Source organism: Saccopteryx leptura, chromosome 9, assembly GCF_036850995.1.
Source record: "Saccopteryx leptura isolate mSacLep1 chromosome 9, mSacLep1_pri_phased_curated, whole genome shotgun sequence".
Taxonomy (NCBI): Eukaryota; Metazoa; Chordata; class Mammalia; order Chiroptera; family Emballonuridae; genus Saccopteryx; species Saccopteryx leptura.
The window spans coordinates 50,407,448-50,551,626 of NC_089511.1; the positions used below are offsets into that span (position 1 = coordinate 50,407,448).

Here is a 144,179-nt window from a genome sequence, read left to right on the forward strand (position 1 = left end):
ACTTACTTTTTAAAGATAGTGGATAAGAGCAGAATGAGACTGAATGAAAATAAATCAATATGGACATGTCAAATGTTTAAAATGAGAAAAAATCATTTTAACTTGGAATAATTAATGTGTTGTGGGGATCCTTGGGAAAGGCAGAAGTTCTATGGAAAAAGGTGGGCTAATGAGTTTAAAAACCCTAGGCCTGGATTGTTTCAACCACATCTGCAACATATTAGGTCAATTTCCAGGAAGTCCCTGAGGTTGCAGGGGACAGAGAGATCCTGACCTATGACAAATTAACTGGGTGGAATTTCCATCAAACTTTGGACAGTTTCGCAGCCCCAGGTAGTAAGTAATGCGGAATATGTTTTGAAAAGCATCCTTCCACCTTGCCTCTGCCTTTGTGACTTTGGATATCACAGAAGCAGCTGCAAACCAGAGTTAAGGCCTGGGTTTACTTGGCTCTCTTTGTTCTTTCTGACTGCCCACGTCCGGTCAGCCCCTGAACTTGTGCTGGCTAAAAGATGTCTCTCCAATTGTCAGGGTTTGCAAACATACTCCCAAGACACTCAGCAACCTTGAAAGAACAACTTTTGGGGGCAGTGACTCTTTAGCTTTCCATTAGAGAAAATGCTCCTTAACATTTGGTTGAATTAGAAATAATGTTTTCACACCACGATTCTACAGTTAATAAAAGCTTTACAGTCTCATGAAAGGCATCAAGTGAAGAAAAGTATTACGTGTGATCATTAGGGGACTGAGAGGTTTATTTCTTCTATATGAAGTTTTGTGACTTATTTTAAAAATAATAATAATAAAAAGACATCTTCAGAAGGCTCCATATCCATCCCCCCGGGCAGTCACTGCGAAAGTGGGGTAGACCTCATATGCTGTATATGCTGCTAAGTCTTGTCCGAGGGTCACTGCTTGCTTGAGCTGGGCTGCGGACACAGGTGCAGCTGCGTTAGGAACGGCATATCCTGGAGAAGGAGGCAGAGAGAACTTCATGAAAGGAATTCCAATGTGCTTGCTTTTGGCTTGTCATCTTTTTGGAATAGATACATTTTCTCATCTGTACATTTTAAAAGGTGCTCTCAGGGGACTCATCCACTAGAGGGCAGCATTCCTTAAAGTGAAGTCGTGAGAACAAGCACCTGTGGCAGAATCACTTCATGCTTAGAGAATTAGAAACACTGGGGGAAAATTCCAAGAAACAGAAACTTAATAGCATGCTGAGTTGATTAAAGCAGGGATTTTGAACTTTTTCAGAGGTTCTCAGAATGTATAGAGGCAGGGATGGGGGTGGGGCTCTGTGGATCTGCTTCAGCTGCAGCCCCACCCCCACCTAAATGAAATGTTAGAAGACATCGCCTTTACTCAAGAAGTTTGTGTAGGGACTGAGTAGACCAGTCGGAGAAATAGTATAGCACCATGAAAGCAAATACCTAGCTTGACCATATTTAGAATTCACCTTGAAAAGCAAATAATATCTTCTTACTCTACCATCAAGCTGCCTTCAGTGTATTCGTAAGTTCATCCTCATGCTGAGGGAACAAGGGGGGTTGACTGATAAAGAAACGATCCTATGCTCTCACTTTAGTATTGTGTTTAGTTGATTAATATTCACTTTAGAAGAAGAGAGAATAGCAACTCTTATCTCAAAGCAGTATTATTACCCTGTTAATGTTTTAGACCAAAATCTGGGTATTTCTGAGATGATCCAAAAATTGTTCAAGATGACAAGAAAAAGGGTAAACTATACTTAAGCAATGCCTGGGAAGCTTATTTAAAGAAAATGAAAGCCCATTTGGTTTATGTACTCGGGAAGTCTGCCCAACCCCAGACACATTGATTTTGTTTTAGGTGGCTTCTCAGGAGGTGGTGGCAGGAAACTGGCTGGACTATTATTTAAAAAATTGAGTCCACTCTTTAGCTTGTGCACTTTGGGCAATAATGCTGACTAATGCACTAGTGAAGTTTGGTTCATTTCCCGAGGAGATGAGAAATGTGTTAACAATTACTTTCATGATTTTGGAAGCTGTATTTTTAAATTAAGTAAGTAAATGAGTAAGTAAGTAATGTGTATATGTGTGTGTGTGTAGCATAGATTTTACATTTAGGGATTTTGAATTTTCTTTTGCAGTTTGGATAATTTCTAAGGTGCAAGAGTATTTGTGTTTCAGATTCTTCCCTTGAAGTTTATTATTCTCTGCTTGAATCCACACTAAAGTTATGAGAGGTTTTCAAATTCTTAGGCATTCTCAAAGACAACTGTCATGCCCTATTTTTTTTTTTTACTTCCTGTAGTAGGAGCAAATAGAAGTGAGGTTAAGATGCAACATTCTTGAAAAAAAGCAAATCCTTTTTTTTTTTTTTTTTTTTTTTGTGACACAGAGAGTCAGAGAGAGGGACAGATAGGGACAGACAGGAAGGGAGAGAGATGAGAAACATCAATTCTTCGTTGCGGTTCCTTAGTTGTTCATTGATTGATTTCTCATATGCGCCTTGACTGAGGGGCTACAGCAGACTGAGTGACCCCTTGCTCGAGCCAGTGACCTTGGGCTCAAGCTGATGAGCCTTGCTCAAACCAGATGAGCCCACGCTCAAGCTGGCGACCTCGGGGTCTTGAACCTGGGTCCTCCACACCCCAGTCCGACGCTCTATCCACTGCACCACCGCCTGGTCAGACAAATCCTCTTCCAATGTCAAAGCCAACTTTAAAATTCTCCTGACAGTGGCTCATTTGTTTTTATAGTACCTTCATTATGGGTCTTTGGGGTACAGCTTTCTGTAACTTTCTCCGTTGAACTTTGGAAGTTAACTTTCTCTAAGAACTGAGAAGTCCTGGCACATATCCCAGGTAGACACATGGAATACAAATAGGTGGATGGCCCTAGCACAGCCCAGGGGAGACCTTGCCCTCTGCAGTGGCAGCTGTTGTCTTGGTAACCTCTCAGGGGTGTACCACACATCTTTCTACAGAACAGAGTGGGAATTGAGGTCACATTTGCATGTGAAGCATTATTTTCAGCCTCACCTGCCAGAGTGGAGGATATATGAATGACTTTTGAGAAATAAAAGAAAATGAGAATGAGCCCCAGGTGTTGTAGATGTGAAGAATATAGAGTTCTCATATCGTAATATAACCATACATGAATGAATCAATCAATAGGAATGCCATATTTCTAGGTCTGGTCAGAATTATCTGATTTGGGCTTATGGGGGTATACAAATACAGTGACAAGTCAGAATGACTGATTTCTTTAAAAGAAACTTTTATTACTAAGAAAGGAATTCTCAAACTAAATGTTGAGAAATAAATTCCAAAAGAAATTGGTCTGCCCCTCTCTAGAGGTTTCATTTTTTTTTTTCTTAATTATCAGCATTTGTTGTAGGTACATAATAAATGGGGGAAAGTCTTTTAAATGTGACCCTGAAGACTTGCTTCTCTTTCTACAGATAGACTTTATTTTAAGCAATCAGCATATGCTCCATTACGAAACTCTAACAGATAAAATGAGACCTGATTGTGCACATATTAAAAAAAATCTCTCTCTTCTCTCTCTCTCTCAACACACACACACACACACACACACACACACACACACACACACACACACACACACACACACACACAGAGTTTTGTGGGTTTTTTTGTATTTTTCTGAAGCTGGAAACGGGGAGAGACAGTCAGACAGACTCCCGCATGCGCCCGACCGGGATCCACCCGGCACGCCCACCAGGGGCGATGCTCTGCCCACCAGGGGGCGATGCTCTGCCCCTCCGGAGCGTCGCTCTGCCGTAACCAGAGCCACTCTAGTGCCTGGGGCAGAGGCCAAGGAGCCATCCCCAGCGCCCGGGCCATCTTTGCTCCAATGGAACCTTGGCTGCGGGAGGGGAAGAGAGAGACAGAGAGGAAGGGGGAGGTGGGGGATGGAGAAGCAAATGGGCACTTCTCCTATGTGCCCTGGCCGGGAATCGAACCCGGGTGCCCCGCACGCCAGGCCGACACTCTACCGCTGAGCCAACCAGCCAGGGCCCACACACAGTTTTTGACTTAAAATAATTTAAGAAAAAATGTGATCTCTTTAAAAAAATCAAAGTAATAAAAATAAAATCAAAGATTGGTTTTGGGGAGGGAACACAAGGACTGCTTAAAAGCTGATTTAAAGCTGAGTGGCCCAGGCCATATGACTTAGCCTTTCTAGTACTTGGTTTCTTCATTGGTACAGTGGCATTATAATAGATCCTACCTCTTGTGGGATCATGGGCATTACTGAGGTAACATTAAGCATGCTGGGCATTTAGGTGAGTACCTGGCACACAGAGCTCAAATAAACATTAGCCATTAATAGGTAGTCCCCAAAAAACCAAACCAAACCAAAGTAAACCAGATGCAGAGAGACGGACTCATTCAAGATCACACAGCTGTTCCAGCTGCGCCGAGACCAGGCCCACTTCCGCTGTCCAGCTCCATTCTCTTGCCTCATACTTGAATAGTTCATTTATCTGACAAATTCCTTTTGGCTACAAATAGCTTAAATCAAGTTTCTTGTAGGTAGAGTTTACAAACAACTCTGAGACCATGGTACCCAGAAGGGCTTTCCAAACACTTTCTGCAAAGTACCATTTGTGACCCAATAGTTTATTTTATTTTATTTTTTTTTTAATATTTTATTTATTGATTTTTTTAGAGAGAGAGGAGTGAGAGAGAGAGACAGAGAGAGAGAGAAGGGGGAGGAGCAGGAAGCATCAACTCCCATATGTGCCTTGACCAGGCAAGCCCAAGGTTTCGAACCGGCGACCTCAGTGTTCCAGGTCGACGCTTTATCCCACTGCGCCACCACAGGTCAGGCCGACCCAATAGTTTCATACCTGGAAAAGCTGGAGCAGAAGTGGCAGTAGCCACGGCGGTTGGAGCATTGGTTCCATCAGTGGGAACGCCCAGGGTCTGCAGGGTGTACTCAGCTGCGTATGTCTTTGCTTCATCCACATATGCACTTAGCTTCGGAGGTGTAAAAGGGTGGCTGGAAGGCATAGTCAGGGTAGGCATTTTACACTTGTGCTACTGAGGTGAACATCTAAGGTGCTGTTAGCCTATGAAGATGATAGGATAATAGAATTTTGTGTGGGTATTTTTCATTCTTTTTGCTATTAAAGTTTCTAAATATATACGGTATGCATGGAGAAGTATCTGTGAATTGACCTAAAATATTGATAGTTGATGTCATTACTGGAGCATACTTATACTTAACTCATTATATGGCTTTTCTAAGGTACATGGGGGGCACTACCATTCCTAAAATAATGTAGAAATGTGGGCTCAAGGTAGAATTCAGAGGCAATATCCATTAACAGCGAGGTTGTATCTTTGGTCCAGAATTTAAATGACAGAACATGATGTTGATTTGTATACAATGGCTATTTCATATGGTTCTACTTAAATATTATACAGATAAAAGAATAGGTTATAATTTTCATTTCTGTTCATTTTTACATCTGTTTTTTCCCACTGGTTGATTATTCTGCCAGGTCTTCATTGTCTATATAAAATTTGGGGGCTTTGAGATGTCAGTCTCCTAGCTGGTCCATACATTCCAACTCTACATCTCAATGTTTGCATTTAATGAGAAATGAGTGGGTTGTAAACTTGACTAGTTATCTTCTTTAGATAGTGCTAAGATATTACATTTATAAGATTCTCTCATTCTAAAATCTACATGATTAGGAACTTGGAGAGGTTACCCACATTGCAGGAGTCTGGCTGGCCAGAGCAGGGATGGTTATTTTGTATAAGAACAGTTGTCTTTGATCTTGTCCAATGGCAGAGTGCAGTTGATATATTGGCTGTCCCCAGTTATTTTTCTGACAAATTTCTTCTAATATCTACAGGAGTAAAAAAAAAAAAATTCCCTTTCATATGTCACATTTGCATTATTTCTCTAGTTTTCAGGGTTTTAAACTCTTCTTCAGAGTTTAAGCTAATATAAAAAGATATAAAATGCCACATGGTTTAATGAGTCATGAAATTTAAGATTAACTCAATTTGAACTCTATTTAAATGTAAGGGCTATTAATTCATAAAAAAATCTTCACACCACTTATTCTAATAGGTTTTTAGTTTAGTGTATTAGCCGTAACTTTTTACCAAAGGTTTAATTTTATGGTTTGTTTGATATATTTAATCCCTATTTAAACAAACTGATATTCCAGCACTGTGTGGCTGGATTTACTCATCACTATCCTCAATCCTTCTGATTATCATGGTTTAGAGAAAATAACCTAAGAATACAATATATTCTTATTCATGTTATTTATCATGGGGTTTAACTTCACATTTTCATAACAATAGAGTTTCAACTTTTAGTGGGTTAATATTTATTGATGAGCATTATTAATACATGGGTATTGACAGTTGCAATGTTTCTGGCAAAACACCACTTCTGATTGTTTTTACAAAGATCTGATTTATAGCATCTGCCTGCATTTTTTCCTCCTATCTTTTCTCCAAACTAAAACATGGCTAAAGGCACTTAATTTTTTCATCCTAAAGCTGTTTTTGGTGGCCCACTAGCCCCGGTGCTCCTATTAGTCAGCAAATTCAGTAAATTGTGCAAAATAGGCCATAAGTCTGAAAAAAAACCTCACAACTTTTGGGGACAGAACACGGTTTTCAGATGACTCTATGAAGCTTATCTCATTTGTTCTAGCACCGGTCCGGCTGCAATAACATAACATCTTCCAGCTCATTAAATTTATAGATGGCTCCTATCTTCTTTATTAACTTCTTCTCTGAATATTCTCACTTTTGTCAGGTATCTTATCATCTACAAAGCATTCCCTAAAGTTCCTGGGCAACAGGAAATTGCTTTAACTGGCAGATATTCTGTTTATGCCCATTGGGTAGATGTGCTAAAGGAGCAGCAGCTCCGGCTCCTGATGGCAGGGCAGTACTAGCCCCTCTGCTCTTCTCAGCTGAAGTTCATAACTCCACTATGGAGTTATTAAGGCTCCATCCATGTCGGTTGGGGGTGACATGGGTTTTGGTTTCTAAGCTCTTGTGCAGAAATTCAGGGACAAATTCATTGAAGAATTTTTGTTAGTTAATAGAGATGGTTACTCACATCTTAATAAAAAGCTTGGCCAATTTTTAACCTGGGTTTGATATAAAAAGCAGAGATCATTACTCATGCTATATAGCAGCTCTTAGAACTGTTATACAAAATTAATGATCATTATTTTTTAATTTCTTAGGTGATTTCTAGTTTTCCCAGTACTTTTATTAGGTTTCTTATTTTGGGTTATAACCCAAGGGAAGTTGGATGACTAGCTTTGTGTTTCCTGAGCACACAGCTCAGAAAACTGAGGACCAAACTTATGGTACTTACTAGCTTTTATTACAATTCTCTATGTATATGTCAGTATCCTCTCACTGAATTGCCATATATTTTTCCCCAGTTTTATTGAGATATAATTGACATACATCACTGTATGTGTTTCAGGTATACAGCATAATAGTTGGACTCACATATATTGAAAAATGATACCATAATAAGTATAACTAGCATCCATCATCTCATATAGATATAATAAAAAGAAAAATTATTATTTTTCTTATGATAAGAACTCTTAGTATTTATTCTATTAACAACTTATATATATATATTATACAGTGGTATTAATTATACTCATCATATTGTACATTGCATCCCTAGTACTTGTTTACCTTATAATTAAAATTTTGTACCTTTTGACTACCTTTGTCCAATTACCCTACCCCTACCACCCACCTCTGGTAACCACAAACCTGATATCTTTTGAATTTAAATTTTTTTAAAAAATTCAGATTCCACATATAAATGAGATCATACAGTATTTGTCTTTCTCTAACTTATTTTACTTAGCATACTCAAGGTCCATTAATTTTGTAACAAATGGTAGGATTTCATCATGTTTTTATGTGTTAAACATTTGGATATCTTCTTTGGAAAAATGCCTATTCAGGGAAAAATGTCTTTTGCCCATTTTCTAATTGGCTTGCTTTTTCTGTGCCATATAATATAGTAAAAGTCAGGGAGGCAGAGAGACAGACTCCCTCCCGCACAGGTGACCAGGTTCTACCTGGGAACCCCCACATCTGGGGCTGATGCTCTGCCCATCTGGGGCTGCTGCTCCATTGTTTGGCAACCGAGCTATTTTAGCGCCTAAGGCAAGGCCATGGAGCCATCCTCAGTGCCCAGGGCCAACTTGCTCATTTGAGCCATGGCTGCTGGAAGGGACAAGAGGGAGAGAGAGAGTGGGAAAGAGAAGGGGAGTGGGAGGAGTGGAGAAGCAGATGGTTGCTTTTCCTGTGTGCCCTGACCATTAATCGAACCCGGGACTTTCACATGCTGGGTCAAAGCTCTGTCACTGGGCCAACCGGCCAGAACCAGTGCCATATATGTAATTTAATGGGAGGGATTGTGTTATGTTCAATTTTCTACCCCCAGAACCTAGAAAAAATACTTAGTGTATAAAGAATACCCAATAAGTGATTTTAAACAAACAAATGATTGCTGTTTACCACCCTGACAGGCATCTTTTTAAATTGTCCAGGTGGAATTAACAAAAACCTTAGATGTACTAACCTGTGTGGATAAGAAAGCCAGTAATCCTACAAAAAAAATACTCAAGATGAGCTTTTAAAAAAGAAAGTTTTCTACTTGATTGCAGTTATAAGGCTACTTCCTTAAATTTGAGGCTTATGCCTTTGGGGAGAGAAAAGGAAACTTTCCGTTTAGAATATACAAACTATAATTGAACAACTGGATATTATTCAGCCAAAGGGTCTCTGTAGAGAGGTGTGCGTACTGTACAGGGAACAGTCGAAGGGTTAACACGGAACCAGTTCTGTGTTATATTTAACCATATTTGTTTTTCAGTTTCCATACAAAAACAGCTTTTATCATTTTTAATATTTCAATAATAAAAACCACAGCCTCATGCAGAACCTGGAAACTTAGCGCTGTAAAATAAAAGCAATTAAAATTCAACATAATGCTACTGCACAGATATAATCACTGTAGAAAACTTAATTTCTTAATTTGATATGACTGATGGCAACTTATAATTAATATGTGTAATAATATCACCATAGACAGTGTGGTGTTTTCTCTTAAATATGATGTTTGCCAGGCCCTGGCCGGTTGGCTCAGCGGTAGAGCGTCGGCCTGGCGTGCGGGGGACCCGGGTTCGGTTCCCGGCCAGGGCACATAGGAGAAGCGCCCATTTGCTTCTCCACCCCCACCCCCCCTTCCTCTCTGTCTCTCTCTTCCCCTCCCGCAGCCAAGGCTCCATTGGAGCAAAGATGGCCCGGGCGCTGGGGATGGTTCCTTGGCCTCTGCCCCAGGCACTAGAGTGGCTCTGGTCGCAAAAGAGCGACCCCCCGGAGGGGCAGAGCATCGCCCCCTGGTGGGCAGAGCATCGCCCCTGGTGGGCGTGCCGGGTGGATCCCGGTCGGGCACTTGCAGGAGTCTGTCTGACTGTCTCTCCCCGTTTCCAGCTTCAGAAAAATACAAAAAAAAAAAAAAAAAAAAAAAAAAAAAAGATGTTTGCTAGAAAAGGTGTCCTAAATGGTCTATTCATTCGCTGTCACGAATACTTCTCATTTGCTAACCAACTTTGCTCACAAAAGTTGGCATTGATTTTGAACTAAGGTCTTTGCTTCAAGTTACTTTGTTTAATGTATTAGTTAATAATTCTCAATAGCTCTCAGGATCTTTGCATTTCAGTGGAAGATTATTTAAAGTATGAAACTTTGTAATTAAACAAACAAATAAAAATAGAACATGTATAATGGATCAATGGCCGGCAACATTCATCACTCTCTGATGGTACATTACATTGATTGGCCATTTTATTTATGTAAAAACAAAACAAAACAGGAACCCAAGTAGGGTTCAAGTCAAATCGTTTGGTGAAAGGTGAATAATGAACTTTGGCTCAGTTTAAAGAAACTATCTCTGGAATAACATCACCTACCTGGGGAGCAAGTTTAATTCCTTGGGGTTTTAAGGTAACAGGATTCATTGGTGTAAGTTCCATCCCAGGTAAAAGATCATAGAGTTTGTCCTCTTTCTTGTCTCCTTTGACCTGATATCCACGACCCAGGCCTGTGTATGCCAAATAGCCACGGCCGCCCAGTCCTCTCACTCCAGCAGCCCCTACAGGGACATTCATGTAAATTTCTAGGAATGTAAGAAGGCATTAAACTGAATCAAACCACCAGAAAATCACCCTGAATCTTACTGTAATAGAAAAGTTAGCCCAAGTCACACTGATTATTGCCTTGAAGATGTGTGGAAAACCCTAGGATTCTAATGTAATGAAACTCAGCATAAGGTAAAGTTCACCAGAGGTGTCTTTTTTTTTATTATTATAAATCTTTGTGGAAGAAAGCATTACTATCAAAAAGCTATTGATAAGTACATGAACAACTTTAAAGTTGGTACAGTAAAGAATTTTGCAGTTCAGTCTTCAGTCAATCTTTTGTTGACATTTTCCTATAGAATAATAATAAATGTTGGAAAGATTTTTTTTTGTATTTAAATCCCAGCATGATATGATCACATGCATTTTGTCATTGATCAGTAAATTTAAAATGAATTCTAGCTTTTCCAATAATTCCATCTCCAATGACCTGTTGGAAAACCAACATTTAGAAAATGTTTTAAATTCACCATTATCTATCTTACGTCAATGTAAGGTTAAATTTTCACTGAGTTTCATTAATAGATTCCGTTTGATTTTTTGTTTTCCACATTGCTACTTTGATTTCCTATTGGTGACATAAAGATAAAGATGTTAAACTGATTACCCTTCATCCATGAGCATCATTCATTGATTTTTTTTTGTTATAAAACAGGTATTTTTCCCCCTTGGAGTAGAGTTTGTTTTTTCTTACATTACAACTGGTTGGCAACTTATAATTAATGTATAAATTGTTTAATGATGTGATTTTTAGATTATAAATGGAAAATGTTTTAGTGACATCATTTGTCATCAAATAGGCCTATTATCCTGAAGGAAATCTTGATGATTTCTTTTGCATTATAATTTTTGGAGAAGTGATTGTATTCTGAGTATGGAAATTTTAAGGTTGTTGAAGACTATAGCTCCTAGAGTGGTCATTTGTGGTCTCCTGAAAAATAGTAAAACACAGCAAAATTATTGTTTCCATAGTAATCTGAACATGCCTATTTGCTTTTTTTTTAATTTCAAAAATTAAATTTAACAGGATGACATTGATCAACAAGAGTACATAGGTGTCAGGTAAACATTTGTATAGCATTTGAACAGTTAATTATGTTGTATACCCATCACCCAAAGTCAAATCATTTTCTGTCACCTTATATTTGTGCCTCTTTACACCCTTTCCTGCACCCCTGCTTCTTCCCCTCCCCCACATCCTCCTTCCTCTAGTAACTACTGCACTCTTATCTATGTCCATGAGTCTTAGTTTTGTATCTCACCTATGTGTGAAATCATTAAGTTTTTAGCTTTTTCTGACTTATTTATTTCACTCAGTATAATGTTATCAAGGTCCATCTATGTTGTTGTAAATGACACTATGTCATCATTTCTTATGGCTCAGTAGTATTCTATTGTATATATGTACCACATCAGCTTTATCCAATTCTCTATCGAGGGACACTTTTGTTGTTTTCATGTCTTGGTCACTGTGAATAATGCTGTGATGAACATGGAGAGTGCATGTGTACCAATGTTTTTGAGTTTTTTGGGGGTAGATACCCAGTAAAGGAACTGTGGGGTCATATGATAATACTATTCTTAATTTTTTGAGAAACCACCATACTCTCTTCCATAATGCTTGAACTAATTTGCATTCCCACCAGCCGGGAATGAGAGTTCCTTTTTCTTCACAGCCTCTCCAATATTTGTTATTACCTGCCTTATTGATAATAAGCAATCTAACAGATGTTAGGTGATAACTCATTGTAGTTTTGATTTGCATTTCTCAAATAGCTAGTGAAGATGAGCATCTTTTCATATATCTGTTGGCCATTTGTATGTCTTCTTGGGAGAAGTGTCTGTTTAGATCCCCTCCCCATTTTTTAATTGGATTGCTTACTTGTTTGTTGCTAAGTTTTGTGAGTTCTTCATCTATTTTGGATATTAACTCCTTTTCAGAGCTTTTGTTTTCAAATATCATCTCCCATTTAGTTGGCTATTTGTTTTGTTGTCAGTTTCTTTTGCTGTGCAGAAGATTTTTAGTTTGATATAGCCCCATTCATTTAGTTTTGCCTTTATTTCCCTTGCTTTTGGGGTCAAATTAATAAATTGTTCTTTATGGCCAAGGTCCATGAGTTTAGTACCTATGTTTTCTTCTATTCAATTTATTGTTTCAGCTCCTATATTCAAGACTTTGATCCATTTTGAATTAATTTTTGTGCAGGAGGACAGACTGTAGTCAAGTTTTCATTTCTTTGCATGTGGTTTTCCAGTTTTCCCAGCACCATTTATTGAAGAGGCTTTTTTTTCTCCGTTGTGTGTTTTTGGCTCCTTTGTCAAAGATGATTGGTCCATATATATGTGATTTTATTTCTGGGCTCTTGATTCTGTTCAATTGGTCCGTGTGTCTATTTTTCTGCCAATACCATGCTGTTTTGATTATCGTGGCTCTGTGGCATAATTTGAAGTCAGGTATTGTAATACCTATTGCTTTGGCTATTCAGGGTTTTTTATGGTTCCATACAAATTGGTGATTTTTTTGTTCCATTTCTTTAAAAATGACATAGGGATTTTTTTTTATGGGAATTGCATTAAATTTGTACATTATTTTGGGTAACATGGTAATTTTAACTATGTCGATCCTTCCAATCTGTGAACATGGAATATTTTTCCATTTCATTATGTCTTTTTCAATTTCTTGTAATAATGCTCTGTAGTTTTCATTATATAGGTCCTTTACATACTTTGTTAAGTGTATTGCTAGGGTTTTTTTGTTGTTGTTGCAACTATTAAAAGGAATTTTTAAAATTCATTTTCCGAGGTCTCATTGTTGGCATATATGAAAGCAATAGCCTGTTGTATATTGATTTTGTATTTTGTGACCTTCCTGTATTGGTTTATTGTTTCTAATAGTTTTTCAGTGTAGTCTTTGAGGTTTTTTATATACAGGATCATGTCATCTGCCACTTCTTCTTTATTGATATGAATGTCTTTTATTTCTTTCTTTTGCCTGATTTCTCTGGCTAAAACTTCCAGCACTGTATTGAATAGAAATAGAAAGAGTGGGCAGCCTTGTCTTGTTTCTAATTTTAGAGGAAAAGACTTCATTTTTTTCTATTTCGTATGATATTAGCTGATGGTTTGTTATATATGACCTTTATTATGTTGAGGTACTTTCCTTCTATACCTATTTTATTGAGTGTTTTAAATATAAAGGGATGCTGTATCTTATCAAATGCTTTCTCTGCATCTATCGATAGGATCATATGATTTTTATTCTTTGTTTTGTTGATCTGGTCTATTACATTAATCATTTTACCTATGTTGAACCATTCTTGTGTCCCTGGAGTGAATCCCGCTTGATTGTGATGTACTATTTTTTAATGTTTTGTTGTATTTGATTTGGTTGTATTTTGTTTAAGATTTTCGCATTTGCATTCATTAGAGATAGTGGTCTATAGTTTTCTTTTTTGATATTGTCCTTGCCAGGTTTTTGTATGAGGGTTATGTTGGCTTCATAAAATGTGTTAGGGAGTATTGCTTCTTCTATTTTTTGGAAGACTTTAAGAAGGATAGGAAACAAATCTATGAATGTTTGGTAGAATTCACTAGTGTAGACATCTGGTTCTGGACTTTATTTTGGGGGAATTTTTTGATAGTTGTATCTATTTCCTCCCTGCTTATAGGTATATTTAGGTTTCTATGCTTATGGGTCTATTTAGATTTTCTACTTCTTTGTGACTCAGTCGAGAAAGATTGTATAGTTCTGGGAATGTATCCATTTTCTCTAGATTGTTAAATTTGGTGGCATATAATTTATTTTATTTTTTTCCCAAAGTGAGAAGCGGGGAGTCAGAGAGACAGATTCCTGCATGTGCCTGACTGAGATCCACCTGGCATGCCCACTAGGGGGTGATGCTCTGCTCATCTGGCCCATTGCTCCATTGTGACCATGGAGCATCAGAGCCATTCTAGTGCCTGAGGCGGAGGCCATGGAGCCATCCTCAGTGCCAGGGCAACTTTGCTCCAATGGAGCCTTGGCTGCAAGAGGGAAAGAGAGAGATAGAGAGAAAGAAGAGGGGGAAGGGGGAAGAAGCAGATGGGTGCTTCTCCTGTGTGCCCTGGCCAGGAATTGAACCTGGTACTTCCATACACAGGGCCAACACTCTACCACTGAGCCAACTAGACATGGCAGTAGCATATAATTTTTCATCATTTTTTACTATGATCCTTTGTATATCTATGAAAGCTGTTGTAATTTACCCTCTTTCATTTTGGATTTTGTTTATGAGTTCTTTCTTTTCTTTTCTTAGTGAGTCTAGCCAGTGGTTTGTCAATTTTATTAATATTTTTAAAAGAACCAGCTCTTTGTTGTATTATTTTTTTCCATAGATTTTCTTCTCTATTTCATTTAGTTCTGCTCTAATTTTTACTATTCTTTTTTTTCTGCTGACTTTGGGTTGCCTCTGTTTTTTTGTTTTTGTTGGGTTTTTTTCTAGTTCCTTAAGATGTGATGTTAGGTTGTTTGCTTGGGATCTCTCATTTTTTTTTTTTTATTATTTTTTTTCTGAAGCTGGAAATGGGGAGGCAGACAGACTCCCGCATGCGCCCGACCGGGATCCACCCGGCACACCCACCAGGGGGCGATCCTCTGCCCATCTGGGGCATCGCTCTGTTGCGACCAGAGCCACTCTAGCGCCTGGGGCAGAGGCCAAGGAGCCATCCCCAGCGCCCAGGCCATCTTTTGTTCCAATGGAGCCTCGGCTGCGGGAGGGGAAGAGAGAGACAGAGAGGAGGGAGAGGGGGAGGGGTGGAGAAGCAGATGGGCGCCTCTCCTGTGTGCCCTGGCCGGGAATCGAACCCGGGACTTCCGCACGCCAGGCCGACACTCTACCACTGAGCCAACCGGGCAGGGCCGGGATCTCTCATTTCTTGATATAAGCCTGTAATGATATAAACTTTCTGCATCCTAGAAATTTTGATATGTTGTCTTGTCATTTTTGTTTGTATATAACTTTTGATCTCTGCTTTTATTTCTTCTTTGACCCATTTTTTAGAAGTATGTTGTTTAATATCCACATTTTTGTGGGTTTCTTTACTTCCTTTCTGCAGTTAAATTCTAATTTCAAAGCCTTATGGTTAGAGAATATGCGTGGTATAAGTTCAGTCTCCAAGTATGACTGTATTTTTGTCTGCTTCTAGTTTTAGATTAGTTAGTAGATGTCTCATATATTTTCGTGCTCCCTGGTTTGGTGCATATATATTAAGAAGTGTTAAATCTTCTTGATACAATGTCCCCTTTATCATTATGAAATGACCATCTTAGTCTCTGGTTAACTCTGTGGTCTTGAAGTCAGCATTGTCAGATTTGAGTATGGCCACATGTGCTTTTCTTTGGGTATTATTTGCTTGAAGAATCATTTTCCAGTCTTTCACTTTGAGTCTACTTTTGTCCTTGCAGCGTAGATGTGTCTCTTGGAAGCAGCATATGGTTGGGTTTTGCTTTTTAATCCAATCTACTACTCTGTGCTACTTTATTGGTAAGGTCAATCCATTTACATTAAGGGTAATTATTAACATTTGAGGATTTCCTTTAGCCATTTCATGTTTTGCTTTCTGGTAGCTCTGCATCTTGTTTGGTTCTTTTCTATTTTTTTCTGTCAGTTGTTTTTGCTTGGTGGTATTCCATACTTTTTTTTTCTCTCTCTTTTTTTTAAGCTATGTGTTTCAGTAGTGGCTTTTTTGTGGGTGATTACCATTAGGTTATTAAGAGAAAAATTGTCACTTACAAAAGTCTATTGTCTTATGCGTTCTTCTGTACTCCATCTTCCTTTATTACTGCTGATCTTTATCTTCTCCCTTTTTATGTTATTGTTGTCACAGATTATCCTTGTTTTATTGTGACCTTGGAATTTTTGGGGTTTTTTTTTTTTTTGTATTTTTCCAAAGTTAGAAGCAGGAGGCAGACAGACTCCTGCATGCGCTCGACTGGGATCCGCCTGGCATGCCCACTAGGGGGCGATGCTCTGCCCATCTGCGGCGTTGTTCTGCTGTAATTGGAGCCATTCTAGTGCCTGAGGTGGAAGCCATGGAGCCATCCTAAGCACCCGGGTCAACTCTGCTCTAATGGAGCCTTGGTTGTAGGAGGGGAAGAGAGAGAGAGAGAGGAAGGAGAAGGGGAAAGGTGGAGAAGCTGATGGGTGCTTCTCCTGTGTGCCCTGGCCGGGAATCAAACCTGGGACTTCTACACACCAGGCTGATGCTCTACCATTGAGATAACCAGCCAGGGCAAGGCCTTGGAGTTTTTTACTTGTAGTTTCTATTTGTTTTGTTCTTTGTATCTGGTTAAATAACCCCCTAGAGTATTTCCTACAGTGGGGGTTTTCTGGTGATAAATTACCTCGACTTCTCTATGTCTATTTTTATTTCTCCTTTATGTTTAACAGATAGCTTTGATGGATATAGTATTCTTTGCTGGTAATTTCTCTCTTTTAGTACTTTAAAAGTTTGGGTCCACTGTCTTCTGGCTTATAGAGTTTCTGCTGAGAAGTCCAATGATAACCCAATGGGCCTTCCTTTATATGTTATGTTCTTCTTTCCCCTTGCTGCCTTGAGAATTCTTTCTTTGCCATTGATATTGATTTTTAACAATTTCATTATGATGTGCCTTGGAGTAGGTCTGTTTGGGTTGATATAACTCAGCGTTCTGTTTATTTCTTTGATTTGAGGCTCTAACTCTTCTCATGGGCTTGGAAAGTTTTTATCAATTATTTGTTTGAATAGGCTCTCCATTCCCTTCTCCCTCTCATTTTCTGATATACTCATTATTCTTATATTGCCCTTTCTGATGGAGTCAGACAATTCTTGTAGAGCTCTCTCTTTTTTTTTAGTTTATGCATCTCTCTCTTCTTCTCTCTGTTGCATCTCTAATTGCCTGTTTTTGATGTCACTGATTCTCTCCTCTATCTAGAGTGTTCTGTTAGCTAAACTAGCTACCTCATTTTTCAATTCATGTATTGAGTTCTTCATCTTTATTTGGTTCTCCTTTTAAAGTTTCAATCTCCTTGGTGAAGTACTTTTTTGTTCATTAATTGAATTTTTGAGATCATTAAATTACGCATTAGTGTTTTCTTGCATCTCATTGAGTATATTAGAAATTCTATTTTTAATTCTCTGTCATTTAACTCCATGGTTTCCATGTAATTGAGATTTTTTATTCTGGATATTTTTCACTTTCTTTCTGAACTATGTCTCTGTCTTGTATATCCATGGTATTTGATTTCTTCTTCTTTGATGGCCGTTGAGAGTGGTATTGTTAAGCACTCTAACAAGAAACTTCAGTCCATTCAGTGTGTGGATCTTTCAGGCACACCTGTAGGCCAGCTGGAGTTCCTTTGGTGCATTATAGGTGTTCAATTTGTTGAAATTTCAAGGGGAGAGATCAGGAATATCTCTCATGCTGCCATTACTCTGATGTCATCTCTGTTATTTGCTTCTAAATCAAACCAAAGAATATACTTAAATACAGTTTGTTGTTGAATTGCCTTAACTGGTGTCATATTTGGAAAGTAGAACTAGGATTTTGTTGGCATCAGCCTCTTTCTAACAGAACCACCTGAAGGATCCTATTAGGCAGAGACAAACTAGTTTCTTAGAAATGAAAAAATATGCTTTCCTTATTTTCAATATTGCTTGAACTGACTGTGCTTAGAAAACTGCTTGAACATTTGGAATATTTATAAGATTCATTAGGAAAGATTTAAGGTTTAGCAGTCAGAATGAGTTTTTTCTCTTCTGTTTGTGCTTTACTATATAGTTAGCCATATTCTGAAGAGATAGGTTGATTTCCTTAATAATATGCCTTTTTAGAAAGCATAGCACATATATCTTGGGGGGAGGTAGAGAAGAGCATCTTACATATGTTGGAATATATTTATGATAATTTGTAATTTATGTATAAAGATGATGCTACTGAGTTACTATCAAATATACAAGTACCTTGACATGTTTTTGTTATTTGAGGTAATTGATTTTCATTGGACCATACTGTTCACACTTAGAAGTTTTGTAACAAGTCACATGTGACTGCAATATGGTGATGCAATGATAAGAGAGAAGTGAGTAATTGAAGACTTGAGATTTAGCTTGTGCAAATTTTATAGGTCTATGCAAAGACCAATTGTATGCATAGACTCATTTGCACTATACTGTGACCAAGTTTTCTTTCAATAACCAGTTGTAATGCGAAAAAAGATTCTATGGAATGAAAATAATTGATGTACTATTTGATTTTTAACAAACAATTTTTAGGTCCTTTTCTCCCAGTGGACTCATCCATTTTATCTAGGGCTATTGCAATACAAATCCTTTGAAATCATGAAGTTATTCTTAAGCAAGAGTTGATTAGTATTACCTCTAACAGAAGGGGCTCGGATAATGGTCCTGTGGCCAAAATGTCCTTTGGTGCTTGGGATATGAAGGCTAGGAATTGTGTAGGCCTGGGGGGCATAGAAGACAGGAGCTCCAAGATAGGTTGTAGTAGGATCATAAACATGGCCCAAAGAGTAGGTGTACTCCCCTTGCAGCATGGTGCCCCTTCCACCTGTGCCTCTGGTATACCTAACATAACTGTCCTTGTCCACTGGTTTGGCTAGGGTTACTTCAATGGGAGAACCATCCAGCACCTGTAATAAAGCAAGCAGTAAAAAGCAACATGAGAAGATGTGAATAAAACCAAATGTGGCTGAGCTCTTGTAATGCATTTCCTTCTGAGTTATACTATGTGCTGCTATGTGTATCGACTGTTTCAATTATATGTATTTGTCTCTTTATAAGTTAGCGTTTGTGTGTCAAATTTTCCCTTAATAGTTTTGTTGCTAAGTTGCATATAAGCTGCCAGCAGGTTTTCACAGTGATAAATTGGCCACCGTCCATTAAGATTTTGGTTATAAGTTTATTATCTGAAGATATTGAATTCTCTATCACCAAGGCAGAATTTTTTGTAATATTTTTCATGTGTTAAATTACATATTTACATAATTATAAAATTCTAAGACACTTTAGGTTACTTATGGGTGGAATATAATCTCCACTACCTACCAGAGTACAATGAAGTTGAAAGGAATCCAATAAAGAAATATTATCAATTATTAACATTTTGGACTGGGCAGCCCAGTTAGGCCTTTCTGGCTGCAAGCCAGCAAAACATCTTGCTCCTTAACTACACAATAAGAAACTTTACACTGGGAAGGAGGATAGGCTTAAAACTGGGGCCTTACTCAAGGAAGAGGAATCTATGAGGCTATTACATTGTCCTCCATATGTGCTTCTCTGTGAAGTAGACTTTCAGTCTGTTGAACAGGTAGGAACTAACAAACAGAGATGGTGGGACAGTATTGATGTTTCTCAAGTCAAGCACTTCTTAAAACTTGTCCTCAAGAATTAGTGAAGTGGTTCTATTCTGACACAAATTTTTGACATCGCAAACAGCTCCAGATAGTAGCTGAAAACAATAGTTGAAAATAAAAGCTGTGTATAGATTTATATGTGTGACTCACTTATATGTATCATTGGAATACACAAAAGACAAATATGGCTCTCGACAAATACTTGATAGATTAATGTATTTCTTATCAAGGAGGCAAAGTGTTGTGATAAACTTTTGTGGCTTCTTTCTAATAAGAATGTGATGGGCTGCTATTTTATATAAAGAAAAGAAATGATATAAAGTACTCCTGCAGGAATTCCCTTTCATAGTAGCTGAGTGTCACCCTTATTATCTAATGTCATGAGCAGTTCAGTAGTTTCTGGACCACTGAAATCTCCTGGAAAAGATTGTGTTTCATAGTCATCCAGGCCATTTTGTTCAGCCTCTGGGGCAACTTATCCCGGGTTCTCTGTTTCTACCCTACGTTTTAGTAGCAGGATCCAGTGTCAAAGATGTTGGAACACACTGAGAGAGAGAAGCCAGCTGATATTCAACTATGCTATGTTGCTGTTGAAGTAATTAGAAGAAATGGAGTATTGAAGTAATGAGGTAAATTTGGATAAAAGATTCTTTATATCATCGGTTCTTTCCTGAAGAAGATGAGAGACCTAAATAGGTCTTTGCTTATAAGCACTTTCATATCAAGAGAGACATTTGTAATGGAATGATTACATACTGTACAGTCAGATTTCTTATTATAATTGATTTTGTTTTGCAATTCTCTGTCACCCCAACAGTGTTTTACACTCAACATTGTATTTTAATTGTTTGGTTTAGACATTTCAAGAGCTAAAACAATATCTCAGTAATCTATATAGCTCAAGCTCAGCAAAATTTCTTGCATATCATAGACATTCAAAATTATTATAGAATAAATGAATAATTACATCCAAAGGTCAATTTATCACTTTTCTCTTCCAGTGGATTCTCTAACATTATTAGTCTAATTTCCCAAATTGAAAACCTATAATGATGCATTCTTTTTACTCACCCCTATATATAATCAGTTCCTGGTTTCTTTGAATTTCCCCCTTATAGTCCTATGTAGAGCCCTCTTCTACATTCCATTCTCACCTGAGTTCAAGCTCTATTCCTTCCTATTTGTGTGACTGTAGTAACTTTTTAACTAGTTCCAATTATATCTCCTGGTCTACTATATAAAAATTCAACTCTCAGTAGGTTCATTTTCTTTTCTTTTTTTTCTTTTTCTAAATGAGAGGAAGAGAGATAGAGATAGACTCCTGAATGTGGAATGACATGTATTTACCTAGCAATCCCTATCTGGGACCATGCTCACAACTGAGCTATTTTTAGTGCCTGAGGAGGAGACTCCACAGAGCCATCCTCAGTGCCCAGGACTGATATACTTGAACCAGAGCCATGGCTGCAGGAAGAGAAGAGAGAGGGTGAGAAGGGGGAGGGGGAAGAGGAGAGGGTGGAGAAGCAGATGGTTGCTTCTCCTATGTGTCACGTCCAGCAATTGAACCAGAAACATTTACATGCTGGCCCAATGCTCTACCCTGAGCCAACGGGCCAGGCTTGGTTCATTTTATTAAATTTTAAACATGATTATTGTTTCACTGCACAAAAACTTTGTCTCACCTTGTTTAACAAGTTAAATATAAATATCCATATGTATACTCAAAAGCTTTTATAGTTCCCAGGCACACTTATTTTTTATTTTCCCATACCATATTATAGTAAAATATAATTATAATTTTAGTGCATATTTAATAATAATATTAAATATATATTTAGCTCCAAAGTATATGTGTTCGTTGCTTTAAAAATATCTAGCTATAAATATATATAGCTTTAAAATTGGGAAAAATTTGAATACTTTTTCATTGTAATTATTCAAATGTTTTTAATTATTCATGAATTAATCATAAATTAGCAGTTAATTACAAAATCATATAATAAATAATCATAAATTAGCATTCAATTCAGCAATCATTATGTATACTTGGGGATGGTTTTCAATTAAAAAAAATCTAACCTGCTAATTATTTTCATAGTAAGAACATTTTTATGATATTTAATGTAATAATCAACGATGGTAAAAGAATGTTTTGCTGCATAGACACATTAAATATGCATTAATTTTGCTTTGCAGTTTTCTTTTTGTGTTTTGAAGTCAGTCCTTTTCCTTAGGACTCTATCGTTTCTGTAGATCCTGGAGGAAGGAGCTCTTATGCCTGGGCCCCACTGTATCTGAAGGGCATATGCTAGGAGCGCCTCCATTTGCCTTCCAGATCTACTGCCCGCTGGGCTCTAGCCTCTATGCTCTGGGGTGGGAGGTCCTCCTCAGAGCTCCTGGGCATTCTGGATTATGAATAGGTTTGGCCCATGCAGAGTCCTGGCAGGAGATCAGTGAGAGAAATAGCAGTAAGTTCAGACTATTTCTTCTTCTGGCTCCCTCTCTGATAGATCACCTTAACCTGAATGTGTGTCTTGATCAAAGATCACTACTTCTCTCAAAGAGACCCTGCTTTATACAATCCTCTCTTCTTTAGGTTTTAGTAACCTTCTCCAGCTCCTTGTCCCTTGGACTCCTTGTATGCCATGAGCCCTAGGTTCCTGTCCTATCTCTTTTGATTCTCCTACTCCACGCCCATGCCTTTGTAACTGGTCTCTTTGCCCTCTGTGTTTTGTTAGGACAGGCAGATGCAAAACCTGACAGGTAAAACAGTCCTATGTGTATTATGCTTTTACCAAATTGGTCTGCTTTTACTGTTCTCCAATCATATTTTGCTCTTTTTAAATTCTGTGCCTCTGTCTAAGATTGCCGCTCCTTTTCCATGTTTTTTCCTTTAAAATTCTGCCCAATTTTTATGGCTTCTTTTAGCCTCTTCTCATATCCATGAAGAATTTCTGATTATGAACCATACCTCCTTATTTTGAACATTCTCACCACTTTATATACCTATATGTATATAGGTATATATATTCTATGAAACCTATCTGATTCTTTGCAAAGGCATTTGTGACTTGTCTTATTCTTCCAGAAGACTTTTAACTCTTTGTTTGGCTTGATATTTTTGTACCCCAGACATTATTTAGCATGATAAGTGGTCTATGGAAACTTTTAAATGTGTATTGGTTTGATAAGTGAATATATTGGTTTCTATATATAAATCAAAAGTAAGGATATAAAATTTAGTTTTTCTTCAGACATTATTCTCGGCAAGGTGAAGATGTTCTAAGGCTTCCAGATTTGGAAGATCAAACGCTGAGGGAAGAATAACAGCTACCTTGATATTTTTTTCTGATCATCAGCCTCTAAAATACTGCACAACAAAAGTAATAATGTCTGTGAAGTAATGAGTGAAAATTGCAATGGGGGAAAACGCCTTGAAATAATCTATCTCAGTACCCTCTTTTTTTTTTAAACTTTTTTTTCTTTTAGAGAGTACCTTCTTTTTAAAAAACCCCCGAAGGCTAGCAACTTGCCAGAATCAGCCAAAATTAGAAAGAGTTGGACATACAAAAACATGTTCATTGTACTTTCGATCACTTTTCTTTTGTTCATCTGCAATGGACTGAGGTCAGTGATGGAGAAAGCCCAAGTGAGATGGACTCGCAGGATTGTTCTTTTGAATAAAATTTTTACACCAAACATATTTCTTTCTTTGTCCTACATTACCTTCCCATTTAAAGCTTTCATAGCCTCAATTGCGTCTTCTCGGTTATTGAAGTGCACGAAAGCATAGTCTCGGATTTTCTTCACCCTCTCTACAGCACCTGTAAATAGAGTGATAGTATTATTAAAATGTGTTAAAGAATATTGTTGCTTGCTCAATTTTAAAAATAAACCTTTGCCTAGAGTGAGGTTAAGGTGGAAACTTGTTTGACATTAACTTGTCGGCAGTTTAGCATGACTTTTACCCTCTGTTAGTTCTATTCGTTTGGGTGTATCTTGACAGACCTAGTTTTCTTTTCCTATGCTAGGTTTGCAGAGATAATGTAGGATGGGATCTTATTCAGGGGAAATAAAAAGAGAAGATAGATGATCCTTTCTTTCTCCCGCATCAAAGTTCAGTTATTCTCTTAGATCCAAGGTCACAAAGCAATTTGAGCTTCTACTCTACTATATGGTTCAATAGTTATAAACTCTCTTCCTTTGGAATAATGATAGTGCTGTAATATAAGGATAATTTTAAAACATTGCAGTCCTTTTCTTCTCTTTCCCCTTGGCATTCAACCCTTGACTTCTGATGACAATGGTTGTACAGAGCAAGATTGTCTCATCAATTTGAGGAAATAAAGTTATCTGAGATCATGAAGCATAGGATGTGTAACTAACTGAATTCCAACATGGTCTCTTTATCCCTTTAGTGTCAGGTGGGGTAATTTTGTTCCTCTAACCCATGGCTTGTCTTGGTAATTGAGAAGTAAGAGGTGGGTCATGAAGACCTCTACCCTTCCCATCTTTGCTACATTTATTCTTCAGTGCCATCCTCCATCTTGGCTCTCCTGGACTGTTAGCACCCTGAGAACAGCATCTGCTTCAGAGGCATCTTGGTTTAGTCTTCACCCAGTTTCTAATTGGCGCCTTGTGTATAGGGGCCGCTCCGTAAATATACATGGAATAAGCAAATATATCAGTCAATTCACACTCTAACTTCTATCATCTACATTAGTTGGATGGCATTTCAGATAATAATTTAGATGTTCTAAAATCCATTGTGCACATGTTGAAGTTGACTTTCATTTTTGAACAATAATGTCCTCTCATACCTGATTTTAGAAATTTTGATATATGAAAATCTAGCCTCACAAAACAGACAAATGAGAAAGTTTGTCTCATAAAAGCTGTTTTTCTCTAACTAGTATTCACCACCTGACTTATTTTACTGTCTTGCTTCTTTAGTGTGTAGGAATTTCATCATTTGGCAGAAGCAGAGGCAAAACAAAATCAGTGACAATCCATTGGCAATGAAGTAAAAGACTCTGGAATCATAATTGAAAAAAATATTACTTTGCTCATTATCAATTTGTCAGCAGTCATCAATTACTGGAAGAGAAACCCACCTGCAATCTAAAGATAAGATTATCAGAGGCCCAGGGTTCTCCAGGTGTGGTCCTGAGACTAGCAGTATTAGCTTCAGCCCAGCACTTAATAGAAATGGAAATACCTGGGCCCACCCACAGACCTGCTAAATCCAAAAGGCTAGAGGCAGGTCTAGTAATCTGTTTTAATAAGCCTTCCAGGTGTTTCTGACACCAAACTGTTTTAGGAAAATCAAATTCAGTAGAGTGGCTATAAATAGAATGTTAGCAGATACCCTTAGGCTACACTGGGATGAACATATATTTTTAGGCCCCACTTTCTGTTCAGATCGTCAGTTATTTTTCTGAGTGGCATTATACTATTTTAAGGTTAACCAGGGTTAAAATAATATATGATCAAATATTTGCCAGGAATGCTCTGATTCCTCTGAGGGATCTAAGCACATCTTTCCCCCGGAAAGGAACCTGGTTGGCTCTTACTATTTTTATATAATTAATAGGGCCTGGTCATGCATCTCTTTTCAACATGCAGACTGGGAAAGCTGATAAGCAGTAACTAAGAAAAGAAGCAGCTTTTTAGTAGTTTCTCATTTCAGTCCTTTCCAAAGAAAGGTAATGTTTTAAGTAGATAAAAATAAGAAATATTATTCATTCCAGGAAAGTAGAGAGTTAACAAAAAGTTGGGGTGGTGAGGAAGTATTAGTTATACACACACATCAGTTCTTTTATTTTTTTATTTTTATTTTTTGTATTTTTCTGAAGCTGGAAACGGGGAGAGACAGACAGACTCCCACATGCGCCCGACCGGGATCTACCCGGCATGCCCACCAGGGAGCAACGCTCTGCCCACCAGGGGGCGATGCTCTGCCCCTCCGGGGCGTCGCTCTGTTGCACCTGGGGCAGAGGCCAAGGAGCCATCCCCAGCGCCCGGGCCATCTTTGCTCCAATGGAGCCTCGGCTGCGGGAGGGGAAGAGAGAGACAGAGAGGAAGGAGAGGGGGAGGGGTGGAGAAGCAGATGGGCGCTTCTCCTGTGTGCCCTGGCCGGGAATCGAACCCGGGACTTCTGCACGCCAGGCCGACGCTCTACCACTGAGCCAAACGGCCAGGGCTCACACATCAGTTCTTATGCCCACAACTGCATCAACTTTCGGATCTCAGCTTACATGTCACTTCACCTAAACATGAGTCTTCTGTGCCTCCCAAGAGTAGACTGTCATTCCTGTTATTCTTCTGGAGCATCTTAAACTCCTCCCACACACACATCACATTTGTTAGCCCCTCCCACTGTGCCTGGCATATAGGAACTACTAAAGTAATGACAGTTGAATAAATGAGTGAGTGAATGGAGTAAGGGTGGGCATGGGGGTCACAAAGTTATTAAGAAGTAGCTCTTAACCCAGGCATGGCCAACATACGGCCTACGATTAAATTTTTAATATTATCTGCTACTTTAAAATCTCAGCTACTCAGAAGCAGAAGTGTCTTTGATTATTGGAAATCGAGATATTTAAGAAGATAGTGATATGTGGAAAAGTATTCCACATGTGACTAATCTAGGGTTAACTTCCAATAATTGGTCTAAGGGATTCATGATACTTCTTTGTTTTTAAATAAATTTCCATTAATAAGATTTATAACTTTTGTACTCGTCTGTACTCGATATGAACTGTTTGTTAGCGGTGATGTGAAACCCATATTCTTTTAGGTGGAGTTTGCCAGTGTCCATCCAAGGTCAAAGAATTGGTTATTTTTGTGGTCAAGTGTGCTGAATCAAGGGGCATTGTAGCATAGACAATAGCTGCGGTTGATAACTGAAAACGTGTCCAGGCTGTTTGTAAAGCGAAATAATTGTTTTATTTGCAATGTAACCCCTTCAAGCTCATTCTGTTAATTAAATATTATTTCAATTGATTGCAATACAGTTTGGATATTTATAAGGTATGTAATTATATTTTTATTAAAATAATATTGTACAGTAAACTTTTTTCACTCATATTTATTCATAAGCAAATTACATAATAAAATTTTGTTTACTTAAACAAATTGTTTTTTTTGTTTTGTTTTGTTTTGTTTTTTGTATTTTTCTGAAGTTGGAAACGGGGAGAGACAGTCAGACAGACTCCCGCATGCGCCTGACCGGGATCCACCTGGCACACCCACCAGGGGCAACGCTCTGCCCACCAGGGGGCGATGCTCTGCCCCTCCGGGGCGTCACTCTGCCGCGACCAGAGCCACTCTAGTGCCTGGGCAGAGGCCAAGGAGCCATCCCCAGCGCCCGGGCCATCTTTGCTCCAATGGAGCCTTGGCTGCGGGAGGGGAAGAGAGAGACAGAGAGGAAGGAGGGGGGGGGGTGGAGAAGCAAATGGGCGCTTCTCCTATGTGCCCTGGCCGGAAATCGAACCCGGGTCCCCCACACGCCAGGCCGACGCTCTACCACTGAGCCAACTGGCCAGGGCCAACAAATCGTTTTTGTATTTAACATTTTTTAATTTTAGTATTTTGTCCAGCCCATGAAAAAAGTTTTCTTTCTAATCTGACCCGGGGGCAAAAACTGTTGGCCACGCCGGTCTTAACCAGACCTGGATTCAAATTCAGTATTTGCTACTTGCTAGCTTTATGATCCTGGGCAAGTTACTTAATTGCTCTGGGTCCTAGTTTACTAATCTAAGAAATAATTTAAGTAATAAAGTAACGTATATCACAGGGTTGTTGTGAGAAATGCATGCCATGTGCCATGAAAGTGCCCACTGCGGTGCCTGGCCCACCGTGAGGCAGTCAGGCATTTGCAGTCTCTGCAGTAGTTATGGATTTCTAGCCTGGATTGGAGCCACGCTGCATAATAAAGTGGTGGGAAAGGCAGAGTTTCTGAAGGCTAGAAACGGACAGATCTCTGGTGAAGGGATTTTAAATCTTTAAAAAGTGAGAAATGATATCTTGACTAATCAGCTCAAACTGTTACACCTGACACAGCGCCCAGAGTTGGAAATGGGCAACATGACTATGTAAAGTGAATATTCTCGGGCAGTTTTAACATAATGGCACCAAGGTCTGTCTTGATCCACCAACGAGAGATTTACTGCCTAGAGACATGAACATTCTCACTTATGGAAAGGTGTTGCCACAGTGATAAATTTAGGTTAGAATGTCTTCTAAGACACTATAATCCTAATAGATAGTCTGCTAAACAATGTGACCCACAGTCCAAATATTTGGGAAATTCGGCATCTTCCATTTCTTCTTTTGGAGACTTCTAAAGCCTCTTTGTAGGTCAAGGATTATGATCAGTTCCACAATGAAAAGAAATCAGTTTAATTTTGTTGAATCTGGTGTTTACAAACTGATTCCAGTAACATCTGCTAAGAGTTTATAGAACTAATGTTCCTCAGAACTGGCTTTGGGAAATGCTTGTTGGGACACTGTTTCTGGAAATGCTTTACCTGACGCAGTGTTGTAGCTCCTACATGAGAAAAAGGGATGGGAAGGCAATCTCATGACTTCACACTGACACTGAAAAGTATTGAGAAGATGAGCAGCAACTAATTATTCCCTTCTACCATCCTCTATTCTTTTCCCTTCTTCACCCAAATAAGTTTCCTAGAATTCATTGTCACCTATTTTTGTACCCAAAGTCACAGTCATATGCCATGAGACTAGCGGGTCCTAAGTGGGGGTACTTTTGCCCTTTCTGTTACATTTGGCAATGTCTGGAGACAGTGTTGATTATTATATCTTGGAGGTTGCTACTGGCATCTAGTGGGTAAAGGCCTGGAATACTGTGAAATATCCTATAAGGCACAGGACAGACCTCCACTATAAAAAATTATCTGGTTCCAAATGTCAAGCGTACTGAGGTTGAGAAACCCTGCATTAATTTATAGGTACAGCCATGGATTCATTAATACAGTAAGTATTTATGGAGTATCGACTATATCTCATAGACAGGAGCTGAAGAGACAATAAAAATAAAAGGAACTCCTGAATTTATAGTTTAGTGAAAGAAATATGTATTCATTAAATAATCACATGGATAAAAGGTAAAATTATAATGTTGATAAATGTTGTAGGACTATATGTCCCTTTTCTAATCTAAAGGTAGGAATATAGTTTAGTAGTCTGCATGCAATTATAAATAAGATAAATGCAAGCTATCACATTTAAAGTTATGGAAGTCATCATAAGCATAAGTGTTTTTAATGTACATTTTGAAAAAGCACTGTTCTATAATATGTCTTACCTGGTTTAATATTGTTGAATTCTTTTTCAATCATCTCTTCGGAGGTAGATAGCATTAGGTTTCTTACGTATAGGATTTTCACTGAAGACATTGTGTCTTCATCAACTTCTACTTCTGGTTCTGCCCAATCTACTGCAATAGGGTGTCCCCATAATTGAATTCTTCCTGTTGAAAAGAATTACAGGTACGATTAATTATGTATAAATCAGGACAACATTGTCTCAGTTCAGACTGGTCACCTTTGAAATAGACCTGACTGTTAAGGTCTTGACTGAACAAGGAGAGCAATATTAAAAGAGGTGATTATTGATTTTAAGAGACATTTCAAATAAATGTAGGAGCTGGCTAGAAAGGAGTTCTGTATGATAAGTTGCTTATTATAATTATAAAGGGAACTAGGATGTGGTTTGAAACTGAATAGAAATGAGGCAGTGATGGGCATGTTTGGATCTCAAAACAGCTCCACAGGGTGAAGGTAGATGTTAGTGAGACAGCAAAATGGGAGAAAAGAAAATAATGGATTTAGGGCACAGACATCAAGTCTGACTTCACAAAATACATTGGTATCTTGAGATACGAACAGACCAACATACGGATTTTTTAAAGATACGAGCTGTGACTTGGTCCATATTTTTGTTTGAGATCCAAGTGAAATTCCGAGATATGAGTCATGATTTGGGAAGCTGCCGCTAGTTGGCGGGTTGGCACATGGATCCAGTATCGGCAGCACAACACCAGCATCTTGTTCTTTCTCACGTGTTCCCCGCAGAATCAAGTAGAATCTCGTGTGCTGTACTCATTCTTGCATCATTTTTGCATTTTTTACTAATTTTTTTTGTGTGCTATCATGGGGCCGAAGAAAGTGAGTGTAAAGGACAGTGGTGAGAAGAAGAAGAGAATGATGTCGATAGAAGTAAAGCAAAAAATAATAGAAAAACATGAGCGTGATGTACGAGTGATTGAACTGGCAAGGCTGTACGACCGCAAACATCTACAATTTGTACCATCCTTAAACAAAAGGATGCCATCAAAAGCGCAAATCCTAAATAACACTTTTTTCTTTTATTTCTTATATTTTGTTGTGCAAAAGTATACATGTGTGTTTCTTAGTTAAAAACATGTCTTTTTTTATAATTTAGGATGCTTTGGGGATGTTTCACAGGGCTGGAATGGATTAAATCAATTTCAGTTATTTTAAATGGGAGAAATTTGTTTGATATACGAGTTGACTGACTTACGAGCTCGGTTACAGAATGAATTAAATTCGTATCTCAAGGTACCACTGTATTAGAAAGGTCACTAGGAAGTATTTCTGCTGCAGTTGGAATTTGTGTGGCTAGGTGCTACCAACTGTGCCGTTTAAAAAATAGTACACGGACACAGGTAGGCAGGGCTCAGACACCCCTAGTTTGTTCTCTGTCTGTTTCACTTGGTCAGGGCTCAAAACCACTATCTTCTCTCCTAGTTCTTTCTCTTTCAGAACATGTACAACTTGTGAATCTGGAGAAAAACAATTTCTTAAAAATCCAATTAAGAAAAAAAGGACAATGGAAGAGTTTATATTAACAAATTGAACTCTTCTCAAAAGGTTAGTTGTTATCCAGGATATATATATATATATATATATATATATATATATATATATATATATATATATATATATATATATTTGTATTCCTATACATTGCAGCTTATCGAGTGTCTTGCACTATACTGTGTGTTTCCCATGTGCCATCTCAGTCATCTCACAGTAACTCTATGGGGAGGGGAATGACTTAATTTTATAGACAAGGCAATAAACTTTTGAGAGAATAACTTGTCTCAACTTTTTTCACTTCTTCACTGCTCTTATTTTGGTACTCAGCCCCTGTACCCCTACACAGAGCAGATCAATGTTGAAGTGATGAGAGGAGGGTGCAGGTCAGTCAATTTCAAATTTGATAGAACATCTTTGTTTTTTTGTTAATTGTTACAGAACAGGCTATATTTGGGAAGCAATGAAAAGCTCGAGGGAGCAAAATCAGAAATGCTTAGTATTGCTAAGGGCTTAATTGTTTAATTATTACACATGGGAGGCCATTACTTTCAATCAAAATGCATCTTTTTATTCTTTGAAAAGTATTCAGTGAAAACATCTGTGGCACTGACATTCTAAAACCCAAGAATAAACTCATGCTAATGAATTAGCTGATCCTAGAGACCCTGGCTCTTGCTACCCCAGCTGGCTAGGTATCTTGTTCTGCATTTCTTTTCATAAGATAGTTATTTTTCATTACTTCCCCCATCTACTCCTTCCTTTCCATTCCTTTCCATTTCTTCTGCTTTCCTTCCCTTCCTCTTCCATGCTTTACAAAGACTTTGCTGTTTGTCTTATTCCAAGATCCCAAGATTTTTGTAGGCCAGTAGTTCTAAATCTTGGTCCCACATTGGAAGAGTTTTAAAAGATACTGAAACCTGGGTTCAACACATGGTGTGCTGGATCCAGTTCCTAACCACTTGCAATAATAGATTGTTAAAATTTCAGAACTGTGTAAGCCAGTTATCACCTTCCTAGCTTGAAATCAACCACAGTGGAAGTGTTAATACCATGGAAATTGCTATGAATCAGGACTTTTGATTTCTTCCTGGGAGTTGGTGGTTAAGGATTTACCAGCTCATAACTGACCCCTGGATTCTGCTTCCCAAATCTAATATAAGTGGTCTGGGCTTCAGGACTCGTATAAGCACCTCAATTCATTTTAACATGCAGCCAAGGTTGAGAACGACTGTTTTGCACACTGGCTTTTGCCTTCCCAGCCTGGGACCATGGTTAAGTCATTCAGGAGCCTGAAGATTTTCAAAAGGCTATAATGGACAGAAGGGAGAGGAGGTATAGGAAGCAGTGATCTCCACAAACATCCCTGTGGAAGTCAGTGCTGTTGAGTGATTTGGGAGCATACGCTTTGAGGTAAGACAAGTTCAAATATCAGATCAGTGATCTTGGCTAGGAAACATTACCTTTCTAAGCCTCAATTTCCTCATCTGTAAACTGGATAATAGAAGTACCTCCTTATTAGGGTTGTTGTAAAGACAACAAAAGAGCATGACAGATATAAGGGACTTAGTTGATCACTTTTCAATAATAATTCAAAAATGCACTCTCCTCAATTTTTTTTGGTTTATTTTCATGTATGTATACTTTCTACAGAATATGTGCTCTGAGTGCAGTGTTTGGGTATGTTGTTTTTTGTTTTGTTTTTTTTTTAGAATCTTTCATATCATTTAGAAGAGAGTAAGGTATATTGTAGGTGCTTAGCAAATTTTTCCATTATGACTGATCCCAATGTGGTCTTATTTACCTCCCATGCAGGTGAATGTCAAGAATTATTAGTTGATGTATTTAGCAGTGAATCAACAAATTTGGATGTATAATAGAATCATCTGGAAAACTTAAAACACCAGTTCCCCAATCTGCACTCCAGAAAAGCAGATTCAGTTTATTAGAGGTTAAATTGGGTACTGGTATTGTTTAAAAATCTGCTTGTGTGTTTCAAATTTGTGGCTCATGATGGAAAATCATTGCTTTAGACTTACAGTCTCAAGAGCAATGGAATCCAGTGGAACCCTGGGAACTTGTTATAAATGCAAATTATCAGGCCCTACATCAGACCGATTGAGTCAGGAATGCTGGTGGGGGTCAGCAATCTGCTTTAGCAAGCCCTGCAGATGATTCTGATGTAGGCAAGCCACTGTTAGAACCTTTTACTTGAGCATTCTTACTATTCTATAGTAACCTCTGAGTAGGATGCAACAACTTTATTCCACACATAGCTCAGCAAGGATGCATTTTGTCAAATGAGAGCTGCCACTCTTAATAGGAGGTTAGGGAATCAATATATCACTTTAGACACAATTTTCTCTGTTTCCATGTCTTGATCAACTAACAAAGAAAAGCTTCTTGTGGGCCTTGTGTACCGTTACTTAAGGACCTCTTTATTCTTTAAAGCTCTTCAGAAATCCTTTGTTGTTGTTAAAGCTATGGTGGGTTAATAGATAGAGTGTCCACATGGATAATAGATTTTACTTGCAGGGCTCAGTAGAAATGACACGATTTGCTGAAGCGGAAACTGGCTTATTCAACACTGTGCCTCATCTTGTTAATCTGCTGATGAGCCAGTCTGACAAAGATCCAGTGGAACAAAATTTGACTCAGCTGAAGCCAATTTAAAGTGTCACAGGTGAGAGAAATGGCGCTGTGAGGAGCGCAACTGACAAATCTCACCAAAATTTCAACAAGTTCATCAACCAGAGACAGGAAAATCTATCCTTGGAGCGTCTGGGAGTACCACACACTGAAAACGAAGGTATGATTGAGCGAAAAATTTACTATATATATATATATATAATCAACCCTGAAGAAAATAAGATGGAGAAAGGAACACTCCGCCTTTCTCACTAACCTGAGCAAAGGCTGCTTTCACTTGGAACTGAGATAAAAAAAGGGGGGGGGGGCTAAGGGTGTGGAGGAAGCTAGGCTGCAGCACAGACCTGCAAGCCAAGGAAAGAGTGTGCCTGTGGTGTCTCATCCCACGCCGGTCCCTGGCAAAGACAGGCGAGCAGCAGCTGCCAGCGGCGCACGGGGTGTGCGCCAAAGCGAACTTCCCTATGCTGGAGCTTCTCTGGGGGTGGGGCACCTCACCCAGCCATTCAGTTAACAATCAAGCATTGGAGGAGGGGCACACAGGCAGCTTGCAGTCCTTCCTGGAGCAGATCAGCGGATCCAGTCACTGAAATAGCTTAACCCACAGTCTGCTCACCTCCCAACTGACCTACACGGCTCTAACTGACAAGATCTCTCTCAGTTCAGCGATCTAAGACAAGAGGCATGATATTTTTTAGTGCCTCTTGCTAAAGGGGTGAGGGCAACTTCTGATTGGCAGAGCTTTCATACTCAGGGATATACGCTAAACAGAGGGACATGGCAGATGTTGGGACCTCCTGTACTGCAGGCAGTGACTAGGGCATCTTTTTCCCAGCCAAAACAGGCTACAAAGTGCAGAAAGCCTGGGGACAGTGGTCCCACAGAGTGCTAGGCATGCTGAACAGGCCTGGAGGTGCATAGAAAGTCACCTTGAGAGCAATTGGCTCCCAGCCCCGCCTGATTACACTGGCGGCTCTGACTGCCAGAGCCTTACCCAGAGCCCTGTGTCGAGTGGAGATAGAGTGGGGATTTGCCAGCTCTTTGAGCCTCTTACTCCCCAGGCAGAGGCAGCAGCAGCCTCATAGCTGGATCATCAGGCTGCTAATTCAGGAAGGAGAGACTAGGAGAGAGGCTCCGGGAAAATGGACTCTCTCATTGTCGGAGCCTGCAAACGCTAACAAGCCTTGACTATCAACGAGACTGAATCCTAATATATGACATCACCGTAGAATCCTATCAACTGCAAATCTCTACATAAGTGTGCCACAGGGGTAGAGCCTGGGGTACAGAGTCACCAACCAGGAAGAGGGAGAAGAAAGAAAAAGGAAGAAGTTAACATCTCAAAATCAAGAAAAATCCACAGACTTTATAACTTGTTCCACTATTTTTTTTGTTTCTTTCATCTTCTTGCCTTTATTATTATTATTTCTATTTCCTCCACCTTGGTCCTTTTATTCTCTGCCCGTCTTATTCTTTCCTCTTCTTGAACTACACTACCCATAAGTGTTACATTTTCCATTTTTTTTTCTTTTCTTCTTCCTTTCTCTCCATGAGGGTTATACTCCAAAAACCTTAACTCTCTCTCTCTGTTTTTGTTTTTTTTCTTTTTTCTTCCCCTTTTTCTTCTTTCTCCCTCTCTACTAGTTTCTTCTTTTCTTCTTTTACTTTTCCTCTCATTCAATCCTCAATCACAAACAAATTATTTTATTTGGGACTCAAATTTTTTTGTGGCACTTTAGGTGCTTTTTATTTCAACTTTTAACTCATTAGCACTCCTCCCAACCCTGGCTCTTCTTTCTATCTAGTTTTTTCTCCATTTAATACAATAGTATTTTTTTTCTTTTTCCTTTTTCCCTCTTATCCATCTCATTATATCTTTTAGTCGACCATCACTTACAAGCAAATCATTTTATACTTGACCCAAATTTTTTCCTTTTTTGCATTTTGTGGGTCTCTACCTCCTTTTTTGCCACTTGAACATTTCCCCCCAACTCAAGCCCTCCATTATAGGCAGTTTTTGTTCCACTTAGCATAATATAATTCACAGTTCATCACGATATTTTTTGAAGGAGGAGGGGAGAGGAGGGGAAGAGAAGAAAAAGAAGGGGAAATAAAAAATTATTATTATTTAAAAAAATTTTTTTTCCAAATATTTTTTCCTTTCTTTTTTTTTTTATTCTTTATTAATTCTCATTAGTGCTATCAACAAGATACATTCTCTTGTATCTTGTATCACCCGGTACATTCTCTAGAATAGACCACATGTTAGGGCACAAAAGTGGGCTCAACCAATATAAGAAGATTGAAATCATATTGAGCACTTTCTCTGATCACAATGGCATGAAACTAGAAATCAACCACAATAGAAAAATTGAAAAACATTCAAACACTTGGAAACTAAATAGCACATTATTAAACAATGAATGGGTTAACATTGAGATCAAAGAAGAAATTTAAAAATTCCTAGAAACAAACGATAATGAGCATACATCAACTCAAAATTTATGACACAGCAAAAGCAGTCCTGAGAGGGAAGTTTATAGCATTACAGGCATACCTCAAGAAGCTAGAAAAAGCTCAAATAAACAACTTAACCCTGCATCTAAAAGAACTAGAAAAAGAACAGCAAGTAAAGCCCAGAGCTAGTAGAAGGAAGGAAATAATAAAGATCAGAGCAGAAATAAATGACATAGAGGCTAAAGAAACAATACAGAGGATCAATGAAACCAGGAGCTGGTTCTTTGAAAAGGTAAACAAGATCAATGAACCTTTAACAAGACTCACCAAGAAAAAAAGAGAGAGGACTCAAATAAATAAAATTAGAAATGAGAGTGGAGAAATAACAACTGACACAACAGAAATACAAAATATTGTAAGAAAATACTATGAAGAACTGTACGCCAAAAAACTAGACAACCTAGAGGAAATGGACAAATTTCTTGAATCATATAATCTTCCAAAAATCAATCTGGAAGAATCAGAAAACCTAAACAGACCAATTATAACAAATGAGATTGAAACAGCTATCAAAAAACTCCCAAAAAAGAAAAGTCCTGGGCCTGATGGCTTCACAAGTGAATTCTACCAAATATTCAAAGAAGAACTAACTCCTATCCTTCTCAAACTATTTCAAAAAATTCAAGAGGAAGGAAGACTTCCAAACTCCTTTTATGAGGCGAGCATAATTCTGATTCCAAAACCAGGCAAAGACAACACAAATAAAGAAAATTATAGGCCAATATCCCTGATGAACTTAGATGCAAAAATCCTCAATAAAATATTAGCAAACCGGATCCAGCAATATATGGAAAAAATCATACACCATGATCAAGTAGGATTTATTCTTGGGAGGCAAGGCTGGTACAGTATTCGCAAATCAATCAATGTGATTCATCACATAAACAAAAAAAAGGAGAAAAACCACATGATAATTTCAATAGATGCAGAAAAAGCATTTGATAAAGTCCAGCACCCATTCATGATCAAAACTCTCAGCAAAGTGGGAATATAGGGAACATACCTCAACATGATAAAGGCCATCTATGACAAACCCACAGCCAACATCATACTCAATGGGCAAAAATTAAAAGCAATCCCCTTAAGATCAGGAACAAGGCAGGGGTGCCCCCTTTCACCACTCTTATTCAACATAGTTCTGGAAGTCCTAGCCACAGCAATCAGACAAGAAAAAGAAATAAAAGGCATCCAAATTGAAAAGGAAGAAGTAAAACTATCATTATTTGCAGATGATATGATATTGTATATAGAAAACCCTAAAGTCTCAGTCAAAAAACTACTAGACCTGATAAATGAATTTGGCAAGGTGGCAGGCTATAAAATCAATACTCAGAAATCAGAGGCATTTTTATACACTAATAATGAACTGTCAGAAAGAGAAATCAGGAAATCAATCCCCTTTACCATTGCAACCAAAAAAATAAAGTACCTAGGAATAAATCTAACCAAGGAGATTAAAGAATTGTACTCGGAAAATTATAAAACATTGATAAAAGAAATCAGGGAAGATAAGAATAAGTGGAGGCATATACCGTGCTCATGGTTAGGAAGAATAAACACCAATAAAATGTTTATATTACCCAAAGCAATTTATAAATTCAATGCAATACCGATTAAAATACCAATGACTTACTTCAAAGACATAGAACACATATTCCAAAAATTTATAAGGAACCAAAAAAGAACACGAATAGCCTCAGCAATCCTGAAAAGGAAGAAAAAAGTGGGAGGTATCACACTTCCAGATATCAAGTTATATTTAAGGCCATTGTACTCAAAACAGCATGGTACTGGCATAAGAACAGGCACATAGATCAATGGAACGGAACAGAGAACTCAGAAATAAACCCACTCTATGGTCAACTGATATTTGACAAAGGAGGTAAGACAATACAATGGAGTAAAGACAGCCTCTTCAACAAATGGTGTTGGGAAAACTGGACAGCTACCTGCAAAAAAATGAAACTAGACCACCAACTTACACCACTCACAAAAATAAACTCAAAATGGATAAAAGACTTGAATGTAAGCCGTGAAACCCTAAGCATCTTAGAAGAAAACATAGGCAGTAAGCTCTCTGACATCTCTCGCAGCAATATATTTGCTGATTTGTCTCCACAGGCAAGTGAAATAAAAGACAGGATAAACAAATGGGACTTTATCAAACTAAAAAGCTTCTGCACAGCCAAAGACAATAAGAACAGAATAAAAAGACAAACTACACAATGGGAAAATATATTTGACATAGCGTCTGATAAGGGGTTAATAACCAAAATTTATAAAGAACTTGTAAAACTTAATACCAGGAAGACAAACAATCCAATCCAAAAATGGGCAAAAGAAATGAATAGACACTTCTCCAAAGAGGACACACAGATGGCCAACAGGCATATGAAAAAATGTTCAACATCACTAATGATTAGAGAAATGCAAATTAAAACCACAATGAGATATCACCTCACACCAGTCAGAATGGCGCTCATCAATAAAACAACACAGAATAAGTGCTGGCGAGGATGTGGAGAAAATGGAACCCTCCTGCACTGCTGGTGGGAATGCAGACTGGTGCAGCCACTGTGGAAAACAGTATGGAGATTCCTCAAGAAATTAAAAATCGAACTGCCTTTTGACCCAGCTATACCACTGTTAGGAATATACCCCAAGAACACCATAGCACTGTTTGATAAGAAGAAATGCACCCCCATGTTTATGGCAGCATTGTTCACAATAGCAAAGATTTGGAAACAGCTCAAGTGTCCATCAGAGGACGAGTGGATTAAAAAGCTTTGGTATATATATACTATGGAATACTACTCAGCCATAAGAAATGATGACATAGGATCTTTTACAACAACATGGATGGGCCTTGATAACATTATACTGAGTGAAAGAAGTAAATCAGAAAAAACTAAGAACTATATGATTCCATACATAGGTGGGACATAAAGATGAGACTCAGAGACATTAACAACAGTGTTGGGGTTACAGGGTGGGGGGAGGAGAGGGAGGGGGTTGGAGGAGGGGAGGGGCACAAAGATCATGGCTTTTCAGCATTTGCCATATTCCCCCCTTAATCTATAGACAGACAGCAAATATGTACGTATGGTGTTCCCACTATAAAGACTGCTGTCTTAGGGACAAATGCTGATAAACTATTTCAGCAGTTCCTCCTTCTTCAAAGACTTATATGTCAACATAGAGCTCCATGTTTCATAGGACATACTCAAACTCACTCCATGCTACTTGGAGCTTTAGCACAAGGGAATGCCCCCCCCCCTTTTTTTCAGTATTTTTTCTTTTATTTATTTATTTTTTGTATTTTTCTGAGGATGGGGATGGGGAGGCAGTCAGACAGACTCCTGCATGCACCTGACTGGGATCCACCTGGCATGCCTACCAGGGGGGAATGCTCTGCCCATCTGGGGTGTTGCTCTGTTACAACCGGAGCCATTCTAGCGACTGGGGCAGAGGCCATGGGGCCATCCTTAGTGCCCAGGGTGGCTTTGCTCTGGTGGAGCCTTGGCTGCAGGCAGGAGGAGAGAGACGAAGAGGAAGGAGAGGGGGAGGGGTAGAGAGGTGGATGGGCGCTTCTCCTGTGTGCTCTGGCCAGGAATCTAACCCGGGAATCCTGCACACCAGGCCAATGACTCTGACGGGTCTACCATATCATGCTTTTTACTTAAAAAAAAATTTACATTTCTTTTGAATGCTGATGAACAGGAGACACCAAATCTTTTTCGCCTGCAAACTACTACCTTCTTTATTAGATCTAGTTAATAACATTGTTCTGTCTTTTTTCCAAATAGCTCCAGATATATGGTAAAGATTTATATAGGCGGATGGGGATCCTCAAACCCCTCAGCGAGATCTTCTGAGAATGGCTTTTAAGATACCTAGAGGCAGAAAAAGCCCAATAGAGATCAGGGGAACTACCAGCTTTTCGGATACACCCTTAAAGGCTCCAGTGCCCCAAAGGGGTCTCATAGGATGCCATCTGGGTCCTGCTTCAATAGTGAAAAGGACGGTCATTGAGCTAAAACCTGCCAGGCTTACACGCCTCTGTTGTGAGGAAACAGGGACACTGGAAGGTGGGCTTCCCCCTCACTCCTCCAAGGGAGGGTTCAGTCTCTTCCAGCCCTGCTCCAGCCACCTATGACCTAATCTTGCCCAGAAAGCTGGGGTTTGCCACTGAAGGCTGAAGGTGCCCAGGGCCGTCAGCACCATCTACGACACTGTGGACGAGCCTAGGGTATTTCTTCCAAGAAGCAGGTAAACTGATCTCATTTGCACAAGGGCCACTTAACTACGTTTTGCCTGAATAGTCAGGTTTTTTATTCTTCCCTCAAAGATCTCTGTTGTGGGTGTTAATAGTCCTATTTTCTGCTGCTTTGCTTAATATATAGTGTTTCCTTTATCCCTCCTACCTCAATGCCCCACTCATATTTCAGGCTGGGACCTACTCCTAATTTAGAGCTCTCTTTCCTCCTTTTGCCAACTTGTATTATGAATTTACCTTTGCCACCCAGCTTAGTGTATCCCAAGGTTGTCTTTACCAAGCCACAGTCACAGAGCTCCAGGGAAAAGCAACCTGGTCTCAACTCTCCAGGCAGAGGAGAACAGACGCTCCATATCCACGCATGCTGCAAATGGCTTTTTCCAGTCTACCTGAATCATTACCAGCTAGAAGCAGTGGTCATTGGGACATGGACATGAGCTGCAAAGTATAGAATGGTGACAACAATTCCAGTGCCATGTGGACTTTTCCTGTGGGGAACTTTCCTGGACTCCTGCTCCCTGTGACAGCTCCTAACAGACTGAACTGTGGTTGGGTTGCATTTTTCAGGGATTTGGCATGGTGATGGGGCCAACTTGGACTTGGTGAACATGTTAAGGACACTACTCTTTTAGGGATTCTTGCTGTATTGGCCAAGAGTTTGCTTAAAGGCTTTTAATCACTGTAAAAAAAAATAGAGGACTGGATGAAGAAGATGGGGCACATATACACCATGGTATACTATTCAGCTAGGAGAAATGATGACATCGGATCACTTGCAGCGGAATGGTGGAGTCTTGGTAGCATTGTGTGGGGTGAAATGGGCGAATCAGAAAAAAAAAACAGGAACTGCAGGATTCCATACATTGGTGGGACATAGAAGCGAGACTAAGAGGCATGGACGGGAGTGTGGTGGTTACGGGGGGTGGGGGGAGGGAAGGAGGGGGAGGGGGAGGGGGAGGGGTACAGAGAGAACTGGATGGAGGGTGGCAGAGGACGATCTCTCTTCGGGTGATGGGTATGCAACAGAACTAAATGACAAGATAACCTGGAAATGTTTTCTTTGAATGTATGTACCCTGATTTATTGATGTCACCCTATTAAAATAAAAATTTATTTAAAAATTAAAACAAACAAAAAAAAACCAAGACCACCCTCAGATACCATTAAGAAAAAGGAAATCAAATATCATGGATACAAAAGAAAGAGAAGTAGCACAGATAGATGTGGAAAAATCTATGGAGAAAAAATTTAATATATTGGAAAACTTGGAGCTAAATGACAGAGAATTTAAAATAGAAATCCTAAAAATATTCAGAGATATATAAGAAAACACAGAAAGGCAATTTAGGGAGCTCAGAAAACAACTCAACGAACAAAAGAATATATTAGCAAGGAAATTGAAACTATAAAAACAAATCAAACTGAGATGAAAAACTCAATTCATGAACTGAAAAATGAGGTAACAAGCTTAGCTAATAAAATAGGCCAGAGAGAAGGTAGGATTAGTGACATAGAAGACAAGCAACTTGCACAACAGAGAGAAAAAGAGAAAGACTCAAAAATTAAAAAAAATGAGAAAGCCCTACAGGAATTGTCTGACTCCATCAAAAAGAATAACATAAGAATAATAGGTATATCAGAGGGAGAAGAGAGAGAAAAGGGAATGGAGAATATATTCAAACAAATAATAGATGAGAACTTCCCAAGCCTGTGGAAAGAACTAAAGCCTCAAATTCAAGAAGCAAACAGAACACTGAGTTTTCTTAACCCCAAAAAACCTACTCCAAGGCACATCAAAATGAAATTGGCACAAACCAATGACAAAGAAAAAATTCTCTAGGCAACCAGGGAAAAGAAGAATACAACATATAAAGGAAGGCCTATTAGATTATCATCCGATTTCTCAGCAGAAACTCTACAAGCTACAAGAGAGTGAACCCCAATATTTAAAGCCCTGAAAGAGAGGAACTTTCAGCCAAGAATACTATACCCATCAAAGCTATCCTCCAAATACGAAGAAGAAATAAAAACATTCACAAATACAGAAAAGATGAGGGAATTTATCATCAGAAAACCCACACTCCAGGAAGTACTAAAGGGGGTTTTCCAACCAGATACAAAGAACAAAACAAAACAAAACCACAAGTAAAAGCTCCACCAAGAACACAATAAAACCAAATTTAAACTGTGACAACAAAAACAAAAAAAGGGGGAGAGGACAGAGATTAACAGTAGCAAAGGATGATGGAGTGCAGAAACACCCATAAGATAGGGTACTACAATGAATATAGTAGGTACCTTTATCATTACTTAATGGTAATCACCCTTGAAAAAACCACCACAGAAGCACATGAAGTAAAAAACGTAGCAACAGAAGAAAGAAGTGTGGAATACAAACAAACAAAAACAAATGAAAGAAAAAAGAGAAGAATCAAACAAGATACAAAACTAACAGAAAGCAATTTATAAAATGGCAATAGGGAACCCACAAGTGTCAATAATTACACTAAATGTAAATGGATTAAACTCACCAATAAAAAAAAATAGAGTAGCAGAATGGATTAAAAAAAGGAAATCCAACTGTATGCTGCCTACAAGAAACACATCTAAGCAACAAGGATAAAAACAAATTTAAAGTGAAAGGGTGGAAAACAATACTTCAAGCAAATAACATCCAAAAAAAAGCAGGTGTAGCAATACTCATATCTAATAATGCTGACTACAAGACAGCAAAAGTACTCACAGACAAAAATGGTCATTTCAAAATGATTAAGAGGAAACTGAATCAAGAAGACATAACACTTCTTAATATATATGCACCAAACCAAGGAGCATCAAAATATATAAGACAGCTACTTACTGACCTAAAAACAAAAACTGACAAATAAAGGCCCTGGCCAGTTGGCTCAGTGGTAGAGCGTCGGCCTGGCGTGCAGGAGTCCCAGGTTCGATTCCCGGCCAAGGCACACAGGAGAAGCACCCATCTGCTTCTCCACCCCTCCCCCGCTCCTTCCTCTCTGTCTCTCTCTTCCTCTCCTGCAGCCGAGGCTCCATTGTAGCAAAGTTGGCCCGGGCACTGAGGATGACTCTGTGGCCTCTGCCTCAGGCACTAGAATGGCTCTGGTTGCAACAGAGCGACACCCCAGATGGGCAGAGCATCGCACCCTGGTGGGCATGCCGGGTGGATCGCGGTTGGGCGCATGCGGGAGTCTGTCTGACTGCCTCCTTGTTTCCAACTTCAGAACAATAAAAAAAAATAAATTAATTAAAAAAAGTACTGACAAATATACAATCATACTTGGAAACCTCAATACACCACTGATGGCTCTAGATTGTTCATCCAAACAGAAAATCAATAAAGATATATTGGCTTTAAACAAAACACTAGAGCACCTGGATATGATAGACATCTACAGGACACTTCATCCCAAAGTGACAGAGTATACATTTTTATCCAGTGTACATGGAACATTCTCAAGAATTGACTATATGTTGGGCCAGAAAAATAACATCAGCAAATTCAGAAAAATTAAAATTGTACCAAGCATATTTTCTGATCATAAAGCCTTGAAACTAGAATTCAACTGCAAAAAAGAGGGAAGAAAACCCACAAAAATGTGGAAATTAAACAACATACTTTTAAAAAATGAATGGGTCAAAGAAGAAATAAGTGCAGAAATCAAAAGATATATACAGACAAATGAAAATGACAATAGGACATATCAGAATCTCTGGGATGCAACAAAAGCAGTAATAAGAGGGAAGTTCATATCACTTCAGGCGTATAAGAACAAACAAGAGAAAGCCCAAGTGAACCACTTAACTTCACACCTTTAGGAACTAGAAAAAGAAGAACAAAGACAACCCAAAACCAGCCGAAGAAAGGAAATAATAAAAATCAGAGCAGAAATAAATGAAATAGAGAACAGAAAAATTAATAAAACAAGGAGCTGGTTCTTTGAAAGATCAATAAAATTGACAAACCCTTGGCAAGACTCACCAAGGAAAAAAGAGAAAGGACTCATATAAACAAAATCCAAAATGAAAGAGGAGAAATCACCACAGACATCATAGATATACAAAGAATTATTGAAGAATACTATGAAAAACTATATGCCACCAAATTAAACAATCTAGAAGAAATGGATAAATTCCTAGAACAATACAACCTTCCTAGACTGAGTCACGAAGAAGCAGAAAGCCTAAACAGACCAATTAGCAGGGAGGAAACAGAAAAACTATTAAAAACCTCCCCAAAAATAAAAGTCCAGGCCCAGACGGTTACACTAGTGAATTCTATCAAACATTCAAAGAAGACTTGGTTCTTATTCTACTCAAAGTCTTCCAAAAAATTGAAGAAGAAGCAATACTTCCAAACACATTTTATGAGGCCAACATAACCCTCATACCAAAACCAGGCAAGGACGGCTCAAAAAAAGAAAACTACAGACCAATATCTCTAATGAATACAGATGCTAAAATACTAAACAAAATACTAGCAAATTGAATACAACATATTAAAAAAATAATACATCATGATCAAGTGGGATTCATCCCAGAATCTCAAAGATGGTTCAACATACGTAAAACGGTTAATGTAATACACCATATCAACAAAACAAAGAACAAAAACCACATGATCTTATCAATAGATACAGAAAAGTCATTCGATAAAATACAACACAATTTTATGTTTAAGACTCTCAACAAAATGGGTATAGAAGGAAAATATCTCAACATGATAAAGGCCATATATGATAAACCATCAGCCAACATCATATTAAAAGACATAAAAATAAGGACTTTCCCCCTTAAATCAGGAACAAGACAGGGTTGTCCACTCTCTCCACTCTTATTTAACATGGTGTTAGAAGTTCTGGCCAGATCAACCAGACAAGAGAAAGAAATAAAAGGCATCCATATCGGAAAAGAAGACGTAAAGGTATCACTTTTTGCAGATGATATGATCCTATACATCGAAAACCCCAAAGACTCCACAAAAAGATTACTAGAAACAATGAACCAATAAAGTAAGGTTGCAGGATACAAAATTAATATACAAAAGTCCATAGCCTTTCTATATGCCAACAATGAAACATTAGAAAATGAACTCAAATAAATAATCCCTTCATGATTGCAACAACAACAAAATATACCTAGGAATAAACATAACAAAGAATGTAAAGGATCTATATAATGAAAACTACAAAGCATTGTTAAGGGAAATCGAAAAAGATACAATGAGATGGAAAAATATTCCTTGTTCTTGGATAGAAAGAATAAATATAATTAAGATGGCCATATTACCCAAAGCAATTTATAAATTTAATGCAATTCCCATCAAAATTCCGATGACATTTTTTAAAGAAATGGAACAAAAAAAAATCATCAGATTTATATGGAACTATAAAAAACCCTGAATAGCCAAAGCAATCCTAAGGAAAAAGAATGAATCTGGGGGCATTACAATACCTGACTTCAAACTACATTATAGAGCCACAACAATCAGAACAGCATGGTATTGGCAGAAAAATAGACATTCAGACCAATGAAACAGAATAGAAAGTGCAGAAATAAAACCACATATATATGGTCAAATAATTTTCGATAAAGAGGCCAACAACACACAATGGAGAAAAGAAAGCCTCTTCAATAAATGGTGCTGGGAAAACTGGAAAGCCACATGCAAAAGAATAAAACTCAACTACAACTTGTCCCCTTGTACTAAAATTAATTCAAAATGGATCAAAAACCTAAATATAAGATCTGAAACAATAAAGTATATAGAAGAAGACATGGGTACTAAACTCATGGACCTGGGTTTTAAAGAGCATTTTATGAATTTGACTCCAAAGGCAAGAGAAGTGAAGGCAAAGATAAATGAATGGGACTACATCAGACTGAAAAGTTTTTGCTCAGCAAGAAAAACTGACAACAAAATAAACAGACAGCCAACTAAATGGGAAATGATATTTTCAAACAACAGCTCAGATAAGGGTCTAATATCCAAAATATACAAAGAACTCATAAAACTCAACAACAAACAAACAAACAATCCAATAAAAAATTGGAAGAAGACATGAACAGACACTTCTCCCAGGAAGAAATACAAATGGCCAACAGATATATGAAAAGATGCTCATCTTCATTAGTTATTAGAGAAATGCAAATCAAAACTGCAATGAGATACCACCTCACACCTGTTAGATTAGCTATTATTAACAAGACAGGTAATAGCAAATGTTGGAGAGGCTGTGGAGAAAAAGGAACCCTCATTCACTGTTGCTGGGAATGTAAAGTAGTACAACCATTAAGGAAGAAAGTATGGTGGTTTCTCAAAAAACTGAAAATAGACCTACCTTATGACCCAGCAATCCCTCTACTGGGTATAAACCCCCAAAACTCAGAAACATTGATACGTAAAGAAACATGCAGCCCCATGTTCATTGCAGCATTGTTCACAGTGGCCAAGACATGGAAACAACCAAAAAGCCCTTCAATAGAAGACTGGATAAAGAAGATGTGGCACATATACACTATGGAATACTACTCAGCCATAAGAAATTATGACATTGGATCATTTACAACAAAATGGTAGGATCTTGATAACATTATATGGAGTAAAATAAGTAAATCAGAAAAAAACAAGAACTGCATGACTCCATACATTGGACATGGACTGTCCCAGAAGGCGGAGTCACATGGGAAGGCGGAGTCACGTGGGAAATGGCACAGTCTCTACCCAGCTGAGGCCGCCCCCTGCAGAGATAGGAAGGGGTGTTAGGACCCCAGCGTGGGACATAAAAACGAGACTAAGAGACATGGACAAGAGTGTGGTGGTTACTGGGGGGGTGGGGTGGGGGGAGGAAGGAGAGGGGAAGGGGGAGGGGCGGGAGAGGCACAAAGAAAATTAGATAGAAGATGACTGAGGACAATCTGACTTTGGGTGATGGGTATGCAACAGAATTGAATGACAAGATAACCTGGACATGTTTTCATTGAATATATTACCCTGATTTATTGATGTCACCCCATTAAAATTAATAAAAATTTATTTAAAAAAGATAAAGTATCACAGGCAAGGGGGTGTTGCCTGGATCATATGGAGATGGTTATTGGGTGGGGAGAGTGATGCAGCATGCATGTTCCTGGATTCTGGACACAGAATCCAGGGGGAAAAGTCAGGACCTCAAGTGGAAGCATAATAAAGCACGTGAGACTCTCTGAAGCCCAGCTGCTCAACCCTGCCCAGCCTTGTCAGCTCAACTCAGGTAAAGACAGAAACTCTTTTTTTGGGTCAACATGCTGTATTTTTTTTTTTAAGAGAGGGAAAGCTGGCAAGTTCTAGTATTCTAGGAATACTGATTGATCACTGAAAACTTTCTCCCATTCTCAAATCTCTTTCACTATCCTCCTCTTCCACCTCCAGAATCATTGTACACATCTCTTTACAGATAATAAAGGAAGAGAGTGATTAATGTCGGCTGGAATAGCAGTGGCTGGTTTCTCAAGGAAGTGGTGGCTGAGGCTTTGAGCATCATTAGTCAGCAGAGAGGAAGGGGATACAGCATTAGGAGTAAAGGAGACAAAATTAGCATTGTGTAGTTTAGAACATTGAGAAGCTCATCCTGCCAGAAAGGAGAGTTCTAAATGAGAAATAGAAGTGTAGGGGAAAGGCTGCATTTATACCTAGTAGCATAGTGGGCAGGATATGGTTCAGACTGTAATGGAGCTGCCAGCACCCTTGAAGGGTGGGATAGAAGAGTGGCCATTCTTGATGTAGTTTCCTGTGGCTACCTGGTTGGGGACTGTGGCGTGGTTGTTCTTTACAGCTAGCTCTGCGAGCAGAAACTAAAAGCCCTCTGTGAGATACTGCCCAAGTCCGAGAGCTCCAGTGCGAGGGGGAGGCCAAGCACCAACAGGCAGGTGCTGGAGGACAATAAACAATTGTTGGAGGAGGAGCTGTAACTTGTGCTCGCAAAGCAGCTTCAAGTCATCAGTAGTAGTCATTTCCTACTACTCCTCTGAGGAGGAGATTTGGGCTGAAATTGCTTTGGCAGACTCAGAGCCAAGCTGATGGTCACCCAAAAGGTGAAAACCCAGCAGTAGAAAGTGACTCAGGGGCAGGCACAATACCCAGCAGTAGAAAGTGACTCAGGGGCAGGCACAATGCCCTCCACAAGTAGTGGGGCACTCTACACCCAGAGTTGGAGTTAGGGGTAAAGTTCAGGGCAGACACCCACCGAGTCTCTGGCAGCTTGGTTGATGCAGTTGTGAGACATAGGGGTGAATGACATCCTGTTCACTGGAATAGAGATGGAGAAATTAGCCTCCAGCACCACGTACTCCTCCTTAAGGCAGAGTCATCACAACTTCCATGACAACCCAGGAAACCAGACCCTACTAGAATGGATGGCTGCCATTAGTACGGTCTGGCAGAATGCTGGAGACTTAACAGGGGCAGTGAGTTGATGGAAGTCATATCCTGAGTTGCAGCAGGTCCCCTGGGAAATGGGTATGAGGAATGCTGCTTTCAACCTGCAGTCCTGTGTGCCAGATGAGGAAGTATTTATGGCAGGGATCAAGGACCTTATTCTGTGGAGCACCCTGTCCACACTTTTGGGGTCACTGGGGGGTATCTTGGGCCCCTTATATGGGGTATCTCATCAATGCTGTTACACAGATGGTGACATATTTGGGGGAGGTAAAAGCAGTGTGGCGCCATAAGGGCGTGTGGGCTGCTGCCCATGCTGCCCCCTCACCCTGACTAACAAGGGAAACAGGCCTGGAAAGGTTACCAAACAGATGTAGGTAGATTTGATTATGGCTGGGGCAGATTAGGATAAATTAGATGGCAAATCTAATAGAGTCCTTTCAGAGCTTTGGCAGCACCTTAAGCCAGAACAGAAGTGCCAGTTGCTGAAAAAGCAGGAGAAACGAGTGGCCCTGGAAGCTGTCAAGAAGACAGTTGGCACCTGTGCTGTGTGGCTGCAAGAGTCCCTGTTGGAGGCAGCTGGGGGAGAGGAGGGTCCCCTAGCACTGTTGTTCCACTTTGAGTAGAGGGAAGGCTAAGGGGACCGTCTGATGCGGACAGATGGGGACCAGAGGCCCCATGTGGAATTGGAAATTTGCTGGTCCCCTTCTAATGTGCAGCAGGTGTTGGCCTTAGCAGACACAGGTACAGAATGTTCCCTCCTCTATGGGAACCTAGAGTGCTTCCCTGGGACCCCAGTGGCCATTGACAGGTATGGGGGCCAAACTGTTCAAGTGAAGCCAAAAACTATTCCAACGGGGATAGGAAGACTGCCTCCTAAGTCATACAAGGTATATGTATCCCTCATCCCTGAATATATTTGGGGTGTAGATGTCTTATTAGTACTGTGGTTGAAAAATCACAGCGAGGGAGTTCTGCCTGCAGATCTGAGTTGTGAGGGCAGTGCTTCAGGGGCATGCAGCGCACCCCCCTTGCAACTACCTGTTCCCTGGCATGTGACTAACACAAAGCAGCACTGCCTGCCAGGCAGTCATGAGAAAACCACAGGGACGATCTTCAAACTAGAAAAAGTGGGGTTATCTGGCCAGTGCACAGCCCTTACAACTCCCCGGTGTGGCCTGTGTGCAAGCCAGATGGAACCTGGTGAATGACAGATTAGAAAGAACTTAATAGCCTGACCTGTGGTGGCGCAGTGGATAAAGCGTCGACCTGGAAATGCTGAGGTCGCTGGTTCGAAACCCTGGGCTTGCCTGGTCAAGGCACATATGGAAGTTGATGCTTCCAGCTCCTCCCCCCTTCTCTCTCTCTCCTCTCTCTCCCTCTCTCTCCTCTCTAAAAATGAATAAATAAAATAAAAAATAAAAAAAAGAAAGAACTTAATAAAGTTGTCCCCTCTTTAAATGCTGCTGTTCCCTCCATAGCTGACCTAGTGGATTGGCTAAGCCATGAATTGGGGACATACCACTTTGTGGCAGATTTGAGTAATGCGTTCTTTTTCTATTGATACAGCTTCCGAGAGTATCACAACCACAACTCTGGTATGGTTAGGACAACGTGCTCTATTGCCATTGCAATGGGTGAGAGGATGGGCAATGAAACCACAGAGTGGTATGGCCCAGACCTCCACCCTGGCCAAGTGAGGTGCACGCTTGCAACAATACTGTGCTCTTAGCACCAGCCCACTGAGGGCAGAACTGCAGGAATTTTGGGGTCCTATCACCTATATGACTATAGAGTCAGGTGCGACTGGGGCTCAAGAGGCAGAACCTGAATTCAGTCCCTACCAGGAGGGGTAGGCACCCATCCCCGAGGATGCCTGGTATACTGATAGCTCTAGCAGGGCAGATGCCTTAGCCAAGGTGTGATGGTTGGAGACTGCATCCACAGGTGATGTGGCACAGTGGCTCCACTGACTTCTGTTCCATGAGGAACAGAAAATTATGTGGGCGATGGTTAAGGTGTGGAACTTGCCTGTGTACTATGCAGAAGTACTTGTAGAGTGTGATCAGCGTGCTGTGTGTTCCAAGGAACACCCTCAGAGACAACTGACATCACCTGGACAGATCCAGAGGGGTTGTGTTCTGCTGACATGGTGGCATGTAGATGTCACTTAACCCTTACCAAGGGTTCAATAGTCACCTGTGTAGATACTGCCACCAGTCTGCCTACCTTGTCTGTAACCCAGAGGGCAGTCATATAGGCTCTGAACTGCCTGAGTGCTGCCTGCAGTCAGCTGCAGCTTCTTAAAAGTGTCAGCAGTACCCCTTTCATTGGTTTTGTGGTGAAGCAATGGGATCAAGACCTGGGGGTGGACTGGAAGTGCCATGTTTCCTACTACACACAGGCCATGGGTATCATTGAGCGGCATAATGGACTCTTTAAGCAAAGACTGCGGCAAGAGGGATGCACCAGCTCCCTCGTTGGATGGACATACTACTTGTGGACGGAACTCTGGGTTTTGAAAGAGAACCCTTCCATGGGGGCCTGGCACCTGTGGAGGTTCTCATGGATCAGGTAGATGCTCCCATCCAGTTGTAGATACACACCAGGACACTTTACTCAAGCTGAGCTTTGGGCGGCAAGGCAACGTGCTCCTGCTTGACCCAACAGCCCTCCTTGGAAAGGCCAATGGCTTCAATGGTGGACATAGCCCTGAGGGCTATGTACTGGCCCTTCACCTATGATGGGCTTCCAGTTAACTCCCTGGGCAACCGGCACCTGGCCGCCTAAGGTAGAAGACTATCATTATCCCTTGAGCACTCAAGAAGATATCATTGTGAAGGGCACATTTGTAATTTCCCTGTGGCTTATAACAAGTTCTCTCAATTTGCTGCACATAGAACCAGAAAATCCTGGTATATCCAATAAGATTTGGTATGCCCACCCAGGGTGGCCTCTGGTACCTGCTACTGTATTGTCTGTGGACAAAACTCTGGCTGTTATTCTACCAGAAGGGAAAGATTTGCCTCTCTTGGTATCACTAACAACTCTCTCTTTTCATCCATAGCTTAGTGCTGGCAAATGCCTTGGTGGACATTGTAAGCCAGGCCTTGCATATCCTGGCAGAGGAGACCTAAAAGGTAGAGCTCTAAACTTGGGAACCCCTCCAAGAATGGTGGACATCTTTAGCAGTGGGCTGGCACACCACCTTGATTGTCATTTTTGGTATAGCTTTGCCTCAGTAGTCTGCTGCTGTAGTCTTTACTGTTTCTGTGGGATATGGATGCAGTGTACCTCACTCCTCACACAGGGACCATTGCAGAAGATACCTGTCATGTAGACTGTGAGGTGCGCAACCCTAAAGGGGTAGAGTGTAGGGGAAAATACTGTAGTTAGGCTTGCTATATTGTTTTCCAGCTGCAGTCACATTGCATAATTAGTGATGTGAACACTTGGCAAAAAGCCATTTTTTGTGTGTGCACACATAGGCTATATACTCTCTGTGGGATAATATAGCTTTTGAAGAGTTTATTCATTCTACATTGCAATGGACAACATACCCTATTTCTAATAAAACTGATAATAATCTCTCTATAAAATATCTGATTCATATATTTAATTTTAAGAAAATTCTTTACTTTCAGGATTCATGATAGGATAGCTGGAGCTGCAAGTTCTAAATTTCTTCAGTGCATAGACTGAATATTTTTCAGAACCCAGTCTATGAAAACTTCAGGGAACTTAATTTATTCTGAGATAAATAAGAATAGTTTTTAAAAAAGATAGCATAACCAAAAATATATAGTGAAGTTTAAGAGCAAAAAACCCCCCACCACCACAACAGTAAACATTTGTTTCCTTTGCTAAGGAACACAGTAGCATGTTGGAGGGGGTAAGGAAGATGCGGTTTTGAGCAAGGGGTTGCTAACCTGGCAGAAGTTTCCTCCGGGCCATGGCGGCTGCCCTGTGACTCTGGTATTCCACAAACGCAAAACCTCGGTTTTTTGTTTTATCTGCAGCACTTGGGTAGACAATGATGTCAACAACTCCTTCGGTTACCTTCTTCATCTCTGATAAGATTTCTTCTCTCTTTTTGGTTTTTGGAATTCCTCCAACAAACAATCGGCAGTTGTCCACACTGGCACAAACCCCTAAGAGACGTCCATTTCTGCAAAAAAAACAGACATCTGATTGGTGAGGATCCAAGTGTGATTAAGGTTTAAGACAGAAGTTGAAAAAATATGGCCCTGCACCTGACATGGTGTATAGACATGAGATGTTTGGTCTTTACAGTGAGCAAATTATTTTTGGAAAGTCGTGGCTGCTTTTGAGAAATTGGAAAATCTGTCAGCATTTGCTCTATTTTTTTTTTTTAAAGGTATTTTGGAGCTGAATAACATCTGCTGTTTTTAGATTAGATGTGGATTTGCCAGTTGTCAGTTCTCACCCCTTCCTAAAACATCCTCAATGCAGAGGCCTTTCTACCTGCCCACATTACCCATGTCCTAACCAGCCCTGTGGGTGTTTGAGTTTTGAGTTCGCAATCCCTGCTGTTTCCTTTCTTTCCATCCCAATTGGGAAGCTATTCTAACATGACTGCTATTAAAATAGTCCCTTATGCTTGAACAGATTTTTACATATTATCTTATTTGGCCTCTACAAAGAGCCTTTGAGTACACAAAGGTGTTATGTCCATTTTTCCCATGAAGAACTTGCGACTCCAGGAAATTAAGTGATTGGTAGATTCTTAGTTCAGTTCCTGTTTCTTCCATTGAATGCTGTTGCTTAGTATCAAGTTGAAGCACAACTTCCTGGGCAGACAGTATATTGATTAAACATTTTTGGGAAGCATTTGGAAAAATGTATCAAAAATCTCCAGTGTGTATAACCGTTTACCAAATATTGTCCCTTCTGAAAGTGACCTTAGGAAACAGATATATAGCAAGTATATTGTATAAGGATATTTATTACTTTTATTTAAAATAGCATGCCTCCAAGTGAGAAATGAGCAAAAGATCCCAACATATAGGACTAGTTTAATGTATCTCAATTGAGATGTTACTCACTTTGGGGCTGGAAATTTCCTCATTGTGTATCATAGTACAGCATATTTGTCACCCTGATTCTTACCCACTAAATACTAGTAATTACCTCATTAGGTCACTGAAAAATGCCTCTTCACTTTTCTAAATATCCCCTAGGGTGGACAATAATGCTGCTGCCTGAGAATCACCAATTAACAAAAGGCATTCATAGTATAGAATGATCTATAATCACTGAACATGATAATGTAGTAGCACATTTATTGGTTAAAAAAAGCAGTTTACAATGAGCTGCTGGGTTTTAAAAAAAGACTACAAATTAAATATGTGAAAAGGCTATTTTGATTAAAACTGTATAGAAAATTTAGAAAGGCAGTAAAAGTCACATAGCGATTATCTTTGGGCAATGGGTTTATGGAGGAGTCGTTTAACTTTTATTACTTTGTAGGGTTTTTGTTTTGTGTGTGTTGCTGCTTAGGCTGTGTGACTTTTATAATAATACATGGTTTTTATAAATAAGTCAGATTTCCTTAACAGAAACTTCATGGTTGTTATGATTAACAATGCTCATCCAGGATAGTGGGAGACTGCTGAGTTCTTGAAATTGGTGACTTTTGTCTGTGTGCCAGGTACTCTGGTCAAGGTTGGGCCACTGTATTCATTGTCTTCTCTGCTTTTCTGAAGAACCAAGAACCATATAGCAGATCCATGGCAGGTCCCTCTCCATTACTCTAGGAGCATGGATTTGGGGGGGGGGGGTGAAGGAAGGGTTGATATATTAATCTTTCAGTTTTTTTTTAAATACTTCACTTTAAAAAATGCTCCATCCTAGATATTATTTCTCCATGTATAAAATGCACCTTAATTTGGGGACCCGAAATTTGAAAAAAATATATTACACTAAGTTATTGAACTGAAGTTTTATTCATCATAAAATTCATACAACTCATCACTGTCAAAACTCCCATTCATTAGCTTGTCCTCATCCGTGTCTGATGATGAATCACTGTCTTCATATATTGCCTCATCCTCAATTCTATCTATGGCATTTGAAATGCCTCACTTCTTAAATGTCTTGACAACTATCTCAATCTGATATTATCCCAGGGTCTTTTCACCCAGATAAAAACTTCTTCTATAGTTGGTTTCTTCACTCTTCTGGCTGGTGTCAAATTGTCATCAGCAATTCTTCTTGTCTCATGATGAACCATCTTTGTGGACACAGTTATTCCAATTGCCCTTTGCTCTTCAATTTGTATCTTTAACTCCTTCTCTACACCAGGCCATTTTGCTGACTTGCCTCTCATGGCCTTCTTCTGCCCTGTCATTTTCAGTAGGGTTTCTTCTTCCCATAGCCAGTCTCAGATTGATTTCTCAGTTGCAGGAGAACCAAATTTACGTTCAGCAGCACAGTTTCCATTTACTTATGCAAACTGGATCACTTTTAATTTGAATTCAGCACTGTATAAAAATATTTTCTGGCCCTGGCCGGTTGGCTCAGCGGTAGAGCGTCGGCCTAGCGTGCGGAGGACCCGGGTTCAATTCCCGGCCAGGGCACACAGGAGAAGCGCCCATTTGCTTCTCCACCCCTCCGCCGCGCTTTCCTCTCTGTCTCTCTCTTCCCCTCCCGCAGCCAAGGCTCCATTGGAGCAACGATGGCCCGGGCCCTGGGGATGGCTCTGTGGCCTCTGCCTCAGGCACTAGAGTGGCTCTGGTCGCAACATTGCGACGCCCAGGATGGGCAGAGCATCGCCCCCTGGTGGGTAGAGCGTCGCCCCTGGTGGGCGTGCCGGGTGGATCCCAGTCGGGCGCATGTGGGAGTCTGTCTGACTGTCTCTCCCTGTTTCCAGCTTCAGAAAAATGAAAGAAAAAAAATATTTTCTGAGCCGTTTTTGGACAGAATATGGCAAAATGTAACCTACCATAATATACCGGCAACAAGTGCAAAACAGTGAGCTCAAAGACAACAAAGCACGAAAAAGCGGAAATGCAAGTAAAATAATCTACAACCACTGTGTAAGACACACCCAGTTTTTAGACCCCAAATTTTTCAAAAAATAGTGTGTCTTGTACATGGGGAAATAAGATACTTAGAAATGATTATTTTTGATTTTTTAGGGCTGGTTATATATCAGTTACCAGCAGGGGGAGCCTAGAGGCTCCATGTCCTATTTTTAAACCTGTGTGGTTTGTCAGGCACCTTTCCCAGAATTGCTTGGAGAAGAAAAAGCATCTCTCAAAAGCTGAGGGCCCAACTTTAGTGTCTCCAGAAGCCAGGCATTTAGATGATGCTCAGTGAATATTTGATGAAGAGGAGGATGCTTGGACAATTGTGAGTCTTTTCCGATAAGAACCTTATCTATCTCCTGGTAAAAGCAAATCAAGGGTTATTCTCTTCTCTGCAAGAGGTTCTCTCTCTGGCCGATTCCACTGACCCATGGCATGGTAGAAGTAGATGAGGTTGGCTCTGGGGTGTCTATTTTGCTTGCTCACATTCCATTTATCCTATTCCTTAAGTTTTAAAGCCACTCCGTGCCTTCATCTTGCAACTGACATGCAACCTGAACTTTGGAGTTGCCATCAACTTTATTTTTTAAAGTGCTTTGTCATATTAACTTTCCTTCCTTCACTCCCTCCGCCTCCATCACCATCACCATCACCATCACCATCACCATAACAATCATCAGCAGACATTTATAGAACATCTGATATGTGTCAGCTTTATGTACATTATCTCATTTATTTTTTATAACATCCCCATAAAGCAGGTATATTTTTATTTCTGTTTTATAGATAAAGACACTAAAATTCACAGAGAATACTGTTTCTTATCAGTGACTCTAGTGGACTGATCAGACAGTAGTCCCCCCTTATCTGTAGTTTTATATTACATGGTTTTAGTTACCTGTATCAACCGAAGTCTGAAAATATTAAATGGAAAATTCTTGAAATCAACAATTAATGAATTTTAAATTGTGTGGTATTCTGAGTAGTGTGATAAACTCTCATGCTGTCTCGCTCCCTCCTGCCTGCAGTATATCCCCACTGTGTGTGTTAGACTTGCCCATCAATAAACTAATAGTGGTCTGAGTTAAAAACAACAACAACTGTCGCAGTAGTAGAGGGCTTGTGTTCAAGTAACCCTTGCTTTACTTAATGGCTCCAAAGCCATTCACATAACTTTTATTACAATATATGGTTATAATTGTTCCATTATATTATTTATTGTTGTCACTCTCATATTGTGCTAAATTTGTAAATTTAGTTATGTATGTATAGGAAGAAATAGTATGTAGAGCAGGCGTAGTCAACCTTTTTATACCTACTGCCTACTTTTGTATCTAACATGTTAGTAGTAAAATTTTCTAACCACCCACCGGTTCCACAGTAATGGTGATTTATAAAGTAGGGAAGTAACTTTACTTTATAAAATTTATAAAGCAGAGTTACAGCAAGTTAAAGCATGCTTCACTACCACCCATAAAAAAGCTAGAATGCCTACTAGGGGATGATAGGGACCAGGTTGACTACCACTGCTGTAGAGGGTTTGGTACATGGCATCTGCTGGGGCCTTGAAACATATCCCTCATCAGTAAGCACAGGGCCTATTGTATTCATATTTATACCCTGTGTATTTTCAAATACTGTTGACAGACTTCAGTGGGTAGCTGGTTACCTAGATACAGCATAGCTGCTGATTCCCTACATAGCCATTTCTACATCCACTCAATTTAGAAGCCATTTTGGGAATAACCCTTACTGTTAAAATGTCCAGGTTTCATGAAAGACCAATGAATGGGATATCTCCCAATCCCTGACACCATATACCTATAATACTAAATTTTTATAGCCCTTTCCAAAACACTTTACTCTCCAGATGGTCTCTAACTTAAGATGATTTGACATCATTTTTGACTTTACAATGGTAGAAAAGCCATAATCATTCAGTAGAGACTGGCTGGGCTAAGCTATGGAATTCATTAGATTAAATGCTTTTTAACAAGATATTTCCAGGTTATAATGGGTTTATTGGGACATAACCCCTTGTAAGTCGAGGAGCATCTGTATATTATTTCATATGACGGTTGCTCAGCACCATCTTTGTATGATCCAGGTACTAATAATAAAACAGATGCTGGAAAAGATCAAGGATTTGTCCCAAGGAACCTGTGCTAGACTGCAGATCCCCTGACTCCTGCTCCAAACAATGTTCCACACACCAGGCTGAGATCTTTTGGATCCATGGAGGCATGTATCAGAGGAGAGCTTTCTTTATATTTTCTCCAAGACTCTGCTCCAGAATCCAACCTTGGGACTGAGTGCCTAGGCTAATAGTAGTTGGCAAATCCAACTAGATTTTTTGTGGCCCAGAGGTTTAAGGAAAATACCCCAGTAGTTGATTGAATTATAGAATTAGAAGACTAACACATGACTTATGTTGGGCCTGTAGAAGGTGAGAGAAAAATAATGGTAGGAAATCCACTCTCTCTGTGTTCATCAAATGTGAGATTTCATCACTGTGAAGGCACATCTCCATTTCAGAAAGGAAATATATGTGAAAAGCTACATCTTATAATCAATAAAAAGTGAAAATATGTAATAGTACTTTCAGTAATTTATTGACCTATTACTGTGTTTGAAACACTGGGCTAAACACTTAAAAATCTCTATAATATCTCCACCATAAAACCTATGAGATAACTGTTATTATCTCTACTTTATAGGTGAGGAACTGGAGGATCAGAGGGTTAAGTTACTTGTTAGCACTCAAGTGAAGCCTGTCTGATGCAAAGCTATTGCTTTTCAACTGCTCCTCTCCGCTTTATTCCAGATGGCCCAGGCCTTCCTTTAAGAAAGGATTTATGACAGCTCCCTCTCCAAGTGAAGGGTTTAGAACTCAGACCTTTCATGAAGTTAGCTCTGTTACCAGCTTATGAAAACCAGTTATTGATGGTACAGACATTTGTGGCCTGGAAACCTCCACTAGTCCCGTGGTTTCAAATGTTATTTCTATTTGGCTGATCCTAACATTTATATTACAACTATGAACTCTCTCAGGGGTCTCAAACTAGCGGCCCGCAGTAAACTGCATGTACGATTGTGCTTGTTGTACTGATTTTTTTTTTGTTTTCAACTGCAGTGAGAAAAGTGTTGCGTAACAGTTGCCTTTTGTAGACCTAGTGCGGCCCGCGGAACGGCTGTGATCTTGCTCTGCGGCCCACATGCTGAGTTGAGTTTGAGACCCCTGATACTCTCTCCTGACTTTAATATCAGACAGTCACCTTTTCAACATCTCCCCTAGAATCTTTAATGTGCATCTCAAATGTAAATTGTCTCCCAAAGAGCTCTTCTTGTTTCTTGCAATTCTCCCAGTTTTGTTTTGTTTTTTTCCCCATCTCAATGACACTGTCACCTCCACAGATAACTTGGGCCAACATCTTAGGTTTCCTCCCTGAATTCTAAACACGCACTCTAAATCCAATATTTAGCCAGACTCATCTATACTGCTCACAAAAATTAGGGACTATTTCAAAATGAATATAAAGAGATAAAATATCCCCTAACTTTTGTGAGGAGTATATTCAAACTCCAAAATGTACCCCAAATCTGATTCTTTTTACACCTTTACCACGAACCACCCTGTGCAACTGCCAGCGTCTCCTGCCTGGATCTGCCCTACGGCCGACCCTTCTCACTGGCTTCCCTCTTTCAGTCCTTACCCTGCTGCTTGGTCCATTCTTCACCAACAGCCACAGTAGTATTTTAAAAAGCATGAATCTCATTAAAATTCTTCTATGATTTTCTCTTTTTATTAGAATAAAATTTAAGTTCTTAAACATGGAGTGTAAAGCTCTCCGACTGTATTGACTGCAACTCTCAATTGCTTTGCTTTTTTTTTTTTTTTTTTACCACATTGGCCTTCTTTCTGTCTCTCAGATGCATTTCCTTTGAGATCTTTGCACCTGCTGTGCTTTCTCTAGAATAATCTTCCTCAGGGTATGACTGTCATGGCTGCCCCTTTTCATTCAAGACTCAGGTAAAATTTTACTTTCCCAGAGAATATTTTCTTTTCTATTTTTTTTCTTTTGACAGACAGAGAGAGTCAGAGAGAGGGACAGATAGGGGCAGACAGACAGGAAGGGAGAGAGATGAGAAACATCATTGTGACACTTTAGTTGTTCATTGATTGCTTTCTCATATGTGCCTTGACCAGGGGGCTACAGCAGAGCGAGTGACCCCTTGCTCAAGCCAGCGACCCTGCACTCAAGTCAACAACCATGGGGTCATGTCTATGATCCCATGCTCAAGCTGGTGAGCTCACACTCAAGCCAGTGACCCCACACTCAAGCTGGTGAGCCTATGCTCAAGCTGGCAACCTTGAGGTTTTGAACCTGGGTCCTTCGCATCCCAGTTTGATGCTCTATCCACTGTGCTACCACCTGGTCAGGCCCAGAGTATATTTTCTTAAATACACCAAGTTAGAGTAGCTACTTCCTCCCACAACTTTATCCCATTTTCTGGTGGTATTACTTTTTTATTCTCTTTTAAGTATCTTATACATCCCCTTGCTTACTAGGAGGACAGGAAAATATATCTTGATATATTTCTAATATTTTAAACAATTACCAAGCACATATAAATGAAATAGATAAATTTTGTTGCTTTGCACATTGTACAGAACTTGGTTTGTCACTTTATATGTGTTGATATTAAACATATATTTCATTAAATTGATTTTTCCCAAGGAAAAGAATTAACCTATTTATGGTTTGGCTACTTTTTGCATTTACTATATTAGATAAACTTGATAGAAAAACAGATACAGGTACATTTTCTGATTTACAGTTTATCTAGAAGAGGAGGATCTTACCTAATTTCATAATTATTAAGTTGCTTGATTGCATTCTTGGCTTCTTGTTTATTTGAGAATGTTACAAAGGCATATCCTCTATTGTTGCCATTAAAATCCATCATCATTCTCATTTCATAAATTTTACCAATCTATAAGTAATGGAAAAAGAGAAATTTATATTTATGCATTTGTACTTCCAAATGAACACACGCATGCACATGCGCGCACACACACAATGTTTTCTGAAGTCTGTCACTGCCATTATTTATAATTTTCATCCCAGGTGGAATGGTTTGCATATTTTCATACTGGGTTCAGGTCCATTATCTGATTTATGGGCAAAGTCAAGCTAAATAAACAAAACAAAATAAAACAAAAATGTTTAGAAGTAGCATTTCAGCCTAAGTTAACAGAGCAAATGATCTTTCACTACACAGCTATCTGGGGATTTATAAAATGTCTTATGGGTACGAAAACACACTTGTCATCAGAAGTACAATTTCTTGATAGATTTCCCCCTGCCCTCTCCATTGGTCTCTGAAGTCTCCTTAGTTTTATCTTCATTTGTTAATACTCTACCATTGATATTTAGAATAAGAACCAGGAAACTAATTTGGAACTTTGCTAAACCTTCTTAGCTGTCTTTTCCCACCACCATGAAATCAAAATGAGTACAGAAGATGTATTTCAGAGGATGGTCTGGGAGCCCTGTCATTTTCATCATCTGCTGAAGGTAAACACTAGTCCTAATACAACTAACCCAAAGCCAAGACCTCCACTCTAGGAGGGTACTCACTATCCCTCTGGCTCCAACTCTTCTGCTTTGCCTATATACTACTCCCTCCTGATACTTCAAACATTCTCCAGAAATATAGACTTATTTATTCATTATTGATGGCTGCCATAAAAAGAGTGACCCCAAAAGAAATGAGGGGCAGGTATGAGAAGAAGAGGCATCCCTGATATGCTATTAACACTGGTTGGTTACCCCTTTTCTCAGTCTCAACCCACCCCGTGGTATTCAGTGCAGGTCAGCTATTTCATCTGGACTCATTAGGAAACAATTCAGGCATGTTTCACCTCTGTGTTTCAGGTGCTCATTTTTAGATTCAGGATATAACATCCTTACAGGATTAAGTCCTCATAAATTGCTCACATACTAAGTGGGACTGTATGTACTAAATTAGGAGCAGTTCTAAATCTGAGGCTGAGTTACACACACACACACACACACACACACACACACACACACACGCACGCACAACTGATTTTGGCATTTAGGGAAAGAAATAGCTAAATTCTAATTTTTGCTAAATGTTTAAGGAATATGGCTATTTAAACACCCTTTGATAAATTATTTAAAATAATGGTTAATTTTGTACTCTGTCTTTAATTTGGAGCTAGGTAAGAAAACATCACTTGGAATTAAAACTGAGGAAATTTATTTATTAATAATTATATAATTACTTTGAGACCTTTAATAATATAACTAATTTCGTTGACACATGAGGGCAGACAAGAAATTGAAACTTGCAGAAAAAAAATTTCATTCTGGGTCAAAATGTATAAACACATGCTTGAGCTGTGACAAACCTACCCATTCTTTTTATGTAAAAATGTCGCACACACATTAATATCAGGTTGGAGCAATATCTTTTTTTAGACAGGCTGTTGTAGTGTTATTGTATAAGGATAGACATGTTGAGCTTGCAGGGAGATGGCATGCCAGAGAAGATAGGGGATTGAGTTAAGAATTGAAAGTTATCAGCAGTGATGTCAGTAACAGCTGATGTCAAGCTGTGAGTAGCAAGATAAAGAGCTGAGACAATCACTAACAGGTAGGAAGGTTTTAACTGCTTAAGGAAGTGTGACTGGAAGAGAAACCATCACTGGCAAGGAAAAATGAGCATGAAATTAAAGTGAAGAGAGGAATACTTTTCCTATGAAAGATAAGAATATTTAAATTTGGACTTACTTTTTCACATAATGGTATAAGTTCATCCTCAAAAAGATCTCGTGGAAGTTTCCCAATAAAAATTTCACAGCCCCTTTCTGGGGGTGCAGCATCCCAACCAGGTGGAGGGCCCCCATATTTTCTTTGTCCATTTTCCTGAAAATCCAGGGTACATTGTATGAGGGAGAGAAGAAAACAAGAGATCTTTAGCTGAAATTTCTCAATTATTTTTTATAAGTATTTCACAGTAAGAAACATTTATCATTTACAAATAATAATTGACTATTCAGAGGATAAAAATCATAGAAGTCTCTTTTGTGTGGATTTTATAACCGTGCTCTATGCTTCGGTGATTTGCTTGAGATGAACATGTGAAATCTTATAAAGTACTGAAAAATATAAGGGGTTATTATTTTTTTTCTGTTATCTTTCAAATCGCCAAAGCCTGCTCATCAAAGGATCTGCCTGTAATGGGGATGTGCTCTGAAGGCTGTGTGGTGTGGTGATGAATGTTCTGGAGCTGGGCTACTTGAGTCTATGACTCACAAGCTGTGGGTCTTGGACAAATAACTTCTCAGAACCTGTTTCCTCAGATGCAAAGGGAGAATAATCTTAGCTTTGGATTAAGGAGATAATGCATCAGATATGGATGGTACAGCTCCTGGCATGTGATACATATTTATTCATTATTAATTCCCTTCTTGCCTCCTTGAATTTAGGTTTCTTCATCTGCCAAATAAGGCAGCAACAAGACCCAAAATAGAAACATTGTGAAGATTACCGTTGGAAGGAGTGGCTGGCTAATTTAAGGGGTAGCTAGGGAGGGATTTCAATCTATTTTCAAAGCTGACAAAATGGTGCGAGTTGCTTACTAATGTTGGATCTCTTTGTGGGGAATAATGTTATTCTCTATCCAGAGAGAATTAGATTCTATTTTTTCCTTTACCCTAACAAACACTTGGTTAATTTAATGTCCTTATTTGGGAAGGAGTAATATTGGTGCTTCTCTGCAATACTACCTATATTTTTCTAGAGATTAAAGACATAAAAGTACCTTGGGGCCCCCAAATGAAGTATAGGCCTAACCTACCATTGTTGATTTGCTGGGGAAAGGTAAATTTCCTTTCCACTTAGGCATAGCCAGGACTCTGTCGTTGCGCTTTGTAATTTTTAAAGAAAGGAAATTATAAGGGACCAAATATCAGTATGCATTACTAACTTCTACAATTAACACTTAAAAAATTTTATACTATAACATGATACATGTTGGAAAAAACAGTAATATATAAGGTAAAAAGAAAAATTCCCAAACGCACCACCCTACCCATCGTAGAAGTATTGTTAAAAATTTCACTGCCTTTCCAATACTTTTTATGTATATTTAAAAAAGACATGGTAGTTGTTCCCCTCCCCCCCCCAAGGACAGAGAGAGTCAGAGAGAGGGACAGATAGGGACAGACAGACAGGAACAGAGAGAGATGAGAAGCAACAATCGTCAGTTTTTCATTGCGACACCTTAGTTGTTCATTGATTGCTTTCTCATATGTGCCTTGACCGTGGGCCATCAGCAGACTGAGTAACCCCTTGCTCGAGCCAGTGACCTTGGGTCCAAGCTGGTGAACTTTTTGCTCAAACCAGATGAGCCCGAGCTCAAGCTGGCGACCTCGGGGTTTCGAACCTGGGTTCTCTGCATCCCAGTCCAACGCTCTATCCCCTGCGCCACCGCCTGGTCAGGTGACATGGTAGTTGTTTAAAAACATTGTTTCATACAATAGTCATTCGAAGCCAAAGTAAGACAGTTTCTAGTTTCATTGATAAATCTTTATATATACCAACTTGAGTCCTTCTCAGTTATTTAATGTGTTAGCACAAAGGCTTTTTGGATGACAGTATTTAAATGATATCTGTGATTGTGATCACTTTTTAAATCTTAATGATTTATATTATATTGCTTTAAATTAAAAAAATGTGTGAGGGATGTTTTTACCTTGTCTTGATTACTTTGTGCTTTAAATGTCTGGATATTTTTAATTTTACTAAATATTTTAATATTTGCTTCAAGAGTTTTTGTATTTTTTTCTTCCCCTATATTCTTGCAAGATTATCCAGTAGTTAATATTTATTATCACTGAGAAATCTAAAAAATAAAATGTTTCATATTTTTATTTAAAAAAATTAAGAACCCAATAAGCTATATCTCAACTAAGAATTCCTTGAAAAGTATAAATATCATATTTTCAGAGACATATTAAAGATTTTATTTACATACCTTCTGACAAATGCCTATCTAGCCCTTACTGCCAGACACTATTCTAATCCTCAGATATCTTCAAGGGTTGTGAATTTTTACTATCCTCATTTTACGAGACACATGGAAGCCCAGAGAGATTTAAGTAGTTTGCTGAATCATGTAATTAGGAACTGAATTCAGGATTTGAACTCAATCTGGTTTCAGAGTTTATTAGTTATGTTTTCTTTCTTGATAATGGAGTCTTCATCATTTGTAACAGATCTATACTTTTAAATATTTATTTATAAAAAATTTATCATGCCATTACATTATAAACTCTGTTGCATTTAAAATCGTTTTCAATTTTCAATCATTTTATTACACAATTTTTTTAGAGGGGAGGACATCTCAGTTCTACTGCTCACATAAAGCAATATTTCAATTTGCCAAACCACGGTCTACCTCCTTGGGTCAACTCTCATCATTTGTGTGATGGTGATCCCACTGAGGCTATTTTTGCATATCTTGAAGATCTAGACGTACTATTCAGTGGATTACTGAAGAGCACCTAGGATGAATTTGGCAGCATTTTTACTCTTCTTGTTGGGGAAACCAAATTTGCACCTCACAATAGTAAAGTGGCTATGGCAGAATTTCTGATTTGACAAGCTTTGTCTGATAATTTGAAAATAAATAGGCAATGAGCATATTAGCCTTTTTAAATTTTCCCTTCAACTTTCCTTCTTGCTATAATTGCTAAAAATGTCACCAGACAATTTTTTGCAAATCATGTGTGTGAGGTGATTCATCTGCTTATGAGCTAAAGTGATTGGACAGGAAATCTTATTAATTGTTTTTCTTTGGTTTCTATAAACACTTGAAATAAATTTCCCAATAATATGTTTTGGGATCACAAAAGGTCTGACTGGTTCAGAGATGCCACAGAGTTCATTCACTGGGCGAGGCTTGCTTTGTGAACCACCCACCAGGCTTGGAATTCATCAGTGGTGGAGATCCAGGCCAGTTTAAGACAGGCACTGGGTGTTCGTTGGACATGGGGTCCAACGAACCCAGAGTATCTGTCCATTACTCAGAAAGGACAGTTGGGAGCTGGATTGTTAGTATTTTGGGCACTATTTTTATAGTTAAATTTAAAATAGATAAAGCCAGTTATAACTGCTTTCTCCTCTCCTGTCTGATGTCCTTCTCATGGAATGCATTCCCTGCAGCAGCACAAATGTATTAATAGTTCACAAAGAAAGAATATAGGATTTTGTTTCCCATGAGAGAATGTTAATTCAACTCTGGAAATTTTTATTTTCCCAGTTGAAGACTTGGAAATCATTCACTCTCTGTAGTCTCATACGATTAGATGAAAACCTTCATCCACGTAAGTTAAAAATTGAAGACCTAATTCTAACTATAAGTCCAGTGGCTTTAACTTAAGTATAATATACCAAGGCTACCCAGGAACTTCTGTGTGTATGTCAAGAGTTTTTGGAAGTTTCTTCTGTCACAGATATTATAAGTTTGTCATGATGAAACCATAGAATCTTTAAGGGATTGTGTATACCATTTTCTTGACCTTGAATAAAACCACACAAACTTTAACAAATGATTCTGAGAAATACATTTTAGCATGAAAGTCAGACAGATGGTGAACATTTTGACCAACTGACATCTGAACTTATTATACAACTAGAGAATCTGGGCCAAACAACCTTCTCCTACAGGATTTTAAAAAGCCGGATACTTGCTTTTCCAGCTTTTTTTTTTTTTTTTTTTTTTTTTTTTTTTTTTTTTTTGCAGCTGGAACAGTCATAATTATGAATGAAGTTTTAAAATAAAGTTAAGTTCTGGTGCAGAAGTTGTAATATTGCAAACTTTAGTTTTGAGTGTTCTGTAATGGTGGATGCATTCTCATATTATTCCGGATTTGTGATAATAGTTTTAGGGTTCATTATTACAAGCTTACCCTTGAATCTGGTTCTTCAAATCAAAAGTTTACGTGAACCAATATTCTTTAAATAGACTCTTTTTCTGCTTTATCAACCAAAATTAGCTGTTACAACTTGCACATAACAATAACAGCAGCAAACAAACAAACAAAATTCTGCTAAAACAACAGCTAACCCTAACTGAGTGGGGCACTGTGCTAAATGCTTCACCTGTATTAATGCATTTAATTTTCTCAAGAAACCTATGTGGATGATACTACTTACTTTCAATTTATAGATGAGGACTCCAAGGCACAGAATGTGTCCAGATTCGTACAAAGAGTGAGTGACAGTGACAGTTCTTTGTATCCTGAGTCCATGCTTGTAGTCATGACATTATTTTCCTCTTGTTTTTATATATTAACCTTATATACTCATTATACAAATGAGGAACTGAGTCCAGAGAAATTATGTAAATTGTCTGAAGTCACACTGGTTTAATTTATTACAGACAACACTAGAACAAAGGACTTAACGATTCTTGATCTGGTAAACTTCATGGTGTATATGCTGCTCAAAAGTCATGATGACTTTTCATGCTTACCAGCCTCATAATTCAACATGTTAGGTGTTATACCTACTTTCTTGTTCAACTTCACCAAACATGGAGACCAGATGGTTTGTTGTTACCTATAAATGAGTCCATTCATAAACTGGAAGAACATTAATGAATGAACCCTCATTCAGTCTGTTTTTGTTTTCATGAATAGTAATTTCAATTCCTTTCATGATTCTTTGGAAATTTTATATTCTAAAGCTGTAATTATCTTTGTGGTTTTGTTTGGTTCTTTGTGTTTTCTTTTTGCCAAGAGGGAAGAAACTATGTATATTCCTTTCCTAAACAGCTTTCAGATCTTCTCCTGTCCATTTTCCAATGACTACATATTTATTTCTGCTCCTTTTCTCTCAGGTGCTGCACAATATACCCAGAGTAGGTGACATTTATAGCCTTCTTAAGCGTGACAGTCACCAGGGCCACACCCAGAACAGTGGTTCTATGGCAGACCCTGTGGGCTGTTCTCACAGTTGATGCCGATGCATTGAGAATGTCTCTCTGCACTGCATCTACCGCACTTTCTGAATGAACAGTATATTTTCCCAGCTGGTGACTTGTAAGAGTGAATAAAAATCTTTATCAGACATTATTTTGATGACTTTCCACTTTTCACTTATGTGACAGGGCTCAAGGCAAATAAATCTAAAGGACCTTAAATAAGATGTCCCAAGAGGATTCTTAAATGTGATATTTTTGTTGCCTGAGGACAATAGACAAGGCTATAGGGAATATTCATCTTGTCAATTCTTTATAAAAACAATTACTGGTATGTGTTTTATGTATTTGGTTTGGTCACCTTCATATCCTGTTAAGATCAACGACTTCATGTTGGTACATCTTATTTTTAAACAGAGAATTTTTAGAAAGCAGAATTTATTTAACTTATATACTGTGGAAATTGGCATTGCCCATTTAGTTTTTTTACAACAATATTTGCAACGCATATGCAATATGAATGCCAGATATTATTTTTCTAAAAATAGGAAGAGCAATAACAACTGGGATATAAACGTAATTTGTAAAAATGTGGAACTACAGTGAGAAACAGAGGAAGGCAAAGCTAGGACATAAACATAGTACACAAACAGAAATTTAGCTTTGTGATCATATAGCTTAGCATTTCTAAAATGTGGTATGTGAGATGGTATTAGGTTGTTTATAAGCCAATGTTTTATTTTAGCAGTTATGCATTTATTTTATTGTGTATTTAAAAATATAATCATCACATAAAACTTGTGACTTTTCCCTTTACATTAGAGAGAAAAAGTTTACTTTTAAAATTAACTTGAATAAAAATAGTGAATTGATTTAATGAATTTTATTTTTTTTTATTTCTTATTTTTTTATTTATTTTTATTTTTTTATTTTTGTATTTTCTGAAGCTGGAAGCGGGGAGAGACAGTCAGACAGACTCCCGCATGCGCCCGACCGGGATCCACCCGGCACGCCCACCAGGGGCGACGCTCTACCCACCAGGGGGCGATGCTCTGCCCCTCCGGGGCGTTGCTCTGCCACGACCAGAGCCACTCTAGCGCCTGGGGCAGAGGCCAAGGAGCCATCCCCAGCGCCCGGGCCATCTTTGCTCCAATGGAGCCTCGCTGCGGGAGGGGAAGAGAGAGACAGAGAGGAAGGAGGGGGTGGGGGTGGAGAAGCAAATGGGCGCTTCTCCTATGTGCCCTGGCCAGGAATCGAACCCAGGTCCCCTGCACGCCAGGCTGACGCTCTACCGCTGAGCCAACCGGCCAGGGCCGATTTAATGAATTTTAAATAAATGATATTGGTGGTGTTTGTGGCAAAATGCACCAGGAAAAATACAAATGGCTTTTGGTCCCTGAAAAATGATCTATTTGTTTCCTTCTCCCCAAAGCCCTTCCACTTGATCTTTAAAAATGTACGATATGGTTCATCCAGGAAAACAACTATTTGTAAAATATGAATCATGTTCCTCTATCACTTTGAAAGGCTGACTAGTAAAGGGCTATTTACTAGAAAAATAGTCCTAATTTGATTTCAAGTTATAAGTTGTTTTATAAAGGGAGAACTAATTTGCTATCAAACAATGCATTTAATAATATCTTTAATATTTTCCCTTTACCTCTAAGGGTTATACGTGACAAACTATGCTTTAGCAATTCAGTAGCTTGACATTTCATTAACACTCTTTAAAAAATAGCCTATATTTTGTAAAGAATTTTATAATACAGCTTTTTGGCCAATTCATGGAAATACTAACTTCAATGATATCCTTCCACAAAACTGAAAATCAGAAAATTTTCGTATGTGTATATATGTTTCAAAGAGAATAAGTAAAATGCCAATTCACTTCCAAGATCTGTTCACATTTTGCAACAAATTTCCCATCATGATGAACCGCAAAAAATGTGTTAACAGTTTTGATACCAGGATTTGCTGTGTTTATGCCCACTTCTGGCTCAGGCTGTGCATCTTGACACACTGCTCCAATCTGCTTAAATTCTATCCAAGAAATAACTAGGTACAATTTGGTGATTGCTTTATCTATTTTGAGCCTTTATCTTTTTGGAACATAGAATTTACTCAATAGGCCCATCCAAGTTTTTATTTACTTGTTTACTTTTTACTTGCCTTTTGAATCGACTAATGTTATAACAGTCAAAGATCTGGTTAAATGATATAAAGCTGTCCACATGTAGGTAAGGACATTTGTCCATGTGCAGATAAAGAACATGTAATTTGGGTAATTGCTCTCCTGTCCTTTCCTTCTTCAACATGTGCCAGGGAGAATTCCATCTAATGGATTCGTTTTTATGTGAGAAACATATATGATATACACTGAGAAATTTTATATGCATTATTGTCTTTAACAGTCTTTCATGACTTTAGATTCTGACAAGCTGACAATCTTGGCAAAACACTAAATCTTCCTGACTTTATATTCTTTATTTATAAATGAATAGGGTTGACTAATGAATTGCCAGGGTCTTGTGAGGGCGTGAGGATGATTGTGAAAGGGAGGCAGGCTTTGACACCATATTAAAATATGGGAAAATGTTTATTCGATGCTTTGTGAGTTAGTCAATAGGATTTTTACAGAGAATATTATAGGGATTTTAAAAATCAGTGTGTATCTCCAGTTGCATATCCAATTAAACCTATTTTACTAACCACTTAATAACTGTCTTTGCATTGATTCACTTTCTTCAAAAAACTTATGTAGAAAAGAAAGTATGCATCATTCTTTTTTTTTTTTTTTGTATTTTTCTGAAGCTGGAAACGGGGAGAGACAGTCAGACAGACTCCCGCACGCGCCCGACCAGGATCCACCCGGCTCGCCCAACAGTGGGCGACGCTCTGCCCACCAGGGGGCGATGCTCTGTCCCTCCGGGGCGTCGCTCTGTTGCGACCAGAGCCACTCTAGCGCCTGGGGCAGAGGCCAAGGAGCCATCCCCAGCGCCCGGGCCATCTTTGCTCTAATGGAGCCTCGGCTGCGGGAGGGAAGAGAGAGACAGAGAGGAAGGAGAGGGGGAGGGGTGGAGAAGCAGATGGGCGCTTCTCCTGTGTGCCCTGGCTGGGAATCGAACCCGGGACTTCTGTACGTCAGGCCGATGCTCTACCACTGAGCCAACCGGCCAGGGCCACATCATTCTTATAAGTTGAGTATTAGTATCCTGTCTTACAACTGGAAGGTAACTATAAAAGTTGCAAAAGAGGGAAGTCATGATTAAACTCTAACTAGACAATGTTGTCTATTGAAAGCTGAGCGCTAGTCCTGCTCTCTGTGTTTAAAAAGGTTAGCAGGGGCTGGAGAGGTGTTTAAGGCATACCTCCAACCACTAACTTTTCTCATCTGAGTATTTGAAATGGGATTGAAAGTGGAATAGTTTTCTCAGTATGAAATTCAAAGTTATTAATTCTGTGTTAATGTACCATTTAACTTCTTATCAGCTCTCTCCAGGCACCTCTGAAACAACGTTAATAAGAAAGTTGAATTCCTTGCAAATTCTTAATTGTATGGCTTTGTGATCTCACTTTGTTTTCTTTTTAGTCTGTTAGAAAGCTATCTTTGCATCTCATAATGGTTCTGAAGACAAAGAGTCACTTATTTTTGGTTGCTGATCTATATTAAACAAACAAATAAGAATTTTAAAAATCCTGATGTTGCCTGCAAGCAAAGTCTAAAGTCCAAAAGAACCGTCCCCTCTTCTGTGCTTTTGAGTCATGAAATTCACACTGATTTTTAGGCTGATAAAATGAAAAACCTCATGTGCTTCCAGCTTTAGCGAAACCACATAGTTTGCAAAGGTTTTGAACTTTATATTGAAAAACTTATATAGAATCAAATCTCTATTAGACTTTTTGAAGAGAAATTCATTGCTGTTGGAAAACAGCTTCTGGAATGTATTTCTATTTCTTGGGCTGCTGCATTTCCCGTCACACATTTCCACAAAAGTATTCACAGAACTGTTCCTGCATTTGGAATCTTCCACACCATGCTGTGGCATTTCTGGTTCATCGAAGTAAAGCTTCTTAAGAGCATTAAGTTGGCCTGTGGGCGGCTGGGGTGATAAGCTTAGGGAAACACGGGCCTGTGATGATTTGCTGATCCCATCCTGTTCTCATGCTTAGCCTACCTATTTAAAGAATTAGTATTCATGCATTTGGTGAATGACCTAAGTCTTTGGATAGCAGGAACATGAGCAGGTGGTGAGAACAGGCAGTAGATGAAAATGTGGGACCTAGGAGCTATATTTTACCATGAAGTCAAGATCTTATTTTTGTCCCTAAGTCTTTTGTGTGGTGCTTGGAAAAGAATGTCACTCCCAGAGTGTTTTCCCATCTGCCTCTTGCTGAGCAAATGTAGCTAAAGCCAATTGTAAACATGGAGGTCCTAAGTTATTTATTTTTATTGCATTATTTGTAGAAAAAAAATGCAATTTGAGAAATGCCTACATAAAATTACTTAAGTACCAAAACAGACAAATGGGGGATTAAACTTAATTTGGGGCATGTTGGAAGAAGAGAGTATATCTTTGTGTCAGATTTCTGTTGATCTAACACCGTCCTTTGTACTTAAGACGTACACATATTCACTGAGAAATTGAACACATTAGAATACAGTAATGTGGTTGTATTGAAACTCCACTTAAGAGAACATACGTAGAAAGTAAAATGAAAGAATATTGTGTTCCTAGTTTGAGGGAATTGAAGCTAATGACCAATTAAAAGAGAAAGAAAAGAATGAAGCCCACTTTTTAAAAAAATTTATCTTCTCTATTTTACCGCATCTTGGAAATTAAGACACACTGTCCTCACTGCTCAAAGGTGTTGTGCATTTTACAAGTATTTTGGTTAAGCAGTAATAAGAAATTTTCTTTAAAACTGTTAATTAGCTTCTAACATAGAGCAATAGATTAAGGATTAGAGTTGGGGTCAGAAAACTTTTCCTGGAAAAAGCCTGATAGTTGATATTTAAAGCTTAGAAAGTGTGAGAACTTTTAATAGCCTGCAATCCCTACAGAAACCAGCTGCCGCCACATTTGAGTCATGGGTCATAGTTTGCAGACCTCTCGCTTATGTCTCTGTTGCAGTATATAACTCAGGGTTTTTCTATGTATGAAATAAAAGGATTGGACTTTATTCATATAAAATTCAAACATATAAAGATTTCGAAAGAATAGCCTAATGAACCCAGGAATCTATTATCCAACTTTAATAATAAAGTTTTCCCCATAAAAATTTTTAATTGTTCTCCTCCTAATTCTCCTTAGAAATTTTTGGTACTTGATGAAATTTTTTCCTTATTAAAAATAACTACATAATTATAGAAAGTTTGAAAAATAAAGAATATCAAACAAGAAAAAATTATCCTAATCAGATACTTATATTTTATTATTTTCTAAAGGTTCTTTATTGTATGAATAAATTCTTAAAATATTATTTGGAAGCATATATGTTTTACACTCTAATTTGTAAGTAAACATTATTATAATTTAGACACATTTCCATGTCTTTGTTTGAAATCGGAGCTTTACATGGCTGTATAATTTAGAGATACAAGGGTGATCATATATTATGTAATCAGAAATATGTTATTGGACATTTAAGATATGTTTAATTTTTAAACATTATAAGTTTCACTATTATGAGCAGCCATATGTATAAATATTTGTCCTCAGACTTTAGGTCAAAGAGCATGGCCAGTGTTAAGCCTCTAAACAGAAAGCACCCACACCTCTATTGCTCATGTAATGCAATCTTATGTTGTCATTTAAATTTTGGATAAATTTGTTCTAATTGCAACTACTTTATATACATTTTAGGTCAGGCAGTATATTTTATACTTCTGTAATAACAAGGTTATGCATTATGTTCAGTAATGTGACTAAGGAAAATAAAAGAAAAACAAAAAACCCGTTACGCTTACCAAGGATTAAGAAAGCAATGGCACTATCACACTTCGCAAAAATGTATTGTGTTGTAATGATTCTTAGGAAATAAGTTATCAATAAGGTAATTAGACAAACAGTGCTAATACAACACACCATATTTTAAATAATTTAAAATTATATATAAGTTCCCTGAGTCAATTTAAAAAATATTCAGACTACTTCAGGGTAATCTAATTTTAGTTGTAGTAGATTTAAAGTTAATGTAATCTTATCCCACACTGGGTGGAAACTTCTCTGAAAATGTTCATTTATAAAAAAATCTACTTGCCTATCTATTTAATTAAATTTATTGGGGTGACATTAGTTTACAAATGTACAACTCAATGAAACATCATCTACACACTGTGTTGTGTACCCATCACCCCAAGCACTGTCTCTTTCTGTCCTCACTTCCCCCCTTTGATCACCTCCACCTACCTGCACCCCACTTTTCCTTGGCCTAGTTTTAAGGAGATGATTTCAAATGTCACACATGTTATCACGTCACGGAGTTTATGACCCACATAATTGATGAATTCTTGAGGGAAGAATCATCATAATGTGACTTTTTTTCCTTGACTCTCAAAGAAATATATTTGTTTTAGAAAATCTGGGACATTCAGTTAAGAATTAAAAAGTAGGGATAGGGAGCACCACACATAATTCCATTGCCTGGACATAAAGACTTTGAACAAGTTAACATTGCAAAGTACTTACTTCCAAAATATTTGTATGTGGCATAAAGCAACTATGAAGTTGAAAGATTAACTCGTCAACATCACACAATTTTTTTATCAATATTTATTAAATGTCCACTATTTGCACAGACTTGCATTGTTTCTTTTACACTTTGAAGTAATTTGATAAAATGATTTCAGCTATCAATATCTAAAAGTATCCAATTATTTTAAAATGATATCACAACATGTATTTTCAAACAAGCAGGCATTGTTGCATCAGTAGCCATAGAGTAGATTGGCTCATGTTATTAAGTAACCTGCAAAATTCTATTTTTGACAGCTGTATTTGTCCTGCTAGTGATAAGAAGGCACAAGTTAGTCACCCTCCGCCCTCTGTTTTTTTAATTCTTGTTTTGCAAGTATTCAACATTCAATATCAGACTACAAAGTTACAACAGAAGTATATCTTTCAAATCCTAGCTTAGTTGATACCATAAAATTTGAAATGATCACGTTATGGCTATGCTCCCTAAATTGTATTAAGATGTTTACTTTTGTTTTTGCACACTTTTTAAAAAAATTATTTACAAAATTAGTTTAGTGGGGTGACATTGATCAATAAGAATACATAGGTTTCAGGTAAACAATCCCATAGCATTTGAACTGTTGATTTGATGCTGTTTTTTTAATAATAATATTAATCTTTCTCCTAATTATAATGGGAAGTATTGAGAAAGCTAAGGATTTTCCATAAATTACAAAAGAGTTTGAGGCTGTGTTTCAATACATATGGGTTTCCTCTTCCAAACAGTTAGTACAGTTGCTGACCAAGGATTAGACTGAGCAGATATTGGAATCACAAAATCATGACTCAAAGAGCGGGGGTATGTCCTAGTCAACCTTGTGGGAAGTTAAGCCCTAGAGCAGTTAAAAGACATGTCTAATATCACACAACATATTTGTGATAGAAACCAGTCTCTACAAGTCTCTAATTTTCAATACTTTGCAGCCAAAATCAGTAGGAACTTTCTAATTTATTTTAAATGATTGAACTGAGAGTCATGTATATAGTCACATCCTGATTAGAGACTGTAGATCTAGATCACTAGGTTTTAGAATTTTTGGTTTCTACATTATTTGGGAATTTCTGATCTAATAGTCATTCTACTAACAAATATTATTATTTAAAGTGAACCATGTTATAAAGTTTAGACTTAACAAATACTTTTAGAATGCCCTAACAGGCTGACTTTTAAAATTGCAATCTCAAAGATAACACTATAGCAGTTCTTAGTTTTGTAAATCTTGTCTGAAATTTTGTCCAATAGCAGTGGAATTATATAGCCTTTAAATCTTGGGCAACTTACCTAACCTCCTTGTGCCAATTTTCTTATCTGGAAACTGAAGATGATCATAGTTCCTTACAGTGTTTTAAGGCAAAAGTGAATTAATATACATACAGGTGGTAGAATATAAGTGCCCAATAAATGTTTACTATTATTATTTTATTAATATGTGATCTTAATTGTTATTAACATTTTGTCAATGTAATTGACTATATAAGATCAAAGTAATACACAGATGGGCCATGTATTTTTAGGAATATTTTATTTGAAAACATTTTAAATTATAAAAGTAACACTATTGTTTATTTCCTTTATAATGAAAATACTCTCACATCATAACATTAAGTTTATAAAATGATCTCCATTACTGATTGAGTCTCTTTTAAAAAATATTGTTATTTGCAGGCTGTTTTATATATAGCTGTAATAATAATGTCACAATTTTTTTGTCCTGCAGAGTATTTTAAGTGTTTGCTTAATGACTGAATGCAATTTCATTTGTAACAGGATTTTAAGATAGAGTGGGTTTCCTTTGGCCTCTGGTCTAGATAGGAAACCAAGTCATTGGACTACCAAGCAGGACAAAGAGGTAGAGAAAACTGTTTAACTGTTTTACAGTGTTAACTGAAAAACCTCATCTCCTTCTACACTGCAGTTTAGAAATGGAATTAAAGAATTTGGGAGGAGTTTTTGGAGTTTATTTAAGGATATTTTGAGACCACTGCTAGTGTCTTGTGAATCCTAGTTACCTCTAAATGGAAGGAATTGCAAGGTGTTTCTCAATTTACCTAAGACAGGGGTAACAGGGAAACCACTTAGAGAGCTTGATAGCCGTTCTCTGTTTGAGAATGCACTAGGCTGGTGGGTCTAACTCACCGCTGAGATTTCTCTTTGTGAGCAGAGGGTAGACCTGTTCCTTTGATGCTGGTGAGAAGGAGAGTTGATTCCTTTGTGCCACTTGTGCTTCTAGAATTTACTGGGTCAGAGAGTTTGTGTTTCCAGGGGACTAGAGTTTGGCCATATGATGTTGGGATCTAGGGTCCTTCCATCTTCGCCGAGACAGTTGCTTAGAGTTTAAATATCTCTACAGAAGGAGCTTGAGGCTCAGGACAGTGGCCAGCTAGGGAGGATAGCCAGGTGAGAGATCCCCAACTGTGGAATTAAGGATGTCTCTGAGGATTCTACAAAGTATCTCATAAGCCAGGGGTCCCCAAACTTTTTTCACAGGGGGCCAGTTCACTGTCCCTCAGACCGTTGAAGGGCCAGACTATAAAAAAAACTATGAACAAATCCCTATGCACACTGCACATATCTTATTTTAAAGTAAAAAAACAAAACGGGAACAAATACAATAAAATAAAGAACAAGTAAATTTAAATCAACAAACTGACCAGTATTTCAATGGGAACTATGCTCCTCTCACTGACCACCAAGGAAAGAGGCGCCCCTTCTGGAAGTGCGGCGGGGGCCGGATAAATGGCCTCAGGGGGCCGCATGCGGCCCGCGGGCCGTAGTTTGGGGAGCCCTGCCATAAGCCTTACATACCTGTTAAGCCCAGAAAGCCTAATGCCAGTATCAGTCAAGTAAGAACTTTCCTGTCCCTTTCCCCTTCCTTTTATCCCTCTCTTCTGCTTCAACTTCGAGCCAGGAATTATAATTAGCAAAGTGGCATTAGAAAACTATGCTCCTGAAAGCATATAGAAGGAACACAGAAATCACATTCCACCTTTATGTAGTTGGGAAAGGGAAACAGCTATTGCTTTGAATGAAGTTGTTTTTATTACACTGAACTAGACCTAATTATTTAGTGAAGATTCTTTTATTATCTGAAAGTTAGCAGAAAAGGCATGAGATATGCCCTGAGTTTTATCTTGGGGAAAAGGAAGAACCAGAGGCCAGACTAAAATTAAATAGATAATTTATATTGTCTTAGGATCAGTTCTCATAAAATTTTGCTTGTTGAATGTACTGATCATATATTCATACTTTATTTAATAATTTCCTTCTTTTTATACATTTAGGTTTGATGTATTGATCTATTATATATAATGCCAGACTAGACAGGTTTATATATATTTTTGTCATTATTTTTGGATCATTAGAGATTTGTTTAGAGAAGGGGACCACTCATAACATAAATATCAACAAATTGCTTTTCAGAAAGGTTTAAGTGCTTTCCATTACCATTGTCTTTAAATGAGTGTTTTAGATACAGAGAATTTTTTAAAAAATACTGATTTAAAAAAATGTTCAGTTTTATAACATTTATGAAAGTGTTGGTTATAAAATAAAAAAATATCCACTATTCAACTGTACCTGTTCAGATGTAAAAAAAATTATTCTGAGTATATTTGTTTTGTAGACTATAAACTCTATAGAATTTTCTCTATGGATTATAAAATACCATTTTATGTGATAGAAATCTGCACAAAATTTTTTCAGACAATCGTTAATTTTGAAGTACAGTAAATCTGGAGATAAAACATCTGGAAAATTTGATTTTTATTAAGCATTAAAAACTAGTAATACATTAGTATCTCCCTTGCGCTTGACTTAAATGAAACTTGGAAAAGTCTACCATGAAATAATACTTTCTTAAATCTTAAAAAAGCCTAACTAAACATTCCTCCCCAGGATGAAGAATTAGAAACAATTTTGAGCATTATATTATCTCTAACTAAGCATGCATTGATGTATGAGATTAGTTGAAAACTAACTTTAGTACATTTTGCAACAATCTGACAAAAGACCATATTATAAAGGGACTGTTGCCTATTTTATTGTTATACACATATGACATTAGTATTCATAACAACACAGGTTTGGTTAAGTTGGAAAATTATGTGTGTAAAGGACAATCGAATCACTGAGAATTACAATACTGTATCTTACTGATAGAAAAAGTAACATTATTACTTCAGATAAGATAATTTATGTGTCTAATACTGCTTTGCTTTTTAATATATCAAAAGCTCCCTAAGGAGGGTATAATAAAGCTAATAATATACAGGTAATGCCTAATAACCAATATCTATGAATAGTCCATTTAAGATATTATTTGAAAAATGATGAACATGGAGTAAAATGATCATATTATCCTAAACTGTTAAGGAGATGTTATGGGACATAACTGGAAGCTAGGCTGACCAAATGGTCAGTCCTTGGATACCACATTTAGAAGTCCTTCTACATCTGCAGTGATCTCTCTGGAAACTAAGCTTGTGCCTGCATGGCTTGTCTTCTGATGATTCTTGAAACACTGGCTTGCTTCCACTTCACTGACAGCTTTGGGTGGCGAATGCCAGCTGCATTTTCATATACTAATATTGCCTTTAAAAACTGATAGTCTCCCCTGACCAGGTAGTGGCGCAGTGGATAGAGTGACGGACTGGGATGCGGAAGACCCAGGTTCAAGACCCTGAGGTCGCCAGCTTGAGCATGGGCTCATCTGGTTTGAGCAAAAGCTCACCGGCTTGAGCCCAAGGTCGATGGCTCCAGCAAGGGGTTACTCGGTCTGCTGAAGGCCTGTGATCAAGGCACATATGAGAAAGCAATCAATGAACAACTAAGGTGTTGCAACGCACAACGAAAAACTAATGATTGATGATTCTCATCTCTCCATTCCTGTCTGTTTGTCCCTGTCTATCGCTCTCTCTGACTCTCTGTCTCTGTAAAAAAACAAAACAAAACAAAAAACTGATAGTCTCTATGACTGTGGACACTGATTCTGCTATCAAATGATAAGTTAAGGTTGAGTTGATACCCGGAGTACAAAGAACTTCACCTGCAGGGTCACCTACAAAACTGAAATGATGCAACTTCCCCCACAGGAAAGGAACATCCATCTGAAGAGTAATGTGACTGATTATTCCCATTTTGCATCTTAACACCACTAATATTCCCACTGTGAATTCAGTGTCTCGAACTGAGCTCTGTGGGTCTCAGCAGACGTCATAAGAAGTTCCTACCTGGACCAAGCTATATCCAGTGCGCTGGACCAGTGCGCGCAGGGCTGCTTCCTTCTGGCTTCCGCTCAATCCATCCCCGGATTTGTGATTTGATTCCATTGAGAGTGATTATCAGCAAAAAATCAGGTTAATTAGGGTTGCTCACTGAAACCAAATTTAAGATAAATTAAGTAAATTGCTGTTGCCAAGTCCAAATTTGTCCTTTTCATGAAGGACATTTTAAGGAAACATTCTTTGCAAATGAATTATCAAGGTTAGAGCAACTAACAGCCACACACAAATAAGGCCAGTTAAATATCTTCATTAAGGAAAACTTCTTAAAAACCATCAATTTCACTTGAGATTTAGAAGTCAAAAGTGAGTAATGCCCCTTCTCCAATTAGAATGCAGATCAGTAATTCTTACTCCAGTGACCTCATAAGGTCACCAACTGCTCAAACACAAATGAACTCTTGTCAATTAAAAGACTATGCAGCCTGACCTGTGGTGGCGCAGTGGATAAAGCTTAGACCTAGAATGCTGAGGTTGCTGGTTCAAAACCCCTGGTTTTGCTTGCCAGGTCAAGGTACATATGAGAAGCAACTACTATGAGTTGATGCTTCCTGCTCCTCACACCCTGCCATCTCCTCTATCTAAAATCAATAAATAAAATCTTAAAAAAATAAATAAAAGACCATGCAGATGTGGGAAGAGGGGACTGTTACTGGCTCAATCAACTAGTATAAGGATCAAAATTCTGAAAGTTTTAACTTCATTTATCTATTCTATGTGCTAAGACATTTATCTACATATTCTGCAAAGATATATTTCTAGAACAGAGAGTGCTGATGGCAGATATACAGAATTCACCATACAAACTACTTTATGGAATAGAGATCTCATCTGGGTTTTAACAAAACAAGAAGAGTGGATGCTTTAGAATGGTACTGAAAGGGCCTGCTAACATCTGGATCATATACCACCCAGACCCCTCAGTAGAGAACATAAAGCCCTTTGTAAAAATTTAAGAAATAACCAAAGTTTACATATGTTCATGTTTATGTATATAGATACAAATATGAAACTTCAGTATTTTATTGTCTATGCTTTCTATTTAGGTACATTATTTGAACCCTGTTTCAAATGTGAGGTGGTTCCAATTCACAGGTTCCCAGGGCAAATATAATGGCCATGCTGAGGGCTTCAGGCTATTGTGTTGTGAGGCTCTGAAGTCCCATGTATATATTAGGAGCATACCTGCTGGGTTAGGGTGTGAATGGCTCAGTGAAGTTTCTGTGCTGGGTTTTCACTCTGCTTAATGTGCTCTGCCAACTGAGAAGAAGAAATGTACTTTATGATGGTTTGAATCAAATGAGAATCTACTGTAGTTGATGATAGGGCCTTTAAAAATGTTTCTGTTCTGGGTACTGAAATTTTCTGTATTGATTTTGGTTGTCATTTAAAGATTCAGAATAAAAGAACCATTAATAACTTAGGAAATGGGGCCAAAATCTGGGTGACAAAAAAAGAAAAAAAAGAGAAAAGAAGTTGAGTTGATTTTTTCAGTAAAATGCAGCTTCAAAGTATTAGTAAAATAATAGGATAAGTCTCCAAACTAATATACAAGCATCATTTTTTAATTTTTCAATATAAATTTTTGAAAAGTAATATTTTCAATATCATTTAAAAAGCAAAAAAAAAGAAATAATGAGATTCCAGAGAGATAATACCCATTAGATTAGATGTTACAGGGACAGAACAGTTTTATGCTTTTCATATATAAGTGTGGCCATTCTTGGCTTTGACCTTGCTTATAATTCTTGCTTGCCTCTGACCCATTGGTTCATTTGGTTTTTACTCATGATCTCTAAGTGTATTTAGCTAGTGCTGTCTGTATGTCAGCTCCATCCCCTGTCCAGCTTTCGGGTATTGTGTTTTATGGGCAGCGGGCTTACCCAGTTAGTTAACATACCGGTTTCTGTGTCTGTATTTTGCTAAAGGCAGTAATTTAAAAAGAAAAAAACCCCCAAAGTTTGTATTTTGGCTAAGACAAATTAGAAAGTATCTTTATAATAGTGGCGATTTAATATATGTATAGCAACTAGGCTGGGACATGGGCTTTACTGACACATTTATAGTGTAAATGCTCTTTATCTGAACACTACAAGGTAGGGGATAAGAAGACCTATTTTAACTTTGTAATCCTAGCTTGCTGGTGAATGCAGTCAAAGAAATCTCTACAAAAAATCTAACTTTTCTTAAAAGCATAAAATTACAAAAAGCGTTTTGAGGATTTACAAAGAAAATTAGCCTTTTAGACAAAAATCAAATTCTTGCTCCGTTCCTTAATGCTAGCTACTAAAATTGTCTTCATCAGCACACTCTCAACTGTCCCACAGTGCTGAATTTAACCTGTAAGAACAGGGAGGCCACAGTGGACTGGGAGTCTGATAAGGTCAGTCATGAGTATCTTACAGAGATATTTTCAGGCAAAGTTTGTTGTTTTTTGGCCAAGTTGAAGATTTGTTCTTTGCTGAACTTCATCTTTTTCATCACAAGATAACAGTTCACGGTGAAACAAGTTTTATTTACAAAACCTATCTTTAGTTTCGGTTGATAATTAGTAAAAGGGATAAAAAATATGTTATATGAGAAAGATCTTCTGATCACATATAGATTACATATAGATTCACTCTGAAATTATTAAGAAAATATGTATATCATCTTAATATAACATTAGGTCATTGGAAATCAAAACATGGAAATAAAAATTCAGAATTTGCCATAAGAGAAACTTTATCTTCAATGGTCATTCCTCAAAACCAATTTTGCTCTCCCAATGTTGACCTAAACAAAGGCATGAACTTGAATCCCAGATAAATATATTTTTTAAGGAAGTCAAACTTTTGTTTCAAAAATTTCTCAATTTGAAATAAAGGTTTTGCAATATGTTATCTAATTTAACACCTTGTGAATCCTTCAGCTCTTAGGCAACTGCATTTTGAGAGACTAGTTCTTGATGTAATTTATTGAGGCAATAGAATTCAAAATCTATAAATAGCAGGCATTAAGACCATTGGAGCTAAAGAAAGGTACTCACGAGTATTTACCACTATTCATTCAAAAATTATTTACTGAGCACTACTATCATCCAAGGATTATTTTAGACACAGGGATATAACAAAACAAAAGAAACCCCTCTCTTCCCAAAATCTCAGTTTTATGATATTTTATGCAGTTATATAGTGGCAAAGACAATAAACAAAATAAATTAGTAATATATACTGTGCATTTATGATCATTTCTAGGTAGGAAAAATAAATGTAAGAGGAATGTGAAGTGGATTATGAAGTATGCGGGGTGATGAAATTTTAGAGTGTGGTCAGATAGAGTGGGTTTAGGAAGAGACATGGGTGACGTGAGGGATGTCTTTGGGAAAGAGCCTTCCAGGCAGGGGGCCTGCCAAGTGTCGGGGCCCTGCAGTGGAGCTTGTTGAAGGAATGGTGAGGAAACCCACGTGGAGAGGATGAAGCGAAATGAATCAGGAGAGAAGTAGGAGTTGCGGTTAGGGAAATAATGGTAGATCAGGTCATGTGGGATCTTGTAGTTCATGGTAAGGGCTTTGGCTTTTCCCCTGAGATTGAGGCCAAAGGTTCAACAAGATTTTACTTAAGTTTGAACAGAACCACTGTAACTGTTGAGAACACATTAAAGAGAATTGAATGGGAATGGGACTAATGTGAGGAAAAGAAGGTGAGTAACGCAAACAGGGTCTGGTCTTGTTTTTATTTAACATTTTGCTAATTTAAATCATGGATTTAAAAAATATTACATTAAAATCTCATTTGTCTTGATTACTGAGTTTTGATGTTTCTTAAGTTTTGATTCAAGGGGGTGCCTCACTCTTCACTTAAGTTGACCAAAGAGTCAAGGGGAGAAGCAGAGAGACCAGTTAAAAACTTTGCAGCCTGACCTGTGGTGGCGCAGTGGATAAAGTGTCAACCTGGAAATGCTGAGGTTGCCGGTTCAAAACCCTGGGCTTGCCTGGTCAAGGCACATATGGGAGTTGATGCTTTCTGCTCCTTCCCCCTTCTCTCTCTCTCTCTCTGCCCTCTCTATAATGAATAAATAAAAATAAAATCTTAAAAAAATAAAAAAAATAAAATATAAACCATTGCAACATCTAGGCAACTGGTAATAGTGGCTTGGACTAGAATGGTGATAGTAGGGGGTGATGGAAACTGGTCAATCCTTGAATATATTTTACAGAGGAATTGAATGTGTTGTGAGAGAAAAAATGAGGAGTCATGAATGACATCCAGCTTTTTTTTGGCTTGGGCAACTGGACAAATAGTATTGCCATTAACTGAGTTAAAAAGTAGCAAGTTTGTGGAAGAAAAGCAGGATCTCAGCTGCAGGCATGTTAATTTTGAGATGCCATTAGGTAACCATTAGTAGAGAGGTTGAATGGACAGTAAGATAAATGGGTCTGAATTTTACGGGAGACTTCCAGACAGGACATATTGATTGTAAGCCATTTACATAGAGCTGTTTAAGCTGCAAAGTCAGATGAGATCATCTAGGGATTGAGTGTAGAAAGGAGGTCCAAGAACTGGTCTCTGGGGCACTTCAGCTTTTGGAAGTCAGAGAGACAAGAAGGTACTAGCAAAGGAAAATGGGATAGGACAGACAGAAAGGTAGGACAAGAACCAGGTGAGTAGGTGGATTGGAAGCTAAATGAAGAAAGGATTTTGAGAACAGTTGAATGATCAGGTGGGCTAATTCTGCCAAGTCATGTAAGAGGATGCCTGATGGGAGAACACAGATTCCAGAGATGTACATTCTGGGTGCAAACTCTTATTCTGACTCTTCCTGTGCATTCTGGAAAAGTTCCTTTACCTCTTGGTGTCTAAGTATCCTTAGCTGAGAAAATAATGACATTTCTGTCAGGGTCATTGTTATTTTATATATATATATATATATATATATATATATATATATATATATATATATATATATATATATCCTTTGTAATATTACAGGCAGTAATATTACAGGAAAGACTCATGATACCACCCTCACCCAAGCATCAGTTTCCTCATTTGTGAACTGGGATAACAAACAGGCTGTGAACAATGTAAAGATTAAATGAGAAAATACCCATGAAGGGTTTAGTTTGGTCTATCATACAGCAAGCATGTCAATGTGACTTACTACTATTCCTGCTAAAACTCATGTTGGAGGAGAAAAGCAGAGTGGAGGAATAGTAGAAGTGATTCCAGAAAGGGCCTGCTGGAGATGACAGCACCTCCTTGTACAATTTTCTTCCCTCTTTCTGCCTTATATTCATTTTGAAATTGAGATGAAGGCAAGGCTAATGGTATGAAAACCAGGGGTTTTCTCTAGCTCTGCTAATTTTCATTACTCAACAATCAATGTCTCTCCATCTTCTAAGACAGTGGTTTTTGTTTTTTTCTTAGCAAAGGAATACTCTGTTGAACTGTATACTCACCACCAAGGTTGCTATTTAAAAATGTTCCCCTCTTTTCTTCCTTTGTTTCTATCCCAGGGAAAATTCTGAGCCTCAGTTTCCTTACATATAACATTAAGATGATAATAGTGTCTATTTCATAAGGCTGTTTTGAGGATTAAATGTGAATACACTTAAAATGCTTAAAGTGGTTTCTGGTGTTTAATAACTGCCCAATAAGTATTGGTTATTATATTATTTTAGTTATTATTCTCATTCATTTCTAATTCCAAGATGTAGAATTACAAAAGCACTTATAGGAGGATCAAGTCTCAAGTCTTTAGCATGATACATTGTTTTTTTTAGGACTAGATTCTAGAATTCCCTTCCATGTCATTCACATCCCTGGGAATTATCATGTTTTCTGATATTTTAGGGCTCTCTACTTGGAATGACCTCTTCCCTTCTCACATATTCCTCCTTCACCATATTGGCCCTATTGATTCTTCTAGACTTGATTGAAATGTGTCTGCTCTGTGATATTTCCTTTAATACCCTCCATGGGAAAAATAAGTATCAGCTCCTCAAAGCTCTCAAGAAAACCTGCACACCCCTGTATTGTTGCACACAGTACTGGAATTATTTTTGTTTACTTGGCTGTCTTTTCTTACTAAACCATGAGCTTTACTATGTTGTACAGCAGGTCTTCAAACAACATCATTTCTTTCAATGTTGTTTGGTTATGATGTTGATGAGGAAAAAACATTGATTCCTAGCCAGAGCCACTGTCTGTATGGAGTTTGCATGTTCTCCCTCAGACGTGTGAGTTCTATGTGGGTACTCTGATTTCCTCCAACATCCTAAACCTGTACTTGTGAGGTGAATCAGTGTGTCTACATTGTCCCAACCTGAGTGAGTGTGGTGTGTATGAGTGGTTCTGTGATGGAAGGCATCCTACATTGCTGGATGGATTCTGGACCCTGTGGCCCTGAACTAAAATAGTGGGCTAACGTTTCATTCACCGTTCTTAAGTGATTATGTAACTTACATTTATTTCCGTGTTTACTATTAGAAGAGTTTAGGTCTTTATTTAGAAGTTTGGTGATGTCTTTGTGACCAGAAATATGCTGTAAAAACTTAACTCTTGCTTATGTCTAGTAGCCTGTGGTAAATTTGATTCCATTATAAGTCATTTTGCATGAAGTCACAGTTTCCAGGAATCTATCCATGATGTTAAATGAGGTCTTACTGTACTGATCTTTGTTTGCCCAAAAGGCTTAGTCTGACATATGTTAAGTGCTCAATAAATCATTGCAGAAGAAATAGAAGAGTTTGGATCAGCATTTTAGAAATTAAAGTAAAATAAATCTTCATTCAATCTCCTGATGCTTAGTATTCTTTTTGTTTATGTCACTTTGTGAAAGTTCTATCCTGGATTTAACTTGCTTCATGTGAGAAAGTGACTTGAGTTGTCTCTCTGCATTATGAATACATTCTCACATTTGTGAGAGACAGCAGAGTAAAATCTTTAGAATACAAGGAGATTGAAAAATAGAGTCGACATTTACATTTACTTCTCTTTTCCTTAATGTCTTTCTGGTTTTATAGTTGCAACTTTAGTGCCTATTTGGTCAAGAAAATGAAAGACCTAGATGTTATTGGGTGTTCGTGATTTCTGCCTTCCTGAAGTAACAAGTGGAATGGAATGAAGACCTCACCTCATCACTTGGCTGAGATTACTCAATAGATACTCAATAGAAATTTCCAGAGTTCACTGTTGGGCAAGGTCAGAGCTGCTGTTCATGACCTTTGGCCCTGAAGCCCTCAGGTACCAGTGGGTTCTGGCTCAAAAAAGGTGTCAGGGAAACAGAGATAAGAAGGAAGCTGGAATACAGAAGCAGGTGGGAGGCTTTTAAAATCTGACCTTTGTAAATCTAGACCTGTCAAGAGGCTACTATATGCTGCTCTTTAATTATAACCCTAATGGCTAAGGAAGAAAACATTTATTTTGTTCATAAAGATTGGTTCCACATAGAGAACCAAATTGTGCAATGAACATGGAAGAGGATTTAAAGTGATATTTGTTATTTAGATTTGCCCAAAGTTATGGTGATGCTGGCATAAAAACCTAGTGGAACCAATGTTTACAACCAGGGAGACAGGAAAAGTAAAAAAAACAAGTTTTTTCTTTGTTTGTCTGTTTTTTAAATCTCTCAACATAGTAAATTCGGCAAGTCATGGGCCAAAGGTAAGAGAAGTACATACTGCAAAAATACACTTAAAGAGTGAAGAAAGAATAGGTTTAAAAAGCCAAAGCAGAAATGGTTGTCGTGTTTGAGAAGCTGAAAGATGAAGACAGAGAATTAAAAGTAGATGTATCTGTTCTTAAAAATCAAATGAAGTAACTCTCCTCAACTTTAACCAAAACCTCAACAAATATTTAATATCCACCACATACCAGGTACTGCACTAGAAAATTTAGAGTTAGGAAAGGAAATCATTTTGTTAATATTATAGTTTCTATCTTACTTATTTAATTTGATAATTTTTTCTCTGAAGAGAATAAATAAGAAAACTGAACGGGGAGGAAGACTGATTCTGATTCCATAAGCAAAGGAGAGGTGTTCTTTTATAATTGAGTGGGAAGACATTAGGGCTTGTCCTAGCAATGTGTCCCGTATACACTGCAAATTGACAATATTTCACCTGCCATTGGGACCTCTCCAAATCAAACTCAGTCTTTCCCAATGTGTGTTACTGTGCACTGACGTTGCATGGGGTAGGCTGGGCATAACTCTTATGCAACATACATAAATCCACTTTGAATTTCACCCTTCTAGTATCTTCTGGGAATTTTATACAAAAGGAAATCCAGATCATATTGAAATTCTTTGTGAAGGATCTATATCCAAAGTTATTTGCCTAATGGTACTAAGTAAATATTACTTGACATTACTTGATGAAAAAATATAAATTAGCTCAATTATTCTCCTTGAAAAAATGTTTGCAATTGATCTTAAGCTTATTGTGTAAGTGAATGAATGTGATAGCTCTTCATGTGGCCAGGCATCATGAACCATAGCAAAATTAATAAAATATATGTTTATATAAAATCCCAAAACATAGCCATGAAAACATCACACTAAGTCCCAGTATGTGACATCTTACTTTTTCAAAGCAATATATATCAACAAGAAAGTTAACCAGAATCCCTTTTATGTTACTAAAGCATTAGTAATGACTCATGAATTAATATGATCCTGGTTAATTTGGGCCGAGTTAAGGTCCAAAGTAAAGAAATAAAAGTTGTTTACAGTAGATACATTTACCTTAATTTTGAATGTTCCATAGTTTTAGGAAAGGACAGGCTTGCATTTAAATTTTAGTTCTGCCACCAGGATTTGAATTTTTGTGAGGGTCTGTTTCCTATTCTAACAAAAGAATAGGAACCCTAATACCTAACTTGAAGTTTTGTGTTTTTTTGAAACAAAGGATTACATAAATGAAATAATGGATATTGGAACTGAGAGCACCTGACATAGTGCTTGGCATACCAAAGGTGCTTAATAAATATTCCTCTTTTGTTTCTTATTCTGTGGTTGACTCATATTATCCACCATCTGTGGTTCTCTAAATGGTTATTCTCACATCTAGCAATTGTCTGAGATGAAGAGAAATGTAGTTTTGAATGCATTGTCTTAACCGCTTTCATATGGCTTTAATAATTGATCTAGTTATTTATGTTTGTTTTTATATTTTGATTGGAAAAATCCTTAAGATTGAGTTTGTGAGTGTTTGTCTCTCATAGAGCATCTTAGTGGTGTAAGTGTATGAAAAGTAGATACAACATAAGTAGTCAATGCTGAAGAAATATTTGAACAAGCAGTTGTACAGTGCAGCTAATAAAATTGATGTTATAGTAGAATATATAATGATTTAATTTGTAAAATATAATCAGGTAAGAGGGGAAGACTACAAAATGATGTATAGTCTAATTTTTTGTGTTAAATTTTACATGCATAAAGACTTTGAGTATAAAAGCTTAACTAGTTATAACTGGGTGATGGATTAACAAATTATTTATATATTTATAACTCCTCCTTATTTGACTATTTTCAGCTTTCTCTAATATATACCTCTTACTATAATAATTAAAAAATAATTAAAATTATGTTAATAAATAATTGTCAATGAAAAGAAGTCATATAAAACTGATGAGATGTGGCCAAGATTCTTTTATGAGGAAACTGTATCTAATAAGAAAAAATGCTGAAAGTAATATACCTAACCATTGAACTAAAAGAGCTAGGAAAATAGTAAAATAGGCTAAGAAATTAGAATAAATCAAAGGTTAAATTAATAAAACAGAAAAATCTGTAGACTTAATAAATAGATGCAAGAGTTGATTGAAAAGATTGGCAACTTAGCACATCACTGGCAATCTAGACAAGGTATAAAGGAGAAAATGTATTTTAAAAATGTCAGAAAAATGAATATAAACACAGGTTGGGAGACATTTAAAGAAAAGAATGTTGTTATAAATAAATTTAAAAATATAGATGCAGTAGACAGTTTTCTAAAAAGGTGTGAATCCTCAAAATTACCTCAAGGGTAAGTTAAAAATTTGAATAATAAACTATATTAAAAAATTCACTGTTCTCCTTTCAAATACATAAGGTTCATTTGGCTTTAATAGGCAAATTATACAAATCATTTAAGAAACAAATAATTAGCCCTGGCCGGTTGGCTCAGTGGTAGAGCATCGGCCTGGCGTGCAGGAGTCCTGGGTTCGATTCCTGGCCAGGGCACACAGGAGAAGTGTCCATCTGCTTCTCCACCCCTCCCCCTCTCCTTCCTCTCTGTCTCTCTCTTCCCCTCCCGCAGCCAAGGCTCCATTGGAGCAAAGATGGCCCAGGCGCTGGGGATGGCTCTATGGCCTCTGCCTTAGGCGCTAGACTGGCTTTGGTCACAACAGAGCAACGCCCGGATGGGCAGAGCATCGCCCCCTGGTGGGCGTGCTGGGTGGATCCCGGTCAGGCGCATGCAGGAATCTGACTGACTGCCTCCCGGTTTCCAGCTTCAGAAAAATACAAAAAAAAAAAAAAAAAAAAAAAGAAACAAATAATTATTTGTTATATAAACCCATTTGAGGCATAGAATAAATGGCAAACTTATGAAATTATCTACAGGCTTATTTATTATATGTCTGCAAAAAAAGGTAAATATATTACAAACATAAAAGTATTGACCAAATGACATATAACTATAGATATGACCTGCATATAGCAAAATAGCAAGATAAAGAAGAAAATGCAAATCACCATCCCAGTAAATGTAAAAGTGACAATAAAATTCAACACCCACTATTGGTTTAAAATACTCAAATATTAGTAAGTTAGAAATAAAATAAAACATTTTTAAATTGAGAAAGAACATCTGTCAGAAATATGAATTCAATATTATGCTTAATGATAAAAACTGCAATCCTGCATTTTCAGTAAGAACAAGTAAATCAACTATATAAAATCATTAGAATCAATAAAAGAATACTACAGAAATACTCTTATAAATGTTCCTTATTTAAACAGAAATAACAGAAATGTACTGAGAAAATCTGAACAATATACACAAACATAAATAATAACTTGAATGCAAAATACTAAAATTTGTATGAAGAAAATGATAAAATACTACTCAATAATCTAAAAGTCTGGATAAATGGAATTTTTCTTATCATAAATATATTAGTTCTTTCCAGCCTGACCAGGCGGTGGCGCAGTGGATAGAGCATCGGACTGGAATGCAAAGGACCCAGGTTCGAGACCCTGAGGTTGCCAGCTTGAGCGCGGGCTCATCTGGTTTGAGCAAAAAAAGCCTACCAGCTTGAACCCAAGGTCGCTGTGTCCAACAAGGGGTTACTCGGTCTGCTGAAGGCCCGCGGTCAAGGCACATATGAGAAAGCAATCAATGAACTCAAGTGTTGCAACGCGCAGTGAAAAACTAATGATTGATGTTTCTCATCTCTCCATTCCTGTCTGTCTGTCCCTGTCTATCCCTCTCTCTGACTCACTCTATGTCTCTGTAAAAAATAAATAAATAATTAAAAAATATATTAGTTCTTTCCAAATTATTAATACCAATTTAAATTCTAATAAAATTATTTTGAAATTTGAAAAGTTGATTCTTAGAGGGAAAATGTGCAATAAATGTCACATGTATTAAAAGTATAGAATTATTTGAAACAAGCCTAATCAAAAATTAAAATGGGCTCACAGCCTGACCAAGTCATGTTGCAGTGGATAGAGCATTGACTTGGGATGCTGAGGACCCAGATTTGAAACTTCAAGGTCACGGGCATGAGAGCTGGCTCATCCAGCTTGAGCATGGGCTCATAGACATAATTTTTTGGATACTGGCTTGAGCCCAAAGGTTGCTGGGTTGAACCCAAAGTTGCTGGCTTGAGCAAAGAATCACTGGCTCAGCTAGAGCCCCCCAGTCAAGGCATGTATGAGAAAGCAATCAATGAACAAGTCAAGTGCTACAACTGTGAGTTAATGCTTCTCATCTCTCTCCCTTTCTGTCTTTCTGTCCCTGTTTGTCTGTCTGTCTGCCTGTCTCCTTCATTAAAAAAAACTACAGGCTCACAAATGGAAAAATAGATTAGTGGAATAGAAAAAAATGTCTAGACCTACATTTTTGTTTATGCTGGAATTAGCCAAGAGGTGCTATTCTAAATTATAGAAATATTTTAGGAAATTTGATGAAAAGATGTTGGCATATCATATCACAATATATACCAAAATTTCAAGCGAATTAAGGAAATAACTTTTAAAAACATTGTTTAACTACTAGAAGAAAACATGAGAGAATATTTTTACAATCTTATGAAACAGGTCTTTCTAACTAAGCATATCAAGAGTCATAAATAAAAAAATGATTAGTCAAATCTGACTACATAAAAGTTACAAATACCTGTAATGACAAAATAAAGTTAAAAAGAAGCCACAGACTAGAAGAAAGTGATTTCTATTTACATAATTATAATTAATAGCTGTAATATACAAAGAGTACTTTAAAATCAATAATAAAGAGACTCACAAATCAGTGCACAGAAAGAGCAAAGAATATGAGCAGTTAGTTCATAGAAAAGAGAAATAAAGCTTGTAAATGTGTCATTTAAATATGTATGGTCATCATCTTCAGTGATCAGAAAAGACAAATTAGGCCCTGGCTTGTTGGCTCAGTGGTAGAGCATCAGCCTGGCGTGCGGATGTCTCTGGTTCAGTTCTCAGTCAGGGCACATAGGAGAAGCAACCATCTACTTCTCCATCCCACTCCTTCCGCCTCCTCTCTCTCAATCTTTCTCTCTTCCTCTCCCACAGCCATGGCTTAATTGGTTCAAGCGCATTGGTCCCGGGCACTGCAGATAGCTCCATGGAGCCTCTGCCTCATGCTTAAAATAGCTCAATTTCAAGCATGGCTGCAGATGAGCAGACCGAGCACCTGCCCAGGTGGATACGGGGTACATGTAGGAGTCTGTATCTCTATCTTCCCTCCTCTCACTTGGAAAAGGAAAAAAAAGAAGAGGCAACTTAAAACAAAAAATGAGATACTTTGATTTTTGTCCATTATCTGACAAAATTCAAAAAGATTTCAAATAATAAAATATAGCTAACATTTACTGAACACTTAGTATATATGCTATGTTCTCAGAACTTTAAATATAATTTAGACATTAAACATTTAACTCTTATTAAAATTAAATAAGGTAGGGTAGATACTATTATTTCTGTGATACAGGTAATAAAACAAGTTGGAGATGTTAGTTAATATGCCAAAGACTATTCAAATAGTAAGTGACAGACACATAATTTGAATCTCGGTAGTTTGGGGCCAATGTCTGTACTCTTAATTACTAAATTTGACTTCTCAGTTTCCTCCTCTTAAAATGTAGACAAGTGGCGGCAAGAGGAGGAGGGAGATTATATCTACTCAGCTTCCCTTACAAGTGCTGCTGTGAGGAACTCATGACACCATAATGAAACTGATAGGGTGATACTGTGAGTTCGCATTCTCTTCTACAAGGACAGTCAGTCTTGGTCATTAGCACTGGTAATTTAGCTTCTTTGCTAGAATAAAAGTGAACTACTGTAATTGCTCTTCTGAGTGGTGCTGTGGGTGGACTATCTGATGGTTCAGCTGGACACCTTTAGGATCTGACCCCATTTGAACATGGTCCAAAATAGACACATGGTCATTGCCAGCCTCTGTTATGTACCTGGTGATGCTGTGCTGAAACATCACTGCTTGGCAGAGTGTAGTGTCTTTACAGATGACTAAATGATATATCACTTGGCAGGATCTGACTTGGATTTCATGTGAGTTTCTATTCTTATATTTAAATTAAACTGTTGGTTCCTTCTCCCCATTGATCTTTCACTTTTCTGGGTTGTAGGTAGTCAAAGAGGAGCAATTCAGCTTGGACCAGGTAGCTGAAGGAAGAGTACAGTGGTGGGTAACCAAGACCACAAATACTTCTTCTGGGCATCAAACACAGCTGTGCTGAGAGCAGAGTCTTTACCTCCCTCCCACCAGCTACCATGTCCAAATGTCTTTAAAAGTCCTTTTTCCTTCTATTACTCTCTCTTTTTCTTTAATTCTGTGCTTTTTACTCTCTCCTGCTCCCCTGGTGACACTCCTGGCTAAAGAAGTTACTATTTCCATTCTGACAGTATATTGTACTTTTAAAAAAATTATTTACTTATTTATTTATTCATTTTAGAGAGGAGAGAGAGAGAGAGAGAGAGAGAGAGAGAGAGAGAAGGGAGGAGCAGAAAGCACCAACTCCCATATGTGCCTTGACCAGGCAAGCCCAGGGTTTCGAACTGGCGACCCCAGTGTTCCAGGTTGATGCTTTATACACTGTGCCACCACAGGTCAGGCTTCTTGTTCTTTTAAGACAAGATATTAACTATTGCAGAGAAGCAATGTACTTTAGAAAGTGCTGACAGACTGTTAAAGAAATTATTTTTGCAAAGATGCATAGAGCTAGCTAATACTTTGATTACTGTTTGTGGATGTTTAAATCCATATACTATCCTTTTGGGAGTCACTCCAAGTCCTAGATAGAGCAACTTAAAGCAGCAAAAACCTAAGATACTGAGGATGTTGCACCATTGTAAAAATACTACAGAGAATAAAAAATATGCTGAGAAAAAAATCCTATTAGAGCTACTGACTTAGAATTTATCAGAGAAAAAGAGCAAGCAGATGTGTAATAGACAAATGATTCTATTGCAGTGTTTGTGTATGGCCTTGTGTATGTTCTTACAGACACATACACACTGGATTAAATCAGGGCAGTATAAATGTGCAGGGGATTAGCAGCCATGTTTTTCCAACTTTTTTTTCTTTTCTTTTTCTTTTTTTTTTTCTTTTACTAATTCAATACCAGAAATCATGCATAATCTCATTTAAAGAGACTTCACAGACTCTTGGGAAGGTTAAGCTATTCATTTGACCCACAGTTTATCATTTCAGCAAAACAATACTGACAGCTAGAAATCGCTTTTTGTTTTATTTGAAGAAAAATAATTTCAAATAGGCAGAATAAAAAATAAATTTATTAACATTTTAAAAGTCTGTTAAAATTGCAGAATTTATGGTTTAGGAGAAATACCTCCAAATTTTTTAGCATATTCTTATTAAGTGAATACTATAGAGATACGTTTTATCTGCCTTAAAAAACATTTTGCCATTTATTTATTTAAAATGCCCTTTAAATATCAACAAGAAGACTTTCAATCTCTGGAATTTAGCTTGAAATGATAAATTACAAGAAAAGAGAGAGAGAGAGCAGCATTAACCAATACATGTCTTTTCTATCAAATAGGACTTTGATATTTAACTGCAAGCGTTCCTAAATTTTAGCAAGTGATATTCACTCCATTAAATCTCTCCTTCCTTTATTTTTATTGTGTTCTGAGAAACAAGTTCACTGTAATCTGCTTAGTATGTTCAGTTTGAGTGAATTCCTTAACTGTGACTTACAATACCTTGCTAAGCAGTGCCTTATCCTTAAAATAGTTTATCACTGTTACAACAGTTCAGATTGTTACTAAAAGATCGCTAAGTCTTAGTCAAAGCTATCTGACAACAGATATGAGATTAAGGAGCTATGGAGTAAGAACAGATTCCCTACCTGGCTTCGCGTTACTATCACCTGTACTTGGGCATTATGCTCCCTCCTAGAGAGATTCAGATTCAACTGGTCTGGAGTGGGGCCCAGGAAATGATATGCTATCCCTTCCCAGGTGACAGTGTGCACCCGAGTTTAGAATTGCTGAATTAAACTGCAGTCTGTGCATGTTAAATGTCAAACAAAATGAAACAATAGAGAATAATTTAATTTATTCTCCCTGCCAAAAGGAGAGAATGGATACATAAAAAATTTTAATAAAAAGAAGAAAAGTCTAATAAAAGAAAGGTAGAGACTAGATTACAGGAGAAAGGGGGGGAATAATAAAAAAGATTCTTTAATAATTGTCTAGATTTTTATCAGTTCTGATGAATATGTTTTCCTAATTGCTATTATTTAGAAATGCTGACCTTAAAATACTAAAAAAAAAGTTACACATTCTTCCAAGATTCTGGCTGAAATGATTTGTTTCCAATTTGGTTTGCATGAGGGCTGACCAATAAGATTTTTATATTATTACTGTATGCATAAAACTATGACTTGTGGTATTGTTTTGAAGAGGAAGCAAAAGCAGTGAGGTAAAGAAAGGATAAAGAATAGAAGATAAGGATGAGTTTTAGAGAGTGAGGACCAAATGTAGGAAGGACATAGTTGAGTCCAGTTGACAGAGAAGTGCCTGAGCAAATCTATGGACCCTTACTTCTGAGTCCTATACAACCTTTTTCTCCAAAACAAACTACAATATAGGCTCTCCATGAAGTCTGAATCTTGACTTTTCCCCTGCTTTCTATACATATATATTCTTAACTTGTCATTTCTCTTACAATCCTACCCCTTTCCCCCACCCTCTCTTCCATTACTGGACATAATCTGAGCTCAGCTGAGGTGTAGAATGAAACTTCACTGCTTACTACCCTCTGGGCACTGCCTTTGTTTTGCATGCCACTGCTAGCTCAGTCTCCCTAAGATGTCCCTTTTAATGTTCTCCTGCTCAAAACCTTTCATTGGCCTCATCACTAACTATAAAGAAATGGTCAATTCCCTTAGCCTGACATTCAGTGCCTGCCATGATCTGACCCTAACTTTACTTTCCTGATTATCTCTCCATGCAAGTGTATAGTTAGTTATTCAATGCTTAAGTGCATCATGTCTCCTAGACACACCAGTTATTTCTTAAGTTCCCTTGTTCTTGTTTCCCATTTACTTTATAACTAACATTTCCATCCTTCTTGCCACAATCTCCCTGGCTGAAAAGAAAATCCATGCCTGCTCCATTAGGTTGTGTGTGGTTATATGGATATGTATGCTTGAATGCACAGACATAGCTGCATGGACATGAATGTGTGTGTGTGTGTGTGTGTGTGTGTATACACATGTGTGTGTGTGTGTGTGTGTAAACTCCTGGTGCCCAGTGTTGGCAGCACATCACACGAGAGTCCATCCCATGCACCCCTTGCCTTCTGTAACTAGTCTGACACCACCATTCCTTTACAAGTCCTCCAGCCTCTGCTCTCATCTTGGATAAGAATATCAGAAACTCTGAACTGAGAGTCTTATAAATGACCTGTTTTTGATGACATTGAAGATTGAGAGAAGAATACTGATTATTTTTTAATCCAAAAAACATTTTGGAAAATTTTAGTCACAGATTGAAAATGTGCATGTGATGGAGGAGGGAGTGGGTGATGGGGAGGAAATGGAAAGCCTTACAATTAGATGACACAAGGAGCTTTCCACTTCCTTAGAGTTCTACTGTGATGGTTAATTTTATGTGTCAATTTGACTGGGCCATAGGGTGCTCAGACATTTGGTCAAACATTATTCTGAATGTGTCTGTGCGGGTGTTTTAGGATGAGATTAACATTTGAACCGATAGACCGAGTAAAGCAGATTGCCCTCTCCAATGTGCATATGGCTCATCTAATCCATTGAAGACTTGAAGAGAACATAACTGTTGAAAAAGAAGGTACTCCATCTGCCATTGGACATGTCTTTTCTGGCCTTCAGACTTGAACTAAAATATGGGCTCTTCTTGGGTCTCTAGCCGGCTGGCTTTCAGACAGACTCTATACATCATCTCCGGAATCACCAGTTTGCTGAGGGAAGATTTCGGTATGTCACAGCCTTTATAATCATATAAACCAACTATTTATAATAAATCTTTTTTGATAGGTAGATAGATGTATGTGTGTGTGTTATAGAAAGAGACACTAGTAAATAGTACTATTATTTTAAAGGTACTAGAACAATGACAGCACTAAAAAAATTTATGCATATGTATTAGTCAATTGAAATTTTTAGTTTTGTTTTTCTGGGACAGCTTGGCCAAAGCAGATACATGAATGGTTTTGGTGTTATCATTGTTCTAGTGCCTGTATGAACACGCTACAGATGGCTGTTGTGTTATCTTCACTCAGTTATGATACCCAAATATTTCCACAATGCCTGTAAAGATACCTGAGGAAGAGAATTTACAGAGTTTAGAAATTCTGGAATGGCATAGCCTCATGAGAGGAGAATTTTATTTTGCATATATGTTTAATTTCTAAGTTGATTTACAAATTGGTAAAATGGTAATCACAGCATGCAACTTAGATATTCGACTTATGTTTCTTTTAAAAACATCAGATTATATACATTCTGATTTTACGCTATTTTAAATACATTGGCATAAACTGTTCTTACTAAATTCTTGCTCTTTTTTTCCAGTAAGCCACTGAGTCCTGATACTTTGCCCTTCTTTGAATTCCCACTGCCATTAATTATGGTCTATGCGACCATCATTTAATACATAGATTATTGTCTTAATTCAACCTGTAGTCTTTTCTAATTCTAATGACATATATATAACACTGGTTATTTTTTAAAAAATATCCATTTGATATATTCTATAAGAGAATTTCAGTGCCTCCATATTTTATAACTATCAATTAATGTCAACTTTCCATTTCATCACCTATCAAAATTACCCAACTCTGAACTCCATATTAATTTTCAGTATACCTTCTCTCTACTCAGCCCACTTTGAATGACGGCTAGAGTTAAGAAAAGAAGGGAGGAGAAAGGGACTCTAGGAGACAGAGGTGAAAGTGAAACTAGCATAAATGGTTGACAAGTTGAGTGTGGTTAGAATGTTGAATGAAAGTTGGGAGGGGGAATCAGGAAGAAGTGGGAGTGACAACAGATAATGCTTCTTAGGTAGGCAAGAATTAAATTAGTATTGGCGTGATTGAATATTCTTGTTTTTCTATTAAGTCATTGAAATCAGCATAGAAAAATTCTAACAGGACCCAGTGTACTTTAGAAAGATATCTCTGTGAGTTTTGTTGAGAGTAGATTAGAGTTAGAAATCCTAGTTTAGGGACAGGTGGAAAAAAGAAGGGCTGAACTGACTGAAGCAATGAAAATGAGGAAAGGGAGGGCCATAACCTTTCTGAAAACATCCACTCATCTTTTTGTTTCAGCTGTCAGCACTGAACCTTGTTCTTAGTAGACACTCCATACATATTTACTGAACAGAGTGAAACTTTTATATAGCCCCTGTGACTACTATAGACTTTTTTTTGGTTCTAATTTTCTAGTTTCATAAATAATATTAAAATACACAATATTTTACTCTGTGTTGTTCATTACTGATTCACAAATGGGAGGGTGTCATAATAGGAAAACTATGAAATCATGGATTCAAATTGACATAGGTTCCAATGTCGGGGTTCTACCACCTAGGAACTTTGAAAACTTGGGTCAAGTTATTTAATCATTTCCCAGGTTCTTCATTTTGAAATTGGGGCTAATAAATCCCATAGAGTTGCTATAGTGACCCAAAAGGACAGAATGAGTACACAGCTCAGAGTTCGGTACATGGCACTCAACATTTTTCTTTCTTTTCTTCTACCTTTTGCTTCTTTCTCTAATTAGGTCGATCTTTTATTTAATAAACAGTATTGCACATTGGTTATATATATAACACTTACATCTTGGAATTGAAAAATAAATAGGATAATTTTCTTGCCCTTCAGGAAGTCCTAATTTAGCATTGTAAATAATATTGATTTTCTAGCAAAGTCAGAGTCTTGGAGAAGGGAGTGGTCACTTATGCCAGGATTGTGATGGCAGCTCTGGAGAACCCTTCATGGGTTTCTTGATTTTAGGGACACTGCTGAACTTAAGGAATCAATAAATCAATTCTTAATGGGTAAGTTAACATAAGAATCCCAAGAGATCTTCTTGGTACCCTTTCATCTATTTGCTTCCTTTTAAATAGACACTGACACCAGCCCATTCCATGGCAGTTCTGATGCCCCATTTAGCTCCTCCCCACATAATACACCCTTCAAGGGTCTGCTGCCATGCCTTTGCAGGAGACTGACTGGGAGCAGGATGTATTAGTTCATGCTTTCTACTCTTCAACAGTCTGCATCTTTGAGTACTTTGATGGGCTTTTGTTGTAACTAGGAAACTAACAGAGCCTGAGAGGTTTGCATTCTGGTGTTAGGGTTCTGTTGTTTATTCAGCTTCCTTTGCAAATTACCCACGTTCTTTGGAATCATTCTAGACCAACTTAATTAGGGGGCCCTGCCTGTAATAGAGAACATCTCTGCCTTGGACAGACAGCAATAGAGTCAAGGAGAAATTGATCCAAAGTTTCACCACAAGTCAGTAGTGGAGATAGTAAATTTCTAAGCCATCTGACTAAAAAAATACTTTCTACATGTAGATCTCAGAATCTCTCTTTCTTCTAGTAAAGCATTGTATAATTAACACAGAAATATAATGAGAATTATAGCTGCAATAGCTAAGGTTTATGCATGCTTACTTAGTTGGTATTGTTGTAAACACTATATGTGTAATTTGTGATCTGATTTTCCCAAAAACTTTGATTTTACAGAAGAGGAAACAGACACAGAGAAGTTAAATAATTTGATAAAGCTCACACAGCTAGTAAGTGATGAAGCCAGGATTTTAGACCAGCCATTGTGGACCCAGAGCCCCCTGCTTTAACATTATAATTGCCTCTCTCTTTGCCATGCTAACATTAGGAATAAGAGCTTTAGTTCATTGGATTTTAGGAAATCCTTTGTAATCTCAAGATATGGAAATTAGTATCATGGGAAAATTTTGGCTTTATGACTTATTTGAAAGGTAAATAAAAATAAGAGTTTCTAGACATTATAGGGCTTTCCTCTTATTTTAAATATCCCAAGGAGCCATACAATGGCATTCCCTGGATGATTCCAATTTAAGTCATGGCTCTTGTGTTAAGTAATTTATATAATGTGGCAGAGACATGGAGGAATTACTATCTGGTAACTGTGGTACTGAAATGAGTTTGATAATAAATCAAACTTATTTAATAAGTTAAATAAATTTTTTCTCAAAGATCAGACAAATACCCATCATTCAAATACCTTATACCATCATCTGGCTACCCAAGACACTTCCTCTCCATAGCTTCCTGAGCCACCTCTTCTCTACATCTTCACTTCACCACCATCAAAACTTTGCTTGTCCTTGGTACGATTCCCAAAGGCTTTACCAAGCTATTTTGCTATGTGATTTTAAGTTAATGTGTTCCCAAATGCCCCTATCACTCACACTCTGCATCCTAACTAATTTGTATTTTAACAAGGAACTTCTGAAAACATACTCTTATTATCTTAATGAATAACTCTATTGAGACTGGTAGAGCTTCTATTTGGGAGCATTTGAGTCTCAATTTAAAGCTACAAATTAGGTCAGTTTAAATATGGGACTCCCTCAGCATTTGGAAACCTAGCAGCCCAATTATTCTTTCTCTGGGGAGAAGAAAATGTATTCCAGGTGGGAGGTGCTGTGTCCTCTTCAAACATTAGCAAGGTTTTGGTATGAGGGAGCCAAGTCATTCAGGACAATTACTTTGTAGTTTCAGAGATGCCTCCACACATTTTCCTCCGTGATCTGGACATGTGGGCTCTCAAAGTAACCAAATGGTCTCCTTTAACTGAGCCCCTGGCTGGCCATCTGTGAGTCTGGGATTAGTGAAAACTGTGGGACTCAGAGCAAAGGGAATCACCCTCTTACCCATGGAGGTTGCGCTAATCTGTCTTCCAGAATGGTGTGATTCAGGCTGAGTTAGAAATGCCGTGCAGTGGGAGGTGGTAGCGTGGAAAGGGTCTACCTGAGGGTTGGAGTCCTGCACGTGGGTTCTTACCTAACAAAAAGTATCTTTCATCCTTGGAAAAGTCATTTAGCTTTTCTCTGTTAAATAAAGGACCTCAAAGTTTCTTTCTAGGCTAAGATTCAGTGCTTCTCAGTGTTCCATTTGGACTCTGTTTACAGTGTGCTATGTGCCGGGCTGCTGGAGTTCACTTCTCTTTCTACCACTTATGAACTGTGTGACTTTGGGCAAATTTGTCCATGTCTCTAGGACTTAACCTTTTTATTGGGAAAAAAAATAACGGAGCAAATTGTCCTAGTCCATATGATTCCATAGGATTGAACAAATTAATCCATGTGCTTGGCACATGGCAGGAACCAGATAAGGATATAAGAGCTATTATTAATTCCATTGTTACCATCATCATAAGATGCCAATTCTAATGGGTTGGTAGTAAATGCCTGAACTGTGAGTCACTGGATTCCTGAGATAAACATTTGTATGTGGCAACATGTTCCCCTCTCCATGATCTCAGATTCTGATTTCTGACTTCTGTAGGTAATCAGAGGTATTAGGGTTTAGTATATCTAATAAGCCAATTTATCTCATGCAGAAGGTTCCAGCTGGAAAGCTATGTCCTAAACAATCCTAATAGAATAGCTGGATAGAATACCAAACAAAGGTGAGTTAATAGAAATAAGCAACAATTGCATTTAGCTATAATGCCAGTCTTTTGGGAGATACTATAAAATCCTCACTTGCTTCACTTCTTTCTCTGTTAGTTATATCTGTACAGGTTTAACCCTTTTTAGGGTTTTCTACTGGGACCTGCATGGGACTGGTTTTCTGCTCACTTTCTGTGTGGATCCTCAAGAACTCTCTTCATAGTTTCATCTAATCTCTTAATTTATCAACAAATAAGTTAATGTCAAGCACAGTAGTTGAAGGCTTCCTGCATTATTAGCACTTTGCTACATAAGCAGAGCTAAGCTTCAACACTGTGGGCTCGAGCATCTTTCAATTAACTGGCTTTGTACAAGTGGAATGATGAATAGTAACTCGATTCCCTTGAAGAAACTAGGCATACTAAACTGACTAGGAAGAAATTTGGCATTATAAAAAGTTAAATAAGTTTATTTGTATAAAATGCTTTGTAAATAAAATATTCTATAAAAGTGATGTATTTATGATAGTAGTTAATTCTGCCAGATAAGGCTGGTATTCTTTAAACCAATTGGGCATCCCAAAACAATGATCATTTTTTAACTACTGGAGGAAGAGAAGACCTTATTACATCAATGAAGGTGGTATTTTATTGAATTGCAAACCAATTTGTTCACCTAGTCATTTCATCTGGCCAAATTATAATGTACTAATAATTCTCTTTAGCCCTGTCTGGTTTGCTCAGTGGTAGAGCGTCGGCCCTGGCCAGGGCACACAGGAGAAGCACCCATCTGCTTCTCCACCCTTTCCCCTCTCCTTCCTCTCTGTCTCTCTCTTCTCCTCCTGCAGCCAAGGCTCCATTGAAGCAAAGTTGGCCTGGGCACTGAGGATGGCTCCATGGCCTCTGCCTCAGGGGCTAGAATGGCTCCAGTTGCAGTGGAACAACACCCCAGAGGGGCTGAGCATCCCCTGGTGGGCATACTGGGTGGACCCCAGTTGGGTGCATCATGAGGGCGTTTGTCTGCCTCCCTAACTTCTCACTTTGGAAAAAAAAAATCTCTTTAGCTGTATTACTGACTGGGGCAGAACATTGTTTATAACTTTGCAAACTAGAGGGGTTATCTTAATCCTTATTATTATTTCCCTTTTAATATTATCAGGGACCAAAGCAAAATCTGAAAAATATTTTCCATATGATTATTAATACTTATGTATATAAAATTATACACACATATTTGTATGAAGAAATAAAACCTCAGTTTTTCTTTTTTAAAAAAACATCAATCAGAGAGCTCAAGGTAGCAGCATATTTTACTTAAGACAACCATTTTTATAAAAGCAAACATTTTAATTTTTGGTTTGAGTCAGTCAAAAATATTCAACACACAATTTTTGTTAAAAATTTTAAATCATTTTTAAATGCCGATAACCTAGGTTGGACTAGGTTTGACGGGATAAAATCATAAATCAGCTTTCCTGCTCTGATCAGCAGTAAACCTTTGTTTTTTTGTTGTTGTTTCTTTTTCTTCCTTTTTTTACAGAGACAGAGAAAGAGTCAGAGAGAGGGATAGATAGGGACAGACAGACAGGAACAGAGAGAGATGAGAAGCATCAATCATCAGTTTTCATTGCAACACCCTAGTTGTTCACTGATTGCTTTCTCATATGTGCCTTGACCACGGGCCTTCAGCAGACCAAGCAACCCCTTGCTCGAGCCAGTGACCCTGGGTCCAAGCTGGTGAGCTTTGCTCAAACCGGTGACCTTGGGGTCTCGAACCTGGGTTCTCCGCATCCCAGTTCGACACTGCATCCACTGCGCCACTGCCTGGTCAGGCAGTAAACCTTTGCTAATAATGGCCTAGCTGGTACAACACTGGGCCCAGGAGCAGATGGGACAAAGATTGCTGATGAGAATGTCACTGCGGTGGTGCTGGTCCTGTAGATGGTTTCTGGGGACAGTTTGGGCTGTCAGAACTGCACTTCAGAGGAGCTTGGTTACTGTTTCCATGAGTAAGATAAAATGGTGTTTATTCTCTGTGGATCAATATCGTCTTGTTTGAACTTATTGAGTCATTTAGAGACACACAAGGTAATGAAAACCATTGTGCAATAGTACCCAAGATACTATCCAGCTCTCTGAGAGATGACGATATTTTAAATGAGTTATTAAAATGGATTTTTAACCTAAACTGACTGTGTGATGAAAAGAACACACACTGTCAGGGTGTCCTACGGGCTTCAAATGAAAAGGGAACTGGGCTTTTTAACTGAGTTTTCTTGAACAACATTCTCTAAAGTATACTGTTTTGTTATTGTTGTTAGTTAGAGTAAGAAAGGTATAGGTTGTTTCTTTCTCCGAGTAAATGGAATAGGGTTACCATTTGTAGCTAATCAAAACTTCATTATTTATGTATAATTTTTTTTATATAAACTACATTAGTAATGTATTGACAAAGAGGAGCTAATGGGTAGGTTCAGAAAGTTTTAGGACATTTTTATGGAGTTTGTTATAAACTGGGGAATGGAAAAGGAAGAGAGTTTTGCTGAATTCCTTGTGGGCTAGGAACTATCCTAAACTGTTTGCTATTGCATCTCATTTACTCCTCACTAAATGCTGTGGGCCAGATTTTACCTCTTTTGTATTTGAGGAATCTGAGATTAAGAGAAGTTAAATATTATGCCCAAGGTCACAAACCTAAGGAGTTTAAGTACAGGCATTCCAACCCAGCTCTATCAGGGAAAAAGTCCAGTGTTCATTCTATAACTAATTTGGAATGTCTCTAAGATAGGTATGGTTCTGTGTGAATGGAGATAGCTAGACTGTAAGGTCCTGTTTTAATTGTGATAATTTCAACAGTGATGATTTTAATCAATTGCTGTTGTTATAAATGTTGTTATATGGGCTATAAAAATGATTTGTTCTTTCTTAATCTGTGTTCTAAGAAATACCATTTCTAAGAGATGTTTACAGGTGTTCCTGGAAGATGTTTTTATGGTAAATTAAGCTTAGGAAGCAAAATATTGCCTATTCTCCTAAATATTTACAATGAGTGAACATATGTGCACACAGTGTAAATCCTCCAGTCCTTGTGAGTACAGTATAATGATGTACGCTAATGATTTCACGCTTGGCTCTGAAATCAGACCACCTGGCTGGGGAACCTGCCTCTGCCACTTGAACTGGGGATGTTGAGCCTCACAGGTAACTTATTTGAGTCTCCATTTTATTACTTGTAAAATGTTATAGTAGTATCTACCTTATAGAGCTGTTCTGAGAATAACATGAAATAAATCCATGGAAAATGCTAAGTGCACTTGGCAATATAGCACTTACTACATGCTTGTTATTATTACTCAAAACATTCATGTAGTAATGTGTAGCCACCATTTCCTCAACTTAGTTGATTATAGAGTCACTTTCATCGAGATGACACAAAACCAATGTGGAAATAGTAACTGAATAGCCAGTATTTTTGTATTCATTATGTCATTTTATATTTGCCTAAAATAACTATTTTTTTTTGCCACTATAATTTTTTTCTTGCCAACTATTCTCCCCCTGCCCTTACACTTGATAAATGATAAATTAGAATAATAAGATGTGAGAATTGTCTCAGTTGGGCAGTATCAATATTATTCCAGAAAATCTGGCTCTTACAAATGAACCTGTAAGTCATTTGTTTATTACTCTGTATTCAGCAGGGAAGCCCCAGTTCTTTGACAAATAAGTGATTTCGCTTTTCTTTTTAGAACTACTCTATGCATCTTGACACATACTACAAAGAATGTTTCAGACCAGACCAACACATTTTTGCTCCTAAATTATAACTACAGTTGAATTTTCCAATGTATATTTTGGAAAACAGAAATTCTACACAAATAATAAATTCTTCATCTTCTACGAGACATGCAACACACATCTGAAAAGTTCTATGGTAAATAAACTTGTTTAGATTGAAACCAATTCTCCTTGAAACTTACTTTGGTAATCATGGAGCAATAGTATTTCAATCAGAGTCTTTTAGATATTTCTGGTAGAAATGGGATATTACCGATATGTGCCCTAATTGATTTCTTTAGATAAAATACCATCATATTCTGGTTGTGAATTATCTTTTTGGAGTGAACAAAAAGATTATATAAAAATATATTCACTGTAGCCACTGCAGAACAATTGCCCAAACCATCCTGAAAGGAAAAGATCTAATAATTAGCCATAACAGGGTCGAGATTAAACGCATTCAAAAGCAACCATTTTCTATGACTGTTTTGTTTTGTTTTGTTTTGCTAGAATGCAAAGTGTGCTTCCTTTGGTTAGTACAATAATGGCAGAGGAAATAGCAAGAATTCACCCAGATGATCTTTTTTGTTATTATTTTCTTTTTTTGTGTGGAGATATAGGATAAAGGAGAAAAAAGAGATAATTGAATATAGGACGTTTAAGTGTAATAGAAATTATGACCCATACTGAAACTCAGAATCTGCCAGTGATGTTAATATGTTATTATTTCCCGGGGCCCTGGGAGCAAGCAGGGTAGTCACCCACAACTCTCCCTGCTGTCTGGTTCTTGCTAAATAAATTTCAGAAACATCAGTCTCACTCTTGACCCTAAAGTGGTAAATCTATATTTTTTAATCCTCTGAAAATGATTAAATCAAGGAACCACAGATGGCTGTCATCACATTTTGAGATGATATAATCATTCATATTTTTCCTTTGTTTTCAGGTTGCTTCATAGTATACAAACAAACTAGAAAAATCCCTGAATTTGGCTCTATAATAGAACAGGATAAAAGTAGTTTTCACTGCATTTCCACTGATCCACACTACACAATTTGACAGATTTGAAATTTAAAAAAGCAAAACACATGGACCATACCTGAGTGATTTCAGAGATCCCCACCCGGAAGAGGTTTCCTTGATTATGGCGAATTCAACGTGTCACTCTGGCTATGCTCTAATCATCATATCAAACTCCAAAGGTTCAGTGACTTTAGGTTTGGTTTACAATTCCTGGGAGTTAAACGTTAACTAACCCTGTCTCTTGTACCCATGCAGCACTTTGACCAGATAATTGGGTCACTACAGTCCAAATAGAATGTACAAAACTACATTGTCATTTGTTTACAAAATGACAATGAATTTTGCATTAAAAACATTGATGTGAATACTATTTTGAAACTATTTCAGCAACATATATTTAAAAGTAGAACTCAAGGCAGTTTGGGTAACAGCTTTGTTTTTTAATATTAGCTCCTTGTTTTCTGCTTATGCCAGAATGATATTAAGCCTAAGGTAACTTAGAATAATATTTTTTTTACACTTTTTGTATCACTGTATAACATGGAGTGAAGTGTAGAGTTTTAGGTCAAGTATGGAGCTAACTGCTAGCTTACAAAACTAAAATACACAAAGCATTTATATAACCAAGTAAATAGGGTCAGACCAAGTTGGGGCAAGCATGTTTTTTATACAAGCTGCTCATTCAGATTTTAAGAGAAAGCTATGTGCTGGGTTATACGAGAGCCAAGGCTGTTGTTGATTGATTGAAATCTCAGTGGCCATTGCATTTCTTAAAGGATAGAGAAATAGCATTATTAAAGATATGAACTCTACATTCTATATATGCTTGGAAAAGCTCGAGTGTATAGAGAAAATTCCTAAGGTAATAAAGCCTACTTAAACAAATAAACAAACAGACAAACTAAAACCCTTCTAATTTTGAGTAAATTGTAAGTGTTTATAAAACCACAGGCCCCGAAACTAGATGTAGAAGATATTCTCCCTTGGCTTCAGTGCTAGTAAGAGGAATCTGATATTCTGGTACCCAACTATTTGCAGAAGTGGTTTGTCTATATAAAAGCACAGAATGAGCAGTCCCTTGATCATATAGACCAGGGGTCAGGAACTTACGGCTCACGAGCCAGATGTGGCTCTTTTGATGGCTGTATCTGGCTCTCAGACAAATCTTTAATAAAAAAATAATAACATTAAAAATATAAAACATTTTCATGTATTACAATCCATTCATTTCCTACCGCTTATATTCATGGTGGCGGGTGGCTAGAGCCAATCACAGTTGTCCTCCGGGACAACACCAAATTTTTATTGGATAATACGTAATGTACATGGGTCGTTGTATAGCTGTCATGGAATTACATTTTAAAATATGTGGCGTTCATGGCTCTCTCAGCCAGAAAGGTTCCTGACCCCTGATATAGACACAGAGGAAAATTTGTCAGGGAAGCACATCTGGGAATATAAAACAGGCAATGAAACACTGTCAGACTGCTAGTCCTGTCTACAGTTTTAAGTTCTCAAATGCAAGAAGTCTTGATTTACCTCAACCTCTCCCAGAGCAACGCATGGCAAGGTTTAACAAAAAACCCCAGGAACAACTGTTTTGCTTTGGAACTGTGCCCCTGGAGTGACACGTAAGGGAAAGTCATGCTCCACCCAGGTAGACGGCTGTGTGACAGACACAGGCCTCTGTAACTTCCTCGGGAGTAGATCCCCCTCACCAAGCAGTGTTGTTTTCCCCTGTGAAAGCTCAGTCTGGGCTTACGGTTCCCAAGTATGTGAGGAATGCTAACCTTGAGTATGCCTGGTTCCACGAAGAATTGTTGACGTGAGATTGTTGTTCTTGGAAGGACTTCCTTTGTTATTTTGTGTGCTTGGTGCCTGGATGGGGAGAAATGGAGATGAAGAAAAAAAAAATCAGTGTTTTTTGTTTTTTTTTAGGTATCTGGTGGCAACAACAAAATATGACAGCTATAAGAATGAACTATATTTACTAATTTATAAAAAAATACCAATTTTTTATGGGCATTCAGCAGAATAGGACTACAATCATGCTAAACCAAAGTGTTTGGAAATCTATTGAAACAGTCCTCAAATCTGACAATTCAAGCAGGGAAATTTATATACTATTACTCATAATGGCCAATGGCAGTAATGAATTATTAGGATATGCTGGAAAGCTTTTTCTGTCACAACAATAGGGATGGCAAGAAAAAGAAAAAAATAATGGACCAGCCTCTCTCTTTCTGAAGGTCACTTAGGGAGATAGTTGGTGGCCCTAGAGCAGGGAAAGCAACTGAAACTCATGATTTTGATCTCATCAGTCTAATCGAGGGAAATAACTGTACCTAGAATGGCAAAGCTTGCTGTTGTTTTGTAAAAATACACCCACTTTAACCCTCCTAAGGCCTTAGCCTTCTGGGAGGGACAAAACAATAAATCAATAAACCTGTTTTAAATAGTGGCTGGTAAGGATTTTTCCATTTGTTTAGTCTACAATTACTGAGGACTTACTGTCTGCGTTAGATGGGTGATGATTTAAAATGAGAGTTGAGCCTATTAGCAGGCTGGAAAAATCAATACACTTGCATAGCAAAACCAGAGTAGTATAAAAAATATCAAGTGAACTGCATCTAGAAAGAGTATGAAGTGTTCATGAAACTTCTGTTTCAGTTACCTGTATGTGTGTACTGGTAATGATGTAAATTGTGTTGTTGTTTTTTTTTATTGGGGAGCACAATTTAAAAGGCTTGCAAAATATTATGTTAATCTTTAGGGGTTTAGTGGTTAACAGCCCAAACAGGGCCTGACCAGGTAGTGGCGCAGTGGATAGAGCATCTGACTGGGATGTGGAGGAGCCAGGTTCAAGACCCCAAGGTCACCAGCTTGAGCGCGAGCTCATCTAGTTTGAGCAAGGCTCACCAGCTTGAGCCCAAGGTCACTGGCTCGAGCAAGGGGTCACTTACTCTGCTGTAGCCCCACGGTCAAGGCACATATGAGAAATCAATGAACAACTAAGGAACCGCAACAAAGAATTGATGTTTCTCATCTCTCTCCCTTCCTGTCTGTCTGTCTCTCTCTCTGACTCTCTCTCTCTCCCACAAAAAACAAAAACAAACAAACAAAAAAAACAAGCCAGATAGGGTATTGCATTAAGCAAACGCTCTCCCCAATGATTAACTTAGTAATAATAAGTATTATAAAGAAGTACAAGACACTAAACAACATAAAACACAGGGACCAAATCTAGTGTGGGCAGAGGTGGATTAAGGTGGGTTGATGCCTGGGCACAGAAGAAAATATTGGACCTCTTAAGAAAAAGAGAGATAGACAGGAAATATAAAAATACATGTTAACCATATTTTTATGTAAATAAAAAATATTATGTATTATTAATGTTAAAATTGCACACATGAAACCAAATTTGGTGTCATTAGGAAAAAGTATAAAGTTGGGGTTTTATTCAGAAGTCGGGGCCCATGTCCTGTGCCCAGTGTGCCCGCTGTTAAATCCGCCTCTGAGTGTGGGAGTAGGGAGAAGTTGAGGAAAGTCTTCTAGAACAGTGGTCCCCAACTCCCGGGCCATGGACCAGTACCAGTCCGTGGGCCATTTGGTACTGGTCCACAGAGAAAGAATAAATAACTTACAGTATTTCTGTTTTATTTATATTTAAGTCTGAACGATGTTTTATTTTTAAAAAATGACCAGATTCCCTCTGTTACATCTGTCTAAGACTCACTCTTGACGCTTGTCTCGGTCACGTGATACATTTATCCGTCCCACTCTAAGGCCAGTCCGCGAAAATATTTTCTGACATTAAACCAGTCCGTGGCCCAAAAAAGGTTGGGGACCACTGTTCTACAACATCAGATATTTAAACTGAGGGCTGAAGTATGCATGGACTGGGAGGGTGGGCATTCTAATAGGATATCCTGAGTTTGAGTGAGTTTGTCATATTCAAATAACTGGTAAAGAAGTCCAGTTGTGAGGAGCAAGAGGGAGAGAAGTGGAAAGTGGTGGATGCCCACTTATATGAGTTTACAGCATCATCCTGGGGCAATGGGAAGTCACCAAAGGCTTTTTAGAAGTTGAGCCACATGATCTACATGTGTATATTCTGGCTGTAGTGTTGAGGATAAATTATCATAAGATAACATAGCCTGTTCCTCTCCTTTTTTATTGAGTTATAATTGACATATAATATTGTATTAGTTTCTGCTTTTTTAAAAATCCAAATATGCTTGTGTTGGAATTATCTTATTCATGTATGTATTCAAATAAGAGTTATTTATATTTAAAGGAGGCAAAGCATATAACAAAGAGACCAGTTAGAGAGGAGGTGGCAGGTGATAGTGGTTAAGATTAGGGTGGTGGCATTAGAGCAAGAAAAATGGACAAAAGAAGAGGTTTGCAAAGAGGACTGTACTTGGGTCCACAGTATGTGCTCATTAAATGGTAGATAGCATCAATCATTTGCATTTGAATCATCTGGCTTGAGGATTTTAGTCTTGTGTTTAATATCAGACTCTCTTTGCCACCCAGCAGAGCAGGCATATTTAGGCTAAAATCATTGGTTATTTCTGGTTTAGGTAAAACATAAAGCTTAAACTCTAATTCAAAGCCAGAGATGACCAAGTGTGAGAAGCCTCCTTCCCAGCCCTCATCCTCCCTCTTTTACCTCAATAAAGGATTTACTTACTGTTTTCAATTTCCCGGCAATTCAGAATTTGTTTTAGAAATTGTGTGGTTGGATGGAGGTATTTAATTAACTTGAAGGAAACATTCTAGAGAAGGAAAGGCACACTATATAGGGCAAAGGCCTAATTCTCTTCCCTTGCCTGTTGTGTAGAAAGAGCTTTGGTCCTGAATCTGGCACCTGAGGAATCTTGTCATAAAGATCTCGCTGATGAGCTACGGAAGCTTAAGCAAGCTTCTGCCTCTTGTGTCTCAGTGTCATTTCCTTTCATGAGGAAAACACCTGCCTCCCTTATCTAACCTCATTGACGATTGTGAGGGTCAAATGACTTGGTATATGTAAAATTAATTTGAAAATAGTAAGAGTACCATAAGGGTACAGATCAAAATAATTACAGAGCAAATTAGATCTGTATACTTCAGCTTCTTGTTTTAAACTGTGAAATAAGGACTTCTAGCATTTCTACCTGCTTCTTTAGAGAGTCATAGCATTTCAAACCTAAGAGATAGATGCAGTTTGCAATGCTCACCAGACTCTGAAAGATAGCAGAATTTAATCCAGGAGCTTAGAATCCATCTGTTTTTGTAATGTCATGTCCCAGGATTTTAGACTTTTAAAAACTGTATTGGTTTTGTAACTAGAGCCATCTAGTGTTTAACTGATCAAAACACACACCCTTTGCTTTGTGCTTTCAGGAAATTGCATTTGGTTCTCCTGAATGACATTTTCAATATCATACAATTGTAGTATTAAATGAGCACTTGAGAATTTAGCTAGAGTCTAGACTAAAATCCATGGCAACAAGTGGGATGCCATCCTGGGTCTGCCCTTTTCTTCTTCATAGTCATGTTTAATAAATGTTCTTGAAATCAGAGTTTTAAAATGTCTTCCTGTATTTTAATTTAGTAATATTATTTAGTTCAACCAACCCAAAAGCAAATGTTGATTTTTGAAAAAGAGCAATTTTAGAAAAATCCAGTTACCAAATCCAGTTTATTCCTTTATAAACATTAGAAAATACATATCATTAGGTCTTTAGTTTATACTGTGATCTATGTGTAAAAAAACATACACATACAAATACATACATGCGTAGATGCACATGTAATTTGTATATACATATGTATATATGATATATTTATATGATATATGATACATATATACCTATTATATGATAGATGTACCTTATTAATATAAATATATATTTTTATATTTCCTTATATTAATATATAAAGTAAATCAATACATATTACTTAAAACTTGCATGAGGAATGACAGTGGTTATAAATATCAGGAGAAATTTTATCTCACTCAGATCTAATATTGATACAAATTCCCTTTTTATTTTCTTTTGCCAGTAGGCATACATTTTCTAGTACACATTTCCTTTTAGGTGGTGCAATTCCATTGAAGACACTAAACTTTATGAAGGGGCCCAATACCAGTACCAATACCAATACCGGTACCAGTACCATGTTTCTTTCAGGTCCACCATCCCCACATGATTGCTAAGGTTTATTAGTAACCCATGTGGTTACTAATACCAGTTTTTGTTTATCTTATACATTTTACCTTCTCTGGATTTCCATTCCTTCTTGTAAGATCAGCTAAGCCTTCATATGAATGTACTATGTTCTATGCACATTTCTAGGTCTCTTCATGCAAATTATATATATTTGAATTAGGTTTGCATTCACATATAGGAAGCCAAAAAAACATTGATTTAAATAAAGTTGTTTCTTTCTTCTGTGAAATGAGTCCAAAGGAGGCAGTGGCTGGATGGCTATGATTTTATCAGGGACCTGAGCTCCTTCCTGCCCTCAGCTGGATGTTACCCTCAACTCTGTACACCTGGATCCTGACTGACTCAATGTCCCATCAGAAATCCAGGCTGCAGGATACAGAAATGGCTATTCTAAGTGAAATAAGTAAATCAGAAAAAGCTAAGAACTATATGATTTCACACATAAGTGGGATATAAAACTGAGACTCATGGGCATAGATAAAAGTGAAGTATTGATAGTTACCAGGGAAAAGGATGGGGAAAGAGAGTAAAGAGGGACAAATATTGGTGACAGAAAGTGACCTGACTTTGGGTGATGGGCAAGGCACACAATGCAATCACCAGTGAAATGCTATAGAAATGTTTACCTGAAACCTATGTATTCTTATTGATCAATATCACCCCATTAAATTTAATTTTTAAATAGAATTTTTAAAAAAAGAAATGATCTTGAACAGATAATCAAGGTCAATAACATTTGAAGAAAGACAACTCTGTGAAACAGAAACAACAAATTCGTAATATAAAATATCAAACAATTATTGGCCAATATCAGAGATTTGCTAAGTCCTATCAAATATATATATGACTTAGCAAATCTCTGATATTTGATGGGACTTAGTATTCATAAGGAACGCTAATTAAAATAAAGAGAATATGGGGCAACTAAAATATATTCACTTCAGTATTTAAGTTTTGACAAAAAGAACATGGGTATGTACCACAGTATTTTTATCCACTCATCTACTGATGAACATTGGGTCTGCTTCCAAAACGTGGCTATTGTAGATATTGCTGCAATGAACACAGGGGTGCATATATTCTTTCAAATTAGTATTTTAAGTTTCTTCAGACAAGTTCCCAGAAGTGGAATCATTGGGTCAAAAAACAGTTTCATTTTTAATTTTTTGAAGTAACTCCATACTGTTTTCCACAGTGGCTACACCAATCTGCATTCCCAGTAATAGTGCATGAGGGTTCCCTTTTCTCCACACTGTTGACAACATTTGTTGTTTGTGGGTTTATTGATGTTAGCCATCCTGACAGATGTGAGGTGATATCTCATTGTGGTTTTCTCTTGCATTTCTATGATGATTGGTGATGTTGATCATCTCTTCATATGTTTATTGGCCACCTGTATGTCCTCTTTGGAGAAGTGTCTATTCACAATGTAATGCTACTTGGCCATAAAGAAAGAAGGAAATCTTACACTTTGCAACAGCATGGATAGACCTAGAGAGCATTATGCTAAGTAAAATAAACCAGTCAGAGAAAGACAAGTGCCATATGATTTCATTCCTGTATGCAATCTAATGAACAAAATAAACTAACAAGCAAAATAGAGACAGACTCAAATAGAGAGCTGGCTGACAGCTGTTGGGGTGGGAGGTGGGGAGGCTTGGCGAGGGCGGGTGGAGGGATTGAGCAAAAAAGGACAAAAAATAAAGAGAAAAAAACTCATGGACATGGACAATAGTGTGGTGATGGTTTGGGGGGAAGTGGAGAAGGTATAAGGGGGATAAATGGTGATGGACATAGACTTGTTTTGAGGGGAGTAAATACACAATACAGTGTACAGAAGATGTGTGTTACAATTATGTACTTGAAACCTGTAAAATTTTGTTAACCAGTGTCACCCAATAAATTCAATTAAAGAGAATATATGTAGGTATTATTTATAGTACTAATTATTTTTTAGTAAAATTTATTTACTATTATTGGTGAAGAGTATGCTAAATAAATTGATTGGTAAAGAGATATATAATAAAACTGAATTCAGTGCTAAACTGCTGGTGGCTTAGTGGATAGAACACTGACCTGGGATGCTGAGGTCCCAGGTTTGAAACCTCAAGGTCACCAGCTTGAGCACAGGCTCACTAGTTTGAGTGTGGGGTCACTAGCTTGAGCATGAGATCATTAACATGACCACATGGTCACTGGCTTGAGCCCAAAGGTCACTGACAAGTTTGCTGGCTTTAGCCCAAGGTCGATGGCTTGAGCAAGGAGTCACTGTCTTGGCTGGAGCCCCCATCAAGGCACGTATGAGAAAGCAGTCAATGAACAACTAATGTCATGCAACTATGAGCTGATGCTTCTCCTCTCTCTCCCAATTTCTCTGTTTCTCTATCTCTCTTGCAAAAAACAACTACAAAATTGAATTTGACATGTTTGAATGGAGTTAGGTCAAGAAAGAAAAGCCTGGGAGGGCTCACTTTAAATTTCATTCCTGTCATATAAGTGGCAGTTACACTATAAAAAAGGCTTTGAAAGGGGTGTAGCCCTTCACCCCCTGGCTGATCACAAACACCCTGTAAGTATTAAGTTACTTCCAGCAGTGAAACTGTGATTTTTTTTTTAAGTATATGAGCTCCTGACAGGTAAGTGCACTGGTGGGGTTAGTTCTTGACAAGCAGGAAGCTCCCTCTAATGCATACGAAGAAAAAAATAGAAAGAATATGAGATTAGGGAAAGTTTTTAGTCTGACTCTCTCATTTTATAATTGAGGAAATTGAGTCTCAGAAAGTGACCTGTGCAAGGCTAGTAAAAGGCCCCATTATACCTGAGTAGAACCCTTATACCTGATTTAAGCTACTCCCAAACTAGGTCTAAATTGTGGGGCCAGTCCTGGAATTCAGTGGGAAGATACGGATCAGTAGTAATGCCTAGGGGATGGTGCAGTGGCAAAGCATTTGGGATCTCAAACTAGAGTTTCTGGTTTATTAAATTCTATCTCCTCTACTCACTGTTTGTGGCATCTTGGTGCAATTACTTAAATTCTTGAAGTTTAATTTCCTTCTCTGGAATATTTTAAAAGTGCTTAGCCCATTGTCTGGCACACACCAAGTATTCAATGAATGTTAAGTGTATGTTACTGAATGAAGTAAACGTGAGTGCCAATGACATGATTAGTTTACTATCCAGAAGATTTACTAAAAAGAGGGAGAGAAGAGTTCCTTTATATTATAATTTGACAGAAATATAAAAGAAAGAATGTACTGGCTCGTAGTATATTCATTTTGTGTCAAAACCCGAATTGAAACATGTGCTTGGTGATCAGGGTTGCACTATTATGCCTGAATCTGAGGGTGAGAGAATTGGAGAGGAAGGCAGGTCATGATATAAAATTCATCACAGGTTGTGTTTTCTTTGGCCAACTAAAGTATTTCTGGTTTTTGTTGCTGGAAGTAGTGTGGCCTGTCCACATAAATTACTTTTAACCTATTACCTTCACACAACAGAGCAGCACTGAAAATAAAACAACCAGACTGCACAACCTCACCCAATTCTGTTCACTCAGTTGGAAAATGAGCTCATGTTAATGGCAGTTATTGTGGATTTGTTTATTGCAAAAAAGACATTCAACCAAAACATCAATTAAAGACACATTTAATTCAGCAGGACCTACTTTACTGAGTTCCTTTGAGTTCAGACATCTGACTGCTGATTTTATGCCAGAGTTGTTTTTCTTTTCTTTTCCCATAAAAAAAAAATTAGCAGGAAAGTAGATTGGTATTTTCACCATTCTGGGAACTCTATGCCTTCTCATATGACTGTGGCTAGGACATACCTTCTAAATGATTTCGTCTCATTAGGACTATAATACAAAATAAGTCGTTATTTCAGGTCAGATTGAAAAAGCAGGAAAGCTCTCAGTTTAAATCTGAGCTTTGGCAGCACTGCCACAGAACTTCTGAACCTTAGTTTTGTCATCTGCAAAATGGAGTTTTCATACTTATCTTCAGAAATGCTATGAAGAGTAAATGAGGTGGATTCTCTGTTTAAAGATCTTGCTACTGTGTTTATACAGAAGCATTTAATACCTGTTAGTTTCCTTCTTAGGCTGAAAGGCTCATAATGTCTCTTGGCCAGCCTAACTCAAATCAGTCATTCTAGTAGTGTTGATTTTTGGCTAGGAGGGAGTTCCTTTTTATTTTTCTTTCCTTAAAAACAAGCACAATTTATCAGAATAGAAACATTAGTTACTCTTAATGAGTCTAAACTTAGTTCCTCTAGTCCTACCTCAGGAAAACCATTTATACATGTACAAAGTCAGAGGTCCAATCTAGCAATTGCCTGTTCTATTCTTCCATATTCCTCTCTTTAGGGACATTTTTTTAAAAAGCTTTTGAATAGTTATCAAAGTTTAGAACAAATGAATTCTAAATTTTTTACAAATGTTTCTTTAAAATATACTACTTTATTTTAGAACAGTTTTAAATTTACAGAAAAATTGTGAAAACAATGTATAGAGTACCCAAATATCCAGCCCTGGGCTTCCCATATTATTAATATCCTAATAATACATTTCTTTCAATTAATGAAGCAAATTGATATATTATTTCTAACTGAATTACCTACTTTATTCAGATTACCTTAAATTTTACTGAATATTCTCTATCAACGGCTCTTATCCAGGATTCCATGTTATATTTAGACATTATGTCTCCTTAGCTTCTTGGCTTCAGTAGTTTCTCAGACTTTGTTTTGATGACCTTAATGGTCTTGAGGAGTAATGATCAAGTATTTTATAGAATGTCCCTTAATTGGGATTTGTCTGGTGTTTTTTTCATGATTAGATTGGGGTTATAGATTTTTAGAAAGATAACAGGAATGAAGTGCATTTTAATCACATCATAACAAGGAAACATACCATCAACACAATTTATGACTGTTGATATTGACCTTAATCTTTTGGCTGAAGTAGTGTTTATAGGTTTCTCTACTGTGAAGTTACTCTTTATTTTCTCCTTACCATATTGTGCTCTTAGAAGGAAGTTACTATGTGTAAAGCCAGTAGCTATAGCCACCATCATAGCTGCCTGGCCCATGCAGGTTCTCATTTGATTCAGACAGTGGGTAATGAAACAACGGAGCCAAGAACTGATGGGCCATCATCTTTAATCCTAGCTTGCACCTGGCGGGCAAGTAAAAACATACTCTGGGCTCCAAAACCCACTCATTCAGTGCTCACAAAGCTACTGACTTATCTGAGTTTCCTGGAATCAAAGGTTTCTAGCTCACCAGCCTTATTTACCTCTGTTCCCACCTCCTTCTCTCTGCACAAACTCTGCACAAACTGGCTTCTCCTTCAGCACTCTGCCATCTTGGCTGCTTCTCTCCTCTCCTCCATGTGGCCTTTCTCTGCTCTCCTACAGCATGGGCTCCTCCTAGAACCTTGATGGTGAACCTTTTTATAAAAACCACCCACTTTTGCAGTGCTGGTCCACCTGGTCCCTTTCACCCACTAGTGGGCGTTCCAGTGGGTGGTAGTGGAGCAAACAAACGGTTCTGCGATTGGCCAACTGTGAAAGCTGGAATGCCCACTAGTGGACGGGAGGGACCAGGTTGACCAGCACTGCAAAAGTGGGTGGTTTTTATAAAAAGGTTTGCCATCACAGTCCTAGAACAAAATCACTCTTCCCCCAGACAACGTGATCTCTCTTCCTTTTAAAACCTTTTGGCACGAAAGCCCTCCCCCAACACATATTAACATAATCATGCCCATCCCAAGCAATCACCTGGGCGACAGGCTACCATGTGGGCAGTGCCATCTTTAACAAAGTAAGCATAATATAATATATTTTATCTGCCCAACACTATGCGCACCACACACTGAAGTAGTAGGAATTTATATTCCCCATCATTTAGGGTGTAGTAGCTACATAATTAATTTGGAATTCTACATGAGATATTTGTCTCTTTTTCCCCATTTAATTAATTAATTATTTAAATCAGTAAGGATTCATGGATATTTATTTTATACATTGGGTTATAATACAATATGACTTTTTTTTTTCTTTGCTCAACTTGTTCTAGCTTTGGCTGTTGAGAATTCTTTCACTTAGTGCTTGGTACAAGTACAGTTTCAGTTGTAACTATAAATATTTGTATGATTTTTTAAATTTATGTGGATTTCCTCACAAAATTATAATTTTTTTTTTTTTAAATGAGAGGAGGGTAGATAGAGACACAGACTCCTGCATGCATACTGACCAGGATCTACCCGGCAACCCCCATCTGAGGCCATGCTTGCAACCAAGCTATTTTTAGTGCCTGAGGTGGAGCCATCCTCAGTGCCCAGGGCTGATATGCTTGAACCAATTGAGCGATGACTGTGGGAGGAGAAGAGAGAAAGGGGAGTGGAAGTGGGAGAGAAGCCGATGGTTGTTTCTCCTGTGTGCCCTGACCAGTAATAGAACCTGGGACATCCACACACCAGGTTGACAATCTACTGCTGAGCCAGCTGGCCAGGGCACAAAATTATAAACTTTAAAGGGGAAGGGTATGTGTCTTATTTTGTTTGATTTTTTTAATATCTTCTTTTTTTAATGTATTCATTTTTTAAAAAGTGTTTATTTTATTGATTTCTTGAGAGAGAGGAAGGGAGGAGAGAGAGACAGAGAGAGAGAGAGAAAGAGAGAGACAGAAATATCAGTCTGTTCTTGTGTGTGCCTTTGTCAGGGATCAAACTGGCAACCTTTGTTTTGGGACTATGCTCTAACCAACTGAACTATACTGCCAGTGCTATTTGATTGGTTACTGCATCCTTAATATTTAGAAGTCTGACTGAAATATATAGTAGGTGCTCAATGAATATTGTGTGCATAAATACATAAATAAAGTATATTTTAGGCACTGTGTAAAGCATATCACATATACAATTTCTAAACTTCAAAACATTACTGAAAGAAAGGTATTATTATTCATTATTTTATAGATGGAGGAGTTAAACTCAGAGAAGTTAAATAATATGACCAAGGTCACAAATTCAGTAAGTGAGAACTTGAACCCAAGATTGTCTGAATTGATGCACATAGGCAGCCCTGAATATTGCTATGATAAAGACCCTCAAAAGTCTAATTATGGGGTTCCAAGATATTAGCAGACTAGGTAGATGTTACACTCACCTCTTCCAAGAACCAAACTGAAATTACAACTAATATACAGAAAATCAGCCTGAACAATCAACTAACAAATAGCCAAATAGAAGTCTTATAACAAGGATTTACAGGAGAAGCCACCTTGAGATTGGTAGGAAGGGCAGAGGTGTGCAAAGGGTTGCACTGCTCATAGGTGTGACTGAGATTCCAGAGCAATACCTCAGCTGCAAAGGTTCCCCCTGAAGAATGTGGAGAACCTAGCCCAGAGCACCAGGTCTAGGAAGAGGTGCCCATATAACATCTGGCACAGGGAAGAGATGGCATCTGCTAGAGACACAGGCACCCTTCTACATGGCCAATGCACAAAATCTCATTCACAACTACTTGCCTTGGGCTTTGGCACAGGAAGGACATAGTGGACTGGAGTCATGTGAGGAGAGACCAGGGTTTGTGTCACTAGGAAGAGAGCTGAGGGGACAGCTGCTAGGATCCCTGTGCTGAGTCACTCTCCTGAATCCCAGATGCCATCTTTCTTGGTTACAGCATTTGCCTCCTTTTGGAATCAGTTTAGAGAAAGCAATAGCTCCACCCTCTAGACTCCCTGTTGCCCCTCCCCATGGAACTCACACCCTGCTGAAGAATCAGCTTCCTGAGCAACCATGTCAGTGACTAAGTGGCGTGGCTTTGGGTTGGGGGACATTTCCCCCACTCTTATGGAACTGATTAGTGCTTCTTATGCAGGAGAGATTCTCTGGCCCCACCCTCTCTACTCTTGTTGGTGCTGCCCTGTTTCAGTCTGAGTAGATTCTGGGACAGACTGAGTCGTGTGCCTTTGAGATGAGGGTAGCTCCTCCTACTTTCTCCCAAACCTGACTGTGAGCTCTGCCTCAGTGGATATGCACTAGCCCTACTCACCTGACTCCTGACAGGCCTGCCCTATTGAGCTTAGGCTTCTGGCAGAATCTTAGAAAGACTGACTTGTGTAACTCTAGAACTTGGGCCATTTTTTTCCTTGCATGCCCAAGCAGTGCAAAGCCTTCTCTTCATATGGCCAAATCTAAGTCTGTTTGGACCTGATAATCTGGCTGGCCTTACCTTGATAACTTCCTGAGACTCCACCCCACCACAAAGGTCTGTTGGCAGAAGACAGATGGCAGCTAGACTTGGGACATTTGCTGAATGGCTTCAGACACAGAACTGGCACTGAGTTTGAACCTGTATCAATCTGGTGAACATCATTCACCCCTACCTGGTGACTCACTGAGAATCTACCTCATGGAACTTGTGAACTGCCAGAGGCCCTATCAGTGACTGAGCCTATCAGGCAGCCAGCAGGTGAAGGCAGAAGAAGGAAGATTTTGAGGTGCCTTGGGTCTTTTGTTGACTTGCCTCTGGGCTCAGCGCTAGTAAAAACTGACCTTGGTGCACAGCTTGGTCCTTCCCATGCACACATAGGCCCAGCAGAGGCAGCCACAAACTGTGGATTGCTTTGTAGCTCTAAACAGGTTTCCCAGGGCCAGTCATTGAAAGCATCTGAGATTGGTTGATAGCAGAGTCCGTCCCAAGAAGCCCCAGAACAAACACACCCACAGGCTAGCTTTAGATGTCAGAGCAGAATCTAAGTAGCTTCACAAGCAGCATATTAAAAGGGAGATTTTCGCAGGCACCAGATCCTTCTGTGGTGATTTCTACTTCATGGGGTCAGTACCTGCACAGCAGCTTGTATACTATGATTGGGGTTGATTATCATAGTCAACCAGCCTGAAGGTTGACCCCCACATAATGAGCTAATAGAAATCAAGAATCAATTACAACAGGAGGACTCACATTACCCCAACAAGAGACATACCTGGAGCACCCAACTCAGGTGATCAAGGAGACTATATCACTGGGTTTCATAGGACACCTACTACATAAGGCCACCACCTAAGAGTGAGAGTAATAGCAGATCTACCTAACACATACAAACAAGCACCAAGACACTGCCAAATGCGGAGACAAAGAAAAAGGCCCTGAATGACAGAACAAGAGAAATCTCCAGAAAAAAGAACTAAATGAAATGGAGAAAAGTAATTTACCAGATATGGACTTCAAATAAATGGTTATAGGGATGCTCAAGGAACTTAGAACTTCAACAACGATGGAGAAAGCATAAAAAGGGGCATAGAAAACATAAAAGGGAACCAGACAGAAATGAAGACTACAGTATCTGAAATGAAGAATATACTAGAAGAAATGAACAGTAGGTGGATGAAGCAGAGGAATGAATTAGTGATTTGGAAGACGAGATAATAAAAATCACCCAATCAGAGCAGCAAAATGAAAAAGAATCAGAAAAAAAATGAGGATAGTTTAAGGGACCTTTGGGACAATATGAAGCAAACTCTTTGAAGAAATAATGACTGAAAACTTTCTTAGCCAGGTGAAGAAAAAGACACAGAAGTCCAGATAGCACGAAGAGTCACAAACAAGATGGACCCAGAAAGGCCCACATGAAGACACATCCCAAAGGTTAAAGACAAAGAGGATTTTTTAAAAAAATATCTTAATAGTTTTATTTTTTTTGGTCAGGTATTATTTAATATTTTTTCACTAATAATCTAGTTTTGTGTACCTTTTTGATTTTTTTAAAAATAAATTTTATTAATTTTAATGGGGTGACATCATTATTGAATGACAAGATAACCTGGAAATGTTTTCTTTGAACATATGTACCCTGATTTAAAGAGAGGATCTTAAAAGCAGCAAGAGAAAGACAATTACCTACTAGGGAGTTCCCATAAGACTGTCAGCTAATTTCTCAACAGAAATATTTCTAGCTAGAAAAGATTGGCATGAAATAGTCAAAGTGAGTAAAAGCAAGAACCTACAACCAACACTAATTACTCAGCAAGGCTATTATTTAAAACTGAAAGAGAAATAAAACTCTTCCCAGACAAGAAAAACCTAAAGGAGTTTGTTACCACTGAACCAGTATTACAAGAAATGTTAAAGGGTGAAGAAGAAGAAGGAGAAAAGGAGGAGGGGAAAGAAGAAGAAAGACCAGAGTATTATAGTTAAAAGAATAAAATGGCAATAAATACCTACCTATCAATAATCACTTTGCATGTAAATGGCTTAAATCAGTGGTAGTTAACCTGGTCCCTACCATCCACTAGTGGGCATTCCAGCTTTCATGGTGGGCAGTAGCGGAGCAACCAAAGTATAAATAAAAAGATAGATTTAACTATAGTAAGTTGTTTTATAAAGATTTATTCTGTCAAACTTAGCGAAAATCTGACATAAAGTACTTGGTAAGTAATTATTATTATATGCTTTAACTTGCTGTAACCCTGCTTTATAAATTTTATAAAGTAAAGTTACTTCCCTACTTTATAAATCACCCTTACTGTGGAACCGGTGGGTGGTTAGGAAATTTTACTACTAACAGAGATACAAAAGTAGGCAGTAGGTATAAAAGGGTTGACTACCCCTGGCTTAAATGCTCAAATCAAAAGAAACAGGGTAACGGAATGGGTAGAAAAACAAGACCATATATATACTGTCTACAAACAATGCACTTTAGAACAAAAGATACAAACAGAATAAAAGTTAAGAGATGGAAAAAAATATTTCATGCTAGCGGAAATGGAAAAAAAAAAGCTGAGATAGCAGTGCTTATATCTGACAAAATGGACTGTAAAACAAATGCTGTAATAAGAGCCAAAGAAGAACACTGTTTAATGATAAAGGGAGCAATCCAACAAGAAGATATAACCCTTGTAAACATTTATGTATATATACCTTATATATATGTAAACAATTATGTATGTATGTAAGAGAGATAGCAGGAGAGACAGGGAAGAGACAGAGAATTGTATACTGAAACCTATTTAATTTTATTTACCAATTTCATCTGAATAAACTCAATAAAAGTTTTAAGAAGTTAATTATAAGGTTATATTCATGTATCTATAATCACTTGTATTACTACTTTTCTCTTTCTTTTCATCTATTGTTGAAAAAAACCAAAATATTAAGTATAAATTTAAATTTTTTAAAAAAAATATTTAAAATTTTTAGTCCTTTACTTAATGGCTAAATGATACATCTTTTAACCATTTCTCACATATCCCAGTTTGCAAGAGTAATTCCAAAATTTGAGTAAGCTATGTTTTTAAATCAACATAAATTAGTCTAATGTACTGGTGAAAATGAAATAAAAGACCATTTTGGTCTGCGTGGAAATTCTCAGAAGGGTCTCCTGGTTTTATTTTATCACCTTAGAAGTTATTGAGGAGGGGCAATGAGGAATAATGGAAAGCAAACAGGCTTAGGAGAGCAATGGGAAGACCAGGGTTGACTCATGGCTCTGGTATTTCCCAACTGGAGACCTCAGTCAAGTTCCCTAGCATTTCCAAGCCTCAGTTTTCTCCTCTAAAAATGGTGATATTATAAGTGTCTACTTCATAAATGAAGATTAAATGGAGCATTATTTACAAAGTGCATAATATTATGCCTGTTACATACAAAGAACTTAATACATGATAAATATTATTTTTTCATTATTGTCATTCTGTTTCTTCTGTGAAGATCAAAATATATTTCAGTGTGTTATTTCTTTTTTAAGTGTTTTAAGGCCCTAGCCGGCAGCTCAGCTGATAAAGCATCAGCCTGGCATATGGACATCCCAGGTTTATTGCCAGTCAGGGAACACAGAATAAGTAACCATACCATCTGCTTTTCCCCTGCCATCTTCCCCTTCTTTCCCTCTTCCCCTCCCACAACCAGTGGCTATTGGTTTGAACAAGGCCCCAGGTGCTGAGGATAGCTGCATTGGAATGCATCAGCCTTAGGCACTAAAAGTAGCTTGGTACTCATGCATCAACCCCAGGGTGTTGCTGGATGGTTCCCGGGGGTGCATACTGGAGTCTGCCTCATCATTTTTCCTCCTCTGACCTAAAAACTAAAAATTAAGTAAAATTTTAAAAGTGTTTTATTTTATTGGAAGACTGATGTGGAATATATAAAAATTCAAGCTGAGAACTCATTAACTACACATGACTAACTTTGGAGAATATTTAATTTTAAGATGAAGCTCTATTTTTCTTGCAAAATGTTATTAAATTGACTATATTTACTCTTAAGTTGTAGTCTAATTTGTAAAGATATCTCCTGGGCTCTGTTCAGTTGACATGTCTCATACTCTCTGGAAAAAAGAAATTTGCAGCCCCTCCCCCTTCTAAAAAATGTTTATTTATTGATTTTGGTGAGAGAGGAAGGAAGAGAGAGGAAGAGACAGGAAGATCGATCTGCTCCTTTTTGTGCACTGACCAGGAATCAAACCAGCAACCTCTGCACTTCAGGGCGATGCCTTATCCAACCAAACTATCTGGCCAGGGCACATACCCTCTTTTTAATGACCCTGAGCACAGACCTTCACTTATTGGACTTGCTTAGAACATTGTCTTTTTCTAAATCAATGATACCAAATTCCTCTTTTTGTTATGATAAACAGTGTCAAACACTACTCAGTGTGGTTGGATGTGTTGAACAATAAATTCTGATGAGGCTATCATACCTACTGCCAGTCAGTCTCCATGCTCTTTAAGAATTGCTTTCCAATAATATGTAAAGTTTCACTAATGATTCATCATTCTTACAATAAATTAGTTGTTGCCTTGCAGAATCCTTCAACTCAGACTCTCTTCTTGGCTGTACCTCTTTAGTTGTCTGATCTGATTTATTTATTTAAAAATTTATTTTAGAGAGGCAAGGGGAAAGAGAAAGAGGAGAGAAGTGTGGAGGAGGAGCAGGAAGCCTCAACTCCCATATATGCCTTGACCAAGCAAGCCCAGATTTCAAACTGGTGCCTCAGTGTTCCAGGTTGCTTTATCTACTGTGCCGCCACAGATCAGGCAGTCTGATCTGATTCTAAAGATGTATTTAGCAGTCAGTGATGGCAGTAGGGTGGCCTCTCTGAAGACATGTTCTCATGTCAATGGTTTGGGTCCACTGTAGCAACAAGGAATTAATAGGCATATATACTATATTTTAGTGATTCTAAGGTGCACATTATTCATGTTTTAATAACTCTCTATGTCTTACAATCAGTGTTGGCCAAACCTTTGGTGTTATATTGTCATTGATTCACATGCATATCAATATTTAAAGAATGGATGTCATTGGGTTGAAGGAAGTCCTGAAGATAGTAGTTGACCATTATTTGTTTTTAATTTATCATTGGTGGTCTTAATGGCACAGAGAAGAATAGTGTATGAAAAACCTAGACCTTCCTACTGAGTATGACTGAGCCAGACTGAGTGTGAAGTTTTGAGATGAACTTAAATATATTTTCCATTCATCCTTTATTGTTATGTATAAAGAGGAGATCTAGCCTGACCTGTGGTGGTACAGTGGATAGAGCATCGACCTGAAACGCTGAGGTTGCTGGTTTGAAACCTTGGACTTGCCCAGTCACGGCACATCAACAAGCAATCAATGAACAACTTAAGTGAAACAACTGTGAATTGATACTTCTTATCCCCTACCCCTTCTTCTCTCTGTAAAATCAACAAATAATTTTAAAAAAAGAGGAGATGCAACAAAACTTCTTGCCAAAATAAGTCTAAAAGTGCTATTTCAATTAGAAATGAAAAAAAATCTAAGTGATAAGAAAGCACTATGTCATAAGGATTGTGTTTTCCTTAGTGGTACCTAAAATAATACTGTATTTTACAATGGATGGCATATTAGAGTTGATAAAATATGGCAGCTAGATGTCCTCAGGTAGCCCAGGCTTTAGGTTTTTTCTAGAGCTTCTGGCTTCATTTTCCAGCCAACACTCTTGGTTTAATATGTCAGCCTCACACTTGTGTTGGCTCAGGCTTCACATCCTCACACAGCAACATCCAGAGAAAGAGAAAAATCTTCACAAGACTATTCTTCAATTGATCTCTATTTGCAGGAAAAAGCTATGCACTCTGATTTTCTAAGCCATGTGTTGACAAAGGAGTTACATTTTCATGAATAAGATTAATCAGAGTCAAATTTGAAAACCACATGGGCTGGTACATAATGGAAACAGGAGAAAAGATGCCGAAAAGCCAACCACACAGTATCTACTTCAAAGCTTTCTTTATCTTCATTTGAAACTAATAGTGTCAAGGAACTTGTCTGCCATCTGCCTGCCCCCAAATCATAATTTTATAGCTTAGTATTATTGTTGAAACACAAATCTCTTCCCACTGCCTGATTCAATAAATGTCAAATTTTCTGGTATCTATTTGTACAAGCTATAATATATGTGCAGTTGTTATATTTAAATAATGGTAGAATTGTAAAATTCCTTTTTGGAACCAACATGTATGGTATTTCATTCAGAATAGTTGTTAGAATATTCTTGTACATGATTATTTCTATTGTATCATAAATGGTTTCAATATGTCAAAGAAAGTCAGGTGAGAATATTTTAGCATAGTACATGGTGAAAATTATACACTGCTCTTTAGGAAGGCATCTACCTAGAATTGACTAGTATCAGCTGAGTATCTTTATAACCTATGGTCAGAAGAGAGAATGATAGTCATTATCTGGATTTGAAAGAAGAGATGAGGTCTTTTGTATTGTAGGTTTGTGTTTTTTTTTTTTAAGTCTTTATTTTTATTTATTCAATTTTTTTTAGAGAAGAGAAACAGAGGGAGAGAGAGAGAGAGAGAGAGAGAGAGAGAGAGAGAAAGTGGGAAAGGAGCAAGCAGCATCAACTCCCATATGTGCCTTGACCGGGCAAGCCCAGGGTTTTGAACCAGCAACCTCAGCATTCCAGGTCAACACTTGATCGACTGTACCACCACAGGCCAGGCTGGTTTGTGTTTTAACTTATCTGTTTTACTTCTGGGAAAAGAATCAAGAAGTCACAAAATATTGGTAATTTATAGATACAGAGAAGCAGGCTTTTAAAGGAGATAAAGTAATAGAATTCTTAAATTATGGAAGAAATGGTCAATAGTATCCAATTTCCTCATCAAGGGAGGGAGAATTGGACCTTTTGGGGTTGGGGTAAATGTTTGAATTGTTGTTCTCTACAGGGTAGTATTAGAAGCCAGAGGATGGGTTGAGGTATGTGTCAAGATTAGAGCTTAAAAAATGTTTGAATATTTATTGTGTGCACTTATAACATTTTTGAAAATAATGTCAAAAGCAGCAGCAACAACCCAAATAGAGAAGAACGTTTGAATCAGGCCTTCAAAGAAAATAGCATGGAGATCTGTTTGGCTAATGCATACAGTGAAATTGGGTCCCACTGTTGAAGAAGCTTTTTTGTAGAGGTGCCGGGTAGCCAGTGAGCAGAGGACTCACCTGACAGAGCTATGTCTTGCAAATATTCACTGGTGGAATGGATTGGAGTTAGTAGGCTAGTTCTGAGCCAGTTACTTTGGACCAGCAAGAGCTGCGAGGAGGATCAGGTCAGTGTTATACAAGCAAGAACAGAAGCAAAAAGATGGGAGTGAGAGATTGGGAAGATGAACAGATTAGGGTCAGGGAAAACATTCTAGTAAAAAATAAAGCAATAAAGAAAAAGGCACTGGAGGCTCTAAAGAAATAGCATTAATTCAGTTAAGAAAAGTAGTGCCTAGTTGTGTATTTCAAGCTGTTTTTTCTTTGACATTTGATGATAAGTGTCAACTGTCTTACAAAACTATTCTTTTGGGAAAATTGTTGCCATCATTTCTTTAAAGTTCCTTTTTGTCTCTTACTTCCTCCTCACAGCAGTACAGGCTTTCTCAAGGATCGCAGATTCAGTGAGAAAACTATGGGCATTATCAGAGGTTATTCTCAGACTTTATCTTCTGAAAAATATGAAGTGAAACATAAAACTCATCGAACCACACACACAAAAAATGAAGACTCGTTCATTGTGCATCTCATGTAAGAGACGGGAAGTGTGGGGAGAGCGAGCAGTCCAAAGGGTCTGTCTGTCCTGAGCTCTGGGTTTCCTATTCCCATAAACTGAAAAAATGGCCACCTTCGAGCTGGTCACTAGGAAAGTTTCCCCAACACTTCCACAAGTAATCCTGCCTCCCTGAGAATGTTTCCTTGTTTTTCAATTAAAGGCAAAGAGTTTTGTTCTTCAGAGATCAGAATAAAAAGTGAATTTATCCTGATCATGGCAATTTAAATCCCACTCCTCCTTCGTGTTGGGATGCAAAAGGTGCACTTCCGAGAGAACAGGTTTCCATGGGGGGGGGGCATGTGAGTGACCGGGAGAGGAAGAGCATTAATTGAGTGGGTTGCAGCTGCAAGTGTGCAGAATGGATAGACAAGGTAATGATCACTTTTCTGACTTGGCAGTGCTGTCTACTTCAGGTCAGGAATAGCAGCACACTTGAGAAAGTGGAGTGATTTTAATTGACTTGGGTAAAGTGTTTCTCAAAATGGGGTTTAGGATACTTGAAGTAGAATCTTCTAGGAAAATGCTTGTGAAAAATTAGATTCCTGGGATCCACTGAGGTCCCAGTTACTAATAAACTCAGGTGGGGATGGGTGGAGAGTGTGGCCTGGGAATGTGTGTTGTAACAAAAGTTTTGTGGTGATTCGTTTGCTCACTAAAGTTTGGGAATCAGTGCTTTAGTAGTTTAGACCTCCTCTCCTCTCCTCTCCTCTCCTCTCCTCTCCTCTCCTCTCCTCTCCTCTCCTCTCCTCTCCTCTCCTCTCCTCTCCTCTCCTCTCCTCTCCTCTCCTCTCCTCTCCTCTCCTCTCCTCTCCTCTCCCCTCCTCTCCTCTCCTCTCTCTCCCCTCCCCTCCCCTCCCCTCCCCTCCGTCCCCCTCCCCTCCCCTCCCTCCCCCTCCCCTCCCTTCCTCTCTTCCCCTCTCTCTCCTCTCTTTCCAAGTATTGTTTCATCCCTGACCTTTCCCCCAGCTCTTGCAGCATGTCACTCTGGGTTGGCTATACATCTTTGTCTCTACAACACAGGGGGTTAGCTCCGTCACAGCATTTATCACATTGTCTTGTAAATATGTTGACTTGTCTTTCTTCCATAGCACTACCCATTTTGAGGGGCCAGGTGCTGCGCATTTTGTTTTTGTATACTCTACTCTAGAATTCTAGGCATTGACACCTATCTCACCAAAAAGTTTCCCAAGCATGGGGTTGGGGCAGGGCAGGATGAAATTTGTTCTGAATATCAGTGTAGAGCTATGATTTTTGAAAGTGTTGAATGAAAGCAGGCCAGTTCAATGGTTTCTGCTTTCCCCTTACCTGTGTGCCCTCAGCAGGAATCTGGTAGTAGCGCGTGCACGAGCTCATTCACAGAGGTGCATTCTGTCTTCCTGGCTTAGATTTTTCCCAGGCTTCTTCTGCCCCTACACTATTACCCATTTCTGACATTAATGAGGAACACAGGCTAAGTTTTATAAAAATTCTGATATGAAAAACAGAATAGGCTAAAGCCAAGTTTCACACTAAAAAAAAAAAATTCAGAACACTAGGCTGACATGAGCTACCTATACCAGAGATTCAAAACCAGGTCACTGACAAATTTAGGTCCTGATGTAAGCAGGTAGCCTGGGAGGCAGCCAGCACGTCAGGACAGCTCACACAGTGGATGGAGCCTGTCTCTCCCTTCCCAGCAATCCGCTCACAGGCTTTTAGCCTCCATTCCTCAGCAAGGGCTGCTAAGTACTTGAGTGCTTTACAAAGCACTTTAAAATTAATTCCAAGCAGGCTACGGGGACTATGATAAAAGTTGTTGAACCAGAGTCAATGAGGGCCCAGAATCAGTTCTCAGATTTATTTCCCTCACCTTTGTCCCTTCAAAAACTAATTGGCTTTCTCTGTAGCCAGAAGTTTCATGGGCTGAAAAAAAATGTGGATCTGAAATAAAGAAGCCTTGAAGGGTCTCCAGCATTTGGAAGTACATGGAGTGAGAGATAGGCCAGTACACAGAGCCAAGTTCTGGTGTCTGGAGAAAGAGGATGGCCTGGCTCTGAGGCCCCGCGGAGGGTTGGGGCTCACTCTCTGAGCCCCGTTAGGCTCAGATAAAGTTGTTTTCCCCCTCCTACCCAACCTCCCTCAGGGCTTCAGCCTCACTTTCATATTCATTCACTGGGGTTTCTATTTTTGCCTGTGGATCGAATGAGGGTTCAGCTCATTATTAGACATCCTTACTATCAGATGGACATGCACCCCTGAATTTGGAAAAACATAGCCCAGGCTCGATTTGCATTTTATAACTTGCATGGAATCCACAGATGGGGTAGAATGTGTAGCTTTGCTGCTCTTGTCCACTTATCTTCCCCAGCAAGAAAGGGACACTCACAACTCACACTCCACAGGCCCTCTCCATTAACTACTCTTCTTGACGTCACGGGAAAAAAATTTTGGGGAGAGTGGCCTGGTTTTAAATTTCTACGTTCTCTGCTCTTTCTTGAGGCCCTGCTTCTTTTCTGGTGAGAGTATCAAGCATGCAGTTCCATTTCTTCCACCCAGCAGGGACCATTAGTAGAAGGCTCTACTGAGGAAGATGCTCAGACCCTACAGGTATGACATCAACATGACTGCCAGTCAAGTTAGGTGTTGCTATGGAGGCCATCCTCTTAGAGGGCTTTTTTTTGTGTCATATTCTTCCTTTGCTTTGAGTTGCATTACCAATTGCCCCTTTGTTCTCTAAAGTCTTTGAATGTACTGAGCCCCAAGAAGCAGCTGGGGCATTTAGATTGGAAATAGGCTCTTCCTTCCAGCATATATGTGACCATGCCTCCTTGGCTATTGCCTCCATAAGTAAGAGAACCATATTTTCTGCATTTCATTATGGAGAAATTATTTCTGAGAAGTACATGCTTTTAAAGATGAGAAGATTCAAGGGAGGACTATATGGATTGGAAATTTTGAAATCTATGGTGGGTCAGTATATCCAGGGCTTTGATATCAGATTTTCTTTGACCATCAAGCTGACTATTCTCTCATTCTTTCAAATCCCTCATAGTTATAGGCTGCCTCGTTCATGTTTAATGAAGAAATATAATTTGCTTATTTTACATCTTAATGATTTATCTATGTGGAATAATATATTTTCATTTTAGGAAAGACTTCAGTGCCATAAACTTAAAGGTGAAATATCACAATTAAATGACAATTTGGTGAAGATTTCAAAGAACCTGGAATTTTGTTTTAGTTTTGGTGCAGGTTCTGTCTGACTTGGAGGTTCTCATTTAACTGATCCTTAGTAAGGCTAGACGTAACTAGAGATAATAATAGTTCCATCCCATGGTTTAAAAGTGTGCAATCCAGTACTTATTAAAGTATATTGTAATGAAGAATCACCTGAAGAATTTGTTAAAACACAGATTTTTAGGCCCCATGCCTGGGAGAGGTTCTGATAGGTCTTTTTGGAGTAGACCTGAGAATTTACATTTCTGAAAGACTCAGGTCACATGGCTGTTAATGAACCACATTTTGAATAGTACCTGCCTAATCTCAATTAGCAGTTCTCAAAACTGCCCATGAAAGAGAACTATACTGCTTTCAGAGAATGTGATTATGAAATCCTGGGATCAACCTAAGAGTCTCTATTTTTAATAAATCCCCCAGAAAATTCTTTTTTTGGTGGTTGTTTCTATCCTTAGGGATATTGTTCTGTTTTTCGCTAAGTTTATTTAGACTTACAGAAATGTTGCCAAAATCATGGAGTTCACATATACTTCATTTAATTTCTCCTGATGTTAAACAGTTTACAGGATCTTAATATAATCACAAAACTGGTAATTAACTTGGCATCATGCTATTAATGAAACTCCCCACCCCTCAGGAAGTATGACACAATCAGTCTTTGGTAGGCTAAGTAATAACCCTCAAGGATTTCCCCATGCTGATGTCCAGAACCTTTGTGTCACCTCATAAGGCAAATTGGACTTTGTAGATATGATTAATTTAGTAATCTTGAGATGGAGAGATTGTCTTGGATTATCTGGAAGGACCTGACATAATCATTAGGGTCCTCATAATCATGAGGGTCACAGGAAAAGAATCAGAATTAGAGCAGAAAGTAATATGTTGATGGAAGCAGAGGGAGAAAAGGCATTTTGATGCAGGGCTATGAGCCAAGAAATGAGGACAGCTTCTGGAATCTGTAAAGGCAAGTAATGGATTCTCCCCTAGAGCCTCTGGAAAGAGCCAGCCCACCACTAACACCTTGATTGTATCCCTGTAAGACTCATTTTAGATTTCTGGTCTCTAAAACTGTAAGAATAAATTTGTATTATTTTACGCCATGAAGTTTGTGGTAATTATACGGAAGTCATTAGGAAATAACAGTGTATGCATAGTGCTTGAGAGTCACTGCACTGCACCAGAGTTGCTGAGGGAATTAAATACGATAGCTAATATGAAAGTGACTGGCTTCATAGTGACATGTGTAGAGTAGGGGCTCTCTAAAGGATGTTTTGGTTACCAAAGGCAACAAAAGAAAATGTTAAGACAGTCAAGTGCTTGCCAAGTTGTTGAGTCTATGTTTTCTGAGACAGTGTATCATCTTAGTTAGATAAGATTGAAAAAGACAATTATCATAGGAGGGTAGAGATGGTCCTTGCTTTGCTCCTGTCCCCTTGTCCTCTGTTCATAACTGGTTTGAATTTTGCTGCCTGCTTCAGTTGTATGTTTTCCTTATCTTTACTAAAATGGAGTTTTATTTAAAACACACACACATGCACACACAAACATACCATTTAGAGCTTTGTAATAGTTGGTAGACTCATTTTAAATTAGAATTTTTCAAAATAGTGTGTCCTTTTGAATTCATGTTATCTTTGTAATTTTTATTTGTGCCTTTTTATTTTCATTATTCACTTCAATCTGATCTTTTGATTTCTTTTTATCTTTTGTCTGTTTGAATTTTGTATTTGTTCACTATATTATAATTTAACTGTCCTGATTCCTGGTTTCTTTTTAACAATATTTTTTCTTTTATTTTGTTCATTGTGTGTGTGTTTTCACAAATCACATTAGCCTACATTAAACATGTTATCTTTGTTTTGATATTGCTCTCATTTATGTTTTCTTTTAAATTTATTTATTTTAAATTTGTTATTTATTTTTATAACTGTGGCAGGAAATCTGGGCTTTGGAGGACAGGGGGACAACTCCACCATAAATGGAAAATTTGTAGGCCTTTTTATTTCCTGCCAATTTTGCAGGTGTTACTTTTAATAAAAGTCATAGGCTATCTACTCAGTGTTGTTTCTCAAACACATACCTCTCTAAGTATATGTCAGAAACACTTTTGAAGGACAACCATGGCTCTCCCTGAAGGATGGAAGTGAGAAATGAGAGTGTCTGCTGATGTCCTAAATGGCCACTTGTTAGAAAGCCTTTGAGGGAAGCTGTTCACAGGACAGGGAACAGCAGAGATTCTTGGGGTTGCTTCTGGGAGGACTGACACTTCCCTGGGCACCTCTGAAGACTGATAGTCCTCCCTTGGGTCAGGCCAGGGTATTGTAAAGTTCCAGAGGTTCTCCAAAAGCTCCAGCTATTCTTCTGAATTTCATTTTCATCATTTTATCTGAAATTTAGACTTTTGAGGACACATTTCTACACATTAGTGACTTTGACTCTGTGTCAGTCAGGTTTTGTGGGTGCGATAAAAACAGTCTCTGATTAACCCAAACCAGAAAACAATTTATTTGAAATATGTTGGGGTTAGCTCCCAGAAGCTTTTGGAAGGTTGGAGAACCAGACTCAAAACACCAGTAGCGCCAAGGAAAACTGGGAGTCAGGAATTATTATGCAAGTTCACACTACAGAAACAGTCTGAATGGGGAGCTACTATGGGTAATATCTCCACTGCCCTGTCAAGGCCAAGAATTCTGCCACCAATAACCGTAGAACTCTCTCAGCATCCCTTGTCCCACTCCCTGAAATTTAAACTCTTGTGTAGGAGCATTCTACTGGTTCGGCTTTAACCATCTCTTTTTACTCTGGCTGCCAGGGATAAGAAGAGGGCAAATCTCCTTTTGACTTCTCTAGTGGGAAGCAGATTTCTAAAATAGGAATGGTGTTGAAATGATGGGCAGTCAAAATATTTCAGCTGTGTACTATAGATATTCCTTTTCCAGATCCGGCATAAAGGCACTGGGAAATGTTTGGAGGAGATTTGTCTCTGATTTTCAAGTCACATTGTATCAGAAGCTCTCTGTTCTCACTAATTATAAATCTGATTATTGGTAGTATCTCTATTTGAAGTCTCTTAACTATTGACCATTCAAATCAAGATTTGCAATTTATTTATCAAGGGGATAACTTTTCTTTCTTCTCTTTTTTTCCCTTCTTACCAGAGCATAAATTCTTAATGCTGGAAGGAATCTTAGTGATAATGATCTTAAATAAAGATCTTTTTGTCTACAAATGATGAAATACCCTAGTAAAAATGTATTATAGAATGAGAAATTGATTTATAACTTCTAGGGTTGGCAATTCAATAGCTCAAAAATGGTAGAACTCTCAGTCAGATTCTAGATAATCCTCTTAGCTTCCATGTCATGGTCGTATGATGGCTACCACAGCTCTAAAGGTACATAGGAGGGCAATTTATTTTCAGTAGTGAGGAAAACATTTCCTTAAAGACTCCAGGCAGTTTCCATTGGCCAAGATTGGTAGGGGCCCATGTCCTAGCTGCATAGGGGACTGGAGAAATGAGAATGGTCATTTTTAGCTTCGATACTAGGAAACAAGTTCTACAAGCAGGTAAGGAGAAGAGAAAATGACTCCTGGCTACCAACAGTGTTTGCTTAAGCATCTAACTCAGCATTTAACTATTGAGGAAACGGAGTCCTTGCAGAGCTAAACAATTTGTCCCAAGTTACAAGCTCATTCAGTGACAGACCCAATAATAGAGCGAACAGACTTAGAGTACTTACTCAAAGTACTCTTTCTACTCTGTTTACCATTTCTCCAACATGCAACAGGTTCCTACTCATCAATAAGTTTTTTCTGAAGGACAAAACATAATAGTTATTTTCCAACCTTTCTATGTCATCAAATACATCACTATTATACAAAGTCTGGGATGTAACCATAGGATAGTTGAATTTTGGGGATAGTGGAGTATGAATTTTATATCAGGGAAGATTTTAGTTTCTGTCTTCCATAGCATGATTTCTTGAAACTGCTTATGGTGCACAAGTAAACAATTTGCCATCTGTAGTAAAATTTTCTGGTTTTTGTCAATAGCTGAGACTGAGGTTAAAATACTGAGAAGAGAAAGAAGGAGAGAAAGACAAAAGGAGGTAGAGATTTTGAAGAGACCAGGTAGATGTGGAAAAAAACAAACAAATTATATTTTTTTGAGCCAAGGCCAGTCCAATCTTATGAAAAGAGGACACTGAAGAGGCCCCGTGTCTCCTCTCTGGATGTGTTGTGAGGCATTTATGAGTGTTCCATCCTCTTTGCCCACTTGTCTCTATGGTACTCAGTGTTATGGTCACAGTGTGCTGGCAGATGGCGATCGTCTGAGCACCTCTTATCATGATTGCTGTAGAAGTGGGCAGTTATGATCACTGTGGATTTTATTTTGTTTCAATACTAACTAGGTTCTAAAGTTTGAAGGCTTACAGTAAAAGAATAAACATGACGTGGGGAGCGAGCTGAAAGTGAACTGGATTTGAACTAAGAAAATCTGTAATAATTAGAAAGGAGGAAGAGAGAAAGGGTTGAACATACTATTTGTCAATCTACATCTATTCCATGGTAAGAATTCAGAGACCAGGTCCAGTTAAAATTTATATTGCTGCTTCTATCCATAGTCTTTTTGAACATTCTGTTTCATCCAGATCCCATATTGACAGCCCTACATACTCTAGAATTATGAAACTTTCTGGGCCCAAATAATTGGGCCAAGAGTGAATACCTTACCCAGTACCTGCCTGTGCACTGGTTCATCTGAAATTGTATGGCTTAGCGTAAAAAGATGAACTGGACCAATCAGAATCTAGCTGACATTCTCTCTCCCCATTTCTCTTCCTTATATTTGAATTAAGAAACTAAGGCTGATACTAGCTGGGGATAGGGACAAAGCTGAAACTATGATGAAGAGTTGGGACTGCTTGCCACCCTGAGCCATATGTAAGGTTAAGTAGGAGAAGAGCCTGGTTGAGAAGGATATGGACCAAGTTCAAAGAAAAGAAGAGATGTTAGAGATCTTGTTGTCCCTGAAAGACAAAATAGAGTGATGGAAATTATTCTGGTTTCCAATTAAAATTCTACTGAACACTTTCTATTCTCACTTTCTGTCCTAGTCCAGGAAATACCTGTACTCTTATCATTAATCCTACTTTGTATTGGCATTAGTATATTTCTGCTTCTGTAACCAAAAAAATATAAGATAGTAGGTAGCTAAGATGCCAGATAACCTGAGACTTCGATGCTGGAGGCTTCATATCTTAAGCTAAATGTTATCCATTACCATCCTCTTTCAAAAGTAGTATATCTTGAAAGGCAGTGTTTACACATATAATTGTGTATTTTCTATAATGGTACATTCTTAGTGTTATGGTGAAGAAAAATTGTAGGTAAAGGTAAAGAGAAAGAAAGAGGGATTAGTCATTATTTACTCATACCAATGTGAATTATTTTCCAAGTGACATTATAGAGCAGAGCCTCGGTAGAGAGCAAAGCACTGAAAGGAAAAAGAAAGGTCAAGGGCTTCCAGAAACCAACAAGGATAACTTCAACATTCTAAGTAGGGGCGCTTACTAGGACAAATGAGCTTTCACACTGAACTATTTTCTTAAAAGTATCATAATTTTTATCCTCAGATCCTAGAAAAATGCTTGGCCTCTAGAAAACTTAAACAGTTTAAAAAACATTAATTGAAGCTGGAGAAAACAATGGACAGGCCATAGTTGTCCCTGACGCATCAGAAGAGTTCTCTGGAAGACCTTTAAATAAACGATGACCCTAGAAGCTATTTCATGTTTTTTCCTCTTCTTCATCATCAGCAAAATTTAAATAGCAAGGGATATTATTATAAAACATTAAGTAACAGGTTAGGTACTTTATACTTGAAAAACATTTTTTAAACCATTGAAGTAAGCTGATATTATACAAGACTTTGCTGTTTGTTCCCACTTCTTCTACCCTTAGTATATACAGAGGACAAGGTGGTCCCTAAAAACAAAAGATCCGTCTGGGTGGTCCTGAAAATGGCATAGTAATGATTAGTTTTTTTAGAGCTTTAATATTCTTTGCATAAAAAAACCTTTAATCTAGGCTTAGAAAAGATAGCAACAAGTTTTAGTAGTATTATTAGCTCAATGCGATCTCATATTCTAAAATTATGGTTCTAAAATTACTAGTACAGAATTTAGGACACTGATGAGATTTTAGGTCACTCCTTTCTTCCTGATTTAGAATTCTTTCTCTAAGAAATATTAGCAGCACTGAATTCTGTAAGAAAGAAGACAGTTTTGGCTGGACTTAGGTACGAGTATGTGAAAAATGAATGCCACTCTCTCTAAAAATAATACTTCATGTTTATCTAGAGATCAGTCTTATTTATGTCTGTTGACTGAATCAAGAGCCATTTATTTTAGGAATGTGTTCAAAACTGCTCTAGGGAGTGTGTGAGGAAATAAAAGCTATAATATCTCAGCCAAAGCAGCACACACTTGGGTATGATAGACTATTAAAAATACATGTTGGCAAGCAGAAGAGAATACATTTTATAATAGGATAATTTTCTTTATTCTCTAAAGGACTTTCAACTTCAAAAGCTTATGTGGGTTGGAAGTGGCAGATGGAGGTGAGGAAGGGAAGCATATCATTGAGGTAGACTAAATAAATAAAATAAAACTCTTTGAAATTCTTCAATGTTATAGATCCACAAGCTAATTGGCTTCCAGGGACTTTTTCCTGATTCTAAATTCTCTGTGATTCAGGGAGCCCTGGCATTTTAAAGCTCCAGACTCTATGGGGTCAGAAGAGACAGGGTTGGTAAGGTATTTTAGGGTCAGTATAAAGTTGTGAAATGAGAAGGTACCAACATCAGAGACTCAGACTACATCACAGGCTATGCTGGTGTTGTGAGCAGCCTAGATGAGCTTGTTTCAGTGCATCCTTTGTGGAAGGAATGGTGGAAAGAAAAAGAGAGTAGCTGATTGTGACCAGTTCCTGTCTCTTTACTTCTAAGAGTAAAAGAAGAATGAAAGGTGTAGGTATTAGGCTGAATCATAGTGGGACTAGGGCTATTTTAGCTAAATTATAAAGAAATCTTAAGGACTTTTTAAATGATCACATCACTAGCTTACTTTAACACAATGATTCCTCTAGCCAATCAAAACAATTCACAGTTTGTTTCAGGCTTAGCCATTAGGCAATTTCCCATCATAAGTACCCATTGGAGATGACTGGATAAAGAAGATGTGGCACATATACACTATGGAATACTACTCAGGCATAAGAAATGATGACATTGGAACATTTACAGCAAAATGGTGGGATCTTGATAATATGATACAAAGTGAAATAAGTAAATCAGAAAAAAACAGGAACTGCATTATTCCATACGTAGGTGGGACATAAAAGTGAAACTAAGAGACATTGATAAGAGTGTGGTGGTTACGAGGGGGGGAAAGGGAGAGGGAAAGGGGGAGGGGGAGGGGCACAAAGAAAACTAGATAGAAGGTGACAGAGGACAATCTGATTTTGGGTGATGGGTATGCAACATAATTGAACGACAAGATAACCTGGACTTGTTATCTTTGAATATATGTATCCTGATTTATTGATGTCACCCCATTAAAAAAATAAAATTATTAAAAAAAAAATAAGTACCCATTGGTCTGATAACCACCAACCTGCCAACCTTGAGAGATGTCTATGCTTGAGACAAATGTCCTTAATCATTTCTGCTCATGAACCAGTTGTTTAAATTCTGATGATTTAGCTATGACTCTGACTTTAGGCTATGATTTTAGATTAAACAAACTCTCTAGACATCTGTGAAGCCGATCTTTTGCATTGTTGGTTTCTGCTTTCTGTGTCTTCTATAAGACCTTTAGTCATAGAGAAAAAGTCATTGAAAAATGTTTTTTATTAAGACAAAGATGACTTTATAAATATTTTTCTTTCAGGAATATTTGCATTTTTTAAGGGTTATACAGAAATGGAGAGCTCTAATTGGTGTAAATGGTAAAATTTCAATGCCTGGGTGAACTCATGAATTCATGCCACATACCCCAGTAGCTTTTCTGACAGCATATAAAGCTTCACTTTACATGACTTTTTATATCCCTGGAAAGGTAGAGAAATGACCCAGGAGAAAAAAAAAATGTATTGAATACCTACTAAGTTCTAGCCTTCTATTTAGCATATTTACATACATTGTCTCAATTATTCCTCATGACAAGGTAGTAAATATGCTCATTTTAGATGTGCACAAAATTAGGATTCAGGGAGGTTAGGCAAATTGCTAAGGGTAACACAGCCTGGAAGTGGAAGTGCTGGGAATTAAACCTAAATCTGTTTTCTTCCCTACTTCATTCATCTATTCACTCACTCATTTACTCACTGACTTTCTGACTTATTGTGTGCCAGAAACTGGGGATAGAGCAGTGTTTGAGAAGACAAGATTTTTGCTCTCATGAATTTTATAGTCTAGTGAGAGAGACAGATAATATCAGCAGCAACTTCAATTCAAATTGAAATCTTCTCCACACTCTGCTTTCCCCCTCCTCCAATACCTAGAACACTTTAAGCAGAAGGATCAGCTCCTGCAAATTCCCCCAAATAATAAGAGTGATGTGTTCAAGTACAGTCAAAGCTAGAGTGTTAAAGCAGAGTGAGCAAGGGGGAAAGTGGTCGGAGCTAAGGTTGGGGAAAGAGAGGCAGGGGCCAGAGCATGTTAGACTTCATAAAGTATTATAAAGAGTTGAGATTTTATTCTGAGTGTGATTGGAAATCAAGGATGTTTTTAGCATAGAGTTAACAGTGTGACTTCTGGTTTTACCCTAACTGTTTGATGAGGAGCTGACCTTAGGGAGACCAGAGAGGAAATGGGACTAGTTAGGAGGCACTTGGCAGGAAACGTTAGATATGATAGTAATGTAAACTAGGTTGGAACTGGGAAAGTGGTGAGGTTCATAATTGATCATTATTGCAAAACTGTGCTGCTTTCATTATTTTATTATTCCAGGAAGTGAGAAGCTCCCTAGCCACTTTGAGCGATCTCTTTGTGTTTTTGTGACTCATGCTCCTCCATTCTCAGACCTCATGGAAGAGACCAAAGCAGGTGACCAACCAGTTCAATATGGGGAATAGAGACAAGGCTGAAAACTTTCCTCATGCCATGTGAGTATGAGGCAACTCAAGGCTCAAACTCTGACATTTCATAAGTTGTCACCTCCTTACTTTGCATCACATACCACTGTACTCTAGACTTGAGGATTTAGGGGAGAATGCTCTTTTAAACATTTTGTTTTTTGTAGTTTTAGTTTCCAAATCTGTTTTGAACCCTGGACATCTAAGCCTTTCTATGCACTGTGATTTCAAAACCGACCAAGATAGCACTCAGATTAGAACTTTCCCAGCACCGGGGAATCAGAACGAGTCATTGTTGGCCTGAGAATGAAATGTGCTCATTAACAAAGAAAATTGGAAACTAGGCAGCTCTTTCCCATTAGCGCTCTGCCTCTGAAGCATTAATGGACAGACGTTGCTGCTGCTCCAGAAACTATTAATAATTCTCCCTTTGGTGCTCAAATACGATACAACTGACCCACCATCAGTAGGGCATGAGATTTAAAACCTTTTTTTAAATTGCTTGTACAGCACTGGGATGGATATTATATTAATGAAGTTATTTTTTTTTTTTCAGAGTAACAGAAACCTACCACCACTAATTTGAACCAAAACAGTAAATAAATAAATAAAGCCCAGGCAATTTGTTATACAAGAGTGTTTTATGTAACTAAAAGAATAGAATACAGCTGGTCCTTGTTTACCACTGAAATCAGAAATCAGGAAATCATCAGGGAGCCAGGCAGTTTTCTTTGTCCTTTTCCCATCCCAGCTTTTGACTGTAGGTCTACCCATTTCTCAGCAATGAGACCAACCAAAGTACATCTGGCTTCCAAGGGAGCAGACCTTTGTCTGTGGCCACATTACTACCAGCCTTTTTCTCAATGAACAATAAGCAGCTGGTGTGACCAACTGTCCTGGTTTTCCTGGGATTAACCCTAATTTTCATATTGAAAGTCCTGCATCCTGGGGAATGAAAATATTGGTCACCCTACATGCTGCCTTAATGCATATGGAAAATGGATGAATGTGTGGACACTGGGAGTGAAGATTCAAGTTCAAAGGAATTGGGATTGATTTAAAAAAAATAAAACTTCACAATTGTTCTTAGTCTTGTCTATATTGAATTCAATCAACTCAAATTCTCAAACACAAATTGAAGTTACATTAGAAACATGTAAGTCATAAACTATGATATTATCTTCTTGGAAGCAGATCCTTTAGATATATTTTCACCATTACTGTCACTTTCACTGAAATGGATGTACAAATAAGAGAGACTTTATTTTGACCAAGATAACTACAAAATTATGGCCTTTTTTTCCATATTGGCAATGGCAAAGCTACCCCCAGGACTATTTGGCTTTCCTCAGTTTCTCTATATTCTGATGTAATAGAAAAAGTAAACCTTGTATTGTGACTGGGGATTCCTCATCCTTTTTTCACCTTCATGAGCATCTAACCAATTACTGTTTGTTGGGTAAACAAATGTTTTTTAAGTTTGCTCACTTGTATTGGGGCAGCGCCATGTGTGTATAGTCTGTGGAAGGTGTGCATAGTCTATGGAAGGCTGCGGGTGCCTGCCTGTTTGCTCATCCGCTGTCACAGGACATTAATAAATGGACTGGCCCACCATTTTCTGGCTCCACAGTTGTTTTACTGTCTGCCCAAATCCAACGTGAACCTGCATGGCCACTGGCCCTACACTGTTTCATGTGTAGTTACATAATAGCATATTTTGAGTATGGAACTTGCAGAAGTATTTAAAAGATGGAATTATCACTAAATTTCAACCAAATTCAGTTTCTTCCAAAAGACTCACTAATATAGGGGAAACTTATGGACCAAACTCAGAAAGTCTTGTTATAAAGTAGGCATTTGTTTAAAGTGGCTTAGGTCCCACAAAAGGGTAATTTTTTCCCAGGGACATCAACTGCATGTCCATAAACTAGTGGATTGAGTGGATGGACCCTATCCATATAACCAGTTCTCCCTCGTGGAGCTTTCAGGATATAGCTAGCCTTTTCCAGCATATGCAGTGCTTCAATAAATATTCTTATACGTATATATCCTGGCATAATTTTGTGAGTATTTCCAAAGGAAGTTTATAATATAGTGGAATTACCAGACCCAAGAATTTTTTCTCCAACATGAATGCACAAATTATATATTCTTATCAGTAGCATATGAGAATACTTGGTGTCCCATATCCTATATACAGTGTGTCCGTATAGTCATGGTGCACTTTTGACTGGTCACAGGAAAGCAACAAAAGATGATAGAAATGTGAAATCTGCACCAAATAGAAGGAAAACTCTCCCAGTTTCATAGCTATTCAGTGCAGTTCGATGTGGGCTCACACACAGATTTTTTAGGGCTCCTTAGGTAGCTATCCTGTATAGCCTCTACAGACTCGTCACTGACTAATGGCCTACCAGAATGGGGTTTCTCCACCAAACTGATGGTTTCCTTCAACTGCTTATCCCACCGAGTAATGTTATTCCTATGTGGTGGCACTTTGTTATAAACGCGCCGATATCATGTTGCACTTTGGTCACAGATTTGAATTTAGCAAGCCACAGAACACACTGAGGTTTCCTCTGTACCATCCACCTCTGGACTGACATGGCTATGGGCTGCTCCGCTGTATACATGGTGTTACGTCATCATCTGCACATGCGCACATACTGCCACATCATCCTACAGAAACTGGGAGGGTTTTCCTTTTATTTGGTGCAGATTTCACATTTCTATCGTCTTTTGTTGCTTTCCTGTGACCAGTCAAAAGTGCACCATGACTTTACGGACACACTGTATTATACAACTTAAATATTTGCCTGCCTATTTGTATGCAAATAGTTGGTTAGAATCATGTTTCTCTAATTATGAATGAGGCTGAAATTGATTAATATGT

The 144,179-nt window shown here is 38.1% G+C and overlaps 1 protein-coding gene across 3 annotated transcripts; it reads right to left on the bottom strand.

The window, feature by feature from the left end:
* Positions 1-562: 562 nt before the first annotated feature.
* Positions 563-106,853, bottom strand: A1CF (APOBEC1 complementation factor). Of its 3 annotated transcripts, none has more exons than XM_066349801.1 (12): positions 106,720-106,853; positions 79,394-79,537; positions 62,231-62,365; positions 60,274-60,404; positions 52,290-52,528; positions 28,954-29,118; positions 23,352-23,449; positions 18,632-18,902; positions 10,009-10,190; positions 5,738-5,874; positions 4,864-5,015; positions 563-968 (listed from the first exon to the last, which is right to left on the bottom strand). In XM_066349801.1, the coding sequence occupies exons 2-12, from the start codon at positions 79,490-79,492 to the stop codon at positions 817-819; spliced, it is 1,761 nt and encodes a 586-aa protein (XP_066205898.1). In that variant the 5' UTR covers positions 79,493-79,537; positions 106,720-106,853; the 3' UTR covers positions 563-816. The 3 variants fall into 3 exon arrangements, with proteins under 3 accessions (XP_066205898.1, XP_066205897.1, XP_066205899.1); XM_066349800.1 differs by having other exon boundaries at positions 10,009-10,214; XM_066349802.1 differs by lacking the exon at positions 563-968 and having other exon boundaries at positions 4,946-5,085; positions 10,009-10,214.
* Between the last annotated feature and the right edge of the window lie 37,326 nt (positions 106,854-144,179).

Bases quoted from the DNA above. Each gene is read 5' to 3' on its own strand.
- A1CF (XM_066349800.1), bottom strand. From the start codon at position 79,492: ATGGAATCAAATCACAAATCCGGGGATGGATTGAGCGGAAGCCAGAAG. The intron at 60,405-62,230 runs GTAAGTCCAAAT...CATTACTTATAG, and splicing joins TTATACCATTATGTGAAAAA to ATTGGTAAAATTTATGAAAT. The intron at 5,875-10,008 runs GTAGGTGATGTT...TTACTCCTGTAG, and splicing joins GAATTAAACTTGCTCCCCAG to ATATTAGAAGAAATTTGTCA.